The 124696-nt window shown below is 39.5% G+C and overlaps 7 protein-coding genes across 8 annotated transcripts; 3 read left to right on the top strand and 4 right to left on the bottom strand.

The window, feature by feature from the left end:
• Positions 1-5943: 5943 nt before the first annotated feature.
• Positions 5944-35687, bottom strand: nrip2 (nuclear receptor interacting protein 2). Its single transcript, XM_044185317.1, has 6 exons — positions 35103-35687; positions 20468-20782; positions 13924-14006; positions 13202-13308; positions 10265-10317; positions 5944-8381 (listed from the first exon to the last, which is right to left on the bottom strand). The coding sequence occupies exons 1-6, from the start codon at positions 35256-35258 to the stop codon at positions 8265-8267; spliced, it is 831 nt and encodes a 276-aa protein (XP_044041252.1). The 5' UTR covers positions 35259-35687; the 3' UTR covers positions 5944-8264.
• Positions 35688-38932: 3245 nt separating this feature from the next.
• Positions 38933-45003, bottom strand: klhl42 (kelch-like family, member 42). The gene is made up of 3 exons (XM_044185315.1): positions 43059-45003; positions 42787-42980; positions 38933-41024 (listed from the first exon to the last, which is right to left on the bottom strand). The coding sequence occupies exons 1-3, from the start codon at positions 43820-43822 to the stop codon at positions 40570-40572; spliced, it is 1413 nt and encodes a 470-aa protein (XP_044041250.1). The 5' UTR covers positions 43823-45003; the 3' UTR covers positions 38933-40569.
• Positions 45004-47360: 2357 nt separating this feature from the next.
• LOC122870916 (endosome/lysosome-associated apoptosis and autophagy regulator family member 2-like) lies at positions 47361-65634 on the top strand. The gene is made up of 22 exons (XM_044185314.1): positions 47361-47643; positions 51739-51859; positions 51940-52129; positions 52274-52421; positions 52882-52971; positions 53052-53157; positions 53396-53545; positions 54524-54612; positions 55776-55956; positions 57086-57214; positions 57920-58010; positions 58277-58379; positions 58576-58713; positions 59636-59908; positions 60775-60948; positions 61533-61722; positions 61806-61902; positions 61988-62089; positions 62408-62534; positions 63405-63583; positions 64253-64415; positions 65158-65634. The coding sequence occupies exons 1-22, from the start codon at positions 47536-47538 to the stop codon at positions 65227-65229; spliced, it is 3021 nt and encodes a 1006-aa protein (XP_044041249.1). The 5' UTR covers positions 47361-47535; the 3' UTR covers positions 65230-65634.
• Positions 65635-66401: 767 nt separating this feature from the next.
• On the top strand, positions 66402-74603 carry LOC122870920 (tetraspanin-9). Its single transcript, XM_044185318.1, has 9 exons — positions 66402-66781; positions 70495-70536; positions 71441-71520; positions 71652-71843; positions 72278-72352; positions 72442-72543; positions 72858-72989; positions 73945-74028; positions 74121-74603. Exons 3-9 carry the CDS (start codon positions 71458-71460, stop codon positions 74190-74192), a joined length of 720 nt encoding a protein of 239 aa, XP_044041253.1. The 5' UTR covers positions 66402-66781; positions 70495-70536; positions 71441-71457; the 3' UTR covers positions 74193-74603.
• Positions 74604-74891: 288 nt separating this feature from the next.
• amdhd1 (amidohydrolase domain containing 1) lies at positions 74892-82095 on the bottom strand. The gene is made up of 9 exons (XM_044185316.1): positions 81891-82095; positions 80799-80905; positions 80615-80679; positions 80243-80520; positions 79942-80167; positions 78353-78477; positions 77300-77393; positions 77021-77181; positions 74892-75543 (listed from the first exon to the last, which is right to left on the bottom strand). Exons 1-9 carry the CDS (start codon positions 82025-82027, stop codon positions 75438-75440), a joined length of 1299 nt encoding a protein of 432 aa, XP_044041251.1. The 5' UTR covers positions 82028-82095; the 3' UTR covers positions 74892-75437.
• A 155-nt stretch (positions 82096-82250) lies between these two features.
• On the bottom strand, positions 82251-85550 carry snrpf (small nuclear ribonucleoprotein polypeptide F). The gene is made up of 4 exons (XM_044185319.1): positions 85391-85550; positions 84223-84348; positions 82870-82934; positions 82251-82529 (listed from the first exon to the last, which is right to left on the bottom strand). Exons 1-4 carry the CDS (start codon positions 85391-85393, stop codon positions 82463-82465), a joined length of 261 nt encoding a protein of 86 aa, XP_044041254.1. The 5' UTR covers positions 85394-85550; the 3' UTR covers positions 82251-82462.
• Positions 85551-90382: 4832 nt separating this feature from the next.
• Positions 90383-121451, top strand: ntn4 (netrin 4). 2 transcript variants are annotated; one of them, XM_044186880.1, is made up of 10 exons: positions 90385-90840; positions 92589-93148; positions 99388-99666; positions 108176-108302; positions 108981-109166; positions 117087-117300; positions 117375-117469; positions 117847-117915; positions 119052-119225; positions 120337-121451. In XM_044186880.1, the coding sequence occupies exons 1-10, from the start codon at positions 90795-90797 to the stop codon at positions 120474-120476; spliced, it is 1890 nt and encodes a 629-aa protein (XP_044042815.1). In that variant the 5' UTR covers positions 90385-90794; the 3' UTR covers positions 120477-121451. The 2 variants fall into 2 exon arrangements, with proteins under 2 accessions (XP_044042816.1, XP_044042815.1); XM_044186881.1 differs by lacking the exon at positions 99388-99666 and having other exon boundaries at positions 90383-90840.
• Positions 121452-124696: the final 3245 nt, after the last annotated feature.

Here is a 124696-nt window from a genome sequence, read left to right as displayed (position 1 = left end):
TGGTGTTATTATAAAGATCTTCACACCTTATCTTCAGATTTCCATACAACACGCACAACTCCCACAATCCTTTTCTCATAATTAAAGAGAAGAGAGAGAACGGTGTATGGATTCACCATAGTACTAAAAACAGTCTGTACATGTTAGATCTACAGTATAACTGTCTGAGCTGCATAGCAAGCTACAGGGTAGTGGAGGGGACATGTGGTTCATATCTCCCTTTGTCCACTGTAACAGTACGATCTTCAGTAGACTTAAGATGGATCTGAATTTCCCTTTTCCTTTCTTTTAAGAAATATTGGTAGAGCCAAGAATTCCGTAGGTCTGGGTGTCGACCTTTGATACTTGCTTGTTCATATTTTCTGATCTAAATCAAGAAAACCTTTCTAACTTTAGACTGTTTTATTGAGGCAAATCACTTTTTAATACTATAGTATATATAATAATATATATTTTAAAAAGAAAATTAAACAGCTTTAAACATGCTTATAGTCCCAAAACTAAGATGTCAAAAGTTTTGTTGTGTTATTGGTTCCAAACATAGACTGTATATAAAGAAACTCAGGTATCGTATTGGTACCAATATCGAAAATGTTCAAATAATAGTCAGCCTAGAATTCGGGGACAGAAATATCTCCTGCACATTGTTTTCAGCGAATCCTTTGCACGTTGCATAATGGCCCCTGTGGCATGTGTACATTTTACTTTTTTACATAAATGTATAATTTTTTATCTTAAATTTTTATCCTTTATATTTCCTTTTTCTAATCCCAGCAAGCCACATTGCATTTCACTACACATATAACCAGTGGATGTGACAAGTAAACCGTTTAATCCTTGGATTCTTTGGTAAAGGATGGCCCTGTGTGTTTAAATGAGGGGAAAGGAAGCACTGAAGTTTCCTTCCTTAGCATTTCAAAAAGTTTACGAGCTCTTAATCGTCTGCCACTTATGTAGTAACTTAGTTATGATCCTCGTCAATCAAAAGACTTTTTGACCCAATGTTTCATCCTTATACCTGAATATGATTTCAGAGAAAAATATGCAGCTATTATGTTTGATTGCACAATACATGATGAACCAGGCTACGATGGCTGTTGATTCATTCACTCACAGAGACGCTATCCATTTACACCTGGAATACAATGCTGATGAATCACAAATGGCAGGGATGTGTCTGTGTGCTTGAATGAGGATAATTATGCTCAGGCTTTGATAGATGATGAATCAGGGTTTTAGCTAAAGCTCATTTTCAGACTTTATCAAGAAATGACAAAACACCTGAGAGTCTAATGCAGTTCGATGCAACAAATCCTGCTGTAGCTTTGTGAAGCTCACAATGTTCAGTTGGTGTTGAGGAGTGGTGGAAAGTACCTGAGTACATTTACTAAAATACTGTACTTTATACTTCTACTTCACTACATTTCAGAGGAAAATATTGAACTTTTTACTCAACTGCATTCATATGACAGCTATAGTTACTAGTTTCATAGATTTTACATAAACGGATTTTGAATGCATGACTTTTATGTGTAATGTAGTATTTTTACAAGGATCTGAGTACTTTTTCCACCACCGGTGTTGAGACAGATTCATTATGGTTATATTTTAGCCTATGTATGTATGTGTATATATATATATTTCTCTACATCCCTCCTGCCAGTTTAAATGAGCATCCCCTTCTTCAGCTTATGCCCAGTGCCCATGCTTGGTCCTGGTGGCGCAGTGGGTGGTGGGTGTGGTAATATGGATCTGATCCTAACTGACAGCTGGACCCCCAGCCTCCAAAGGGGGTTGGTGGGGGCTTGACACGAGCTCCATCACGTTCCATCAACAGCTGCAAGCCGCTGAGGGAACTGACACCACTGATTAACGGCACCCAATTTCGTCTGCGTCAGGCTTAATTCCGCATCGTTTCATCATCCCCTCATGCTCGATGGGGGATAGCTTCTTGATGAACAGCACAACAGGCAGTTTTAATAGCCAGTGGTTTTATCTCAGCAGATGCAGCGAGGATTTCAATCTGACTGGCTGCTTTGTTATACAGAGTAGTCCGCAAGTGTTTGGTTTTTATAAACTGTAATGCATTTTATGGATGCAGTTAAAATCCTAACCAGTGTTTTGATCAGTGGAACAGTACACCTCAAATGTGACTGGCTAATGCTTCTTTTTAACTCTGCGTCACTTTGAGATTAAGTACGAAAGGAGGTCAGTGCAAGGCTGAATAGAAAAATAATGTTTTAATCAAACCCCCATAATTTTTCTACATGTGGGATTATTTTGGTCTTTTTAAAGATACAGTACAGAATCAATTATGACACATGATTTTTTTATACAGCAAGAACAATAACAATATTTCTCCAGAAAGGAGTTATTGGTTGCTAAGGATGGAGTTTAGCTTACTAATAGCATCTGCTAGCTTTTTGCGGCGGTCCCTGCCATCTACTGTCTGTCTGTTAATATGTACTTACCGTGTATCATAGTGGCCTCCAACAGTTCCCAAACTTTACCTGTCCATCACTTCAGGATGTGACCGAAAATACCTGTCTGAATTCCCCGTCAGCAGCTGTACTTTGAAATTAATGTTAATATAGCATGTGCCAGCATGTAACTCCGACATGACATGAACGTGGCATTCGTCTTTTTCTGCCCGCATTCCCTTCAGCTTGAAATGATAAACGTTTCTCTATTTGCATGTTAATAATTGTGATTGTTTCCAGGCAAGAGCTTAAATGTTTTCATAGTCTTGTTTCAAACCCTCTCTGGAGGATCTCCTACTCCCTGGCACTGTGTTACATAACAGCTGCCTCACCACAGAGGACCTGGTCTGATCAATATTCCCCTCACAATATCCCTACCTCTCTCTCTGGGGTTTTTGGCTTGTGGGTCATTCCCACTGAGTTAATCGAGCCTGCTGCACTGTGTGTGTGTGTGTGTGTGTGTGTGTGTGTGTGTGTGTGTGTGTGTGTGCAAGCCTTCACTCGATGGAGGGAGTGATGCAAAGAGGGAGGAGATGCTATTGATAGAGATGAAGGACAAAAAGAGTCAGAAAGCTATTTCTGGTGACAGGCAAAGTAAATAAACAGGCTGTGATGAGGGTCTGGATGGAGGAGTGGGCCAAGCTTACATCAAAGGTCTGTGGCAAAGTCCACACTCGCCTTCCACAGCCTCTGATCGTGTGAAGTAGAGCAGAAATCCAAAAAGTACACTGCAAATAAAAGTTTTATATGCAGGCTTAAAATTCATTATAAGCCATTCTAGTAGCACCACTTTGGCTCAGACTAAAATATCTTAACAAATATTGAATGGATTGCCTTGAAATTTACTTTGCACATTCACGCCATATTCAGTTTTTCTCATTGTTATTAAAAAACCAAACCACCAATGAATTGACCACCAACACGTATTGTCTGTGTAGCCGAAGCCTGGTGTATCTTATTCCTCTGTGCTATAGAGCTCCATTATTGTTTTAAAAACTACTGAGAACACGTCAGTGAGCCACTGGGCGACATTTTCTTCATTACAATGAACATACACCGTTTTGCTGCCGGAAAGACTTACTAGAGCACCAAATGTGTATTAATCCACTGCTGAAAATAACAACAAATGCACTTTTTACTCCTGTTTGAATAACTATTGCAAAAATCTACAGTGTCCAGCTGTTTTAGGAAATTACTGAGCCTTTAAAAAAAATTAAACAATGTATTTGGGCTTGGGGCTGAGTGCCACAGACAGGATAGGGACAATATTGAGAGGCGGACTAACGTTTTTTTGACAGTAAGAAAAATATACAATAACAACAAACTGACTCCTTTAAATACACAACCTCGAAACTATGGCTAAAGATGACACTTGAGTGCATTAGCTGTTTAATCATGACTCTGTAATTATTGTTGGAAGCAGAGACGAGACTACAATAACTATAACTCGTGTAATGTTTAGTTGTTTTATTGTGAGGACATTTCCACGTTCTACTCACTACTAAATACTATTACATGGGTGATTAAGCACACAGGCAGTGTACTGTAAGTCTGGGGAGATCACCATGTTACTGTGTGTGCTTTTAGTCCTCTGGGTGGAGATTTATATTAGTCACCCCCTTCTGCAGTAGCAGTGTACCACCTCTCCAGTCAAGATCTGCCTCTTCATGCATACTGTATGGGAGAATGAGACACGTTACTTTATGCAACACCTCTACTGCACAGACAGAATCAGGCATTCACTACTGCCTACAGCTCAACTTACGCATTCACTTTTTCTTGTTCCTTATCATGACTGAATGACATGCATTTGTCTAAAGACACCAGTACAAAGAGGAAAAGTACGACCACAGTGTGTTTTCTGTGAGAACACTTGACTAATGGTACTTTCCAAGCAGAGGTGTTACCTGCTGCAGTGTTAACAGGATGTGGTGTGCAAAGTGACTGAAAACAAGGTTGGGGGCGTATTGAGGGGGATCTTCTCTAACAAGGTTTGTTGTAATTTTGTGTTCCTGTAATGTTCTTTTCCCCGTGTTCCCTGGCTTACCGGTGCAGGGAGCTGTCACACGGAGCGCAACAGAAATAGCATCGCCTGACAGCTCTGACAAGAGGAAACAGACGTGTCAAAACAGAAATAAAATACCAATCTAATGCAGATGTGTCCCTGAAAAAAAAAAAATGGAAGTGGAGTACTTCTTCTGTTGTGACTAATTTTGTTAGACGTTTCTTTAGCTGAACACCTCTGGATTTACCGTCTGGTCTCATTAGTTTTGCAGTGTAGTATTGTTTTTTGTGTGCTTGTCACAGTGGCATCTGTAATATAGCATACAGCACAGGAGGAGGCTTGTGCCTTAAGTCACAAAAATGAGGACTTGGACTTGACTGAGACTGTAAGTTAAGTTTTTGTATTTCTACTCTTGAAAGCAAAAACGTTCGAGTCTCACATTTGGACCTAAATTCCCAGAGCAATAAGAAATAAAGACCGCAACAGCTAGGCAGACCTTGCATTGCCACAGAGCTTGAATTAGGGCTGCAACAAACATCTTTTAATATCAATTCATCTGTTGATTATTATTTTTTATTGCTTGATTGTTCATTAAGTCTATAAAATGTTAGAAAATATGGTGAAATGCCTCTCCCAATATCTCAGAGGCCAAGGTGACGTCTTCAGATTGCTTGTTTTATCCAACCAACAAAGAAAATTATTTTTAAAATGATATAAAATGGAGAAAAACAGCAAATCTCATTTGAGAAGTCGGTACCAGCAAATGTTTGATAAATGAGTTAAACAATCAAGATAGTCATTGAATTTAATCAAAATTTATGTCGATTGATTAGTTATCTAATCAGTTTAGCACCGGCTTGAATGTTCAGCTGTTAGGCCTGTGCATGGAAAGGACATGTCTCAGTTATGTAAAAAATGCATCTTGCATCTAGACTTGCAATTTGCTTATGAAGACCTGAGACTTGACTTGGACTTGCCCCTCAGCACTACCAGACTTAAAACTTGACTTGAGACTTTCTCTGACAGACTTGACTTGGACTGTCTTCTATCTGTGTCATGGAAGAAGTGCAATACAGCGAGATGGGAACCTTCAATGGTCAGAGGGGTCAACTGCCGGAGCTCCTTGGTGCTGTGGGAACATCTGCTTTCTCTGTTCTGACATGACAAGGTTCTTTATATAGCAGGATGTACCAGTGAAGGGCACATACACGGGTGTTTTGCAAGTACAGACCATGGGAATCAATGTGATGTCCAATAAAACTAGGAAGTGGCTGCTCTGGCTGTCTTCTAGTGGAGCCCTCCCACAACCAGTCTGGTGATTCACATTATTCAGACAGACGGAGATTAGAGATTTTAAACGGCTGCCCTTTCACATAATGTTGCTCTGCGTTTCCAAATGGGCCCATCACTCCTCCATGCTGTGTCAGTTAATATTACAATTACAAATACAAACAGAGCTAGCCAGAATACATATTTTATTAGGCAGAGAAAATACTGTTCAGAAGAAGAGAAACACCAAAAATAAATTTCTGTCATACATCGATTCCTCTCATATGGCGTAGGAAGGTCACTACTACATCAAAGAGAAACAAACATTAGTAATCCTCCGCAAAGAGGTTAGATGGATACTGTAGCACAGTCAAAAGCACGGCACGGCTCAAGAAGAGCATGATCTGAGGCAGTTCTTGATTCTCCACACCATAAAAACACTGAGAGACGGGAGAGGCAGGTGGCACTGTAGTGGGGAGTTCTTTTCTTGTGACAGGCAAATCAGCAAACATGAGGCGTCAAAGTGGATAACATCAGCCAAAAAAGGCGGTAAATACACAAAGAAGACCGTTCCTCCGAATAAAGAAAAAGATGAGCTTGAAGAGGGGCCTTGGCACAGAGCGCAGCCTCAGCCGAGTGATGAAAATCTCCTGAAAGAGGCAGAGAGGGAAGGCAGCTGGGGTCGGCTTTTGGCAGCTTGTTGTGACCGGAGCTCGGTGGACCGGTTTGGGGAAGATAGGACCTATTCCACTTTTTTCCCATGTGAAACACAAGCCAAAACAAGGCAGAAAAACCCTGCTTGGACTCCTAACGCACACACATGCACACATAAACACACAGACACAGCCCCTTCAGACTTTCAATGTGACACAATCAGACTAGTTCACAAACATGCAGACTTAAAGGCAGAACTTTACAAAGTCATGCAGATGGAATGTTTTGATATATATGTAGCTCAGTCTGACTCAAATATGTTTTGCTGGCTGGCCTGAAGTCTATTTTTATTAGAAGGGATTTATAGGGAACTACTGTAATTTAGTCTAGGCTGTCTTGATTGACTGGAAGTGTGCTCCTGGAAACCTTAACCACATCTGTCTTCTGATGGGGAAAGAAAGAGTAAAGGGGCTTTACAAAGCTGAATATAAGTACATCATAAACTGCGGTATTTTCCTCAGATCTCTTTTCAAATTCAAGATGAGAGCCCGTCATTATCCTAGCCTGATTCAAACCTAATGACTTCTGAAAACTTCAAGACTTCTCAAAATTTCCTTTTAACACACTGGAAAGGGCATCCTGAGTACCGACACTTTTTAGACGAGTCATGTTGATTCTTGAAGGAATAGTTTGACATTTTGGTAAATACGCTTATTCACATTCTTGACGACTGTTTGGTAAATGTAAGGCTACAGCCTGCAGACTTTAGCGAAACAGCTAATCTGGCTCTGTCCAAAGGTAACAATATATACATATCAGCACCTCTAAAGTTCACTAATTAACATGTTATGTCTTGTGTGTTTAATCCAGTGATTGAGAGTGTGTGAAAACTAGTTAGCAAGCGAGCAGAGAAGTCAAAACAGTTAACTAAAACTAATAAATACATGGTTGAAATATATAGCTAAAAGTAATGGATAAATGGTTGGAATAGTTAGCTAAAAAGTAATGAATGAACAGTTGAAGTAGTTAGCTAAAAGTAATGAGCAAATATTTAAATTAGTTATCTTAAAGTAATGGATAATGGTTGAAATAGCTTAAAGTAATGGATAAAGACTATTTCTCAGCCTGGTACAGACTTCCTTTACCATAAAACTGCAACTTGATGTTTTTTTACATTTCAGTGTTTGTACGGATTAAACAGAGGTGTAACATGTTAATTAGTGAGCTTTAGAGGTGCTCATAGGCGGATTTTGTTACCTTTGGACAGAGCCAGGCTAGCTGTTTCCCCCTGTTTCCAGACTTTATGCTAAACTAAGCTGACCAGTTTGAGCGTGGTATCTTCTCATATAGCTTGGTAAGAAAACCAATCGTGTTTGTGTCTCAAAATATAAAACTATTCCTTTAACACCATCTAAACTGAAATGATAAGGTTTACAATTAACAGTTTTTTAATTACTTTATCACAAATTTTTGTATAGCCAAATCACAAAATATTCCACTAAAGTTCACTTTAATTATTAATGATTATAATGGTTTTCCCTTTCCCAGTGTACCCAAGCAGCTCAACAGAGGAATTGGTTTGAATATACATTATAATCATAAAGAATGATTAGACTCAGAGATCGGATTGGCTCATAACTGGCTTTCATCCGCTCTGTAAACTAGGCTAATTTAATATAAGAAATAATCATGGTGAATGTCTTAATTCTACAAACACAATGATGTAAACTCAAGAATGACGGTGGCGAATGCTCATCCATGTTCTGGCAGTTGTGAGACACTGTGATCGGACGGTCCAGACACAAACGGCAACCAGTCGAGATTCAAGGAAAGTGGTCGCCACCGTCGAGTCGAGCTCACAGGTTCTCGTTGGTGTCGTGTTGGCACTGGCTGTCGGTCAAAGGGTTCAGGAAGGGCAGCTCCTCGCCGCAGCCCTGCAGCTTCAGGACCCGACTGCTCAGGTCCAGGCAGCACTGTGAGAGGACACACATAGGGAAACATAAGTAATATTACATCAGGGTCAGGAGATGATTAATGGGATAGGATACAATAAAAATGTATTCTGCAATATTTCTTTTTTCAGGCGTCTATAATTATTAATATTTTCTTGTGGAATACTAGATAGTTTTACCCATTCAGGCCTGTTAAATTACTTAAAGTTAACAATCTGAGAAGGGAAAATCACTCCGTTAATAGCCTACATAGTTGAAGTAGATATTGCTTTGTTTTAAGGTTGTGAGCCACTGCACTACGTGACCAGATTTGCTCAGATTAGCTATGTCCTTGTGTTCTTTATGTTTATCTGTTATAGAGGTGAAACGATTAGTCAGTGGACAGAAGTGCAGAGTGTAAACATCTCTCATACAGTTCTCACAGGAAACGGCACTCTGAGGTGGCACTGTAGAGGAAACGGGGGGTAGCCGGATGTGTGTGTGGACAGTCACGTGGAGATGACTGTACGGCATGCAGCAAGTTAGCTGCTAGCATTCGGCTACTCAGCATGTTGGTATGATATAATTCTCACCAATTACATAAAATGACTTAAAACCACTATGTGTAGATTTGTGTGTAAAGTTTCTTACGTTAGCGCCCCCCAGTGGTCGTATATAAAATACACTGTGGAAGCAACGTACACCGCTACTGGACCTGCTTCCAAGGGCACTGAGATGAATGGGTTAAGTAACACACAGGCTGCACCAATTTTCACTGTGGTTGTTTAAATTTTCTAGGGCTGCAACTGCAACAATTATTTTCATTATCAATTAATTTGACGATTGTTTTCACAATTAATCGTTTGGCAAATAAAGTCAGAAGATAGTGAAAAATTCCGATCACAATTTCCTAAAGCCCAAGGTGATGTCTTTAAATCACTTGAGCAACAATCCAAAACCCAAAAATATTCAGTTTACTAAAACATTGTTTTGTTTTTTTGCTTTAAAAATAAACAAATTGTTTCTGCTCTAAATTCTTCTAAAATCGTATACCATCAGAATCACCTAAAATCTATAATCAAAACCTAAAACTTCTAGGGTTTAACATGACGATGGCATTTGACTATAGTATCTCTGATGAGTCCTTCAGTAGAAAGCAGGGATGAGTTTCTTTTGCAGTCGTTGTGTTACATTTACATTTCAATAAACCCTAAGATAAGACGGTGTAGTCCCTCATTCGTCCAGGAGTCCACGACCCACGACTGAAACCTTTTATACGATAAACCCTAAGATAGTTTACGCCATTCATTTTAATTCATTACTAAATTGTTTATGAAAGTTTGCAGAAAAATACAGGAGTGAGCTTGGAGGAAAATGTTCATCTTACATTACAAAATCCTTAAGGGCTACTTATAAGGGAACTCATGTTCCTTTCATACCCTCAAGTCCCACTCTAATTAGATTTTTAGGAAGATATTAACCAGATGCAGCACATGTAATACTGACATAAGGGAGTGCACTAACTTCAGATTGCCAGATAGTTTTTTCATGGTGTTTAAATTGCATTTTCAAATGTGCAAATTCAAAATCCCACCTCACAGGATGTCCTCAATTTGGGTTTTACCTGCACAGTGGGCATCTAATAGATAGCTGTGCCGCTAAAATAACACCACCCAGCCTTGCACCTAGATAACTCTGCATCCAGTACATCTCTTTTTGAGAATTGTGCCTCCATCTTTCCCCCTGAAATGTTAATTTTTCTACTAGCATTTATTTTTCTTCTTCTTCGTCGTCTTCTTCTTCTTCCCTTTTGCTTATTTAAAGCCATGTGACCATTCCAGGCAGCAGGTTCTTTAAAAACCACACACACAAAAAGACACATGATAAGGCACACCAAATATTAGCAAAGCAAATGAGGCCCTTACTTTAAGTTCCAACAGAGTCTGAAGACCCAGGCACAGCTCAAAGGCCTCATCCTCTGAAAGTGAAAGGAGAAAGGAAAGATAAGGGGAGAGGAGTGGGAATGAAAGAAATTGAATTTTATAACTGCTCCGATTCCCATTCAGCAAGACCCTCGTCTGAACATGCATACACTAGCCTGAATCCAGGTTAAATCATCAACACAACTAAATTATTCATTCTTGCGTTAATGAGTGCTGATAAGCTTATGTGCTTGTGAGGGTGCGTATTTTGGAGCCGGGTGAGAATTTAATGTCCGTGAAAGAGTCAGGCGCTGGGCTTAAAGACTGAAATAGAATCATTATTCAGTGTTGGGGAGGAATTGAGGAGTAGGTGCAGACAAGAATTGCAACATAAATAATTGTGTGTGATCTTGTTCTTTTATCTTTGTGAGGACCAAATGTCCTCAAAACAAGGCCAAGATCAGGATAAATCTTCAAAGTAAGGGCATTTTTGACCAAGTGAGGACACAATAATATTTCTATAAATTTATGGTTTGGGGCTAAGTAAGGAAATAAGTTTTGACTTTGGCATTTTGACATTTTATTTCTTGTCGAGAGTTAAAAGAGTAGTTTGATACCACTCTTATGTCTGCACAGTAAATATGAAACTACCACCAGCAACCCAATGAAGTACTGTAAATGTTTTTGAAGCATTAATCTTCAGTTTATGGATATCCCTATTAGGGATGTGCCGGTATCAAATTTTAATGCTACAGTTATTGTGGCCAAAAATATCACAGTATGTATGTATATTATAACAATAATTAAACTGGACCTGAAATACTACTGTTAGAGGTGCAATATAGTAAAATGACTTTACACCATATTTATTTATAAACCTAACAAACACTGAACTGTATACTGCAGCTTTGTTGGACAAAAGAAATAACATCAAACACACCATAAACAAAAGCACGTAGCGTATTGTCTGTGTCTCTTAAGATTCTATGCATCCATTCGTGTTTTTATTCTGATTTATTTTGGGTGTCAATGGTTAAAATAATTTTAAAAGACTGAGAATAGAACAGACCATAATAGTGATGGACTGTGGACCATGCTCTCTCTCCCTCACTTAATGTACAACTCAGCACTGATAAACTAGCCGTGCTTCAGTGGGTCTGCTAGCTAATGTTAGCATAGCAAGTCTTGGCCAGAGTAGCTGAATAGTCCTGCTGCTGCTACTATTGAAGGCAGGTTGCTGTGCTGTGCTCATGGTTCTTGCTGAAAACGGCGATAGTCATGGTAATATTTCACCAAGGTATATAATAAAACTGGCATACCGGCACATCTCTAACCCCTATTCATGAAAGCGCTTACTCTTGCTGTTCTAAACATCCATGAAGGGGCTTATCTAAAAAAAATGCTCACCTGCAGAGGAAATGATATTTCTTACAAAAGCAGAAAGCTGAATGCAAGTGTCCTTAAAAGAAATGCAACCCTCTACATGACAAAAATAAACTCTGGTATTCCCTTCCAGAGACCTATAGTGATGCTAAAGGACACAAATGATGCAGATTTACTTGTTCCTCTCCTTCTTTTGGACCGCTTTTGTTTATTATCTGCAGTTGATGTTGTTTGTCTTTGGACTAGTGCCTGCAGTGACTGTTACACATGGTATCAATGACCACTTATCGCCAAAATTTGTCATAAGAATCTAAAAAAACAAGATCTGTCACACAAAATCCCTCAGTAAACAGTGTTTTCAGTACTTGGATTTTCTGTTTATGAAGTTTGGTTCCTTCTTTGTCTGTTTAGCCACTGTGACAATTACCGTTCACGATAATTATCTTCCCACTTGTTCTTTTTCAGCACCAGGGGATTTTTCCCTCAAAGAAGGTACCTGGCACTCTTAGTACAGCAGATGTAAAAGCTTTCTTCAAGAGTGCATTCAACATTATTGTGTTGCATTGACAATATAAAGTGGAAACAGCTGCAAAAGAGACATTTATTTGCCTGAAAATATTGTTAATTACTACTTTAACATATTCTCGTCGACCTAGCTGTCCTTTTATTTAATGGTAATTTCTGCCTAGGTGCTTTAAGAGGACATGGTAGGATGTACTGTCTGAATGTTAAGTACAGAGATGAGCACATATCCAACTCAAAATCTCTTTTATCGGAATCTCTGCAGAAATTACACAGCAGGGGAACTTGTAATTTTCTACTAGAGTTGCGGCAGCATTTATGCATATGACCAGTGTGTTTTGACAACTGGAAAATCACCAGCACCATTTGTGACCACTCAAATGTCGCCTAAGGTAAAAACATTGACTTTTTAGCCACGCTAGCAGCAGTTCAACAACTACGATTGCCATAAAATTTGCTACAGATATTCTTTGTCTGCAGACGATTAAGCCTACTGACTTTGGTGATCCCCTGACGTTTCCTCTAGCGCCACCATGAGGTTGACATTTGTGGTTTTGAGTGAAATACCTTAACAACTGTTGGATGGATTGTCGTACAATTTGGCACACACATTCATGTCCCCCTCAGGATGCAATTTAATAACTTTGGTGATCCCTTAACTTCTCACTCGGTCAAAATTTTTATTTGTTCAATACTTTCGTTTGCAACAAGAAAACAGCAAAACTAATGACATTCCCATTAGCCTCAGCTGTAGTTTGTTTGGTGCCTGTTACCAAATGTTAGCATGCTAACATGCTAAACCAAGATGGTGAAAGTGATAAACATTACACCTGCTAAACATCAGTACGTTCACATTGACATTGTTAGCATGCTGACGTTAGCATTTAGCTAAAAGCCCCACTGTGCCTAAGTATAGCCTCACAGAGCCACTAGCATGGCTGTAAATTCATATTAACTAAAAGATCCAAATCATTCAAATAGATTTACTTTATTTCCCTGGATCAGAACTGTTATAGTGTGACCTAATATTCCTACCTTTGACATAGGCTGAACACTGGACCGTCTGTCTGCCCAGCTGCAGCTGCAAACCCGTCACTGAGCTGCTCACACCACATGGTGAACTGTCCTGAATGGGCACCAAGCTAATAATACACACACAGTCACACAAAACAATATCTTTAGTAGTTCAAATACAAAACCTTTTTGGGACATTTCATTTTATACATTAGCTATCTATCAGAAATAGATACATAGTCATTATTATGTCACTCTTTCATCAGCTTTTTATTCAAATGTTAATCAAAAGTTTATGCAGTTGAGATTTTATTAACTAGCATTTTGAAGACAAACAGTAAACCAATTTTAGCAGCTTTTACTGTTTATCTGCTTCCTTTAGAGCTGATTTGAAATTAAGATGAGAACAAAATGTCACATCCTCTTCACACTGTTAAGGCAGTGCACAGACTCTGATCTAAAGACTGGCATTTTAATGTCTTTTCTTAAAGATGATGTCAGGTCTTTAAGGATCTGGAAAAACCCGCCTTAGTTATTGAATCTCTCCTCAAAGCTTATTTTTTAGCCAATTCTTTTAACATTCATATCCTGTTATCCTTAGACTTTTTCTTGGTTTTACTTTTACTCTTTCTTATCAGTGTTCAGTATTTGCATGTGATTGATTTGATTGTCAAACGCTTTTAAAGATGGCAAGTAATATATGTGTTGTAAGTGTTTGCACTTAAGAGCACAGTGTTTCTTACCCCAGCCTCTGACAGCAGGAGGTGGAGATGTGGTTATGTTGGCTGCTGGTGCTGATGGATGCCTTGACTTCAGTCTCGCAGCACTGTGGGGAAGACAGAGGGGGAATTTGGTGTCACATTGTGATTTTCAACTTTAGTCTGGAACCACCGTACACAAGGATACAGCCAGTCACAACAGCACATTAATACAACTCAGTGGGGAGCCTTTGAAAACTACTGATCTCTTTTCTTTTGAACAAATCCATTCGGCTGCCACATGCTTGTGAGACTGCCAAACTGAAAAATAAAGTCTAAGTCGGCTGTTAATCAACTTCGCACAAACTAAACAAATCTCCCACTGGTGCAGTATTTCCAAGCCAGCCCTTGTTTTTTGAGTCAAATGTTATTCTGTGTTTGTAACTTGATCTTTATTGATTCTGTGTTGGAGTCTTAAATCACTACCCTTCTGTTAAATGCTGCAGGCGTTCGGTTCAACATCCTAGCAGTTAATAATAAAATTAAAAGTAAACCAACAGGGGCATTCTGTATACCATTACAGATCACATGATTTGTTTTTTTTTTATTATTAACTGATCTGTTAAGTTAATGTTATTGACTCTATTTCCCGACAAAATGCTGATTCTTCAGTTTGTTGAGTGCACTTTGGTTTTTCTGACTTAATGTTCTCAAAAGTATCACTAGAGCATGAAATATTAAACCAAGTGAGTCATATGTGCATTTAACTCATTAGTCAACCAAACAACTCCACACTGAAGAGGAAAGTGATCTATGACAACTCACATGATTCATTTTAAAAAACTGAAACTTCACTATATTGCAGAGTTAATGATTATTTTTATCTTTAAAGCAGCTATAATCAGTATTTTTATAATACGATTAAATTACAATATGTGAAAGCACGTACGTACTGACAAACCCACAGAAAATATCACTCGACTCCCCTCAGTTCTACGGAGCTTTTTACCATTTTTAAGCTCATTGTTTTGGTTTTGTGGCCACCAACTGTTTTAGTTCACTCTTACAGCTCTCATAGCGTAATTTTTGGCAGAAGGCAGTTGTTTTCAGCAATAAAGCTCTTAAACCCCACTGTACGCTAACTGCTCAGCACCAAACAGCAGACAGACACCGTTAGCTACTAGCTGGTGAACATAGTGGAGCATTTAGCAGCTAAAGAGTCAGATATTTACCTCAGGAGTTGGTAGAGACCAAAAACAGAGCGAAAAGAGAGTGAATATTGGACTTACATTCATCAGGTGGCCACAAACATGACCCCAAATGAATGCTAATGTTGCTCCTTATCTGCAGGATATGTAAATAGGTAACTGTTTGCTAACAAGTTTGTCATATCAGCTTGTTTCCGCTGCCCCAAAGAGCCCAAAAAATCAGTTATTGCAGGTTTAAAGTGATAGTTTGACATTTTGGGAAATACATGTTTTCACTTTATATTGCCAAGAGTTACATTAAAAGATTGATACCACTCTCATGTCTGTCTGTCAAATATGAAGCTACTGCCAGGAGCCAGTTAGCTTAGCTTAGTTTAGCGGAAAGACTGGAAAAAGGGGGAAACAGCTTTGAACAGTTCTGTTAAAAAATACACCTACCAGCACCTCTAAAGCTCACTAATTAGCACGTTATATATTGTTTGTTTAATTTGTACAAAAACTGAAGTGTAAAAACCGCAAATGATTTTCCCCTTTTTCTAGTCTTCATGCTAAGCTAAACTAACCATCTCCTGGCTGTAGCTTTAACACAGATACGAGAGTTACATCTAACTCACAGCAAAAAAAGCAAATAAGTGTATTTCCAAAATGACTATTCCTTTAATCTTTCACATTTTTTTCTTTTTCCATCATTCAAGCTACGTGTTTCAGTAGTAATGCTAACAGGCAGCTTGTCCTAATTTCCACTGACATTTCAATTCTTCTGCATCTCGCAGTTTCTCTGTTGCCTTCAGGGCACTTCATGTCACAATGACATGTTTCATGGGAAGCAGAGGAAAGTCTATAGTGCAGCAGATTGTAATGGTTTATGGGAACAGTTGTCTGTAATGGCCTTTTTCTATTCAGCATCCTCTTACTTGATGTCATGCAACTGTACACAAGTAGGAACATGTTTGTCGAGGGAAAATAGTAATGGTAGAGTGAAGAATGTATTCAGAACATATAGTATCTCTGTGTGCATGTGAGATAAGCAGTATGTTGGCACCACCCCCACACTGTTAACTGTGTATCACACCATGTATAAATTAGAAGTCTTTTCACTATCAAATTCAAATAGATCCTACTACATTACTCTATGGTCTTATTTTTTATGATTTTGCTTCCAGATAAACTGCAGTTCAGGAAACAGTAATGTTCTTGGTAATTTTTATTTATGGAACAAGGTTAAAGTCCTCACAGGCGGAGCTGTCAAACTACTGGACCTTGACGAGCTACAAATACTAATATTATAAGCAAGCTAATACTGACTGAGTGTATTTTTGAAAATGCAATAATTTTAAACACTCAAAATGGAAGTAACACCTGCACACTGACTTCAAACCACAAAACAAGAATGGCCAAAAACAGGAGATATATTAGCACCCAGGACCAACACACTGGCAGTGCATTTCACCCAGTGTCCTCCCTGAGATATACTATATTGACATTGAGCATGTTAGAGCCCCCAAACGAGGAGGTGACATTAAAATTAATTTTTGGTATAGCTTCTTGTTGATAGCTGTCCATAGTCTAAACAATAACATAGATTAATGTTAGTGTATGTTAACAGACAAATGTTAACAGATTTTTATCCTGTATAATATTTCAGTGTTTCCTTTCATTCGACTTAAAACTATTTTAATATTTTTTGTCATGCTAGCGGCAGGGCTCTATGGATGCACACTAAAATATCTCAATGACAATTGGACTGACTGCCATGAAAGTTTGTACAGACCTTCATAATCCCCAGAGGATGAATTCTACTGACTTTGGCGATCCCTCTTTTCCTCTTGGGCCACCAAGAGGATCACATTTGTGTTTTTTAGTGAAATGTCTCAACATCAATTCGACGGATTGCCATGAAATTTCGTTCAGACATTCATGTTCCCCTCAGAATGAATTGTAATAACTTTGATGATCCTCTGACATTTCCTCTTGCGCCATCATCAGGTCAAAATTTCACTTTGTCCAATACTTAATTAGCCTCAGTTGCACTTAGCAAATGTTAGCATGCTAACACGCTAAACTAAGATTGTGAACATGGTGAACATTATACCTGCATAACATCAGCATGTTAGCATTTAGCTGACACTCCTGTACAGCCTCATAAAGCTGCTAGCATGGCTGTAGACTCTTGGTCTTGGTTGATATATTTGATGTATTATTGTCTCTCCTTTGGGATTCTTGTACTTTTGATTGAGTTTTCATTGTATACTTCTTGAATTGGTCATCGTTTTGAAATGTATATCACAGGTTGGATGTTTAACCACATCTGTTATCATAGAGCCTATCATCCTATTGATATATATGTATATATATATATATATATATATATATATATATATATACCAATGTGTGATGTGATGAGATGTTATAACATCTGCTGTGGTTTTTACTGTCCAGCCCACATCCTGGTTCCTGAGATACCATATACCGTATATCTTTCTCTCCTCGTCATCTCCGTCATAAATCAATACCTTATCCACTTGACCCGAGGATATTTCCCCCTTTGGAAATAAACACGTTCAGTTTCCATGAGCCATGTTTTGATCCCTCACACTCTGTACGGACTGAGCTGAGCCCCCTTTGTCCTCACAGACTCACCGGCTTATCAGCAGGCCCACAAACCAGCTCTTTTGTCTCAGTCCTGGCTGTGCAGAAATCCCTCTCTCTCACTGAAGTTTAAAATTAGCTGCAGAATGAGTAACTGAGGAACGCTTTGCATTTAATACGTTGATGATAAAACTAAGCAAAGCACAATGAGTAATAGGGGAAAATGCTGAATCTACCAGAAAACTCCTAAGTAGACTACTAATACACTCACACACGCAGAAGCTGTGCTACGTGCTTTTAATACCACAGGGAATAGCAGTTGTTTGATCACTGCATTGATCTCTTTCAAAGGATAAAAAATAGGTCCGTCCTTGGTATTATATATGGCTGCAATTCTCTCTAATCAGAATCCAAAATGTTAGCTCTTTAGCCCCTGGATATAGGTCAAGTATTTAATATTGGCACCTATGTATGTATCTACTATCTTTGTCCTTGATTAGATTTAATAGAGAATTTGATAAAAGAATGCTTATTTTCATTATTTATTCATCTTTGTATTATTGTTTTGATTCATCATTTAATAGTTTAGTCTATAAATGTCAGAAAATAGTAAAAAAAATAAATAAAATGTATTCAGTAGAATTATATAAAACTGAGAAAAGCAGCACTTTTTTTTTGCTTGGTAAATGAAAAGCAGCACATTTTTTTTGCTTGGTAAATGACAAAGAGCCTGATCTCTGTATCTGCTATGCAATGTCAGTTATTCTGATGGACATCTGTCTTTATTTTCTGTCAGTACTTCATATAAAACATGACTGTTTTAACTGACATTGTGTAATTAAGTATCATCCTTCTCTGGTAGCTAGATATGAAAAATCAGCTTGAGGACAGACTAAATCACTGCTTGAGTATTTTGTGTGACCTTTCTGCATACATTAGTCATTAGAGTGTTGAGTGTGTGTTAGATCGGGGACCACAGGGAGCATCTCCACGTGAAACCAGACAACCATTAATGCCTAATGTGTTTCAGACAAATTGTAAGAAAAGACAGTGAATAAAAAGCAGGAATACTGAGTCACTGCATGTATAATGGTGCAGTTTTCTATTTTGTTTTGTCTAATAAAGGGGGTTGTTTAAAATGCTACATGGCCTTACCCTAAAACATAGATAGACTGATGACTAGTTGCAGTCACGGTTTATTAATTTAAGGGGCACTTCTCTGATTTTACACATGAAGATCGGTTTACTTGTCAGAAAGGCTACTACTCATTAAAACAGTGATGACATCATGACCCCGATGACATCATCAGGGCTATATCGGATTGGATTTGAAACATTTTTATCAGAAGGCGTTTGTGTGAGTGTGTGTGTGTTACAAACTTGGGATGTGGAGTTTAAAAGATGTGGGCTTTTACCAGGCACAGAGGATCTACTGAAAACACTACTGAGATGCATTATGGGAAATGTAGGATCTATTGCTTGACCCAAACTAGGGACTAAGAGCCAATATATCTCTGCTTAAATTTTGACCATACTTTTTAAAATCTGTTTCTTGTGAGTCTCTCAACTTTATTACACTAAAATGCTTGAATGCCCCTTATCTTAACTCGTATTCTAAATAAAAAGTATTTTAGCCTTTACTGATAATAGCTAGTAGAGAGTTGACAGGAAATGAGGGGTGAGAGAAGAGTCCGTTTGCTCATGCACCAATTCCTTTGCTCACTAGTGCACAATGTCCGCTGTCGTCTTTACAGGAGTTGCTAATGCACTCCGACACTCGAGTTTACACTGTGGGCAAATCTACAGCAAGCACCCGAAAGCTGTCCCTTAAGCGGATTCCTTCGTATAATACTGATCGTTGGGTGCTGTTTAAATAAACTAAGCTGAGTTCACTGCAGTGTCTTCTTGGAAGAACAGCAATTTAACCAGCATTTAACCAGCATCTTGAAGTTTTATGTATTTTCTGGTGAACCTCCACAATGACACCCATTTAGCTCTGTCTTTATCTTGTTACCATACGAGTTGGACAAAAGAATATAGTACAATGTGACCACCAACTAATAGGTACTGTTGGTCACACAGTCAAAGAGCCAAACATCAACAAGGAGCTGCACACAGTTGCTGCGACTGTGGACTGCAGTGTTTCAAATTCTAACAAGACACACTAATGTAGTAGCAGAGGTCTGCGGCCATAAATTAAAATAAATAGCTTTATATGAGGCTGCCACTGCATTGGTACTAGAGTCAAGTGGGCCAAAGTGAGCAGTCATCCTCAAGGGGCTACAAGAGGCAACGTGGGGTACAAGTGGGCAAAACTAGACCCCAAGTGAGAGGGTCACCTGTTGGTTACTGCATGGGGCTCAATACTGCACAAATATTAATGCAGTTTAATTTAATAAATAAATTTATTCTCATTGTTTTCCCTCTTTGTGTCCTGCGGCCCACACAGTTTGTCCATTTCAAGCCCTTGTGCACTTGTTACCCCTGTAACCTACATTTAATCCATTCTGGACCCATGTGCACCTGTTAACCAGGTTGGACTTTCAGTCACCATGACTCAGTTATCTGTTGTTCTGATCCAACCAGACAGCTGCTGGGTCCTGCCAAGCTTTTGATGTGTTGAAAAAGGAAAATAAATGAAGAGTGGGCTTAAAGTGATGAGTCATGGGAGCAGAATGATGCTGTCTTTGTATCCTCTCTTGTTTTCAGTTTTTATGCAGTAGTAGAACGTGTCAAAGCATTGAATGTGAGCGAGGAGAGACAGGCAGAGTACATTTTACACAGTGCAGTACCTTGCATTGAACAACCAGAGCTGTGAGGAGGGTCAAGCTCTCCGTGCCCTCAGTCTTTTCAGCTGTCTGTCTGGCTCCGGCTTCGCTGCTGTCGTCCTCTTCGTCCGACCGTAGACTCCTCTCGCTTTCCTCCAGAGACTCCCTCTCCTCTGTGGAGTCGTCGGCTGTGCTCTCGCTCCTCTCCTCGGCGTCAGCGGGTCCGTCCTTGGTGTCAGCCAGCGGGGACCGAACCCTGTTGCCAGCATCCCGGGCTTCCCCTCGCAGCCGCGTGATGTTTCCCTCCAGCAGGCGGCGCTGGACGATGCTGTGAGGTTGCTAGACGGAGAGACATAAGAGAAATGGATGTCAGATGGCAGGTTTACTTAGCAACAAGTAGAAAGGGAAGATGTGTTCAGCTCTGATGAAAGCTCAGATGTCCTATAAAGGGTTTTGTGAAGGCTGAGTGTTTGTAGAAATTCAGGGAGGATGCTTGTGCAATCAATTCAGTAATTTTTCAAATAAAAATGCCAAAAAATTGATGCTTACAGGTTCTCAAATGTGAGACATTGCTGTTTTTCTTGACCTTACATTATAGTTAACTGAATATCTTTGGGCATTGGACTGTTGGTTGGACAAACGAAGACATCTGAAGACATCACCTTGGAGTCTAAGAAACTGGGATGGATGTTTTTCACTTTTTTCTCATGTTTTATAGACCAAACGATTAACCGATTAATCGTGGAAATAATCACCAGATTAATCGATAATGCAAGCAATCATTAGTTGCAGCCCTACACATTCGGTATGCTTAACTATACAATTCTTGAATACTATTCAGCGTTTCCCCCCTGAATTTTCCTTAGAATTAATCTAACTGCATCATGTATAAGGTGGACTACACCAGTTGACTGCTGTTGAGTTTTTATTTAAAGGGAAATATTGGCTTGATTACACAAAATCAGCAATCCGATATATTTGTATATATGTCAGATCCTACTTAAAGTTAAGGTCTGGAGTCGTGCTTGAACTGGACCATTCCCCACCAGTATCAAATACCAGCAAGGAAGATTTCTGTCTGACTGAGTACCTTTACTCACTTCTTAGTACTGCCACTTTATAATGAATGTATGTACACTTAATGAAGTTAGCAATTTAGGTGTTGGACAAAATAGTTCTGTTTTCTACTCAAACAAGAGAAGAGGCAAATGTGTGCAGATGCTGTGTGAGGTACAATATGTGGTGTAGTTTAGTTGGCAAGCTGTAAGATGAGAGTTTAGATTTCTGCTTGTATTTCCAGAATCGTCTGTCCATAAATAGTCTGTATAGATAATGTCAAAGCTTTGACATTAGCATTGATTGAGCTGGGAAAGAGATCATTTTATGTACATGAATTATTGTAGTAGATTGTATTACAAATAACTAATTTATATCCTCAAATTAATGATTCTTGCACACATTTTTCACCCCCAAATACTGCATTTCCATGCTATACAGACTGCTCGTTTACTTAGTCCTTATTATTCGCTTTCAGACTTGGGAAATGTGTACTCCATACACACAAAAGGGTTAGGGTTACCAAAAATTCTTTCTACATGAGTCACACGGAAACCAATTTTTAAGCCAAATGTTATCACACTGCAGCAAGTAGAGGCTATTTTACTGTGGATGCAGAGGTGGGGTACAGATTTAAGCAAGCGTAGCATTGGCCTTGGCATTTCAGAGCCCCCCCACCCCCCACATACACACAACATAATTAAATTGCTAACTTTAGCTTCAGTGAAAAAAATTGCTTTCCAAACTACCTGAAATGAAGGTCACATTATCATGTCATGAAAGCCAATTCAAGGGATATGTCAACGCTTTCAGGTCATCGCTGTCAGCAGACATAAAAGGATTTCCGGTATGGTTTTCTTTTTGCTGCACAAGCCTGGTGGACATGTTTTTTGCTAACACACACTTTCTTGTCACCTGGAGTCTTTCAATAGACAAAAACAGTTGCACACGCTGTAGAGTTCAATGCATAAAGCACTTAAAAAAGAGTGTTAAAAAAGTGCTGTTTATGGCAACAGATTATATTTATTACAGGGACATGTCACTGTAAGATACAACATGTATGTTACTATTTTGCTGTATGTATTTAATACGCTTGTGTTTATCTTCATTAATTACATATTTGTGCTGTTTCAAAACAACATGTGGCCAGTGACTGGCTGTTCTTTCTGGATCATAGAAATTATATTTAAGTTGCCTGTTCTTCTATAATCACATTGCTGTTCACCAGTACAGAGCCTGGGTAGAGACTTTCAGACAGCACGCTTTGAAAAGAGCAGGTCACCCAACACCAGCAGAGTCACTGCATTAATAAAACACAAAGCATTTGCTTTCCTTTCAAGGTTTTTTGAACAGTAAAATCACCAGGATCTTTACGGCATGTTCAAATGAACAAACACGTATCATGAAATAACTTTAGTTCTAAACATATACAAAAAAAATTTACGCTTCACAATTCAGGGTAATCCTATAGAGCAGGTTAAGAAAGCAAACTCTTGGGTAATACCCTTAATGAGACTTGGACTAGCCATCAAGACAAAATTATAACTAAAAAGGGCAGATGGATATCAACTATGTAAATGTATTATACTCATTTCTATCTCCAGGCACATTAAAGCAGGTTGAACAACCTTTGGTTTTGTTACATCTGGACTATTGCCTTATGATATGGTCAAGTGAAGCAAAACAGCATCTGCAAAAGCTTCAGATAGTCAAGAATGTCCTGAACTGTTCATTTAGATGGGAAGTTGAGAGAATGCAGTCTGTGCTACAGTAGAAGGTGGAGGAGAGGCTGACTGTAGTCTACTGTTCGACTTCTAAAACACCCAAATTATCTTTTTCTCAGGATAATCTTTATTAGGCAAAAGCACTGACAACTAGACAAGGAACAATGAATAAGATAACTCTTCCGCAACCCAGAATTAATGCTTTAAAGTGGCTGTAATGAATATTTTTATATTAACAATGGATCACATAACTACTTGTATGTAAAAGACCAACAGAGCTAAAAGACAGTGAATATTGGGCTTACATTCATGAGGTGGACACAAATACAATTTCAAATGAATGCTAATGTTGCTCCGTATCTGCTGGATGTGTAAATAAGCAACTGTTTGCTAACAAGTTCACCATGATAGACATGATGGACATCCCCATCTGCCTCTGTTCTCTTTATGTAACCCGTCACTGCTGACCTCTTTCTGTGTCATTCAGATCAATGGCCATCAGATGAGCGCACATTATGGGCCACCTAGTGGGAGATTCCTCATGTCTCAGAGCATGAGAGTATGGTGGCTGAATGGAGATATTTCTGAGAGCTCCATGAACAAGATGTGTGATTTGTTTTTAGATGACACATTCTGGATGATAGTGTGGTCTTCACAAAGGCAATGGTTGATTACAAATGCTGAACCCTCTTTTGTCTGTGAGGGAACTCCATAAAAGCTGCTGTGATTGTGCGGCTCTGACCTAGAGTAAGAGAAAGCTAATGCAGACAAAACTGGATAGAAAAGATAGACCCTGCTATTCTCTTCCCTGTTTTTCCCCCCACATTACTGGTCATTACTTGATGTTCTGCTGTGATTAACTTGCACATAGCAATGCTAGATTCTGCTGTTAAAGTATTCCTGACCAGAATTTGAATGAAGACAAGGACAATTTCATGGGCTGGCAAGCAGCAAGGAGGCAGAGAAATATGGAAAAAGAAAAAGAAATAAGAAAGAGCGTCAGGGCCCAAGAGACCAAGGCTTTATAACCTTAACATGGCTGTAATAATGTCATCTCATGCCTGGCCACGTCTGAGTGTCCGTGGCCTCACTCTGTTTGATCATCATTATGTTTCGGTGCCACTTTGTGTCAGACATCCATCTGTGGATCCGCAGCTCAATCCAACACCTCAACAGATCATCGAGGAGGCATTTTTGGCTGCCCGCCAGGTCAAAGAGCACCGATTCGCCTTAAAAAAATTAAACACTGTACTGTAAAACTGTAAAATACTGTAAAACATTTGGCATCTGTAGTTGATTTCTTGCTATTCATAGGCCTCTCTCTGTCAATCCACTAGGCTTCCTGCCCAAAACAACAACACTTCAAACTAGTAATTACCACCCGTGTCACTGAGTTCAATTTAGCCCATTCGTTCCTCTCCGAGCTCCAGCTGTGGCTGAGCAGCTCTGAGCTGGTTTATAAACAGGCTGATGATGGCCTCTCCTCCACTTTACATCTCTCTTCTCTTCTCCTCACCTCTCCTCTCCTCTTTACTTCCTTTCCTTTCCCTATTTTTCCACTCCCTTCCTCATTTCCTTCCATTACCCTCTGTTTGCTTTCCTTTCCTTTCCTTTGCTTTCCTTTTCTTTCCTTATTTCTCCTCTGCTCTCTTCTCCTCGTATCCTTTCTTTTCCTCTCCTGTTGTTTCCTTCCATTATGTCCCATTCTCTTCCCTATTCTCATTTCTCCTCTCCTCTCGTCCTTTCACTGACTTTCTTTTTTTACTTTTTATTTCTTATCTTTCCTTACATTTCCTTCCCTCGCCTCTCTTTCCTCTTCCTCTCCCCACATCATTTATCTTCTCCTCTTCTATCCTCTCATTTTGTCTTTCATTGCAACCAATAGAAATCAAGACCATATTTCTGCCTTCCATTGATTACATTTATTCCCTAAACCAACCAAAACCCAGAGCCAAAGATAAGAGTAATCCTAATCCTAAAAGAAATCTTCTCCTCTCTGCAGGAGCCCTCCTAAAATAGGAGCCCTCACATTGAGCTTCTTGACATCAGAACTAATCGAATTCAATCGAAATCAGGAGCTCCACTTTAGACCAGACTGAATTTATTTTCTATTGTTCTCTCGACATCAGGCTCTTCCTCTGGCCTGACAACAATATTCTGCATATCAGTTGACCTCTTTCCCACCTGGGCACTCACTGGCTAAATCACACATTTAATAACAGTAAGTTATTAAAAAACAGCTTGTTAAGGGGGATCCAAACAGTGACAGATCAAGGTTTATATATGCTGCTAGCGTGTGAATCAGCAAAAGCGTGGAAAATATTATTTTAATGAAATTGCTTATCAAGTCTGGTGGCATACCACAATGTTTTTATTCAGTAGGCAAGGGATGAGAAGGAAGGAAATCATGTCAAGCTCTAACAATTTGGAGAAGAAGAGGGAGGGAAGAGTTTGATTGAGGGTTTTTTGAGAGATGTTTTTCCTCCTCTGTGCTCTCACAAGACTGCAGGGAAGCAAAGACTGAATCTGATAGACAACGAACACAATGTAATTTCAGCCATTTTCCTCATTTGCTTCTCCCTGTGTACTCCGGTGGTTGGCGTCTGTTTTTTGCTAAGCCGAGACTGCTCCGGGGTCAGTTTGTGAACAAATCGTGTTAGCAACATTAAGCTGCTAGCAGGCGGCATTCAGTGTTGCCACATGTGCCCCAGTTCTGTTTTGCAGTTCAGGGGTGAATTGGCAGTCTTGCACTTTACAGGGTTCACTTGTCTGCTTTTTAATAGAGTGCAGAGGTTTTTGAACTGTGAGGCAGGAGAGTTGAATGGAGAGACATGGGGCAAACATACTGCCTGAGGTGAATTAAGGTAAGATGGAGTCAAATAAGGTACTTTAAAACCCTTAGCGCCCAATTGCCACAATTTGCGTCATAACTCAGTCAAATCTGAACACACAGACATGATGCACGCATCTTTAGGTTCAGCGTGACTTACACTTTCCGAGGATTTTCACTTTCACTTTCCTTTATCTCTGATTTCCATCGCACAAATGTCCATAAATCTGTTTAGAAATCATAGGACATGTCACTCCAGAACTTGCCTGACATTCATCATGTTTTTAAGTTTTCTTCTCATTATCAAAGTAATCCAGTGATAGTTGTCTGTGTGTCCATGGGTACATTGCAAACAGGACCCGCTAATTGCAAATTCAGCATACTATTAATAGTGCCAATTTGCCAAAATTTTAACATATTTAGGCTCAAAACGGGCCCAAGCTGTAGGCCACAGCACTCAATCCATGGCAACATTATCCTTTCTGTTTACATCCCCCAAAGCATCATGCCGATGCTAGTTCCAAAACTTAGAAGATGATGATCCCCAAATTGAAGTAAGACAAAAGATAATATTAGGAGTAACAAAATCCATTAATATTAACTTTTTCAATGTGTATTATTTTACATTGCTAATGGAGAGGGGCTCCACAGTTTCAGACTTCTACACTTGCTGCAAGATAAACTGTGTAAATTTAATAAATTGTCATGTGAGACGAGTTTTTTCCCTCGTGACACATCTCGTTTCGTTTAACAAATTTCTCACCTCATTCTACTGACTGCTTGTAAAAGGCTGAGAATGTGAATTGGCATCAATCACATGGCCTCCTCGTGGATTGCCTGCCATGAAATCTAATGAAGACAGCAGGCAGCATCGTCTCATAAAGAGTTTATCTATTATACACAATGCAACCTGCTGTTACGCTTCATTGGACAGTGAATTGTTTTATTGTTGAAGCAACTGAGGTGAAATTGGCATCACTGAGGTGTAATCAGTTTATTCATTTTTCATTTTGGACGATATTATTTTGAACATTCATCACTCCAGTGAGATGTGTTATAGATATTGTGGCAACTGAAGATAGCTTTCACCATCGTTTATTATGCTTTACAGCTAATTAATGGCATTGATTTAATACTAAGACCATCAGTCTTACTTCTCCTTGCTGAAACATTATCTTTCAGGCTCCCAACACAGACAGGGTCGGGAAGTCAGAAAGAGACAGACAAACACATTTTGGTTTTGGTCTTTTCATGGGATTTGTTGGCAAAAAATATAGAATAACACCAGCCTGATCCTTTAAATATTAGCTTAACTTCCACTTATTTGTGCTCGTTTGTTAGCTCTTAAAACGAGAATTAATTAGCCTTATTCTGGTTTTGAACTTATTTAGGATATGATGTACTTTACTTACTTTCATTACTCCAAAAACCCGATCATAACCAGGATACTAGTGCGCTTGTAAATGCCTCATTGTCTAGTCAGGCAAAGTGGGCAAAATTCAGGCTAAAACTGGTCGTCTCTCTGACAGACTTAGTGTTCCTTTGTGTCTTTTCAAATGTGGTCTGTTGCTGATTTTGCTAATGTGAGTTCTGTGGTGACCCCTGAACACTAACCAGTCCAAACCAGACCTCTGCTAGTGGGACAGAAAGACAACTGTTAATGCATGACGCCAGCACTCCTCATCCTCCTCCTCCACTCTGTCTCTTTTTCTCAGTTTCTTTTTCTCTGTACTTATCCCTCTGAGTCAGATTAGAGTCTAATTATCATGTGGACTAATTATCTGACTGCAACAGGCTCCTCTCTCTCATCCAGCCAGTCACGTGAGCTTTCTAATGCCCTCTTTCTCATTGTGATGGAGGTCCCCAGCGGCTGACTTCCTGTTGCACCAACCAGGAGGCTCCAGCAGCTTCACATCTGCTGCCTGTTCCTCCACTTCCTCTTCATTCTTGTTTTGCATCTCTGCCCTTTTTTTCTTTTTATTTCTTACATCGCTTTCTGTCTCTTCACTAAATCCTAAAATCCTGCATGAAATATAATTTTCATCCAAAACTCCAGTAAATAAAATGTAATTTGGTCAGTGTAAAATAGACGTGGCTTGGCTCTGTCCAAAGGTAAAAAATATCCGGCTAGACTGTGGAGTAATTCAGCAAGAAAGCGAATTAATGAAAATTTCAAACTATTCCATTAAAGAAGGCAATAATTTTGAGAATCTAGATTTTAAAAAATGTAGATTTTTAGAAAAATAACTCCATAAATCATCCTAAATGACTAGGGCTAAAACTGCTTGTCCTTCAGTCGATCGACAGAAATGTAATTAACAACAATTTTGATAATGAATTGTTTAAGTTATTTATTAAGCAAAAATGCCTAAAATTAGCTGTTTCCAGCATCAAATATGACGTTACATTTTGTCTCATTGCAAATTGAATATGTTTGGGTTTTAGACTTGCTCGTACAAAACAAGCTAATGTATCAATATAATCATTAGTTGCAGACCTAGTCACCCATCTTTCTTCCAAAAAACAGATTTATTTTGTAAATGCTCATCTACATGTGAATTATCATTATTTTCCGATTCAGATGTTGCTTTCACATATACATTTTCGGGTATTTTGGATGTTTTGCTTTCAATTATGATAATTAAAAACACCAAGATTACATTAGGAGCCACTTTGGAGGCTGAGGTGTCATGTGTCACACCTGACCATACCCAACAAATGAACAAAGTCGTCTTCTCTTGCTTCCTGTCTCTGTCTCAGTATCGTTCCTTCTCTCCTCTGTTGTTGGGGTTGTTTTGTCGTTTTTGTTTTTGTCGGGTATTTTTAGCCTCCTGTCTTCCTACACAGCTCTGAGGGAGCAGCTGAGGGAGAGTGTTGCCGCCCATCCACAGCTCCAGATGACACAGAGAGAGACAGGTTCACACTAACCTCTCTCCAGCCCACCTAATTGTCCCGGAGCTAATAATAAAGCCTGCCTCTGAACCGATTTAACACGGTTTGTTTTGGAGGGAACAGGCGCAGGAAGAGGCAAACTTCTGAGAGCCCGGCGATCACGCGAGTGACATTGTCGTGTTTGCTCTTCACTTTGAAGTGCTACTTTGCCTTCTGGGGAAAATCATAAACAATAGAGTTCAGAGAGTGAATCAGGATGCATATGAAGATAAAAACCTGTTCCAGGACGAAATGTACTGTTCACCACCTGCTCGTGCAAATTCATGACTTTTTAAAAGGCCAAGTTCACAACATTCTGGTTTGATGAAAGCACAACACCTCTCCACACTGGTGTGTCTACATTTTAGAAATTCATTTAAATGGCTAACAGGGTTTTTTTTTTGGACATAATGTAAATCAGGACTTGGAGTTGTATTTATTGGACACAGCAATGGTACTGCTCACTTTTTTCCATCTATTAGTTCCTTCTATGCCACAGTTGTGCATTCAAGCCCAGTTCTGTAGCTTTTGATCATCCTCTGAAGTACCTGGAGACTCTAATCTCTCGATTAGACAGGCCTTCACTCACACACACTCACACAGGTTTCAGCCTCACTTATCTGTTAGAGAAGGACATGAGCAAACGGACAGCTAAGCTGCAGGGAGAAGGAGAGGCAGGCTTTGCAGCAGCAGGCTAGGTGTGTGCATCAATTTTACACCAATATGAGATTTTATAGGACACTATTTTTGTGTTGAAGCTTCCTACAACCAATATGTATGTCTGACTTTTACATTTTACCAATTTTAAAACCATATACTGGTATGTTGACAAAATTGGAAGGATTTATTGTTTTATGTGAATTTTTGTTTAATTATGACAGAAAATCCTTTTTAAAAACAGTGACACTAAAAACTTCAATATACAAATTAGCTGATATGTCATTTCATAGAGGAATAGTTCAACATTTTGGGAAATATGCTTATTTGCTTTCTTGCAGAGAGTTAGATGAGAAGATAGACCTACCAGCACCTCTAAAGCTCACTAATTAACATGTTATATCTTGTTTGTACTTTAAGTATCAAAGTAAAAGTACTCACTATGCAACATGTAAGCAGCATTTTAATATGTAGCCAGCTGCGGTAGAGCTAATTTTACTCATTTTATATACTGTTGGGTGATTTAATTTACTGTACAATACCTTGTATTTTATATGCTCACTATAGGTTTTTAAAATCTTAATCTGCAAAGTAACTAGAAACTACAGTTGTCAAATAAATGTAGTGAAGTAAAAAGTACAATATTTCCCTCTGAAATGTAGTGGAGTGAAGGTATAAAATAGCAAAAAATTAAAATACCGAAGTAAAGAACAAGTACCTCAGGATTGTACTTAAGTACAGTACTTGGGTAAATGTACTTAGTTACTTTCCACCACTGGTTGAGACTTTGAGTTTTGTCAACTGCTGTTTAGAGCTCAAAACTATCTGCTTGGCCAGATACTACTAGAGGTAAATGAAAAAACATTTTGTGGGATTTGTGGTTGTTTCGTTGTTGTATTTGGAGGGTTTTTTTTCTTTAAAGGCAGCATTAGGCTCGACCTTTGTTCAGGAGCAGCCTGCCAAAATAATTTAATTTGTATGAGTTTCACTAAAGAGTTTGATGACCAAAATTTCTGGTAAAACAATTATTACTTACAAATGCTTGGAATGAAAATCGAAAGAATGTAAAAAATAACTGCAAACATATAGGAAGCTTCAACGCAGAAATTATGGTATTGCCCTTTAAAACCTGTAATTTTGCTGCATATACCAACCATGCTGCTTTAAAGTCATCTTTCCTCTCCCTCATTTTGGCGCAGCTTTGGGGAGCAAATGTTTGAGTGTATACAGTAGAAAACATTGAGATTACACAGTGGTTACACAATAACTTGGTCCATGCTGAGCTCAGGTGTTAATGTAACCGGGCTCAGATGTTTCCAACCCAATCCCCCAAACACACACATATATACTCTCATTCTCTCCTGTTTACTCTTCTTACATTTTACACCCATGTATATACTCAAAGCCCTACAGTGTATTACATAAACCAGCCCTACTAAACTGTGCGTCCTCCTTGAACCCTATCTCCAGCTGTCTCTTCCCTTCCCCTCCATCGCTCTTGCGTTTAAGCGGTGGATTTTGCACTTTTCATGCTCACTGCTCCCCTTACTCCGCAGCACAACATGGCTGGAGTGATGCTGCTGCTGAGAGTGAGAGGACCTCAGGCTAAAGAGCAGCAAAACAAATTCACTCTTACATAACAAGCTCTGCTGCTGAATTACTCACTGGACAGGACAGGCCAGCTAGCAGAAATTAAGACGAAGAAAGACGAGGTTACAGCTAAAATGTCTGTGTGGCTGTTTTAGTAATTTTAAGTAAGAGCAGTGTGTAGCAGCAGACCATTAATTTGAATATTTAAAGAAATAGTCCGACGTTTTGGGAAACATGCCTATTCACTTTCTTGCCGAGAGTTAGATGAGTAGATTGATACCACTCTCACATCCCTGTGTTAAGTATGGAGCTGGAGGTGATTAGCTTAGCTTAGCATAGACTGGAAGCAGGGAGAAATAGCTAGTCTGGCTCTCACCAAACAGAACCAACAGCAAAAATGTAAAAAGGACATTTTTTTGTTTTAGAGGGAGTTAACGTGGTGTAACTGTTTCTTGACGATTAACAGTTTATCTATCTGCTCAGCACTTCTGTGCAGCGTCAACCTCACAGTGACGACAAAATCAGGGATGCCACTGCTCCCAGAAATAGTTAATTTCTCTTTATGTATATATTAAATAATCAAGATATAACATGTTAATGAGTGAGCTTTAGAGGTGTTGGTAAGCTGATTTTGTTACTTATGGACAGGGTCAGGCTAGCTGTTTGTTTTGTCAACAGTCCAAAATCCCAAAGATATTCAATTTAAAATGATATAAAACAAAGAATAGCAACAAATCTTCACATTTGAGAAGGTAAAACCAGCAAATGTCTGGCATTTTTGCTTGATAAAGGACTAAACTGATCATCAAAAATGTTGTCAAATTAATCTTTAGTTGAACTACTCAATTAATGGACTGGTAATTCTTTTTGGGCAACAATGCAATGATTTATAGAGGTAACGATTTATAGAGTTGAAGTATGAAGTCTAGATTTCCAAAATAATTACATTCTGCCTTTTGAAAAACTAAGATAATGTCCTCTTCATCTCAACTGACAAATACCAGGCTTCTATAGTAATGAATGGATTTTCCAGAAAAGGGAAAAATTATAATTTATTGTCAAAGATCAGTGTTCTGACATTTAAGGTATGACCTTTGTTTAAAGAGGCCACAAAAGAAAATAGTAATTTTTCAGCAGTATTGTAATTCACTAAAAATACCAGGATATAACTGGAAAATGGAAAAAACAGAGACTTAATTGTCATACAGCCTACAGACAAACAAATGGATCTGACAGCCTTATCCAGATGATCTCATCTTTTGTCTGTCAGGGTTTGGCATGCAAGCCACCTCAAAAACACATCATGCTTTCTTTTCATATAGTCCGTCCATGTCTATTCAGAGACTGAATGATGTAGCTGGCTGTCTGCAGAGAAAAGACACACACATCTGCACCACAGATGGCGTTTTAGATAACTACTGAGATGAGCTTCATTCTGTCTTCAAGGAGAGGATAATTGGTATTATGATAAGAGGGTTTTCAGGCCTGCCAATAGATGAGTTGTACATTACGCTCCTTGAATGTAATAGAGTTTTGGGAAATCTTATCTTGAATAGATTATTTTTTCATTTTATCTTTAATAGTGTTTAGATGGGGGCGCCCCGGTAGCTCACCTGGTAGAGCGCGTGCCACAAGGCATTTGCCTTTACTGTCTCTGTCACAAATAATAAAGCATAAAAGCCAAAAAAATAGAAAGAAACTCTGGCTGTGTTCTGAGCTAATGCTACTTAGACACAGCAGTGCTTTAAGCTAAACGCTAACATCAGCATGCTAACATGCTCACAATGACAATGCTAACATGCTGATGTATAGCAGGTATAATGTTTACCATGTTCACTATCTAGTTTAGCATGTTAGCATTCTAACATTTGCTAATTAGCACTAACACAAAGTGCAGCTGAGGCTCATGGGAATGTCATTAGTTTTGCAATAAGTAAGCAAGTATTGGACAAATTTTTACCTGATGATGTTGCTAGATGAAACATTAAGGAATCAACAAAGTTATTACAATTCATCCTGAGGTGGACATGAATGTCCCTATCAAATTTTATGGCAATCCATCCATTATTTGTTGAGATATTTCTATCAAAACCACGAATGTCAACCTGGAGGTAGCGATAGAGAAAAAGTCAGGTGATTACCAAAGTCACCAAGATGGCCAATGGGGTGGAACAACATTGCCATACATTTAAAAAGTCCAACAGAGAAATGGGCATTTATACCTTAAATAACTACTTATTAATGCCGCACTTCCAGTTTTAAATTATATGTTACCTCAGGAACATAGGGTCGATTAAGGAGGGAGGAGAGAGAAAAACATCTATCATTAGATTACAAAAAAATGTGACTCAGTCAAAGAAGAAGAGAAGGGGGGTGGAATGTTTTTCAAGCAGCAAATGTTGGTATTAAAATCTGGCAGACATAAATGCATCACAGCGTGATATTCGCAGCGCACAGAGCACTGCTAGAGCTGCTTCCCGGTGCCAGTGATTGTGTCAAGGTTCTTGGAGAGCTCTAGGGAATCTGGGAAGCCGCCATCAAACCAGAATTGTGTCACAGGAGACGTGGAGTAATAAATTCTTAAGATTATTACAGGGAGTTCCTCCAGAGTATATAACAGCTTCGGTTTAGGAGGCTTTTGGAGGAAGAGGAAGTGAAGAGGTCTCACTTTATATGCAGGACTGTCTTTCATCCTATATGTCAACCCTTAAATGCGTGTGTATTCCTGAATGTATATCGACATCTCTATATTTGATAGCCCTGCACATAGTGTCCTGTAACAGTGTGCAAGACTCTGAATCTTTCATGACCCTTTCTATGATGAATTTCCTTTTCAACTGTACTTACTTGATGACATACAGTACATACAGTAGTGCATTAGTGCTTACAGGAAATGGAGGTCAATCTCATGTATTAGGAGTCAAATAGCTCCTTATGCATGAAATTTGACAGCCAAGATGCAGTCGTCCTCTGTAGAGCTGAAACAATAAGTCCATTAATCAATTAGTCTATCAACAGAAATGTAATGCTTAAATTTGTTTTTCAGCAAAAATTAAGATTTTAATGTTAAGATTTGCTGCTTTTCTCTGTTTTATATCATAAACTGAATATATTTTGGACTGTTGATCGGACAAAACAAGACATCTGTAGACGTCACCTTGGACTCTGGAAAACTGGCATGGACATTTTTTTTTACTATTTTCTGACAGTTTATAGACTTAATGATTAATCAGTTAATCAAGCAGATAATCAGCAGATTAATTGATAATGAAAATAACGAGGAGACTGTCTACGTTCCAGACTTGAGGTGATTAAAGGGGAACCCCACTGATTTTACACCTCAAGGTCTGTTTATAGTTCTTGGGGAGTACTACTGCATGTGTGGAAAAAAAGCTTTTAGTGTCTCTCCAGAGGGAGCTGTGTGAAATCTGATAAATTGCCTCAAGTGATGTCACTTGAGGCAAATAGCATAACACTCCCAAATCTTCAACCGAACTATCGGCGGCCGAGTTGCATTGTGGGTAATGTAGGCAACCGGTTTTGACAAGGAAGAAGAAAGCGTGGAATTTAAAGACGATAACTCTGCTGCATCAATTTTAATCTTTTCGTCACGAGTCCGACAATGTTATAGGAGTGCAAAGCTAAATCAGTGGAGGACTCTTAAATATGACTTTCTACCTCCTACTATCTCTCTCAAATGTTGTCAGACATGCTGCTGGATACTGCACAATTTTGACACATACTTCCAGTCAAACTTAACCTTTTAACAACTGCTAAGCACCCGGCAACACACATAACAGCCTCTCCAATCAGTTCAATTATGAAGTGATTGTCTCAAGCGCTCATTAAGATTCTCTGAAAGTCCACTCACCAAGTCTTTGGAGGTGCCCAGTCTCTTCAGCCCATCCAGAGGCAGGAGGTCAGCTGAGTCCTTGTGTGTGAACTGGGTGGCCTGCTTCAGACGCCTCTGCTGGTGCAGGATGGCTTTATCCCGGATGGCTAGCTCACCTTTCTTCGCCTCACTCATGGTCTCGGACTATAAAGCAGTCTTTTCTGGTGCTGTGCACAGAAGCACGGAGACTATAACCTCACAGCAGCAGCACTGGGAGCTCTCTGCAGACAGCAAGAGACAGAGTGGATGTCCGTGTGCAGAGAGGAGGAGAAACAGTTTTTAAGGATTGCTGTTTAGGTCCAGAATAAACCTGCAAATGTTGCCTCTTCTACCGTGTTTTGCCCTCTCTGAAATGCTACTGTCCTTCCCTCTGGGCTTGCTCTCTCTCTCTCTCTCTCTCTCTCTCTCTCTCTCTCTCTCTCTCTCTGTGTTTGTAGTCCTTGGCATGTAACTGTCTCAGCAGCTTTAGGAGCTACTGTCCTGTCCTGGATGCCCCTCTTATGTAGAGATGCATCTTCCTCACAATGTCAAGATCTGTTCTGTCTGTTACAGAGGCTGTGGGTAGGTGTGACTGAGAGTATGTGTTTCCCCGCCCCTCAGTGCCGTCTGTCCTTGGATCTCTCTCTCTCTCTCTCTCTCTCTCTCTCTCTCTCTCTCTCTCTCTCTCTCTCTTACGCTCTATCTTTGCTTTCAGGAGTGTATTCTCTCTCTCTCTCCCCTCTGAACCCACCTCTTTCCGTCACACACTCAACACAGACGCATGCTCACTTCCGCATACAGAGCACATTTTCTCTGTTGACTCTCACCTGGGGAAACACAAAGAAAAAGAGTCTTTATACTGTATATCAAACATATGCACTAGTCAGCCACGTAGCTACAATATAACATCAGATTGGACAGATTCTGTACATTATCTAGTCTTAAAAGTGATGTTGCAACACACACACACAGTCTGTCACTCTGTATCTTGTTCATAAATCCCAATATAGTTGGCAGTATTTAGTGCCTTGAGCAGTGATTGGCTTCGGCGGCCCCCGCTGTGGTGGAGGTGTGAGAGAGATCGCTGCGATCTGACCCTACACAGAGGATCAATCTGGGCCACTGATGGTAACAATTGATTTCCTCTGCCTCCCCCGTGGCAGACACCGTGAATTAAAGAACCCATTTTCTAGCATCCATCCATCAATCCACACCAACAAAAGCTCAAAATATCACATCCATCCACATTCATGACCTCTAGATGATGACACATTTTTATAGCAGTGATGATTCAGCCTACAGGTGTGGAAGGTTTCATGTGATACAACTAAAGTTTGTTAATTTTCCTATCTTTCATAGCATTTAAGGACTGTATTTTTTCAGAAAATGCATGTTAATATCAAAAGAAAGAGCTAAAATGGAAATTTTGTTTAGAATATATAATATTTATTTAAAGGAGGTAGTCTTTGTGAAGGTGAAGTGGAAAATATTGTGTGCCTGCTGAGATATTTATTGTTTAAAGCATGTGCTGCACCCTGCTGGTCACTTTCTTTTCTGTTTTTTCTTGGATTTTTTTTTTTGCCTGACATGCATCAGTATTCAAATTCCATCACCAGGAGAGATGCAGTAGTTTTTTATAGATGATGTACTCTTGGTATCCGTTGTCTTGGATAATATTCAAACAATGCTGACCATATTATAAATATACCTGAAAGAGAACTATATCGGGGCATATTTGAACAACATTTTTTGATGGGTGAGACCGATTGACTGTATACAAAGTGAGACCAAAGACAATTTACATGCCTCGGCTGGACAATAAAGTTTATTCTATTGGTAATTAGCAGTGGTTGAATGTAACTAAGTACATTTACTCAAGTCCTGTAATTAAATACAATTTTGAGGTACTTTAGGTATTTTAGTTGAGTATTTCCATTTTGTGTTACTTTATACTTCTACTCCACTACATCTCAGAGGCAAATATTGTTATTTTTACTGCACTACATTCATTTGACAGCTATAGTTACTAGTTACTTTTCAAATTAAGATTTTACACTAAAAAACAAACATATGATCAGTTTATAAAACACCAGCGGCTGGTGACTTTTCTCCTCTAAACTTTTCAGATAGTTTAATTTAAATAACTTTTCGAATCCCAAAGAGATCAAATTATCCGATATTTCACTAAAAAGATTAGAAAAAAGACCAAAATATTAATAGAAATTTGTGTAGCAGAACTTTTTTCTTCTTTTCTCTCCCATTAATCATCTCAAACCCCTCAGATTTATCTGGTGACCCTTTGGAGGGGCCCGATCCCTTGGTTGGAAACCACTGGACTAAACTACCGAACTTCACTGTATAAGGTGGTTAAAACTAGCTCTTGCTCATTGATTATTCAGTATTAATAATCTAATAATGTAAAATGGGATGGGCATTTTATACCATTTTCTGACTGTTTTTGTACATTTGATGGACTAAGTGATTCATTGATTAGTCAAAAAAATAACTGACAGATTAAATAGTGAAAAATGTTGATTGTTTTTGTTGTTTTGAATTTATTTTTACATTTTTTGTTGATTTAGTTTTGAATTTTTTAATCTGCTTGCACTGCAGATAATGGTGACAGTGAAACCTATTAGAATAATCAGGCTTATAAGGCTCTCTTCAGGGGATTATTTGTAATAATTTAAAGGGTCAGTTCATTCCAATAACAACATTTTCTCACTTATCTCTAGTGGTATATAGTCATGCAGATAATTCTGAGTATTCTGAGTTTTCTGTCTCTGAGATTTCTGCCTTCATCCCAGTAAAATGGAGGTAAATAAGGTTTCATTTGTGATGTATCTGTCACTTGTCCCGCCCTAGACAGTGAGAGAGATGTCAGTCAAACACAATCTGTACACACCTACAGACTTACAATTTGCCAAATTAAGTGACCCACCTGTGTGGGTGAATCATGGCTGCGTAAAGGCTTTAAACCAAAACTAACTGCATGGCAAGCTACCACTAGAGGTAAGTTACAAAATATGTTGGGGGTTTTTGTTGTCTTTTTTTGCGTAATTTGGTGAACCAACCCTTAAACAATAAATTTAAAATGTAACTGTTTATTGGTCTTCATACATCCTCCATACAAATTGTAAATTAGTTATTTGTAAATTATGAGTTGGAAATTAAATGAGCTACTGAACGATAAACTGAAGAGTAAAATACATTTTTTATCAACTGATTGATGGTGGATTGTCAAACAATATTATTTATTGGTGTACTCAGTTATGCTTTTGACTTGTCTGACAACCTCTTACTACATTTTTCTCTGATTATTCAACAAATTCGGAAAAGCTTTGGGACTTTCCCGTACAAACAAAGGAAGCTTTTTAACTTATACAACCTACAGCGTTTGTCCTTAACCCTCTCCAACAGAATCACAGGACAACTGCACACCCCAGAAAAATCAGCAGCGGATTAAATCCAAAGCATTTCTCAACTCCTGCAGGGGGCATCATTATGTGGAGATTCAGCATGGCTCCCCGGGGGTCTGAGGAACGCAAATGCAGATTGATTGGGTCATTTGTGCCAAGCTTTTCTGGGAAGGAACAGAGCAGAGTGACCTGCAGAGGCAGGACTTACTCTGGGGTCGTGTCCCGGGTCACAGTGGATGACAAGGAAGATGTTGTGGGAAGATATCACATCACAGATTATACATGTTATGATGAGCCTGTTCTCTCGGTTGATTTGTAAACTTTGAATGAAAATAAGAACAAACCCCGGAGACACAAGCAGAATATAGAGAAATAACACAATATAAGCCGGTAAATTAAAGGACAAACCGCTAAACAGACCCCTGAACATCGTCTTTATTATCATGACCTAAATGTCCAAACTGTCAAACAAATAAGTAATGCAGAGAGAATTTTCTACCAAATCAAACATTTTAAGTGCTGCATTTACCCAAAACTTCAAAAGTTTCATAAATAAATTTTGCTTAGAGGCCTTTCTCATGTCTGCACAACCCATAATATGTAATCAAGGAACTGAAAAGTACCTTAATTAAAACAAAATCTGCTTTAGCAGACAGAGAAAATAAAACACAGCAGTTTTGGTCAGTTGCAGTTGCTGGCAATGTAACAAAGTCTTGCATTTTGTGCTTTTTTTTGTATCAAGTTCATATTAACTGAGGTTGCAGAAGGCACATGTGCATCGTTTGTTTCATGGAATTGCGCTTTAAGCTTTGCTTAGTGTATCTCTGAAAAATAACACTGTGCAAGTGTACATATAACAACACATTAAGCTCCCTCTGAGCCACTTCTCATCCCACACAATAACTTTCAAGGAACCTCTAATTCCCATAAAACTGGCAGTGTAAAACCAAAGCCATCTTTCATGATTATCTGCTACGTACAGTACATAAAGACAAGAAATGTGTTTCGTTTCTGAGATATTTTAAGGTTTGCAGTGAATTATGGATAAACATATATACCAATGCCATATTTGGAGTGTAAACATCAGGAATATTGTGGCCCATAGATTTAAAAGCATGCTGTTATGTAGCCCCAGTTTGTGCCTCTCATGTATTAGCATTACATTAGACAGTGGTAACCAGGGAATGAAATTAACACCTGCTACCTGCTAAATACAGGGTAAATATATTGGCTGCCATCATGGCAGATGGGTTTTTCCTATATTAATAAATATTATTTTTAAAGAGATTCTTAGGTTAAGAATAGTCATGGATTAAGGTTATATATATATGTGATATATTCCATATTTCTACTGTCAGGTACCACTGACTCAGTGTTTACAATTCTGAAGTGTATAGATTTCAGAAGTGGCAGACAAAGTGGCCGGTAGAAATGTTCAGTAACCTGCCACAGTGGCAGATGAGGAAAAATCTTAATTTCAGACCCTGGTGGTAACCATCCATTTCTCTGAAAAATAAATACCCGACGATGTAAAACCCAGAAGGTCGTTAAATAACACTGCTCTGAAGATATTTCCAGAATCCTAAAAGACTCTTCTAACCATCTAGATGGACAAATATTATGTCTGCTGCACAATAAAATAGGTTTTTAACCTGTTTCCCAAGTTATTTCCCAGAGAAACGGACTGTACTACTGTGACTTGAATGTAACTTCAATGTTAATACATGAGAGGCACAAACTGGGGCTAGCTGCTATGATGTTGTTGACCTACGGGCCATGGCGCTTCATCACTTTCATACTTGTCATTGTAGCTTTTGTATTTGCATCCACAGCAGAATGTACAATGTAGTGTGTGGGGGGTTTTTTGTGTGTTTTTTTTTTTTAGGCACAGAGGTCACGAGGCGTTCAACCTGGCAACCAGATAGTTCCCACTAATGCCACAGAGCTCCATTCTGTGCAAGAACAAGCAAGCCACACACTGGCCTATATTAATGCTGCATGGGCTATCTGTTAGTGTTCACTGAACTCTCTCACATCAGCCCTCTCAATCACAGCACGTTGGGGAGGTAAAGCGAACAGAGCAGCATGTTCTGTCCCAGAGCCGGAAAGCGTCTGAAGGCCTCCCAGGCGTCAGAGAAGATGTTGTACTTGAGAAAGACGCGATGCTCCAGGCTGGTGGGCAGGCTGACATCCCGGCTCATGATGTAGATGCCGTCGTTGTGCAGCGTGCACGTCAGGTTCAGGCCCGACTTCGACGTGTTCTCTTTCAGCTGGATCCACTCCCCCGTGGTGACGTTGTAGGACTGCACTGTCAGCACATCCTCCGTCTGGCTCGGACGCCGCTGCCGCTGGCCCGCCTCCAGCTCGTGGGTGTAGCCGCCTACCAGGTAGATGGTGTCCTCCACCGAGAGCATCTGCTGCTTGCGGATGTGTGCCGAACAGGACCGAAACACTGTCCAGGTGTCAGAGGCGGGTCTGTAGCAGAGGACATTTGTGTTCCTGTCTGTCAGACACAGAAAAAAAAAAACTCAAAAAAGCAAGACTGAAAGAACTCATTTCTTTCTCACTAACATGTGGAAGCACCAAGGGTGTAGGTGTGGTTTCAGAAGTGGGGGGTGCACAATGAAATCACAGGTTCTTCAACCAAAAACCAAATCACTGGTATTTCCTGCATGTATATACATTTATACCTGAATAACAAACTCAGTGTCCTGGGAATGGCCGGCGGTATGAAAACAAAAGGCCATCAGCAGTGCCACTGAGCCAGCGGAAAGATCCTCTAGATGGTTGTGGATCAAACGGAGTGAGCCATGGAGTGTAAGTGCTGCTGGGACACAAGCCAGGGGGACTTGATCAACCCTGGTGGGGTCGCCTGGGTGAGGGTGACTGTTGTTGAAAGACCCAAAACACCCGGTTATACCTACGTTAAATCACTGAGAATGTACCCCAGTGCAACCAAAGATGTATATTACAAACAATATAAATCAACAAAATTATGATGACAAAGAAATTATAAATGATCCATACATTGGTTCATTAGTAATTCTCTAACCCAGCTTAAAGGTGTAATATGTAACATTTCCGCATTAAAATGTCTAAAAACGACTAGACCTATTATATATTTTGTTGAGTACCTACATCATCCAACAATGTTCAAACCCAGAGAAATCTGTGATTTTATTCAAGGTAACGGTGCGTTTTATTTGGTCGCCTGTCAATGGCATCATATCCCTTTTACCCCCTCTAGTTGTTATAACTTCCGGGGAAACACGGGATACATCAGTGAGGAAGTAAGGAAGTGGGCGAACGTGACTAAAGGTAACATGAATAAAACATTACCTCGTCCGTGAACATTATTTCTGCCTGAGTCACGTCAGATAGATTTTCATCGGCAATGGTGGTTGTTTAACAATGAAGACAACAACTCCCATGATCCCACGCTATTTCACAACATCATCAAACTACGTCTTTTGTTATTGTTTTGATGTGAGAAACCCCTAGCAGCAGAAATTACATACTGTGCATTTAAAATCACATTTAGGGGAAAAAAACCCACACATCACTCGCTGCTATTAAAACAGATTACTGTGAGCGTACTATAATATTTGAAGCAAACTCAGATGAGTGTATCAACATTTATATCAACTCACTGTTTATTTTACTGAGGAAATCAAACAAACTATACAAGTGTGTGGGGGGGGGGTTAAGATAAATAAGACTCTGAAAAGTTAGGTACATGGAAAATTACCATAAAAGAGATGACAAAACACCTATTTTTCCATCCAGCGTGACTTTAAAAACAACAAAATTAGATGACTTACGAGGTTCGGCATGTCTACAAAAACTCTGGTTAGTTTATATTGCTGTGATATTAAAAGTGTTCTTAGTTGCAGTTTAATAGTGTAGTTTGGTAGCCTGTCTGTGTTTGCCCAAAAACGACTCTACAAAATTGACCTCCAACAAAACAAGGAGCAATCAGCAACACCTGGGTGAGATATATGATTCTGAGAGCAGGAAAAAAGCACTCGTCCAGGCCTTCACAAGCGGCAGCTTTTATCCTCAGCCAATAAGACTTTTCAAAAGTTTGCAGGACACAGGCGCAAGTGGCCATTATTGTATATTATATTGTTTGTAACTATATGTGTGTAACACTGTGTGTGTAGGATAGCGTGCCTGTATACTGTGTACATGTTGAATGGAGAGCAGCCAGTACACAAATTGTTCACTGTATGGAAATGACAATAAATACCCTGAGTTATACCAACCTCTTGCAGTGTATCCACCCATGACGTATATCATCCCCTGGCATTCACAGGCAGAGAACTCAGCTAGCGGGTCTGGCATCGAGGACACACAGGTCCACCAGTCCTGTTCTGGGCTGTAACACTCCACTGTGCCCAGACACTGGCCTCCTACAGCGTACAGCTTCCCTTGTACTGCCAGCAGCTTGAAGTTGGACCTGATGGAGAGGACGCAGTAAGTGAATCATAACAGCAGCTACTGGTATTTGAGAGGAAATGTGTAGATCTGGTTTTACCTCTTCTGGTTGAGCGGAGCCACCTGGTTCCACTCGTTCCTACAGGGGTTGTAGCAGTGCACCGCAGAGATCTCCTGACTCGTCATCCTGTATCCACCGACTATGAACAGGTAGTTATCGAGGACGGCTGAGCCATATCCTCTGACATTGATCATATCTGGAGGCAGGTTGTTTGCCAGCGGTTTCCAGCGCTGCTCCACCTCTCCATACCTCAGCATGGACCAGGGTTCATCCTGATCGGGCACGTCCAGGGACAGACAGGTGAAGTCTCCGATGGCTACCAGGGTGGCAGTGCCTTTCATGCGCATCTCCCTGACTTGGTCTCTGTCAGCAGAGGGGAGGCTACTGAACTCTGGCCGCCTCAGCATGGGGTGATAGTAGCAGCTCATGTATTTGAGGCAAGCATGACGCAGATCATGAGTCCCGTAAACTTCAGAGAGGCTGTACAGCTCCACACAGTTGTCCAGCCGGATCTCCGAGGTTAGGAGCTTGAGGATGGAGGTGACCTGTAAGAAGGAGGCGGTCTCAATCAGGTCCTCCAGAGTCTCGTTGACAACCTGAACCTTGGAGGTGTTGATGAACTCCAGGACCAGCTCCAGGCCGTGGACACTGAGCCCCTGCAGCTGCACCGAGTCCTCCGTGGACTCCCTCATACCAGAGCTGTACAGTGCACGGAAATAGTCGCTCTTCTCTATCAGCTTCTTTTTATTCACCTCGTAGATTTTGTCATCCATGACGATTGCAATAATCTGCTCAGATGACATGGTGAAGCTAGCTAGTGTTTTGTCTTTCAGGCTTAGTTTTGTTTTTGCTTGCCCTTTAGTCAGCCTCCTCGGCGAGTCACCGTTTACATTTCACCGGCGAGGGAGCTCTGTGGCCGGTCTATATATGGTAATGTTCAGCCCATAGATCGCCATGGAGCAACTTTCGTTAGCCGTGGAAGCTAACCAGTTAGTTACATAGAGAAGAGATGCTGCAGCTAACGTTACTACATAAACTAGCCAAAAGAACCTTTTCCTCTGATTAGCATTCCTCGATAGTCCGATAAAAAGTCGCCCCGGTATCTAAAGACGTTGGTTAAATAGTGTCGTTTATTTCTGACATTGGCAGTAACCTTTTCCATTGCATTTTACAAGCCTTTTTGCAGGACGGTGCCGAGCTGTCAAATTTTAACTGTTTTGATTTTGCACTATACGTCATTTCCGGGTTTTACTCTTCTTCGTGAGGATGTTTTGTAGCGCTGTTGTATGCTGCTGCCACCTACCGGTATATGGACGAATAGCGCCTCATCGTAGAAATGTAAAAAAAAAAAATAAAGCCAAATAAAATGAGACTATATATTAAACTAGCATAAAAAAACCCGATAAGTTAACATAACTTATTTCCATATTGATCCTGGTGCAAGATCAAAAGACTTGTGCACCTAGGCTACATTACAGACTTAAATGGAAGTTGTGACATGCAGATTTATACATATACTTAAATATTGAATATATTCACTCAGCTCGACTATTTCCAAAGTTTTTACACCTGTTTTTTTTTTACTATACTTACACAAGGGCAAAAATACATACACCTAAAAAAAACAGAATAGTAGATACCACAAGCAGAAAACAACAACAACAATAGAGAAAGAAAATGATAATAAATAAATGCAATAAAATAAAATAATCAATTTCCCAGCAGAAATGTCAATCAGCTTGCATCCTGAACTTAACTCTCACTCAGTCTCCCTAGCAGTAAACTTGTTTTTAAAAACTCTCTGAATTTCAGTCAAACGCTGTATTTTCTTTACACAGATAAAAAAAATGGCCACAGCATGAGACTGCTGACATTGATCTGTATTCTGGTTAGTCGAGGTATGAAAAATATCCAAGATTTTAGTTTTGCTTTAAATCATACACTGGTTTTACGCTAGTGAGAGAGTACTCTGTATGTTAACACCAATTAAAAATGCACTGCAGTGGTTTGTCTAAGTTTACTAGTATTGCTTACATACTAAATGTCAACCCACTAAACACTGATTTGCATATTATAAGATGTCTAGAAGTCTATGTTAAAATTGGGACAAATTTGGCTGAAAAAGTATTATATTTGAACATGTAGTTAAGGCCAGCTTACATGTAACCTATAAGGCTAGAACCTCTCACTTTTCAACCAGTTCCAATCTAGACGTCTCTTGCCCTGCAAATGCTTACAGGGAAGTCATAAACATCACATGTAATCTAGCATGTGATCCAGTGTTGATTCAGGTAAGAGAAAGATCACAAATCCCCTGTTTTAAAACCAGTTAGGTTATCTACAAAACATTTCTGCATTCTTTGGTTTTCAGGCTTCAAAGAAAAGTGACACATGAAGGAAGTGAAGTTCTACATTAAAACTGATGTGTGTCTGTTTGCAGGTGTACCTGTGGGTCAACTCTGTTTTGATATTCCCTGTCTCAATGCAGAGTGTGTGATTTAATGTTCAAACAGTTGATGGGATCATCTGCAGTCTAGTATAGTTGAGAGGTGTTTTGTCCATCTTTATTGCAAGCAAAGAGAATATACTGGAGTCAGAAACGTTGCATGTATGCATTATTTTATTCTCAAGCTAGCTTATTCTCTTTTAAATGTTGCTTTATGTCTTATTTAAATCACTTTGTGTTCGAAAGGTGCTATACAAATAAACTTGCCTTACCTTGTCTTAAATATTAATTTGAAATCCTCATTTTTTTCTACATAGGGACACAGCGAGGCAGTAAAACTTGCAGCTTGAGAACCATTGGTGTGAGTCCACTGGTTTGGCATGGCTCAGAAACAGGGAATCCTCTAAATCTAAAATTACTTACATATGGAAGCATTCATTATAGGTGGGTTTGGAAGCTTTGGTTGCAAATGGCAGTGGATGCAGGAGATTTTTTAGGATCATTTTTAAAAATATATATATCTGAACATGGATTTATACTTATTGTGATGCAAAAAATCATCATCCTTTTTAACCTAAACTGCATTGTCTTGCATGCGATCTCTCACAATTACAGTGTTACCCTCAAGCTCGTACTCCTGTGAGTGCAGAGTTATAATAAGCTCTGCAGCCAGCAGGCCCGTTGTCTATCTCCAGCTGTCAATCAAGATAACGTGTGTTGCGTCACTGTCTGAGTGAAGGTTTAGCTGAGAGAGAAGTGAAGCTACAAATAATTAAACAGACTGAGACAGGCGGAGGTGCCTTCAAAATAAAAGCACAGAGCTTGAGATAAAAATATTGACTGTGATATATTGGTCTTTTGTTGAAGGAGTCGTCATCATCAGTCAGTCAGTGTTATCCATCCCTTATATGACAAAGAGTGCTCCTAAAACAGCTAACGCAAAGAATGAAACTTGTAACTGTATGAGGCCACTTTAATTTCAATTCACATGTCCAATCAGAGAAATTGTTCAAGTGTGATGTGTTAAGTTTTTACTCACTTTACCCACTTTTATCAATAACAGCAAATAGTTTTTATTTTCCACTTTTAGAGTCACTTCAGGGTCTAATAATGCAGTTTCTGGGGATAAATACTGTATACTGTAGGGCAAACAATAAATTCTTATCTTATGTTCTAGAAATTAGTTTATGCATGCAGATACAGATGAAAATTAGCTTTAAGCTAACTCTGGTACAATACATTAAATGGTAACATTCATGTTTAATGTTACAAATTAAAAAAAATAAAGATAAAAATATTTGAACTTGACAAAAGTCAGCTATGAGGATTGGGGCTGCAATTAGCAATTATTTTCATTATTGATTAATCTGTGGATTATTCCCTTGTTTAATCGATTAATCTATACATCTATAAAATGTGACGTGATGATACTTAAAAATGCCTAAAGCATCCTAGCATTTGTGAAGGTGAGATCAGGAAATGTTTGGCTTTTTTGCTTGAAACTATGAATAAAATAGTTGCCCATTAATTTTCTGTGGATCAACTAACTGATTAGTCATCTTATCCTTTCTGTTTATTAGTACTTAGCAGCAAAAATGTTCAAATTCTCACTGGAATCATAAATTAAACATAATAAAAAGAATATATATACGAGTATTATCATTTTTATACAGCCTAGCACCTTTCTTAAACAATAATTACACGTTGCAAAAGCCTGCAGAATAAAAAATAAAGAATAAAGTTATGCTACTTAAAACACAGGAAGTGATCATAAATAATATAATAATCAGTAATAGAAAATAGCAAATAATAAAGAAATTAAAGAGCTTAAGAAATCTTAATTCTCACTCTTTATTCTAGGAAAAACAGGACTGTTTTAATTTGAAAGCCGGGACCGGAAGTATCGCTATTGTCTTGATGGTGGGTGGGTGGAGGGGGAGTGAGAGACGGACAGGCAGGCAGGAGGCATCAATGACTGGGACACCACCACACAAACACTCACCGCTCGGCCTGTTTCATGTTTCTGGCTCTAGGCAGCGGACAGCCGGCTGTTTGTGATCCGAGCTGAGGATGCGGGAGCAGGTGTGGGCCTCCTGGTTCCCCCGCTGCCTTTTACTCATCATCACCGCTCACACATCATCCGTGTCCGCAGACAGAGAGCTGCGGCCGTGCGATGAGGTGAGTGCGCTTTAATATTATTAATATTATCTCCTAGTATTCTGTAGCACTACAGGTGTGTAGTAGCCTTGATGTTGCTTTTTAAGAGGAAAAAATCAGGGTCTTAATGATTCTTTTTTTAATCATTATTCTCATCTAGAAATTGTTTATCTCCTATTTTAATGCGGTGATCAAATCAAGGAAATGGCCATGCTTGTACAATCAAACAACCAGATTAGATCCAAAATACTTCTCCTAACGCACAATAAAATAAAATAAAAACACTATTACTGCAAGTCGTTTTCCAGCTTTGTATTGGCTCAACACACGGTCCTCTTCACGCCTCTTAAAATGCGGTTCATGTTGACCATAAACACGCTCCATGATGACGCTGTCTGCTGGCCTCCATCCCTCCTCTGGGCAGCCTCCTGCCGGCCAGCCGGGCCAGGATTATCCGCGGAGAGGGAACCGGGCAGTGCTGTCAGGGTTTTTTGTTCTCCTAGCAGAGCAATTACAGCATATTTTATCTCTCTTAATGCCGTGTAAAAAAGCTCAATTGTTTAGTTCAATTTTAAATTAACATCCACATTTTACCGCAATTTATGTAAAAAAAATAGGAGGAATTTGGGAAACACTTATTAGCTATCTTGCCCAAAGTTAGACTAGAAAATAATAATAATTCAATACAGCTAGCAGCCGGTTATTTTAACTTAGCATAAAGAGTGGGAAAAACCAACGGTCCAGTCCAACGGTAATCCACCGCTGGTTGCCTGGCAACCTCATGGCAAAGTCACTGCTTCCGGCCAAGAAACAGTCTAGCTAGCACATAACCTCCAACTACATGTAGTTTTTACACTTTGGTTTTGTATGGATTAAAGAAACAAGATGTTAGGTGTTAATTAGTGACTTTAGATGTGCTGGTTGGTGGATTTTGTTGCCTTCAGACAGAGTCAGACTAGCTGTTTCCCCCTGCTTTCAGTCTTTATGCTAACCTAAGCTAACCGGCTGCTAGCCCAGTATTTCCACAGTGGGCGTAGCAGAGGTGGAAAGTACCAATACCACAGTGTAGTAATACTCTGTTACAAGTAAAAGGCCTGCATTCAAATTTGTACAAAAGTATTAGCATCAAAATATACTTTAAAGGCAGAATAAGTAGGATTTTCCTAAAACAGAAATTAAAAAAAAAATGTATATACTCACACAAAAATAATCCCTCTCACTCATCACTTATGATCCACTAGAAGTGTGTGGCGGTGTCTGTGTCTGCAGAGATGCAGGTTTAGACAGCTTTTTCCACCCTGACAAGAATAACATTTCCAGGTGAATTTTTGTAATTTTCTGGATGTTTTAAGAGCGCTTTTGGCCTCAAACATTCAATACAAAATATTAGCTATCAGCAGGCCAAAAAGATTAGAGTCCATCTTTCCTGTTGTCTACACAAATCCCAAAACCACTAGTCCTACAATCTCCTGACTCAGAGGATGGCTTGCCATGGCGCTGAATTTTCTCCCCTGTCCCCCTTCTCATCAGTCTCCATGACAACCGGCGTGAGTCACCCGGGAGACCAGCGAAACACATTAGCCCATGTCCTTTTTCATCAGTATCACCTTTTCCCCCCACTGTCAACACATTAGCACAGCCCTTTTGTTTGTCCATGTTACACAGAAAGAGACAGCAGGTGAATCTGGCAGTGCACCATTTGTATGTTTGTATGTGTAGGTGGGGGTGCAGCATGAATGGCCATTTGTGTTGTTGCAGAGAGGTGATAAGTCATTTAAAAGAGCTCAAGCTTATCTGTACTGCACACACAGACACACACACACATCCTGCATCTGCAAACCATCTCTGTCTCTGATTAATTCCCCCGTACACACATCGCAGGTCATTTCTGCGATTGTTCCAGTTTAATTAGCTGCTGCTTCCTGTAGATGTCAGTGCTCTGCTGCAGTCAGCTGCCTGCACGCTCTGCTGGTTTGTCTGTCCGGTTGAACAGCAGGTTTGGGGGAGGAGATGGAGATCTGCCAGAGCCAGGCTGTGGACTCAAAGGAAGTCACATTAAAAGTACAAAGCAAGCCCTACTTACAGGCTTTGCTGCCTTAATTCTGCAAGAATTGCATAAAGTAGAAAACAGATTAAAAGTCGTTGACATTGAGATATTCAAAAGTAAAATGAGTAGGAGCAAGTACGAGACATTGAATACCAACATTAAAGCTGCTTGTCTACGTCTAAATACCACTATGGCTAAAAATATACTATTAAATAGCAATAATAATTTTGGACACAGGCTAGCTGTTTTTCAACTGTTTCCAGTCTTTATGCTAAGCTAAGCTAACTGGCTGCTGGTGGTAGCTTCATATTTACGTACAGATATGAGAATAGTATCAATCTTCTCATCTAACTCATGGCAAGAACGCAAATAAGCATATTTCCCAAAATGTTAAACTTATCCTCTAATAAAGTGCATTTATCTACCATTTTTCTCAAAAGCATAATAAAATATATTTGCACTCATGAGTGTGTGGCAGGTGCATCAGTGGGCTACAAAACTTGAATAAAAGTGCAAAACTTGTCCACACTTTCTTGTTTAGTGCTGTTTTATTTGATATTTATTTCATACAATGTTTTGGTCTAAATTATATACCTGCTGAAGGTTGTTTAGACCAAAATGTTGTATTAAATAAATATCAAAGGAAAAATAAGATATTATAGGATATATAATATAACAGAAAAACAGAAACAAAACCAAACATGTTCAAAGACAGTTGGGGGGGAAATTAAATATGTTGAAACCAGCAAGTCTCTAATCTGTAATGTATTAGGTTTATTACATTAAAAATAACAAAAACTCTTGCTCCAAATTATCTATTACATGTAGGTCTTTTTCCTATGGAGCTTAAAAGCACTCATAATAACTTGCTTTGGGCAAAATGGTCTTCTAAATGAATGTTCAATCAGTTCAAATGATGAGCATAATGTCACAAGCAGCAGTCCCTGGAAAGAAGCGACTGTATAGATGACCTGCTGTCCTGCTGTTAATGGACCATTAGTGTTCCAGCGGTTGGTTGCCGTGGTGATCAGGGTCAGCCACCACTTTTACCCTCGACACGCTCTCAACCCTCCAATCTTCCCTTTTGTATGACCAGCTTTTGTTTTCATATGAAATCAGCTTCATGCTCGCAGCAAGTCATGTGTGAGGGTTTTGTTGTGTCTGTGCTTGGGTCTTTATTTGCAGTGGTGAGGGTGTGATAAACGGTAATAATGATGTAAAAAATTAAAAATGCTAACGTCAGCATGCTAACATTCTCACAATGACAATGCTAACATGCTGATGTTTAGCAGGTATAATGTTTACCATGTTCACCATAGCATCTTAGTTTAGCGTGTTAGAATCTAACATTTACTAATTTACTAATTAGCACTAAACACAAAGTGAACTAATCGGTGAACTAATTTTTGTTTAAAACGTTCAGCAGCCAAATTCACAATTTTAAAGCATTTATAGATGAAAAGCCAAGTCAATAATTATGGTCAATGATGAATAAGTAAGGTTGATCAGCATACTTGCCAACCTCCAGACATCATAGCCTAAATCGGAAGACCAAACCTAACCAGGGTATCTGGAGAACTTCCCCCAGAAAACTGTTAATTTCAGAGACTGTTTTCCTGCATTCTAGTGAATTTATGAAGTCGAAATGTGTAGTCAGGAGGACAGCGGGGAAGTGGGCATTGAAAAATGGGACTCTCAGGAGAATCTGGAGGGTTGTCAAGCATTGATTTTATTGTCGCGCTGCAGCGTTATCAGTTATAAATTTGTTTTTCACTGCGTGTGAAAATGGGTGTGAGAGCGTGTGAAAAGTGTCAGTTGCATGAGTCTCACGGTCAGTGAGTGAGAGTTGGCAGCCCTGTGCCATTAGTTTTGCAGGTGTTGGACAATTACAAACTTTGACCTGATGTTGGCGCTAGATGAAAAGTCAGGGGATCACCAAAATCAAAGATAAATGTCTGTACAATCTTTAATGTTAAGCTATCAAATAGTTGCTGACATATATTAGTCTGGACCAAAGTGAATTGGATGGTGTATTGATCATTGTATGTGTCTGTATGTGTGCTCTGCAGACAGACTACTACTACCAGTACACAGAGTGTGACAGCACAGGGTCACGATGGAGGGTCGCCATCCCTCTCAGTCCAGGCTCCTGCTCAGACCTTCCACCTCCGATCAGAGGAACAGATTGCTGTAAGTGCTGCCAGTGTGTGTTTATATCTGTGTGTGTATTCACATGTCAATAAGACCCTCTTTTCCTCACTGTCTCACAGCCTTCTCCTGTCCGGCTGGGAAGTTTTTAGAGATGACCACGCAGCAGTGCACACCGTGTGCGGCCGGCTCCTATTCGCTGGGCAGCGGCCTCCGTTTTGACCAATGGGACGCCATCCCTGCGGGCTTCACTAGCATGGCCAGCTTCTTGGACCCTGGGCCGAATGGAGAGGATATTCAGGCCTGTAACAGGTGACACAGACACTCACAAACACTCATTCCCACAGGTTAGACAGATACACAGGGAGTTAAGTACAGATGTATTAAATTGAGTATACAACTAAAAATACAGTATACAGCCATAGTTTTGCTGAGTGTGTTTTGTCCGTGCTGCAGCTCTTCATGGACGCCACAGGGTGTGTATCTGGAGTCGAACCGCGATGAGTGTACAGTTTCTTTGGTTTACGCCGTCCATCTGGAGAAAAAGGGCTCAGTTTCCTTCACCTACCAGTACCCCGACAACAACATCTTCTTTGAGTTCTATGTAAGCACCTCTCATTGCTTCCTACATATAATATATTCTGTTATATTCATATATTCATATTCACTATTGGCTTCATCTGACATTCCTCCTTGTTCGTAGTTGGTAAATAGGATTTTATTATTACTTTTATGCCACAAAAATCATCCCGGATTTTCCTTAACAGTTGCGGTTAAATCTGCCTAAAACTGCTTTAATAAACTGCCAAGTTATTTAATTTATGAAGAGTTTTAGGGTGCATTGAGTGTCTAAATACTATTTCAGAAGCTTTTCCATCTTAAAAGAAAGAGTAAATTCAAGAAATAGCGAGACATTTTGGGAAATACGCTTCATGTCTGTAAAATTACATATACCGTGATAGAAGATTTTGGCCATATTGCCCACCCCTATACCCCGGTTTACAGTAATAGCAAATGAATTAGTGGAGGTTTATCACTGTTTTTTCATGTCAACATGTGTTCAGGTCCAGAACGAGCAGTGTCAGGAAATGGCCCAGACTGATGACCAGAAGTGGATTAAAGTCACTAACAATGGAGAATGGGACACACACACAGTGAGTATCTGGTTGTGCTTGTGTTAGTAGGGACAGCATTATAGTTTGTGTGTGCTTCACTGTGTCCTTTTTTGTTTTAGGTGAATCTGAAGTCCGGTACAAACATCCTGTATTGGAGAACCACTGGCATCCTGGTTGGAGGGAAGATGGTCAAACCTGTGCTGCTCAAGAACATCCAAATAGAGGGTAAAGCATAACTCAAACACACAATAAGGCATTTATGAACTCAACAATACTATTTTACATTTGTGACGGATGTAATACGTAGAGATAAATTCCAAAGATCCCTTCTCAGGTATAAATTGCTCTCCACTTTAATTTTAAAAGGTAAAAAATGACTTTTTGTGTGTGTGTGTGTGTGTGTGTGTGTGTGTGTGTGTGTGTGTGTGTGTGCATGTTGTGCTGCTACTTTATGTCAACACAGGGGTAGCCTACACATCAGAGTGTTTTCCGTGCCAGCCCGGCTGGTTCAGTTCGGCGCCCGGCTCCTCATCCTGTGAGCCGTGTCCCAGCAACACCTTCTCCATAAAGGACGCGTCCTCCTGTACACGCTGCCCTGAACACCACTACTCACGTATGTACACATGCAACAACAGTATGCAACGATGTGCCATTACCCTCAGAGTAGTTGTCGCAATAACTGCACTCTTTCGAGCTGTGGTTCTGTTGTTGGTTCTGTTGTTGGCTTAATTAGATCCAGTGAGAAGTGGTAAAGAAGAAGGTGGTATACCTAGTGACCTACCTTTTTGCGTTACATCAGCCAATCCTCATCTACCTTACAGTAGTTTAATGCAACGTAATAGAGCTGGTGTGATATGGTATTTGTAAGGCTAATATCATGCTAATATTTGAAAGTAAGAAATATCACAAAAGCTATATAGGCTAATAGTACTTTTGTACTCACTTATAAACAAACCTTTTTATATAATCCCTCAAATTTGGTTATTAAAGGTTTGTGACAAATATATGTACTATGGGAGGTTATTTAATAATTGAATAATGGTGTTTACTATTAAATTATGACATTAGGTCAAGGTCAAGGTTCAGCTTTATTGTCATTATACAATATAGAATTGCACAATGAAATATAGTTGTTGCCCTCTCCACGCTACACCCACAGAAAATGTATAGTCAAATATAAAAATATTTTAAATTAGAATATAATAAAACAACAGAATAGAACAAAGTATATAAAAAAGTATATAAAATAGGAAAGGAGAGCTAAATTATATTTCCAACTATAACTGTAAATATAACTCATTGTAAATAAGTAAAAACACAAATATTTCAAAAATATTTTAAAATTGAATAAAAAGATAGAACATTTATGTTGATTGTTCTGCTGCTGCTATATTGGCTGATCTTTGCTATTGACTTTGCTGTATGATGTTTCATTAGAAAATAAAAAGATTCATGTTGACCTTTAAAGCTTTACATTCTCTTCTGTGGAGTAACAGACGTCACATTCTGGTTGTGCATGTTTTTTCTGCATCACTGTGAACTGGATCATCACGTCTCCTTTGTTCTCCTCTGTTTTCGACTCCTCTCTCAGATGAGGGATGGGCTGAATGTAAGGCGAGGCCACCGTGCTCAGAGAAGGATTACTTCCAGATCCACACAGCCTGCGACAGCGAAGGAAAGGTCAGCAGCATCCTCACATTTCACACACACACATCCTCACCTTTTTAATACACAAGGACAGACACACTGACTTACAAACATACCCTCCTTCTATTGCTTCATGCTCACACAGTTCCACACATTCACATGTGCCTTAATTATCAGTTATTTTAGGGACGCACACATACTAATTGGTGTGCAGAAGACACATGCAGTCATCATAAATGACAAAATATTTTTATCTTTATTTTTTAGTTCATTTGATATAAAGACAAATACAGAGCACAAATAAAGATAAAAACATACAGAACAAAAGAAAAGATGCATACACACATGTACTTGGATATATATACACACACAGATGTACACAGATGCATACATAGTATATACACGCATAAGGAAAACATACTGTGTAAATTAATGAGTTTTAAGGTAGTATTTGATAAGTTGTCAGAGATTAGTTGACAATTAAGTTGTTTTTAGTTTGAATTTCTAGGTTTAATATACTTAAATAAAGCAAAATAATCCAAATGAAACCAGACAATTTGGAAATATGTTGACTTTTGACTACATACATATAAGCCACCCATGATTAGTTTTATATTTAAGACATGATCAGCATGAAAATTTCTGTTTATCTTTCATTTGGTCTAATATTTACACTTAACAAAAGAACATATAATGAATGATGCTGTTCATGTATCCTTAGCCCACTGCTTATTCATACAGGAGGATAATGCTGCTTGTTTTACTGCATCACATTTAAATTGATTATAAACAGTGAAGATGTTTTGTCAGCTCTCTCTGGGCATTGTATCAGAAACTAGAGAAGTCACAGAATGTGATGAGAAAGGAAATGATGAATAGCTTAGTGAGCACTTCGCATGTCATCTGATCCTAAATCAGCTTCCTTGGCACTAATCCATGACCTTAGCCTGTTTTCATTTACATCTCTGAAAGTGTTGAGTAAGAGTGATGATTGTTAAAGACCAGAAAAGAAACACACCCCTCTATTGTTGATATTGTTTGAATATTTGAAGCTTTATTGTCCATTTGTATGTATCTCAGGTTCTATTACTTCAAGTACATTTAAAAAAAGATTATTTGAGCAACATAAAGCCCCTCTATTAGACTAAAATACTTTCCACCCCTGATCATAACCTCTGTGGCTTTGTCGGTTACAGACGCAGGTGTTGTATCGTTGGGTGGAACCAAAAATCTGTGTGGAGAACATCACAGGGGCCATGGAGCTGCCTGCAACGGGGCAGAGAGAGCCCTGTCCTCCCTGCAACCCCGGCTACTACAACAGCAACGACTCCACCTGTTTACCCTGCCCACCTGGAACCCACTCAAACGGCACCTACGGTAAACCTGCTCACACCTGTCCACACCTGGCCACTGGTGCTGTATTGATATAACTGGAGCTTTTTAATCTGTATTTACCTAAGGAAAATCAACTATCAGTTATTTTCGGGGAGCACACATTTACTAATTGGTAAAGCTCCTGCCTCCCAATAAGGAGATCGTGGGTTCGTGGGTTCGATTCCCGGACCAGACCAACATCACACAATCTCTCTGGGTGGAGTCTGCATGTCCTCCCCGTGTTACCGTGGGTTCTCTCCGGGTTCTCCGGCTTCCTCCCACCGTCCAAAGACATGCATGTGTAGGTTAATTGATAACTCTAAATTGCCCGTATTGAATGAATGTGAGAGTGAATGGTTGTCTGTCCACTGTCACTGGGATAGGCTCCAGTCACCCGCGACCCCTAACGGGACCAAGCGGTAGAAAATGGATGGATAAAGACATTTTCTAATTTGTAAATTACAAAACAGAACACAAATAAAGAAAGATATGCATGCACACATGTACTTGGATATATATATGCAGTATATATATGTGCACATTGCGTACATTGTATATACACGCATAAGGAAAACACAGGCTGCACCTTTGCACAAATACTAAAGGTCTTTCCATAGCACTAGCGCTGCAACGAGTGATTATTTCCATTATCAATTAATCTGGCGATTATTTTCTCGATTAAGTGATTAATTGTTTGGTCTATAAAGTATCTGCAGCAAAGGGAGATGTCCTGTTTTATTCAACCGACAGTTCAAAACCCAGAGATATTCAGTTAATTATCAGTTAGTTTAGGATTTAATGCTTTTGCTTTTGTTATACAGTATATGATATATAACAAAACAGCATTTAATCCTCACATTGTAGAAGCTGGAATCAACAAATGTTCAGCATTTTTGCTTGAAAAAATATCATGAATTGTTGCAGCTCTATATAGCACCCAATACTGAAGTCTATTTTATGACTCTATTCTAAGTATGGACTTCCTGTTACACTCCTTCCCAGTATCAATTCAATTAATAGTAATTGAATAATAATGTTTTACCAAGGAGGAAAATGTCATTGTTGTATCTAAATGAAGCTTGTGTATGTATGTGTGTGTGTGTGTGTGTGTGTGTGTGTGTGTGTGCACCAGTGTGCACTGAGTGCCCTGCAGGTACAGAGCCAGTGTTAGGTTACGAGTATAAATGGTGGAACGTGCTGCCTTCCAACATGAAGACTTCCTGTTTCAACGTGGGCAACTCCAAGTGTGACGACATGAATGGTGAGCACAACAACACTGAAGCGTGTTACTGAAGCACGAAGGAAATGTTCACACCTCACAAAGTAATTTACAGTCGATTTAGAACGAAATTTGTGAAATGTGACAGACTACCCACTATCTACATACTAAGTAACAAACAACTAATTACCTACTAAGCTACACTAAGTTACCAACTAACTAACTAACTAACAATGACCTACTAAGTAATTAAAATATCATCTAACTAACTACCTACTGTCTACTAACTGTCTGAAGTTCAAAGTTCATTCTTGACCTTGGAAACAGCAGTAAAGAAAACAGTCTCATCACATGGTCCATTTAGTAGCTGTTCTGGAGCTTTCAATCATATCACATGATCTTCATCAGCAAATTGACTTTCCCCAGTTGTCAAGGCAATGTAGATTTGTCAGAGACGTTTAAGGACCTTTTAAAACTTCCCAAACTCCATCTGCTGATGAAGATCATGTGATATGATCGAAAGCTCCAGAACAGCTACTAAATGTATCTTTGTGGTGAGATTGTTTTCTCAACCTATATGTTTTCTGTCCACCTGAAATCACCATTGACATACAGTAAAAGCACTTGTTGCCTCTTACATCCAAGCCACTTTTGGATAATGTAATAAAATAGCAACATATGTGCACAGATCTGTAATCCAGAATCAGTGAGCTGTAATGTGAATGCATCATGTCTGTTGTTCATCAGGATGGGAGGTTGCAGGGGACCACATTCGCAGTGGAGCAGGTAGTTCAGATAATGACTATCTCATCCTCAGCCTGCATGTGCCTGGCTTCAAGTGAGTATGTGTAGCTGTGTAGGGAAATGTAATTGTTTGCTGTGTGAGATTTAGATTTATCTATCCAAGTCTGGTCACCATAGAAAGATAAAATCAAGAGATCTCATCATCTCTCCGCTGTCTTAGAGAAAAACAGGTTTTAGTAGGAAGTAGTTGCCTGCTAAAATCCACTTTAACAATACCGTATTTCTGTGTGAACACAATGAATATGTTTGTGGGATCATGTTAAAAGTGTATCTAAATATCTGTTTGTGTTTTTGTGGCAGGGTCCCAGCCTCACTGTCAGGGATGACCGGTAGTGAGTTTGGCCAGATAACCTTTGTGTTTGAGACCATCTGCTCTGCTGACTGTGAGCTCTACTTCATGATGGTGTGTGCTTGATTGTGTGTGTTAATGTGTGTTTGGAGCAGAAGGTAGTAATTATGTGACTAATTTTACCAGCGAGCCAGAATAGTCACTTTTGTCTCACTGTGGTCCAGCTTAATTACAGTATTCAGAATATTGTTGTTCGGTAATCCAACCCATATTTTCCCATTTAACTGTTTAACTGTGACGCCCCCTGCAGGATGTGAACAGGAAGAGCACCACAGTGGTGGAGTCCTGGGAAGGCAGTAAGGGGAAACAGTCATACTCACACAGCATGACCAGGAACGCCTCTGTCACATATACATGGGCCTTCCAGAGGACGAACCATGCTCTGGACGTACGTAAACATACAAAGTACCGTATTCACTTTAATTTAATGCCTGTGCATGTCATTCTCAGTACTAATTTGTTCTTCTATACAATTGTGTTTTCAGATACTCAAGAAACATTGATATTTTTAGCCATGCTAGCATTTCACCACTCTGGTCCAGACTGAAGTATCTCAACTACTATCAGATGGATTGCCATGAAATTTTGTACAGACATTCATGGTCCTCTGAGGATGTATTCTAATGACTTTACTGATACCCTGACTTTTCCTCTAGTGCCACCATGAGGTTGAAATTTTTGGCTTTTATTGAAATGTCTTGACAACTATTGGATGGGTTGCATGAAATTTGGTACAGACATTTAACATTGTTATCACTTTTGTGATTCCTTAATTTCTAATTTAGTGGCATCATCAGCTTAAAATTTACAGTTTTACCAATACTACCTGCAAAACTTAAGAGATTCCCATCAGCCTCACAACAAGCTCTGTGGATTATCTTGAGTAACCGGGTCATTATTTCTGGAAAGAGACATTGCTGTTAAGTTTTTCAAATGTATTTTTTTGGTGCTTTGAGCATCACAAGCCGAGTGCCATATAGTCAGTTCCATTATATTCAAAAAAAGGCAGAAATCTCTACGTCCAGTTTCATGTAGGTACTATTTTCTTTCTACTGACAGTTCCTACATGAAACTGCTCACAACAAGGTCTAAAACTCAGCAACTCACACCAAAACAATCTAGATGGATAAATAGCACTACAGGGAAAAATATTAATTTTTGATTTTGGGGTGAACTGTCCCTTTGACATAAAACAATAGACAGTTCTAGTAATGTCACAAAATGTGACCATAAATGCACTTTCATTAAATAGCAAGAACATATTTATACCTCAGCATATGTGTCTATCCTTGTCCTGTGTATGTTTGCAGATGCGTCGTTATGTCAGTGACATGGTGAAGCTGTACTCCATCAGTGTGACAAACGTCCTGGATGGGGTGGCGTCAGCATGTCGGGCCTGCGCTCTGGGTCCCCAGAACTCCCAGCGGGCCGGCTCCTCCTGCATTCCCTGCCCTGCTGGTTTTTACATCAACAGAGACACCAACCGGTGCCAGGAGTGCCCGCCCAACACACACCTGGCAGGGCGCCACACCTACGGCCAGGACGCGTGTGTCGCCTGTGGGCCTGGAAGTATTAGCAACAAGGTAGGGAGACCTCCTCTGGCTTAGGACTGGGTATCATTTAATGTTTTTTATACTAATGCTAAATGCTAAAATACTTTTTTTGATATCTTACTTTGAGAATTATAAATATGTTTTTCTACAAAAAACTTTTTTTTTTTCATTAAACCAAAGAATCCAAAGATTTTAAATGTTAAATGTTGTCGAAACACAAAGAGCCACACGAGAACTATAATTCGCAAAGTTTTCATTTAAATCAGGAACTATCTGATGAATATCTGATGACTATACATGTTTTGGTCGAAACCAAAAAGAATTGATGTTTGATACCCAGTCCTACTCTGGGTTTTTATCAATAAGTGGTGATTTGTTTAAGCCACGGTTTCTCAACCTTGGGGTTCAGAGTCCTTGTGGGGATTTTTATATTATTATTTCTATATGAACCATTTGGAGCTCTCTCCATGATTCTGACAACAAAATACAAAATATGTATATGAAAACTTGACATCTGTCCACTTCGCACAGGGTAGGAGGATTTTGGGATCAAAATGTGGTGTCAGGGGCCAGAAGTGTTAAGCCACTGTGGGGTTGATTTACAGTTATTATGGAGGACATGATGTTTCCAGGAACTAGAACCCTGTTAACTCACAAAAAACTTACTGTAAATTACAGCAATAAAAAGGTTATTACTTTTATAAAGCAGTAATAACAGATTATTACATCAAACAGAAATGTAGTAAATAGAAATCACAACATGCTTGCTCAAGAAATGTGATATTGCAAATCAATAATTAAAACTATTTATTATTTTATTTATCATTAGTTGTTACTGTCCATAGTACATCTAATATGTTGCATGTTGAGAGTTCATGTATTTGCTTTTCTTTCAGGAACACTCTCGGTGCTACAGCGACTGCTCCTTCTCCCACACAGAGAACAACCGTACGCTGACCTTTGACCTCAGTCCCCTGAGCGATGTGGCCTCGATGACCATCGGGCCGAGTTTCACCTCTAAAGGCACAAAGTACCTTCACCTGTTTAACATTAGCCTGTGTGGCCACGAGGTAATTCACACATACTTGTTATCATCTTATATTAGTTCTGTTAGTATCCTCTTTGGTATCACTGTCATTCTTTATAAACAATATCCTTCAGATCTTATCCTGTTTTTTAACTTTGACCTACCTTTAACCGGACATTTTATTTTATGTATGAAAGCAACACTAAAAATTAAAAGCCTAAAATTTAAAATGTATGGTAAATGAGAAGTGATTTTTAATGTTGGATTTATTATTTATTTTGGTTATATTATATTTTGCCTGGAAATGACAGTTTTGAGCCTCTTGTGTCTGGATTTATTCAAGTTTTTTTCAGCATTACCTCACTTTCCTTCACTAGCTCTTTACAAATATTGTGTATTGTGGCTGTGTTTCCACCAGACTTCATTAAATATTCCAGTTACAATACAAACTAACAATTACTATATCTTGTTTTGAAGATTTATTTGCATTGTGAAAAGAAATAAAAACATTTCACATGCAGGCCTGTCACCCCATTGTGCTGAAAAAGCTGCAGGAAAGCATCAAACGTAACCATAGCAACTGCCATATAATTTCCATGCTATTTGCATGTACGTGTCTTGCTACAGGGGAAGAGAGCTGCTGTCTGCACAGATAATGTCACCGACGTGTCCAGCAAGGACGACCAGAGCGACCCAGCTCAGTTTGTCAACTCAGTTGACAGCTTCATCTGTCAATCAACCATCATCCCAGCAGATGGGCGGGGCTTCAGGATGGCCATTTCCTCCCAGTCCATCAGCCTTGCAGACACTTTCATCGGTATGACGCTTGTTAAATGGCAGTACGTGGCTCTCTGATCATTAGCTGGTAATGTTGGCTTTGATATCTATGTCTCTTTTCAGGAGCAACAGTAGACGCCGTCCTGGATGGCGTGAATGCTAAACCAGATCTTTTTCCTGAAAACTTAAAGGATGTTCCAGACATCAACTTCTTCTACAGGTACAGTGTGACAGACAGAGGCAGAGCGTGTGCTGCAATGTTTTGGTTGTGTTTAAGTCCTAACTATGTTCTTATTTCCTTTCAGGTCAACGCAGCCAACGGCCTCGTGTGACCAGGGTCGCAGTTCAGTCATCACCGTTCGCTGTAACCCCGAGAAGTCTGAACGAGGAGAAATCTCTGTGCCCAGGTAGGTGATAATGTGTATGAGATTGTGTTTTCATTTCTACCAAAACGTTTTTTACAAACAAGATTTTCAGTTTTCAGTACTTTGGTTAGATTAGTTAATATGAGTGTGAACAAATTATATACTTGAATGAAAATATACATGTATTTTGCACATATACAGGCTTTGGACCTTAACCCTAAGTACAATACAATGGGACAAAAAAAAGTTTGATTAATTAATTAATTGATTGATTAAAATGTATAGTATGAAATATGAAAATACTATATGCCATACCAGAAACATAAGTTTCTGATATAAGATATCTGTGTGTTTGTGCAGCTCGTGTCCTGCAGGAACATGTGATGGATGTACGTTTCACTTCCTGTGGGAGAGCGCCAGCGCCTGTCCCCGCTGCGCCGAGGATGACTACCACCAGATAGAGGGGGCGTGCAAGGGAGGCGTCCAGGTAACACACACATCACATTTCCTGACAAAAATAAAATAAGTCTAATGAATCTCTGATCAAGTCTTTATTGAATCTCTATGCTCATTTGAAATTATTAAAGATGTATAAACCATCCAGGTAGTCACTTGGCTAAATAGCAAATATATCATCTACAGTATATAAATTATTTAAGGAGTAGCCTAAACAGATTTGATAACAGATTCAAAAGGATTCTGGTTTAACATGCAGATATAATACTAGATTCAGATTCAATAAAAAGCCATCAAACCCCAACCCTCAATTAGATTTTTTTTCACATGTAAATAACTGGATTTTACTACATTATTAATTACATCATTCCTATTAGACTATTATTATAATTCTCTCAGACAAAAACACTACAGAAACTCTCTGTGTGCTTTATGAAACACTAAAGGTTCAATACAAAATTTTATACAGCTTGAAAAACATATCAAACATATCAAAACTGCATGATTGAAATTAGACTAAACAGTGTAAGAATTCCATTTATTAAAACTAAATTGTTTTTCGTTGAGTAAAACTAGATTAAATTAGTAAATCACATTGATGAAGGCCCTGCGCCAAAACCTGGTAGTGATATAAAGCAGATTCTTCCAGTTAGTCAGCTAGCGAGTTGTATTTTCACATTTAAAACTAGACTAAGACTTATATGTTAGGACTAAAACTAAATTGATGCCAGATTAACATTTAATCTTCATCCTAAACCCAAGTCGTTCCTTCACATTGTAAGATCTCCCTCGTGCTTCTCACGCAGACCTTTTCATCAGAAATCTCTCTGCTCCATTATTTGATTCATGAAGCCAAATCTCTGCTTGAAATTCTCCATCTGTCACCCTCGACTCTCTCCAGGAAACTCTGTATGTGTGGAACGAGCCAAAGTTGTGCACCAAAGGTGTACCGTTGCCTCCTAGAAGCTCCTCTCCGTGTGAGGCCATCGCTCTGTGGCTGAAGGTCGGGGTTGGTGGCGGAGCCTTCGTGGCCGTGCTGCTCATCTCTCTCACCTGCTATTTCTGGAAGAAAAACAAGAGGTTAGAGGCACCTGCCAATCGGACACTACCATCAAATCTCAGCCAAAGCCAACATACTCATTGTGATCACCTTGAATTGTTATTTAAAGGAGTCAACAGCTGTTTGTCAGTGACAGATGAGGCTCAGACTGTTTCAAGAAATACACATTTTTTATTTACAATATCAGAAACATTGTCAGAGTTATGTTTTTACTTTATTTGTTGTTTTTTACTTCAGTCATATAAGCTTGGGTTGTTAATAAGGGTCACAAGCTTTTTGGCTGTGACCTCTTTAAGTTGCGATCAAACCAAACCAGTTGTTTTTTCTTCTTACATTGTGTCATTTGACGGCATTTTAGAGGTCTGAAGAAGTGAACATTTCTAGGTTTTCACAAATCATAAAAAATTAGAGGAAAGTGAGAAAAAAAAACAACACAATTTTGAGTTACAAAAATATACTTTTTTCTATTTTTATCCCCTCGGTCATCTTGTGACCCCTCAGATTTATCTTTGTCTAAATGCTATTTTAGAAGAACAAATGTTTGGTAGAATCACTACTATCATAAAATATCAGCTTTTCCAGTTATAAAAAGTATTAGTATTCGCCTTCAAACACCTACACACTGGATGTTGTCTACGCCAAATAATATGTTGTCTCATGATGACGGTGTCCCTGTGGTTTGTGGTCAGGCTGGAGTACAAATACTCTCGTCTGGTGATGTCTGCCAACAAGGAGTGTGAGCTGCCAGCTGCAGACAGCTGTGCCCTGGCCGAAGGGGAGGAACCTGACGACGACGTGGTCTACACCCAGAAACCCTCCCTGCTGGGGAAACTCCGGGCCATCGCTAACAAGGTGTGTATCTGACTGAGCATGTACTGTATTGTTCTTTCCAATAATGCCTTACTTCACTTCACTCAAATTCAGTTTCTACACCCAGACTTTAATGGCCATTTCAGTTGTAATCCTACTTTCCTTACATGTTTTGACAAGTCTTTCATTCTCAGAGATTAAAGCCTTTGGTTTTTTAGTGATACTAAAACCAGAAAGAAATAACACTTAATTGTAGAAAATGCTTGAAACAAGTTGATTGGAAATGTGAAATACATTTTTTTTTTTTTTTAGTGAAACATTAACACGCATGTTAGTTTGGTGGTGTGGCTTAAAAGTCAGAGGATCATCAAAGTTATCCTGATGGCAGGCATGAACGTGTGAACCAACTTTCATGGCAATTCATCCAATGGTTGTCGAGATATTTCACTCAAAACCACAAATGTGAACCTCATGGTGGCGCTGCGGAAAAGGTCAGGAGATCACCAAAATCGTTAGGATTCATCCTCCGGGCACCATGAATGTCTGTATGACATTTCATGGCAATCCATCCAATAGTTGTTGAGATATTTCAGTCTGGACCAAAGTGGTGGACTGACAGACCGACGTTGCCATCCCGAGAGCCACGCTGCTAGCATGGCTAAAAAGTAGCCCCAATGGGCGGACCACCCAACCTGGCAACACTTCTCCAGGGCCACAACTGTTAAACATGTAAGTTTTGTAGTGCAGTAATAGATTTGTCATCTCGAATATCTGTATCTTTCAGCACCAGGACGGAGAGAGCAGCGAGTCTGTGCAGCTGAACTCCTCCCAGTCTGATCGATGGGTCCTGGGATAAACAGACGCCAACAGAGAGAGAGAGGAGTTAAATAATGGAGGAACAGTCAGTCAGTGACAAGGTCTCTGCCCTCCTCCTTATGTGACCCCCCCTTCACTGTATGTGTGTGTGTGTGGGGGGGGGGGGGGCACCAATAACAGACCTGTGTTTTTGCTGGAAAATGTTTGCCACTTGGATGCTGGCAAAAACTGGACAATGGCTTTTCCTCCTCGACCCTAGAATACACAGGAAACACACTCCTGCTTTAATGCCATGGATAAACCAGGGCGGCAACTGAAAGAGAAACATGCTTTTAATGTTTTTTTGTATGTTTTGTATTTTTGTTTGTTTTTTTTGTTCAGAGTCACGTGTTTATATCAGTGTCATAATGATGAACCTTTATTAAAGTCGTATTTGACTTTGGGATTTGTGTGTGGATGTTTAGAGTTAATATACAGTACAAGTCACTTGTGACAGGTAAGACATGTTGACACAGTAGGAGAAGCACAGGTATAATATTAAGGTGGATGGAGGTTTCCTGTTAACTGTAATTCAATGCGCTCCACCACTGACCACTCACCTACTGCCTTCACTGCCCCCAAGTTCCCAAACCAAAGAGAATCAATCGATTTAATCGAGAAAATAATCAGCAGATCCATGATAGAAATAATCAATAGCTGCAGTTCGATACAAAATTGTTAAAATTAGCTCCACCTTAGCAAACTACAACAGTAAAAACCTGTTTTTATATTAATGCATGAGTAATAATGATCCAATGATATAATATATAATAGTATATCAGTCACAGCGGCCATTTTTCTGCATGACTCTTACTTTTAATAGTACATTTTCTTGATTATACTTTTACTTGAGTAAGATTTTAAATGCAGGACTTTAACTTGCAATGGAGTATTTTTACAGTGTGGTATTAGTACTTTTACTTAAGTAAAGGATCTGAATACTTCCTCCACCGCTGACTGTAGATCATATTGTACTTTAGTGGCACAAACTCACCAACAAATTAATGAAATTAACAACTGACATGCATGTGAGCCTGGGACTAGTAGGGCCCCCAGAGTCTGAGTCTGGGCCTTGACCTCCATAATGGGGGTCCATGGGAATAAGTTCTGGACTGTACCGAGGACTCTTTTTGTTGTAGTGCCGCAGTTGGCCACTGGGTAAAACTGGCTGGAAGACTGACGTGGATCTGTTGTGATGAATCCGTGTGATTCATTCAGAATCGACAAAAATGTGGCCTATTTTCAACCGACGCAGGCAGGGTCTTTGCCCGGCTGGTCCTTCTCTCCAGCACCCGACTGTCACGCCTCCACTCCGGCTCCGTCCTCCGCTGTGCTCCGCCCTCCCTAAGGAGAATCTCCTCCTCCTCCTCTTCTCCTCTTCTCCAAGCCATCGACGAAACTTCAAAGCCGACTTCACAGTTAATAACCGTCGGATTTATGTTTTCATACCGAGTGATGCTGTGAGGGAAAGCAGCAGAAGTTGGCATGTGAAAGTTTCTGCGGCTGAAACTCGAGACGTTAGCGGGAAGATGAGCTCCAGTTCTTAGCCAACGGTAGGAAACGATCCCGCTGTTTTCCTTTCCTCGACTCATTTCCTCGGCATGGACATGAAAACAATCACGGCCTGAGCCGCAGTGGAGCGCTTTAGTTGTCTGTAGGCAAATATCAACGCGTTTTGTTATCGCGAAAGTATAAACTTAGCGGATTTAGCAGCGACGCGAGCGCTTATTTTGTCCGTTTTTAGCGCAGACGTTTGTTTAAAAACCGCAAACTGAAGTTCAGTCCAGTGACGTCACGTCCAGACGAAGATACCTGATAGGAACAATAAAAATGAAATAAAAGTTATGTGCTCTATGGGACACTAACGAATCAAACAGGCCATTTAAGACAGGTGATTAATTTTAAATAAAAAATGCAACACTGTTATTAAGAGATTCCTAGACTGTATGCAGTGGTGGAAAGTAACTAAGTACATTTACTCAAGTTCTGTAGGCTACTTAAGTACAAATTCGAGGTACTTGTACTTTACTTAGGTATTTCCATTATATGCAACTTTATACTTCTACTCCTCTACATCTCAGATGCAAATATTGTTATTTTTAGCTTTAGTTATTTTTCAGATTACTGTGTTTCATATCGGCTTCCTCCCACCGTCCAAAGACGTGCATGTGTAGGTTAATTGATAACTCTGAATTGCCCGTATTGAATGAATGTGAGAGTGAATGGTTGTCTGTCCTTGTCTGTGTCTGTGTTAGCCCTGCGACGAGTTGGCCACTGTCCAGGGTGTACCCTGCCTAAGGCCCAAAGTCACTGGGATAGGCTCCAGTCACCCGCGACCCCTAACGGGACCAAGCGGTAGAAAATGGATGGATGGATGGATGTGTTTCATATCCTTCCTTGTCCAGTTAAAACCACGTATCTCCAAATTTGGTGATTTTGAATTTGAATGTTTCTGATGAACTGAAGGATGAAGTGTTTCCTTTATGGGCTGAGAAAACTCTCCTCCTTCTGAAGCTGAATAAACTCTTTAACCCCCCCTCGGATCAGCTGGAAAATGCATCGTCACAAAGCTGAAAACAGGCTGTTTTTCTCATGAAAAGTTGACTTTTTAGAGATACGTGGTTCTCACAGGACAGCGACGCTACAAACACATGATGATCTTATAGACCATGATGCATTTCTGTAGATTAAACTACCCAACAGTATATAAAGCAGTTAAAATGAGCTCAACCTTAAACATCTGCAGCAGTAAAATGCAACACACACATTAATGCAGCAGGATTATTAATCCAGAAACATCAGATATAATAGTGAAACAAGTAAAAAAAAAAATAAAAAAAAGCTGTGCTGAAATAAAACAACAGTTACACTTCACAGAATATGTTAAAGGCAAATTACTGCTTCTTCTTTCAGAAATTACACACATATAAGTGGAGAGTTTGACCTGCAAATGATGACCTAATGATTCTGAAATGGGCCATTTTGCAAATGGGTACTTTTACTTTTGGTTCTTAAAGTATATTTTGCTGATAATACTCACATACTCTTACTTGTAACAGAGTAGTTTTACCCTGTAATACTGCCAAGTTAGTTGCTTAAGTAAAATATGTGAATACTTCTTTCATGTCTGATAAGGATCAAGGATGGTATCATTATAGTCAGTTAGTTTTTTATTTCTGTGTCATGCCGAACATCTGGCACATCCCACATGAGATTACAAGACACAGCTGTTTTACAAAACATGCAATTTACATTTAAAAAAGAAACCTGGGTAAAAATATATATCGCCTGATTAGCTTATTGCAAACATAGATTAAATAGACTTATTGTCCCAGAGAATATGCCCCTTCCAGTATCTCAGCTCACAACAGTGTCAGCGAGGCAGTTTGTTCAGGGCTGCTGTGGCAGAAGCAAGCCCACCTCCATTTTAAAGTCCTGTATCTGTAAATATATTATGTGTACATGTTGGATGATAAGTAACAAAAATTGCAGTACAGAAATGCCCAATATATGTTTGAGAAATAGTGTTGCCTTTAGATTTATTTTTTTAACTAGTGCCCTGCTCAGTACATACAGTATCTCAGTCCCAGTTCTTTAAAAAACTAATTTAAGGCATCCTTATCAAAAATATTGGTTTATGTTATGTGTTTAAAACGGTCTCAGCCTCTCAAAAGTGAGGATTTGCTGATTTTCCCTGTTTGACATAATTGTAAACTGAATGTTGGGTTTTGAAATGTTGGTTAGATAAAACAAGAAATTTGAAGACATAACTTCGGCTCAGGAAAATAATGATGGACATTTTTACCTATTTATAGATCAAACAACTAATCAGTTAATTAAGAAAATAATCAGCAGATTAATTGCTGGTAAAAATAACTGTTAGCTGCAGCCCTACGTCTGTGTTTACTAACATTATTGTCAGAATCAAGAAACCTAAAATTAGATTGTGTAGCGGGTGGCTACTTCAGCCAGGGGCGCTGGAAGTCAGTCAAGAGTTGGGGGTGCTGAGAGAAACTCCGTCTATTTAATGACGTCATACAAAATGCTGTGCGACATTTTTGCATTCATATATATATATATATACTGTATATATTATATCTAACAATTGTATGAGTGTTTCACAAGCTGACAGCAAACATGAACACCAACATACTGTATGTCGAAGCAGCCACAGCAACTACAGAGGCGAGGATACGTGGATATAACAATCGATGCCCTTTCAACCAGCGATGGACCCGTTCATATGAGGCAGCTGTCACTCTTTTTGCTATTAACAGAGTAACAGCTGTTAATGGAGTCTGCAGTGTAGTTCATACACTTTACTGATGAAGCAGAGAATTATACAGAGTTACATCAGGCTTCACGCGATCAAATGATCAGTTTTTGTCTCCACTTCTGCCCATATGCATGACCTCGCTCTCTCTCTCTCAGGGGGAGTACAGTACGTTTAAACATTATTAAATTAATACTCTTCCAAACCTCAAAAAAGTAGAGCAAGATCTAGTTACCAGATAATATTTCATAATCTAGATCTATAACCAAATGACCCATCCTGTTGTACTAATGGCCTGTATGTGTCACTGTACAGTGGCAGTAATTGCAGTTACCTTATGTACTCTAGCTGTAGCTGGCTGGATTGAACTCTCTGGATCTGTCTGACCATTTGCCCTGGCGTCTTCAGTGGGACACTCTTAACTCCCTAAAACACCTCAGTGTGTTCGCGTGTGATAGGTCCGACCTGCCTTGCCTTGGCTGGAAATTAGGTTGTTTCCGTATTTTATGCTAATACATATTAAGATAAACAACAGATAAAAAGTCAAACCTCTTTCCTACCACAAATATTAGTGCACTACGCATATAATTCCCAGTTTAAAAAAAAGGAGAAAGGCATTGTAAGTTTAACTGATAGTTTTTATTATGCCTGGTTTTAGGGGGGTGCTGCAGCCCCCTCAGCACCCCTACTTCCGTCCATGACTTCAGCCCTTGCATTTAAAGCATTTTCTGCACATTTATGAGTAATGTCACTTCCCAGTCCTGCAGTTTTTAGTTTTATTAGTGGAGTGACCAAAGAGGATACCCTCATATCCGTCAAAACCAAATCTATATTTAAAAAATACCCGTAATAATAATGTTATAAAAATTCAAATGACCATAGTGAGTAGGCCTAATAGTCGGTTGAGGTTTGTCTGTAAACCTAAAGCATCACTTTCAATGATAGCTTGTATACAGTACAGTTTAAATGTTTGTGTTCACTTGTGTGTCACAGGTACACCTCTAGAGCTTCTGCGTTCTCCTGCTAGTTGAAGTGGTAAGTTTCATCTCCTCCTTGTTGTGATTATACAGTCTATGGTTGTGATGTGGTTTACAGCATGACTCTCCAGGGAGAACAAAATGTTTACTGTTAGTGTGATGTAACAGGAAACAAAAAGATTGGTGAACTACAGTATGATGTTTGGTTTGTGGTCATGGTGACACAAACAACCTGAAATAAATGAAAGATGTTGCAAAAAAAACAGTAATTATATGCCTTTTCCCATAAAAACACCCCTAACCCCAGCCAGTTATTGTGATGTATGACATGATTTTATATCATAAAAGTTCATATTTGGCCTAAAATGTAGCATTTATTCATTGTTTTATTCCAGCACAATGCTGACGTTTGACTACAGATAATAACAATATCAGAATCAGCTTTAGTGGCCATATACTGTATGTGTCACACATACAAGGAATTTGACTCCGGCTTGAAGTTGCTCTCAATGTTACACACACAATGATTTACAGGAAGATAGAATGAGACATACAGCTAAAGGACAACAAAGCCAAACAAAGATAAACTTTTATGTATATGTAAATATATTTAAAAAAAAACGCAACAACATACAAAGTCAAGTGTTTCTGTAAATTGTAAACCAATAAAAATAGTGCAAAGGAATAAATGAATGAATGGGTAATGTAGATTATTTTATATACATGAAGTGGGTGGTTATGTACAGTATATGAATGTAAACGTGTGTGCAGAATTTGTATTTGACAGTGACGATATGTACATGTTACAGCACAGTGTGTATTTGTACTGTAAACATATAATTGAATAATCAACTCTGATTTAAATGTACTGCCAGTGTAAGAGGCTTGTCATTCAGTTACACCTTTTATTAAACTTAAATATTGTCTTTTCATGTTTTTCTTTTTAAATCATTTTCTTGCAGTGCCTGTCGATTCAGTCATGGCTCGTGGTTGCATCTGCTGCGTTAAATACATGCTCTTCCTCTTCAACCTGCTCTTCTGGGTAATTATTCCACACACACCGAGTCAGAAAATGTTCTTTAGCTGTTATGTCGTAAGATCAGCAAACCAATTGAAGTGTTTCGTTATCAATAAATCAACAGGAAGTTTCTGAGTTTCCTGTGTGTGTTTCAGCTGGGCGGGTGTGGATTGTTGGGTGTTGGCGTGTGGCTGTCAGTGTCTCAGGGCAGCTTCGCCACCCTGTCGCCCTCCTTCCCGTCGCTCTCCGCCGCCAACCTCATCATCACCCTCGGCACTGTCGTCATGGTGACGGGTTTCCTGGGTTGCCTGGGTGCCATCAAGGAGAACAAGTGCCTGCTACTGAGTGTGAGTATACTACAATACCCATCATGCATCACTAGTGTTGTTTGTTCAGTTTTAGTTTGAGTGTATTTTTTAGTTATGTTGTGTTCAGGTTGTGGTGGAATTTTAAGTGTTTCAGCAACTTGACAAAATCAGTGACTTATAAGAAGTTGTGACGTCTAAACACTTACATAGTTAATTTATTTTGTTCATTGTATTGTTAAACTTTACTATAGAATCAGAAGGTTATTGTAATATGAGAAAAGATCCAGATCCAGCACCAAACCCCATGTTTATTTTTCACATTTTACATCTAAAAGCTGAAGTTACGTGTATTTTTAAGTAGGGAGCTCATATCTACAATGTTTTGCATCGACATAAATGCAACATTAGTGTGTCTTGCATGTTTCAGCTCATGTTAAAGACACTTTTCTTCTTTTTCTTATGATTTTCTTCAGTTTTTCATCGTTCTGTTGATCATCCTCTTGGTCGAACTTATCCTCCTCATCCTCTTCTTTGTCTACACCGACAAGGTAAGACTTGTTTATTGATGATCCTCTCCTGCTGTAGGTGAGTTTGCCTACATATCCTATGATTCACCTCTTTACCTCTGTCGGCCCAGGTGAGCGAAAATGCCAGACAGGACCTGAAAGAAGGGCTGGTGCTGTACAACACAGATAACAACGCCGGCCTGAGGGATGCATGGAATACCATACAGGGAGAGGTATATTACACCTACAGACACGTCACATTAAAGGAAAGTCCTTTTTAGGCTTGGAAAAATACAGAGTAATATGTAGACTCTTAAGAAAATGTAAGTTTGCAAAAAATAGTTAACAATCAAGTCCTCTACCTGTTTTATATTGTATTTTATGTAGTTATTTCTTGCCATTTCTTTTTGTTTTGTGTGTTTGAATTCATTGCACTTAACACTGAACATGCTGTAATGCACTTTGTAACCTCAGCTTTAAGTTAAATTGAGTTTATGTAATTTTATAAAATAATTGACCGTTTACTTCTCTCCTGCCTGTGCACCAGTGGCGATGTTGTGGAGTCATCAACCACAATGACTGGTACACTGCCCTGCATGACAACATGGTTCCTGACCACTGCTGCCAGCAGTTTTACCAGGGCTGTGGACGCAACGCTTCCAATACCTTCTGGACACGGGTCAGTGTGTGTGTGTAGTTATAAAGTCTTAAAATTGGCATTTTGGGAAATACGCTTATTTGCTTTCTTGCCAAGAGTTAGATGAGATGATTAATACCACTCTCATGTTTGTATGCTGTATACAAAGCTACAGCCAGCAGGGGATTAGCTTAGCTTAGCATAAAGACTGGAAGCAGGGGGAAACCGCTAGCCTGACTCTGTCAAAGGGTAAAAAAAAAAAAATCTGCCTACTAGCATCTCTAAGGCTCACTAATTTGTAATGAACAAACAAGATATAACGTGTTAATTAGTGAGCTTTTACCGGTCTGTACAGGCTAGCTGCTTCCAGCCTTTATGCTGAGCTAAGCTAACAGGCTGCTGACTGTAGATTAATACTTACTGTACGGACATGAGGAGAGTGGTATCGATCTTCTCATCTAACTCTCTGCAAGAAAGCCAATAAGCACATTTCCTAAAATGTCAAACTGTTCCTTTTAAACAAGGAAAAAACAATATAACTTCACGCTCAGCTTCAATTATTTATTACCGTCATTTTGTCATTGCAAGTGGAAAAAAACTATTGATGGTTTAATGATTGGTAATAAATCATCAGAGCTGAGGGTGCAGTTATATTGTTTTTTCTTGTTTTAAGTTTGTGCCAGAACCTTTACTCCGACATTCCTGTGAAACTTAATCACAGGAAAAACAACACAAGATTAAAAAACAAGCAAGTCATGAATCATAACTTTTAAATTAGTTTCAAAGTATTTTTTTATTTTATTTGGCGTTAAACAAAGTCTTCGATTTAATTTGAAATCTGCGAACATATGCAGAAAAATGTTTGTTGTCTGTATAACTTTATATTAAAACAACAAAAGCAAAAGTCATGGAGTCTTGGCCTTGAACTGGATACCTTCGGATGTGCAGTACTTTTCTTTTCCCCCCTTCTCAATTACTGTGTACTGTGTGTTTTCAGGGTTGCTATGAGAAGGTAGAGGAGTGGCTGGATGACAACAAACACCTACTGGGAACCATCGCCATGTGTGTGTTGGTCATACAGGTAAGCAGCTCTTTATGTAGCACTCATCCAAACTCTCAAATAGCACTAGGTTATTTATTTTTAACATGTTTTTTTTTTTGTTGGTTTCCCAGCTCCTTGGTATGGCTTTCTCTATGACGCTTTACCAACAGATCCACCGAGCAGGGAAGAAGTATGAAGCCTGAGGGGATTAACATGGTCATACTGTTAATATCGGTTACATACAATCCCACAGTCAGTCATATGTTACCCTCACCTTTTGTTTATAGTACAAATAAGCCAGTTATTGTGTTCCACTACAGCCTTTTATCTCACATTTTTTCATCTATCCACCCAATTATTGTTGTGAATAGCATTTGAACTAGTTTTTCTTATGGTTTGCTTTTTGAAATCACACTATAATTTGTGATGAAGATTGGTCTCTGGCAATCAGAACCGAGAGAAAAGAGTGAGGAGGAGGAGAAGAGTGAGGAGAAGAGAGTTTTTTTTGGTTGTTGGAAGTCATGCCTGTGGAAAAATATAATGTATAGATCCATTTAGATAAAACCAGCATTGTGTACTAACATGCTCAATAAAAGCACTCTTCACAAATGTGAGAATGGTTTGTGATAATGTTTTGTTTCAGGTGTACTGATAATTACTGACTCATTAATCTCATTACTTTTGTTTTCTTTACTCTATAGTTTTGGTATCTGTTTTCACCCTGACATCAAACACCAGCTCTTTGATTATACAGCAGGGTGAGCAACAGGTCAAACTTTAACAAAGATCAGATCACGTCAATCAATAAACTGTTTGATCACCTGAAGTGCGAAATATTTTACCTGTTTTTTAGGTGATAATGAAATTCCTCTGCTTGCTGAAGTCACTGAATAACTGACAACTTGATAAAATGCTTTTTACTGACAAAAGAGAAGGTGTTTGAATAGAGAGACCGATTATAACATAATCAACAGGTAACATGGCATTTATCTCAAAACGTCAGTTTCTAGACGAGTTGTTAATACTGCTTCGATAGTACATTGATTCATTGGCCTGAGCCACATTCTTTGACAGGCAGCTGATTTTATGTTAATATTAACATAAAGAAACAGTTCGACATTTTGGGAAATACTGTACGGCTTCCCAAAATGTTCCCAATGCGTTAAATACAAGCTACAGCCAGCTGCAGGTTAGCTTAGCTTAGCATAAACACTGGAAATAGGGAAACAGTCTAGTCGTCTCCGTTGGGTTGCCAGGCAACCAGCAGAGACTCCAGGAAGTGGACAGCGCTAAACTAGCTACCTGTTTCCAGACATATACATGCATTTCCAAAAAATGTCTAAGTATTCCCCTAAGATCTCAGCTGAATACATGCCGTAGCTGTCTATTAATATTATTAATAGTTCCTTTCACTAATCTGAATCGGTCAGGAGGTGGTTATTCTCTGGTTATAAGTCCATGGTTCTGTCATTATCAAAGATGACGTGGCCTTTGATGACTACGTAACGGATTAGCTCCTGATGTCCTCCCAGCTGGTAGATCAGATGCTCCCATCTGCAATAAAACAGAGGAGATGATCTGTTTTTACACACGCATATTTCATATAAACACACAGTCATCAAACAATGAATACTAAAGGTGTTGACAGAGTAAAACATCTAGACAAGCTGATGCTGTTGTATCTAGAATGACCAGAAGATCCGGAAAAAACTTGGTTTGGTATATTAGGTATACTTTTTTTGCATTTAGCATTTTGGGATTTTATTAAACACAGCTTACTAAAAACAACAGTCAACAGGGCCTATAAACTGTGTATCATTCACTGTTTCTTCTAGCACTAAGAATGTGTTCTTATTCAAGCTGCTTGGTAAAATAATGGTTAAAAAAGTCATGCAAACGCCAAGCTGCCAAAACCATTAGTAGCCAATACAAAGCTGGAGTTTTGTAACACTGTAAATAAATGTAGGATTCCAGCAGAACAATGTAAATATTGAATGAACTTTGGGTCTTCACAGACTATCTTAGATAGGCCTACATGGCTCTTCACTGATCAGGCTCTGCTAGATCTGCTCACTGCTGATTTATTAGATCTGATTCATCTGGACTGAGGTGAAAAGTGGTCTCAGTAGTTCTCATTAGCTGTTCAATTTACTTTGAGGTATTTGAAGCCCTCTATTAGATATGTAGTGAACTACAACAAATTTAAACTTTCAGATTCCTGCATGAGCGAGGTATATTTCCCACAGAGGGATCACAACTTTTGCAGTAGCTGCATATAGTAGAGATATTAGTCGCTGTAGTATGTAGGTGTTTAAATCCTTTTTAGACCATTTTCCTTTGACATTAATCCATAGACCTTCACCCAGCCACCACATTTCAAGGTTACTAAAATATGGAATCTAATTTTACTTATGTTAAAGTACAGAAATATTCGTACTTCAGATATCAAAAGTAAAAGTACTCATTATGCAGAAAAATGGCCCTGCGAGTGTTAAATTGGTATATATTATTGGATTATCAATGCATAAGTAGCATTTTACTGTTGTATTTGGTTGAGATGGTGCTAATTTTGATTTCTGTTTTACTGCAGTTTATAACAAATATTTAACAAGATAATTACATGTTTTGTATGTAAATATGTTTTCAATCTGAAAAGTAAAGCTGTCAAATAAATGTATTGGAGTAAAAAGTACAATATTTCCCTCTGAAATGTAGTGGAGTAGAAGTATAAAGTCACATAAAATGGGAATACTCAAAGCACAAGAACCTAAAAGTTTTACTTAAGTACATTGTTACTTTTCACCACTGAAATGTACATGATTCTCCATTCACTGATCATTACTTTATCCCTACCTTTCTTTGATAAGTGTAGCTGACTTAAACACAAAATCTATCTCTAAAATATCAACGTAAAATAAAATAAGATGCAATAAACCCAGAAACAAATGGGACAAAAGATAGATTCTTTCCTCTGTGTGTGTGTGTGTGTATGTGTGTGTAAATCTTGACTACTTTTTCTGTCCTGATTTACCGTGTGGTGTTAAGGATCAGCAGGTCTCCGTGTTTGTTGACCTCCAGGGAGCCATGTGTGTGGGAGCGCCCGAGGGCGTAGGCTGCATTGATGGTGGCCGCAGCCAAAGCCTCAGGCATGGACATCCTCATATTGACACAGGCCAGGTGCATGACTATTGGCTGAGGAAGACAGAGAGAGGACAGCACAAATAAACAGAGGACAGAGACAAGGGATGAGTTGTAACCATCATGCAACACTCCTCAGCTTTTCACCTCACACCTGTCCTGTTGCACTCACCATGGAGCAGCAGTAGGCGTTGGGGTTGAAGTCGCTGCCGAGGGCAACAATAACTCCAGCTTCCAACATGTCTCTGGCCCGAGGCTGAGGCAGCCTGAATACACACACAGACTATTAGACAACTCAAATAATCTGCAAGGGGTGTGTGAGTATTTGTGTGTGTTACACAGTGGTGGATGAAGTATTCATTTAAGTAACTTTACTTAAGTAAAAGTACTAATACCACACTGTAAAAAAAGCATTGAAAATGTTACTTAAGTAAACGTATGTAAGTATAATCAGGAAACTGTACTTAAAGTATAAAAAAAAGTCCCCTGTGACCGTTATATTATTATATATTATATCATTAGATTATTATTACTCATTAGGATTTTACTGTTGTAAAAAAGTGGAGATAATTTTTAACTTTTTTGTATCAGACTGCAACTAATGATTATTTTCATTCAGGATTCTGCTGCTGATTATTTTCTCCATTAATCGATTGATTGTTTGGTTTGTAAAGAAAATCAGAAAATAGTGACAAAATGTCGTCACAGAGACCCAAAGTGCCACCTTCACAATGCTTTGTTTTATCCAACCAACAGTCCAAACCTCAAAAATATTACAAATTTAATTTATTCAAATAATTCAAATGAAAAGCAGCAAATCCTCCCATTTAGGAAGCTGGACCCATGACATTTTTTTGCATGAAAAATGACTTAAACGATTATAAAAATACTTGCCAATTCATTTTCTGTCAATCGACTTATCGATGAATCGACTACTCATTTCAGCTGTACTTGTTTTTACTGTTGGGTAGTTTCATTTATAACAAAACATATTTTATAAGCAATTCATGTGTTTTTTTGTGCAAAAAGTTTATTTGTAAAGTAACTAGTAACTAAAGTTGTCATTTAATTGTAGTGTAAGTAAAAAAAGTACAATATTTCCCTCTGAGTTGTAGCAGAGTAGAAGTATAAAGTGGCATGAAAACAAAATACTCAAGTACAGTACTTGAGTAAATGTACTTAGCTACATTACAATAGTATATATTGTATTATAGTTTTACAATACCGTAGAATATAAGCTGTAGTTGGTAGAAGGACGGCCGCGGTTCTTGCTGTTGCCATGGCAGCGATCCCCTCGTCTGTGACCTCCTCCAGGTGACTGATGGCTAAGGCTCCGAGCTCTGCACCCAGCTGACACACACATACACACACTCAGGTTAACAAGATTATTATTCTAATGCCAAAAAATTCTTGCAGTATAGTGTTGAAACAATTAGTCAGTTAATTGAACATCTTTGGGTTTTGGACTGTTAGTTGAACAAAATAAGCTATTTGAAAACGTCACCTTGGGCTCTGGAAAAAAGCGATTGACATTTTGTGTTTACCAACATTAAGGATGAAAACAGCATCAAGAAATATTAACTTTAGGAAACCTTGGCACTCAGAACTTGTCATGAGCATTTTAACTTTATAGCCCCAATGATTATTTGATATTATTTTACATTTACAAAATAATGGATAATGTTATACGGGTAAACTACAGTTATCATTTGTTGATGTTAAAATTAAAAATTAAAACAGCACATCTTTTAGGGATGTAAGGCCTCCAAAAATCACTCGCATCAACCCGTTTACAACAGTGGCAAAAAAGCTCTGATAAACCCACTGTGCACTACCTGCTCAGCACCAAACAGCACAGTTAGAGACTAGCAGCTAAAGACCCAGATATTTTTCACAGGAGTTGGTGGAGACCAAAACAGAGTAAATATTGGACTTGCATCCATCAGGTGGCCAGAAACTAAACTCCTAATGAATGATAATACTGCTCTGTGTCTGCTGGATATATAAACAGTCAGCAATACAAGATACAGTTAGCTAAAAACAGCTCTGCAATAAATCCTTCCATCATTAAAGGGGATCTCTGATGATTTTACGCATCACAGTCTGTTTGCAGGTTCTACTACATACTGTATCTGAAAAAAGTAGTATAAAAGCTTTAGTGTCTCTCCAGAGGGAGCTGTGTGAAATCTGATAAATGTCCTCAAGTGATGTCACTTGAGTCAGCGTCGGTTGGGTCTGAAGACTACAAGTTTGAAAATGACAAAAATCTGTTGGTGTGGAGTTAGAAAGAAGTGAGCTCACGAGACCTCTGTAGCTCGCTCCTCATCTCTGCTGCAGGCTAGCGGCTCGAGGCTACGTTAGCTGCTACTAGCATAACACACCCGAATCGCCAACCGAACTGTCGGCAGCCAAATAGCATTGTGGGTAATGTAGACACCATGTTTTGACAAGGAAGAAGTATTTATGTTGCATCGATTTTTAATCCTTTTTTTTTTACTTTTTAAACTTTCCATCACTTTCCATGAGTCCATTGATAAATCAGCGGAGTACTATTTTGAAGTTATAATGTTCAGGTTTTGTTTAAACTGTTTTAGAGAGACGTTTTTTTTTGGAGGGTGTAGCTTATGTTGAACTGTATTGCATTACACTGACAGGTGTTTCTAAAATTTTGTCTACCCTCACTGATATAAATGGGGTGGACAAAATATTAGTAATACATATGTCAGAGGTGGTTGTTTTTCGGCTCGTTGTGGAGCTCCTTTGCCCTTCAAGTGGCCGAAAAACAGTAAATACAGCTTTAGGAGTAAGTGATACCTGAGCAGAGTTCATAGGATGAAGCTCATCTCCGTGGAAGTTGATGTTGAGGCCCATGTCTTTGCCAGCCTGCAGGATGGCGCGAGAAGAGCTGAGGTCAAACACTCCCTGCTCACAGAACACGTCGATGTTGTCGACTCTGAGAGTCCCAGCAGACATCTGTTCTTTCAGCCGTGGCAGCTGAACCTGCAGGATGTCCTTTGTGGCTTCTGCAACTGTCTTCCCTCTGAATAAAGGACAGAGAAAGATTAATTTTTCAGGATGTGATGTGAAATTAGATCATTCTGAGGATGGTCCATACTTGGGCACTGCGTGGGCTCCACAGTAGGTTGAGGAGATGTTGATGGGCAGGATCCTTCTGGCCTCCTCGATCACCTCCAGCATCTTGAGCTCAGTCTGCAGCTCCAGGCCATATCCGCTCTTACACTCCACCAGGGTAGTACCTGCCCGCTGCATCCGGCCCAACCTGCTGCTGAGGGAGGCCAGCAGCTCTACGGAGCTGGTGGCTCGAGTGTGCTCCACCGTGAAGTGGATCCCTCCACCGGCCCGGTGCACGTCCATGTAGGTGGCACCTGCCAGCTGCAAGAGTATCACGCATTTCATTAAAATTTTAGCAGCTGTGGAAGTCAGTTTGAAAAAAAATGGTAAACACATATTGGGCATAATGATTTACCTTCATTGCAAATTCATGCACCCTGTCACCAGCCCAGACTGGATGGGTGTGGGCGTCAACCAACCCTGAAACAAGAAGGTTCTTGAAATGCTAATCACTGATATTATGTAATTGTATAGACAGTCCATGTAGGACTCTGCTGAGATTGTGTGCAAAAACCATAAAAATCACAGCTGATACTCACCAGGCAGGACACACATTCCTGTAGCATCAATCACTTTCTCAAAGGACACTTCTGAATACTGTGCTCTGATGATTTCCGCAGGCCCCACAGCTTTAATCAGCCCATCACTGGATGAAGGAATTAGTTACTTTCATGTCAACATTCACTTTAAAGCACAGCTCGGAACTGAACCTGCAGCTGAGGTTGACAAAGTACAGCTTAGACTAACGAAAGCGGAGCCTGAGATTTTCTAAAATGGCCACCGTAGAGATAAACCTTTTTGTAACAACATGGCATTTTCTGTGAAGCCACCCTCAGTCCAAACTATAGATTTTTTGCCCCACTTGTGGTGAGCGAACAGCAATAGTAATAAATAGAATAATTATAGTAAATACCCAGAAACCAAAATATCCACCAATATTCAGAGGTGGAATGAAATTAAGGACATTTACTCAAGTACTGTACGTAAGTACAAATTCAAGGTACTTGTACTTTACTTGAGTATTTCCATTTTATGCACCTTTATATTTCTACTCCTCTACATCTCAGAGGCAAATGTTATTTTTACTGCACTACATTTGTCTGACAGCTTTAGTTAATTTTCAGATTACAAATTTTCATACCCTTCCTGTGCAGTGAAAACCATGTATCTCCAAATTTGGTGCTTTTTGATGTGATTTTTTTTATGATAAACTGAAAGATGAAGTGTTTCCTTTATGGGTTACAGAAATTCTCCTACTTCTTAAGCTAAATAAACTCTTTAAAACCCCCTTGGATCAGTTTTCCATCCATTCAGTGATTTTGTTTTTGGGTGTAATGAGCCACTACAGCCTATAGGAGCCACAAGTGTACATTATTTTACATGACTCCTGTGCTGCAGTAAATACATTCCCTTTAGCTTTTACACGCAAAAAACCTTAGCTATGCAGCTACATAGGTGAGAACTAAAGCTATTTGTGTCACAATTCTTCACTAAGTCATACAAAATTTAATAAAAGTGTACTTTTGAGTTGGCCTGCTAATGACCAGTGACCCCACTGTTCAAACCATGCCTCTCACATGGTATTAAGTACTCTCAGATGCCTCTCTTAAATTGTGGTTTAGAAAACTTACCTCCCTATCACTACGCTCCCATTTTCAATCACACAAAGATTTTGCATCCCATGTTTGGTCATGTACTTCTCTCCATTGTTGCAGATCAGAACCACCTGTTTGGCATTCTTCACCAGTAGTCTGTAATTACTGGACATTTTGATTCATCCCAGGCAGACTCTTACTTCAGAGAGACTGGCTTTAAGCTAGTTTGGGAACAGGCAAATATTTGTCCAGGAAAGCAGTTTAAAGTGCACAAAGAGGGGTGGTGCTTCTGCCACAGACATTATCTCTGTAGTTGCAGTGTTCAGTAATAATTAAAGAGGAATTTACATATGCTGCTTTTGTTACATATTACATGCACAAACCACAACAATCAGGTTTAAGAAAGGGTATAATCATTTATTGTGTCTGTATCACAATGTCACAACATAAAATTGGCCCTACATACAGTAAAAAAAAAAAAGTCTTGACTGCTTGAAAAATAACCAAAACCCACAAGCGTTCATTTGTTTCACATGGTGAAAACACAAACACACATCAACTCAACTACGAGGTACAATCACACTCAGACAGAGTCCTGTTCACCAACATCACTCCCTCATTTCTCCATCTTCTTCCTCTTCTTCTACACCTCTGATGTACAAAACATTATTGCACCTGTGGGTATGAAACACACCTGTTAGCGCACAGCAGGGAAAAAGACTGAAGAACAATCGGTCGACCATGTAGTGCTCCCCTGTTTCCACCATTGATTTCTTTGAAAGGCAACAAGTTAATTATTAACACAAGTTAGATGAGGTAGTTAGGAATCTTAAGGCCATAAAAACAACTTTCTCTGTATTGTTTAGCCAAAAACTGTTCAGATTCCAATCTGATGCTGCTTTTCCGATCCAGATTTCATTGTTCTGCTGTTGTGTGATGCTTTCCTGGCAAGGACCCTTAAAAAACATTATCTTACTTGAGATAACCTTGTTGAAAAGCAGTAAATGTAACATACCTGATAAGCACTTCACCAAGATGACCCGCCAATGCTCCATCCACATACTCTTCTGTGTTTGCCAGCTGTCAGGAAAACATATATATCAATATAAAAAAGGTCAAGACGCTTCGCATAAGGGTTAAATCCTATTGGGTAATAATGATGTCCCAAAAATATGAATGTGGACATTTGTTCGCACTGATCTAAGTGGTACAGCTTGGGATAATAAAATCCCAATAAATTATGAAAAAGAGAAAAACGCTTCAGCACAACAAGACCCTCTGGCAACTGCGAGATGTATGTAAAGTTAGAAAAAATAAACCACAGGTGTTTGTGGTAATCACCGTACACTCACACAGCCCATGAAAGTATATGATAAAGAATTTTTTTAGAGATCCTACTTTTATGGGCTGAATGTGCGGACACGTGCGTTCAAACACGTGGTTAATTTTTTCCCCACCCAATAAATTATACGTTGTCTTGTAAAAACAGAGGTCTCTTTCTGGGGAATCGACAACTGAACTTTGTGTACAAAAGTAATTTGCTTGTTAAAGAAAAATATGTTCACTAGCACTGCACGTAGTCGCTGGCAGGCTGCTCACATTAAAAGGGACAGTTCACCCCAAAAACAAAAATACATATTTTTCCTCTTACCTGCAGTATCCATTTAGATTGTTTTGGTGTGAGTTGCTGAGTTTTGGAGATATCGGCCGTAGAGATGTGTGCATGTTTTGAATATATTGGGACTATATGACACTCGGCTTGTGGTGCTCAAAGCGCCAAAAAATACATTTGAAAACATCAACGTCTCTTTACAGAAATCACAACCCTGTTACTCAAGATAACCCACAGATTTGTTGTGAGCAGTTTCATGTAGGAACTATTTTCTTTCTACTGATAGTTCCTCACACCAAAACAATCTAGATGGATAAAGAGCACTACAGATACGAGGAAAAATACGTATTTTTGATTTTGGGGTGAACTGTCCCTTTAAGGACAAATGGAAGCTCTGACACTTGTAATGTATAATTCCTCAGACATTTTGTTTGTGATATGACTCTTTTATTTCAGACAACTTTGTTGATCCGGCCTGTGACTGTGTGAGGTGGGCAGAAGCACATCTTCCTTTAAAAGTGTGAACAATTCAAAGTCATGAGGGACTAACAAGTTGAAATGTTACTAAAATGTGAAATGCAAACTGCTTGGTTGATAACTTCTGTTTGATTTACCAGTGGATCAACAATACCACAATATCCAAAAAAAGTTTAGTAAAATATTCTCTCTCTGCAAGCAAGGATGGCACATATCAGGGTTGATCTTAACCTTTGTATGGGAACAAACAAGGCATACAATACAATAAATTGTTCTCACCTGCATATTCATGTACCCATCCACAGACACCAGGTAGCCCTTATACTCCATTCCCCACTTCAGTTTCACCATCACTGGCTTGCCTGTCAGGCCATTCAGGAATGGCTTTGGGTTCAGAGGTAAACTCTATGGAGAAAGAAGATAAGGAAGGTTATTGTATACACTTTACTTTATTAACCTTTGGCTAATTTGGATAACTATACATATATATTGTGACAGCATTCACCAAAATTATACAGGTTATTCATTATTGTCGCAAACAATTTTGTTCTCTAAATAGCAAAACTCATGCCAAATTTAGTTTAAAAAATCTGGCAAATAATTGTGGCTTATCATATCACCAACATGTGGAATGAAAACATTTATCTAGTGAACTTTTCTGTTATGTGATGATATGATAGTAAATTCGGCACTAAACATTTGACCACTTAAGTTCTTATTTCAAATATAACAGCTCTCTGAAGAGCAGATGCTTCCCGATGTATGGCTGTAAATAAGATAATGTTAGGTAAACCAATTTTAAGTTGATATTTACAGGTGTTGCTGCTGTGTTGTGATTGGATGTATACCTAACTGAAAAGCAGCGGCTGGTGTAGCCTGCACCTTATAGAATACAGCCTAAATGCATTATGTTTTTAGAAATATACACCCATTTATGCACTATTTTCCTCAGAGAATGTGCGGTTTTCCACAGTAAGCCAATTAGGCTGCGTGCAGCCCAGGCAACCCGAACAACAATGTCTTTACGGGTAGAAAGATAAAGCTAGGAGTTTATGTGGAGCAAGTGATACTAATTATAAAACGTACTGTTTGCCTATAAGCATATGCTCGCTAAATTAGAGAACTTTAAAATGGAGTTTGGTGCGACTTTATCTCCACAGAAATTGGGCCAAACTCAAACGAAAGGCGGCACAATTTCAGTTATAAATGAAAGAGAGCAATACATCCACCGTCTTACAGCTTAAGTAAATTAATATTACATAATGCACTGCCTGTGTGCCTAGCTTAAATGTGAGGGATTCATTCATTTACTTGAAATCATGAATGAGAAGCGAACGTAGCTAATGCTAACTAGCAAAAAGGCTACTATCTTTGCGCGGTGGTAACGAAAAAAAATCCCACAAAACATCTAATGAGTTGATAGTTAAAATTAGTAAAATGTACTCACCATTTCTGTTCTACTTATTAATGTCTGGGAACTAACAGCTTTTGTATCTTTTCGTCACAATAACGTTTGCAGTTCGCAAAGCAGCACACGCTTTACCGCCGAGCAGGAAGTGCAACACTTTGACCTCCGAGGAGTCTTCGTGTTTTTCCGTACTGCCACCTAGTGGTGTGAGGTTTACACTGCCGCGTCAGTCATTTACTGACAGATGTGTTTTGCTTAAAAATACTCCAGTAAGTAAAGTAAAAATCCTGGATTTAAAATCTTACTTAGGTAAAATTATGTAAGTATAATCAAGAAAATGTAGGAGCTATTTTTTAACCGTTTTTTAGCACGGCAACTACTGATTATTTATATTATGGATTAATTTGCTATTTATTTTCTCCATTAATCGATTGATTGTTTGGTTTGTAAAAAATCTGAAAATATTAAGAAATGTCGTCATAATTACAAAGAGCCCAAAGTGACAGCTTCACAATGCTTCATTTTGGCAACCAAAAGTCCAAACCTCAAAATTAACACAAATTTATTTGTAAAGTAACTAGTAACTAAAGCTGTCATATAAATGTAGTCGAGTAAAAATGACAATATTTCCCTCTGTATTGTAGTGGAGTAGAAATATAAACTGGCATGAAAACAAAACACAAAATACAAGTACCACCAGACTTCACTGTTTACATTAGCTCCAAACTGATCCTGGTTCAGTTTGCTCATTTAATTCAACAGACTTTTCACAATAAGCACTGCCTCCTTTGTGAAACACCTGTCAGCTTTAAATGATTTGAGTATTGGTTATGTATTTGTCTCCTTAGACCTCTTCACAACTGTCAGTCTCCTTCATTAGTGTCTTGATTATTGCTTTCAAACAATATATTCAGCCTCAGGTAATGCACACACACACACACACACACACTTAATGTCAACAGCAGTTTCAAGCTTAGAACTACCTCAAAGAAATAGTTCTTGCATTTACTCTGTGAGGTGATAGAAATTAATGATAGAAAGTTATTTTTTATTAAGTTTTATTGTTTTTGTTCATTTTTAAGTCTATATTTTCATTATGAACTTTGTTAAATATAAAATGAGTGATAATGTTCGATTAGAAAAGAAGTCAATAAAGCTAACACACACACAAATTATTCAATTTTGTGCTGTCGCCATTGCCTCTTCTCGCCTCTCACTCTAAAACCTAAACATATTCAGTTTACTAAACTAAACTTACCTAAACAGTTAAATGACTTATAATTTCATTTCTCGCTGTAACAACTTAAAGTGACCTTATATTACTTGATGATGTGTATTATTCCCTCTTATGTCATATATCATAATAATAAGCTTGAAAGGACATTCTTTTAAAAATTTGTCAACGCAAATGAAATCATATTTTCTTTCTTCTGAAGTATATCTAGCATCACTGTAAGTCTCTCTGTCTTGTCTGATTTGAACTGTTTGTGCAACAGCTGCTCTATAGAATATTTCACTTTAACATGAACATTAACAAAGAGTTATCCAGTAATTGAAAACTCTGACTTGTCTTGGAGCAGAAAGTGAAATGACTGTCATATCTGGGTCGTGCTTGGCTCTCTGTCTGGGCAGCTATTTCTCTCCAGGCACAAACGGTCTGAAGATTTCACTCATTTTTCTGCGCTGAAGCATTCAGCTGTTACTAAAGCATTAAGCAAGTTCATACCTGATACTTTGAATGAATCCAACATCTGACTTCCTTTAGTAAAGGGCTTGGTTCTGTCAGAAAATTCCTCTGAAATTGCATTGGAGCTTTCTTTGCATGTTTGAAATACTCATGTCTTTACATCATTTAGCCTATTTTTCTTCCCTCACCTTTTGAGTTGCTCTCTGTGTAATTAACCAATCCGTCAGTCAGTCACCGTGTCAGTTATGGCATGATAGCAATGTGTGTGTGGGTGTATGTAAAGAGCTGGGGGGGGATCGCAAAGAGACACAAAATGACTATAAAGAGACACAAGACAACCACAAAGAGACAAAAAATCACATCAAAGAGAAACAAAATGACCACAAAAAGATTAAAAAATGACCATAAAGAGACGCAAAATCACCACAAAGAGACAAAAAATCACCACAGAGACACAAAATGAACATAAAGAGATTTTAAAAAATGACCACAAAGAGACAAAAAATGAACACAAAGAGATAAAAAATGACCACAAAGAGAAACAAAACGACCACAAACAGATTAAAAAATGACCACAAAGAGACAAAAAATGACCACAAAGAGATACAACATGAACTTAAAGAGATCAAAAAGAGAGAGTAGGTGTCTTGTTCCTATGAAGGAGGTGTCTCTCTGTCCAGGGCCCACTGCCTTATAATCTGTCCATGGCTGTAGACTGTTACAAATAGCTGCTATTTATTGATATTATTTGAAATTATAATATTTAAAGATATTTATTTGGCATTCATTTTTTTTATTTCACTGAATAAATAACGTAACGATTAATACTGTACAGTTTATTATTGCCAAGAGCCAGGCACAAATGTTACAAATGTTGTGCCCCCCCCCCCTTCAAAAGTTTATCAACACAGCCCCGGCTGAGAAGGGAGATCGACAGCCTGTGTAGCTCTGCATGTGTCTAAATGATCAACTCCGACAATTTGTAAAACTTTCTACTGCAGCCTTTTACATATCATCATCATTTGGAGGAAGACAGCTTTGTTGAAGAGGCCAGTCGGATCATTCCAGTCTGGTGCCAAACAGCGCTTTGAAGTCTACAGACAGCTGAGAGACAAAAGTTAACACTGAATGGGCCTGTGGAGTGGACGAACTGCAGGAAGTGTGAAGCATGGGACTCACAAACCTCCTCAACCGTGTGCCAAAGTCCACTGTTTGACAGACTTTAGCCACGCTAAAGAGTTTTTAGCCACGCTAGCTGCATGGCTCTAGGGATGACAATGTCAGTCCAACACTTTGGTCCAGACTGAAAATATCTCAACAACTATTGGATGGATTGCCATGACATTTTGTTCAGGCGTCCATGGTCCCCACAGGATGAGCTATAATAACTTTGCTGATCCCGTGACTTTTACTTTAGCGCCATCATCAGGCCACAACTTGTCCAGTACTTTGGTTTATGAGCAAATACCTGCAAAACTAATGACATTCCCATCAGCCCCAGCTCGACTTTCTGTTTGGTGCTAATTAGCAAATGTTATGCTAACATGCTACACTAAGATGGTGAACATGGTAAACATTATACCTGCTTAAAGGAGTAGTTCGACATTTCGGGACACTTGCTTATTCGCTTTCTTTGCCAAGAGTTAGATAAGAAGATAGATATCAAACTCATGTCTGTACGCTATATGGACCTACAGCATGCAGACAGTTAGCTTAGCTTAGCATAAAGACTGGGTTTAAAAGAGTTTGGATCTCTGAGAAATATTGTAGTTTTACAGAGGACAGACAGAACAAAGTGAACAGGTGAGATAGTTTCATTTGGCTCACTGCTTATTGGACACGGGTCAGATGCACAGAAAGCAGGTCATGGTCCGATTACACAGCAGACAGAGAAGCCAAAGCCATGCTGTGTTCAGTGGAGCTTGGCCCAAATGGGCCGGGGCGGAAAGAACACTTTTCCAACATCAATTTCCTACAAATGCTTCTGTTTTTTTGTACCATTGCCGAGCACAGGGGGGCACTGTGTATTCTGCACATTGTCGTCTCATATTGTTCATGGAGGCTGGAACACAAGTATCAAATAATCTAAGCTGTGTTAGTTTAAAGCTTTTTTCAAAAGCATAAAATTGCTCCTGAGTTCATTTTTCATATATGAATGCCTTTATCCTGCCCCTCTCTTCCTTTTATGGGCTATTAAGCAGCCATTGTTGGGAGGAGATGGCCATGTGGAAAGCAGAACTGGAATTTAAAAAGCCTGCAATTTATTGGCTTGCATATTTCACTGGTTTTGTATGGACACCAACAATGTTGTCAACAAAGGCCGCAGCCGGGTTCAGCCGAGCAACCAATCGGTGTAATTTGAAGTGCGTCAGCAGCTCATCCAGCATCACTTTGTGTGTGTGCTTTCTCCATCCAAAGCCAATTAGTCAGAAATGTGGATATGAACACTCATTTACGCCCCATATCAGCTTTTCATCAGACTCCACGTGGTCTGTACAGGGGGTCCCAAACGTTGTCATGTCCTGAACTCCTGGTATTAATATGATAGAGGTGGAAAGTAACTAAGTGCATTTATTCAAGTACTGTAATTAATACAATTTTGAGGTACTTGTACTTTACTTGAGTATTTCCATTTTCTGCTACTTTATACTTCTTCTCCACTACATTGATTTGATAACTTTAGTTACTTTGCAGGTTCAGATTAATAATACAAAATATAATCAACAAATTATGATGTAATAGTGTAGATTAAGATTAAGGGGGGCTTCACCTTTATACAGCTTCAACATTAAAGTGATGTACACATTAATGCATCAGTAATTATACTCCAATGATATCATTATAAGTCATCATGAAGCATATTTTGGTGCTAATACTTTTGTACAAATCTGAATGCAGGCATTTTACTTGAGTATTTTTACACTGTGGTACTGGTACTCTCACTAAGTCAAAGAATGCTTCTTCCACCACTGGCCCTGAGGGAAAATATGATCAACAAATGTATCTCAATGATGGCTGTAAAATCCTTCACATTTAAAGTCTGACTTTAAGTGCCTGTCATGCAGACCATTGCTTACTTTATATTACGAAAGATTAACATAAATGTTCACCTCTGACTGTACAATGAATTTGATCTGACGAGCCAAAAACATGGATTCTGTTTGTGACATCTCAAATAAGGGACATATTTTTTGACGAAGAAGCGCAGCAATAAGATGTGTTGAATGCACTTGACTAAATGTACTTGCTCCATCCATGGCAGCCCAAGCCCAAACTGGATTGTTCCTTTAAATCCGAGCGAATAAACGCGGAGGAGAGGCGGAGCTGCTGCTGGCACTACACAGCTCTCCGTCTCTCTGCGCTCCTTAGAAATAGATCCGCGGGGCAGAGCGGGCAGCTGGCGCACACTGTGGGGAAATGAAACACGCTGCAGGTCCCGCAGCAGCAGACGAGCTGGGCAGACCCGATCACTCCTTCTTCTCCACTCTTCTCCTCCCTCAGCGGGACATCACACACCGTCCGGGATCATGCTGTTTCTTCACGAGTTATTATCGCCTTATTGGATCGCAGCTGAGTGAAAGAGAAAGTCCACACTGGATTTGAACCTGCGCACTTGTCGGTGTTTTTTTGTTTTGTTTTTTTGCTACCGTGGATGAGATCTTTGCGTACTTGATGATTGAATAACTCCAGCGGATTTTCTGGTTCAGTTTTCTCCGTCTTCTCACATATTTTGGATTATTCCTGCCACAAGGAGATATGTTGATTTTATTTGTAATTAGCCTGGCCGTGTTGTCAGATGCAGGTTAGTGTGTGTGTGTGTGTTTTACATCAAATATCCTATTGTCAAGAGTTATTGTCACTGGTGCAACAATGTGCTGTTGCCCCTCAGGGAGAAGTGCAGCAATGCAGAACTCGCCTGAATTTTTAGGCAATTTAATCTCTGACTGAAAGAGTTTCTACTTTTGATTTTTGACACGTGAACCCAAATATATTAAAAGTTTAGAGTTTATTCAAAATAATAAACTAAATTATTAAACTCCAGTTTTCATATTAACCTCTAAGAGTCACAGAACAACAAGGGATATGATTAAGCCTCATTGTTGTTCACTGCCACATATTTTGAAGGAAGTTTGGTACTAAAAACATAAGCGTTGTGCTGTATCTTTACATTTAGATCAGTCGTTTCCAAATTAGGTATATTCAAAGTTCCTGTAAAACTAAATACAGTTTAACATAATTTACTCTTTTAGTTATTTGTTTACATCCTATTAATTAGCAGAATGGGAGAATTAAAATAAATGATTATTCTGTTTTATAAGTTTCAGTCTTCCTCCCATGACCTCCCCACCTACAGACAGTTATGTAATTCAGCATGAACTCTAATCTAAACAAAAAACATGTTTCCAGAAAAGGTTCCTCAGTGCAAAATGTCATTAATTCAGGCCTCTAAGGTTTAATATGAGTCCATCTGTGAGATCTTTGACATGGAAAAACAAAGAAAGCTCCAGGTTTTTGATAATAAATCCACTTGGAAGATGACACTGTGGCCCTGGGGGGTTTGCAAAGCGTCTGGAAGGCGTCTGAATGCTGCTCATCCTCCCAGAGCTGCCAAACTTTATCTGCGTTAGAGTCCATGCTGGCTGCAGTCTGCGGCAGGCAGGTGCACAATGCCTCCATTATCTCTTTTGCATAACATTTCCGATTGAGGTAAATCACTTGACTTGTGTACACAGACACACTGAGTCACTCTTCGCTCATTCACTCTCACATATACTGTTGCTATCACTTAGATTCAGGTGTGTCTGTTCACTGTTCACCAATATCTCCAAATCCTCCAAACCTGCTTAGAAAGCATCATTACATTTCTAGGGTCAAAGTGGGGCATTGAATGCTGATTAACAAGACATTTTTATTGTTCAATATGGTCAATTATTAGAAGTACTGTAGGTCACAAAATTATCATCTTAGATGGGAAGAGTTTTTCTATTGTCATTTTTGTTTAGGTATATTTCAAATATGATTTCTGGCTAATTTTATTGCTCTTCCTCTTAAAATCTGGACCTATGGCGTCAAATGGTCAATTCTCCCTTGCGTCTAGTGGTATCTAGCCATGCAGATAGGTTTGGCTTTATTTTTTTCAGGTTTTAAGATATCTTTCTCGCTCTCTTCTTCCTCCATCCTGCCAAAGAAATAGTCCCAGTGAAAACGCCACCAGTGAGTTTTATGGATTATCCATGTTAATAATTTAAATGTTATTTTAATGCCTCAGTGCTGTTTTTAATGTAAAATTTCACCGCCATTGTTTTGAGGTGAAGGCAGAAATCTGTGGACAAATAGTATCTGCAAGGCTAAATACCACTAGAGGTGTGTGATTTGGGTGAACTGACCCTTTCAGCTCAGGTATAGTGAGTGCCACACCTTGCTATACCCACCTGACACCCAGGCTTTCACTCTTTTTTTTTCCTGTTTTCTCTAGAGAGCTGTTATGTGACTTCAGCTCATATTTTACCAAGTACATGTGTAAACTCTTCTCTTTTTTTCTCCCTCCAGGTCTGTCGGTGGAGGTGTTTCGTGCAGGTGTGGCCCCTCGCTGTGAGAGCCGGGCCTGCAACCCTCGCATGGGTAACTTAGCCCTGGGTCGCCGGGTCCTGACGCAGACCGTCTGTGGCAACAACGGCACCGAGCTCTACTGCTCCTATTCCGACCCCAATGCCAACCTGGCCTGCAGCGCCGCCAAGTGCGCCAAATGCAACGCTGGCCTGCCTCTCCTGTCCCACCTGGCCGGGGCCATGTCCGACTCTTCCTTCCGTCACCCCAACACCTGGTGGCAGTCAGCTGAGGGGGTGGAGTCTGAGACGGTGCAGCTGGACCTGGAGGCGGAGTTCTACTTCACACATCTCATCATAGTGTTTCGCTCGCCGAGGCCTGCTGCCATGACTCTGGAGCGGTCGCAGGACTTTGGGAGAACGTGGAAGATGCTGCAGTACTACGCCAGCAACTGCAGCGCCGCCTTCGGGCTGGAGGAGGGAAAGGCAGGTGCAGGTGCAGGCCGGGACGGGGCCATCTGCACCTCCAAATACTCCGGGGCTTATCCATGCAACCGTGGAGAGGTGAGGAGGAAGCTGCATGTCTCTTACCTTTACATCAGACATTAAAATCTGTCTGAAGGCAAGTTAAAGCTGCGCTAATCAATATCTTCGTAATCACACTGGATCGAATACATGTAATGTGAAAGGTGTGGCTCATAGCAACAAACCTACAGATCATTATCACCTGACTCTGCAGATCCCCTCAGCTCTACGGAGCATTTCAGCTTCTTTACGCTCATTCTTTTGGTCCATTCTCTCAGCATCATTTCCAGCAGCATGAGGCAGACACAAACTGAGCTTAGGTCACCCGCGTTTTGGCAGCTCTCAGAGCCCAATACACAATCACTGTAGTTACGTGCGTAAAACAGAAGAAAGTAGACTTAAAGCGTAAAAATACGCTCCGGGTATTTTTACATTTCATAGTCTGTTTTTACGCTGCAGGTACTCCGTTTGTGATTGTGTATTGGGGGTTATGGCGAATAACAACTTATATAAGTTGAATACATGTCAAGGTTGTACAGCTTGTTGCGCTGCCCCCTAGTGGCCAAACAATCTGTTGATGTAGAGTTTTATTGTCAAGTATACACAGTCAAATCATGTTTCTCTTTCTTTAACCAAAAAACTGATTACTTTGCCTTTTCTCTTCACAATTCATGACTACCTGCCAGAAGTGCTTTGGATGATCAGATTTGTATCAAGTCTTGGTAGAATTTCCACCATTTCTCTTCATCCAAACACGCTCAGAAAGCAGGTGGAAAGGAGGGCGGATACACACCTGCAGTGAGATGCTGGAGGTGGAGAGTTTCCTGCTCAGTAGGCAGCCTTTTTTTCCTCTATGAATGAATAGTTAATGATCATACACGCCCTGTATGACAGGTAAACCACGCTACATGCTTTTCTAATCAAATGATTTAAAGTGCACCCTTTCCATCATTACCCCTCCTACTGGAACAAATTCAGTTCTTTCCGCAGTAAGACAACATGCAAGAGTCATACGCCGTAGTTAGCAGAATGAAAGCAGAGCGCAGCCAGGTGGGGGAAACTCTGTGAGTGTGTATGTGCATGAGTGAGTGTTTAATAGGCGTACTTTGACTGTAGCACAAGAGGGCTTCCTGAAGTCCATTGATGTTTAATTGAAGCAGTGTGTGTCGGGAGCTGCTCTGCAGATGTGTGTGGAGGCGCATGCCAAGCGTGGTGCTGCCCTGGACTCCCTGCAGCGTTCTCATATGAAGTGCGTGTTTACGCCCTCTTTGACGGGCTTGTGCATGGAAGTAAGAAACCGAATAATTTGCCTTTTTGCATTTATTCCAAGATTTTCTCTCCACCTTTTGTGCATGAAGGTGTGAAAATAGCAACTTCTTTTCCTTTCTGTCTCTCTCTTTTGACTCTGTGCTTCACATATTGGTTTATGTATGTCTCAGCTACCTGTGCTAGGAGCAAGACTTTCGCCCTTTAACCCCTCAGCTGATGACCCAGAGGTTAAAAGAGGTCAAATTGCACTCTCACACACCAGCAGCTGCTGCTGATTGGACTTTTTCTGCTCCTGTGTGGGTTTTTTTTGTGGTTGTGCATCACCTATATTGGCAGTTGCCTGTGCAAGGTGTTGACAACAAAGCCCTATACTGTACAGTATGTATGAGTGGGCTGTAGTACCTCACTTCCTCTGCGTTTCATGTACAAATATGAAGAGCGACTGTAAACCTGGACCTGCTTATACATGAATTTCCTCAGACTTACATCTATTCAGGAAACCCGTAATTTAGTTTCAAGGTTTATTTATTGATTATTGACCTTGGAAATAGCAGTTTGAAAAAACAATGTTGCTGCAAGGTCCACTTAACTGTATTAGTTCTGGAGCTTTCAGCTGTGTCCTGTGGCCTTCATCAGCAGATGGAGTTTGCTCAGCTGTCATGGCGAATGAATATGAACATGGAAATTAACCTCTAATTGTTGAATGATAAACAAATTGTTAATAGAAATCAAACTCTCTCAGTAAACCGATAATTAATGGGTTTTAAACAAAAATACAACCCTCTTTACATAAAACTTACTATCACTTAGCACTGAAAAGACTTTCAGACAAAAAATGTATTAATTTTCATAATCGTTTAAGTCCTTTATCAAGCAAAAATGCCAAACAAATAACAGGTTTCTAACTAACTAGCACATTAATGAATAATGAAAGTACTCTTCAGCCTTATGCCTGTTTGCATTATGAACTTATGTCATGAAGCCTAATAAAGCGGTCAGCTAAGGATTACCCTCCACTGCTACAGAGTAGTAAGTCAAAACATAATTGCGTCAACAATATGTACTGAAATATTAAAAACATATCACCTGACTGATAACTTGATTTAAAGTTTGCCTGCATGCATGTGTGGGATTGCTGCTGGCTCAGGCTCAGGGCTCAACAGATGGCAGCAGAAGGTTTTGGGGTTCGTACTGTAGCTGGGAGCGATTCTGCCTCTCTTCTTTCTTCCGCAACATGAAAGCATGTCATCTCTTGAACTGAAAGCTTTTCGTGTTCACCTGTAATGTGGGGAAAAGGTGATGTGTGTGTGTGTGTGTGTTTTGTGTGTGTAGAGTATGCAGCACTCCTTGTCTTATTTATGAGGTCAGCCGGGCTGGAAGAATGTGAGTGTTTGTTGTACAGACTGACCTCCTTAGGGAAGAGAGTGAGGCAGACCAGCCTACACACACACACACATAGTCTTTCTCTTTTTCACAGTTCCTCGAACACACACACACATGCACACACACTTGTCCGTGCCCTTTCAGATAACACATATACAGTCTGTCTGCTGGGAAGGAAGTGCCGTTGCTCTGATGGATGTTGGTACTGTTGGCTAGACACCCATCCCCTCCCTCTGTTTCCCTCTCCGTCTTTCTCCTTCCATCAATGCCCATTGTGCCTGTTTACCAGATTACAGTCCACAGTGCTTTGATGGAATTACGCCTGTTAAAGCCAGACTTACTTTATTTTTCAGCCTGAAGTGGACACATGGCTCTCAGTGAACCCACTGCCTCAAGACTCAGAGAGACAAAATTAAAATGTGGCTCATTTGGCCTGAAATTTGTTACATATTTTTGATGGCAGATGTAAAACTTTCAAGACTACATCTCCATTTTGTCTTTGATGTTTTCAATCTCCATAATTATACTAATGATTTATATCGTCTGTAGAGCAAAGGCTCTTAGATTCTACATTAGACACACAACTGTGACAGTGAAAGTTTAAAAGAGCAGTGTTTCCTTCTGCACTTCTGAATTCAATTAAGGTTAAAGGTTCCCTGTGGAGTTTCTTGTAAAGCAAATGTCAGTATAAATGTTTATAGTCAGTGTTTCTCCCCAAAACACATTGCGTGTAACCTTGAGGCCCAACAAACCCAATGAATGCATTTCCTTTTTCATAAAATGTATTTTGAAACCTGTGTCATTTATCAATGTTTGCTATCTAGCAGTCTCATTCTTTCCTGTTTTTTGTTGGGACATTGCTATGTTTTTTTTTTTGCATGTTACCACCAACTGTAGATCAGTGAAAGAGTGTGAAATCGTAGGAATATGTGTCGCATGCTCTTTCACGTACATGTGCATCTTTGTTCAAGTGCTAGTAGAGTTTGAGATATAAAGAAAACATTGCTCCATACCACCCCTAGTGGTCAAAAACTCCACATGGTACCTTTTTTAAAGGGCAATTCACACAGAAAACGTTTTTGACATCAATCACTTGCTCATCTCACTGAACAGGTAGACTCTTATTTTATCAAATGTAACAATCCACATCGACTCACAGACCCATGAAAGAGATGCACTTGCAGATGCACGCCATGGTTTCTTGTTTAACTATTGGCAGACTCAGCAGAGAAATAAAATCAATCAATCAATAAAGAAAAGCAATTCTGTTTTCTTTCTGTTGTCAGCTGGTTCTGACGACACTGATGGCCAGACGGAGGTTGGAGTCTGTGCAGATTGAACAGGCTGGACGCTTCAGGCGCCACTCACGTCTTGCTTTTTATGTGGATTCCCAGTATGGCTAATCGGTTTGGGTTTCTACTGATTTTCACCAAAAAATATGCAGATTTTTACAAAGGAGCAGATTGATTCAAACTGATTTTCACAGTGGTTTAATGTCCCCATGCATTCAAAAGTTATGTTTTCTGCTGTCCTCTTGCAAACTCAGAAAATGCTTCACATAATAAAAAGTGAAGCGAAAAAGGGAAAGACAACATAAATAAGCAGCTGAATGTGCACTGTGTTTGAGCTAAAAAAAAAATTATAAATAGATCTCCACCATGATTTTGTTATTTTTTTTAAATAATAAAAATGAACACAGATAAATTCCTACATTAGTTAAACTTTTCTTTTTTCCCCCATTTTTCTTGGTCACCTAAAATCCCTTAAGGACTCTTGTGGTGTCCCCAGACTTACATCTATTCATGGCTCAGATTAACATAAACATGGGTCTCATCAGCGTATTTGCGAACACTAATATTTTGTCTCCACATTCAAAGAAAAACTATGAGGCACGATTGTTTAGTAAAAGGTCTAAGACGGCCTCTTCTTTGCACGATGCTGATGTTTGTGTGCATGCCAGTGTGGTTCTGTGTGTGTGCTGGTGTTGCTGTGGTGTCAGCGGGCTGTCGTAGGTCTTTTGTCCGGCCCTGAGTTATGTGAAGCTGCATCTCCGTCCCCGTCTTTGTCTGGCCCTGCTGTCCGTGCTCTCCCGTGGACCGGCGCCCCTTGTCCTATTTGTCGTGTTCTCTTAATTGTGGACCACAATGCCGTGACCCCGTGACCTTTTCCAACAACAGGGAAATTAATAGCGCTCCTCCCATCACACTCTCGGCCAGTCATCCAGCCAATGAGGGAGCCTCATGGGCGTTTTGCTTGCATCTCAACCAAAGAAAACACACTCACACACATAAACACACACACTACTCGTCCAATAATATCAATGACAGCCAGTGACAACAACACACACTTTGTAAAGAGAAACACTACAAACACACACATTTCTTTCACAGCGAGAGTTGGGGCAGACCAACTTTTTCGCCCCGACAACCGTAGCTGTGTTGGTTGCTAGTGGCAACAGTAGCCATGGAGATGGCAGCCTATAAAGGGATCTTCGATTTGAAGGATGTCCAGGGACCAGACAGGGTAAGGGGGGGGGATTGGGCGCACTCATTTACCAGCACCCTCATGGTCACGTGAGGATGTAGTCAATGACGGCGGGGTGTAAATTTAAGTTAAGTGCACAAATGATACCAAAACAAACCCCCATTAACATTACAGATGTAGTGGCATGAGTAGCATCAATGACGATGGCTTGACAAGCCCAAAGAAGTTCTTGAACTGCCCCTTTCAAGAGTACAAAAACTCAAAGGGACACAGTCTTATGGTCACTTACACAAGGCTTCATAATCTGCCTTATGTATGTGGTTAAATTAAATACTGATTTCAGGTGTTGTTGTTTACAGGAACACACTAAAAGAAAGTGATGAGTAGAACAGAAAGTCTGTCGCTCTGTCCAGAAATGCATGTTCCTTTTGGTGTTTCTTGGTAAAAACCCATTTCAGGATCACGTAGGTTGGAGAAACCAAGATGTTGTGGGCAGTTAGGTATGCCAAATGTTATTTTGGGATGTCAAACTCCTTAATTTTTGTTGCTATTCGATCTAGGTGTAAACGTTCGTACATGTCAGCAAACTTTTTTTGATGCATTTGGCGGTTAAAATATAGCTTTGCAAATCCAGTCAATGCTGCAAACTTTTTGCTCAGAGTTTTTTTGTCTAGAAATATCTCCTGAGAATCAATTGAGTTTGGCAGCTTGAATGTGGACCAGTCAGGTGACTTGCCACCTCTTAAAACTTTAAGCTAGCATGGTTCTGCAACTACACTGCCAGTTTCATACTTCAAAATAATCAGTAAATGACGTTTGCTGGATAATTTAGAAGCAATTTGATCAAATCTGGAGGTTGAAAATCAGAAGAAAATACTCCTGACGACAAGCCAAGCAGCAAATATGACGTTTCTCCAATCAGGTGTTGCATTGAGATCTGTCTTTGTTAGTCTAATTGAATTCTGATGTGATTTCTGGTCAGATTGCAGGTTCCTGTTGTGTCTTTTGCTGCCTGGAAAATGTTTAGCCCATTAAAATGAACACATTAGGAATTTTTGCCTGTAAAAACTCAGAAGGTAAAACAACTTCCATAGTTGATTAATTATAAAATGTGACAGCAGATCTCTGTCTCTGACTAACAGGTGATCTACCGTACCCTCCCAAAGTGGGAGTCCCTGGATCCGTTTGGGGTGGAGGGCCAGCAGCAGCTGAGGGTGACCAACATCCGAATCCGACTGCTGAAGTGGCAGCCGTGTCCCTGCCAGGCCAAAGACCTCGCCTCCACACACGAAGCTCTTCCCACCCGGCACTTTGCCATCTATGACCTCATAGTGAAGGGAAGCTGCTTCTGTAACGGACATGCCGAGCAGTGTGTTCCTGCTCCGGGGTACCAGCCCATCAGAGACCGGACCAACCATGTGGTAAGAGAGGAGCATTGACTGAGTGTATCAACTCATGTGTATTAGAGGGCGTTTGTTTACTATAAAAATCTTTACATTTACTATCAGGTCCAAAAATAGTACTTTAAAATGTCTTGAACTTGCATAAAAGTCCATTCTTGACCTTGGGCATAGTAGTTTGACAACATAATCTTTACTCAAGGTCCACTTGAGCTTTTTCCATAGCTCTCACCCACACCTCAGGGATAACATTATTATTTTGTCATTATTTTTGTTTGCGTGTATCGTTGAGGCCTAACGCGTCTTCTTACTTGCCTTTTGCTGGATCATTGTTACGTTCTTGGCATGTTACCACCACCGACTGTCAGTGGAGTAGCATGAAACCAAGGGACGTCACAGACTGTAGCATCCTGTCATTTGATAGACAGGACCAGTCTTTCAGGTAAATGCCAGTTTCATTTAACATCACGTCGGGCAATTTGATATGCAGGCAACTGATGAGATGTTAGCAGCTGAGAAACTGGTAAGATGTCCTACAAACATTAGTACTAACTCTCCTCTGCAGTTTAGTCCAGTATCACTCTTTATTTACTAAATAGTGCACTACATTTACAGTCCATACAGGCCATTTTATTTGAGCGTCTGGATTCTGAGTGTGAAATTTATGCATTATATGTGGCCTTCAAAAATTCCCACAATGGAACGAAAAAAGTAGCATCCATGGTACGTACTCTACACTACTCTCTGCTAACAATCTCACAGTGCAATCTGTTAAATTTTATAGATGCACAGTCGTACGACACACTACACCTGTTGGTCGTGTCGCAAAATGATATGAAATGATGATATAAGTGTCCGAAATCTCAATTTACTGCTAACTATATTCAATTCAATTTTATTTATATAGCGCCAATTCATAACAGAAGTTGTCTCATTGCACTTTTCCTATAAAGCCGGTCTGGACCGTATTCCTTATAATATTTTTTAGTTTTCGAGCCGGAACACGGGGGAAGCAGGTGGTCCACAATCACAGACCCAGTCTCTGCAGCTCCGGAGGTAGAAATACCTGCTGAAAGCTACAGAAGGAGAGAGGAGAGAGCGAGAAAGCACAAAACTACGGGAGAGAGAAGATGTCGAGTTAGTAATATGCAGTAATGTGATAAGAATGCATACAGATGGAGAAGGAGAGGAGGAGAGAGGAAAGAGGTGCATCATGGGAAGTCTCCAGGCAGTCTAGGCCTATAGCAGCATAACTAAGGGCTGGTTCAGGGCTCACCTGAGCCAGCCCTAACTATAAGTTTTATCAAAGAGGAAAGTCTTAAGCCAACTCTTAAATGTGGAGATGTGAGATGTGTCTGCCTCCCGAACCCAAACTGGGACCTGATTCCACAGGAGCGGAGCTTGATAACTGAAGGCTCTGGCTCCCGTTCTACTTTTGGAGACTCTAGGAACCCCAAGTAACCCTGCATCCCGGGAGCGCAGTGTCCTAATGGGGTAATAAGGTACTGTGAGCGCTTTAAGATACGATGGTGCCTGATCATTAAGAGCTTTGTAGGTGAGGAGAAGGATTTTAAATTCTATTCTGGATTTTACAGGAAGCAGAGAAGCTAATATTGGCTTTGATATAAGCTTTTCCTATAGAGTAAACTATTCAGTGTCTCTTATATAGGGAGTAGTGAATGAGTGAACCTGTGTGAGCCTGCATATTGTTTGACCTTTTTGTCTTCTTCTTTTATGGCATGCATGCACAACACATTTGCATTATCGCCCTCTGCAGTGTATCACCCACGTGTTTGTGCAGGTACATGAATATGGGCACTAATAGAGCATGAGATACAAACAAAATGGGAACCCGCTTGTCAAAACATTGCTCCAAACCACCAAAATAATCTAAAAATTACATTTATAAAAATACTACTGAAATACTGTCATAACCTGAGTGTGATTGTTCATTCTTGACCTTGTAAACGGTAGTTTGACAAAGAAAATCTTAACTCAAGGTCCACTTAGTAGCCTTTAGCTACATCTCACAATATGTTGAAAGCTCTGAAAGAAATACTAAGTGGATCTTAAGTTAAGATTTGTTTTTGTATCAATTCTCTTTATCAGTAATTACATATTCAATGAAAAAAATAATCTTGTTTCAAGCCTTGATGCAGTGATACTAACGCACCACTCTTCCAGACTCTGACTTGTTTTGACATACTGACATTTCTTTCCATTCTTCAGGTTTCACTTGTTTTGATAATTATCATGAAGTTATCGCACCCCATCGGCAGGCTTTTCACTTGTTCTAAGGAAATCAAGATTATAAGGCTTGATAATTACAGAGTAAATGAGTTGCTCACTTTGTGTTGACAGTTGGCAAGAAGGGGTGGTGGGGTCACCTTTCTCTCTCCTGCTTCCTCTGTTCTTCTGGCTCTGTCTGGTCAGATAAACAGCTGCCTTTCCGCTGATAACAAACCCAAGAGATGTAGATATTGATTCAACTGAGGGTTAATGTGTTGATGTGTGTGTATGTGTGTGTTGATAAAGGTGTGATTCTGTGTTTTTCCTGGAGGTCAACCATAAGTGTTTCAGAGCCAGGCTCCTATCACAGCCATCTCCACAAACAGAAACGCTGGATGACTTTGAAGCCGAGCTGCTGCTGTGCTGCAATCAGCAAGGCTTGGCAGGAAAAGTGAGCGTCAACGAGGAGTTTCCTTTACAGCTTATATAAGCAAAGACATTCACACTGATAAACAATAGTATTGCATCAATATATACAGCAGTAAAGCCCAACTGATAATGGATTTTTGAGGCTGATAGGGATATAAATATTTGGGAGTTTAGAAAATTCAGATAACAATATCTGATTTTTCTTCCAATACTCATTTTTCTACATAAACACCTAACCAGACAAACATTTTTGATGTGGATGTCTTGTTTTCTAAAGAACTGCAACCACTATGCACTGAAATTGACATTTTACAGTTGAAAAATAAACTTGCCAGTGCTCTCTGATGGACAAACTATGTAATGGCGTCACTTAATCTCAACTACCTCAAACATATCTTTGGCATTTCCGTACTGAATTGATACTTAGAAGCCAAAATACATGGCGATACAATATATTCGTGATAAGCTAATATCATCCAATATATCGGCTTGTCCAATTTGCTTTGGCTTTAATATAAAGGGACAATACTGGCCTTATATGAGATATCTGTCAGACTGCATGTCCGGTTAGTTGATGCTGTATTTGTTGAAGAATTGAGCAATTTATGACTGCTACTCTATGAGAAACCCTTAACTGATTCTCTTCTAATGTCTTGACCGGATCACACACAAGTACCCATGAATATACAGTATTATTAGTAGTAGTTTTTTAGTGTTCCAGAGGATTTTACAGCCTGACAAGAATAAAATTCTGGGGAAGACACTTTTTTAGCCACGCTAATTAACAAATGTTAGCATGCTAACACGCTAAACTAAGATGGTGAACATAGTAAACATTACAACTGCTAAACATCATCATGTTAGCATTGTCATTGTGAGCTTGTCAGCATGCTGAAAAAGCACCGCTGCACCTAAGTACAGCCTCAGGGCTGCTAGCATGGCTGTTATTAGGGCCCCTGGTAATGATTGTTTTTAAATTCATTGTTAATACTTTGCATCTTTTGTGCTTCTATTTATCATCTTTTCACTTTCTGTTCTATAAGTCATTTAGTGCATGAAACAATGCATAAAAGGACATATACATAACTTTTCAGACCCTGAAAATTGCATTCTGACAAGCAGCTTTTTATACTAATATGAAACAGAGAAAATGTTCGGTATTATACGTGATAAATGAAGACAATTCATGTGTTGACTTGGCTGATATCAGCGTTTTTGTAATGAAGCTGCTGATAGCCGATTTATTGGACAAAGTCTTTAAATCTTTAAATCTGACTATTTTCATGCCAAGAAATTCCAAGTAGCTTTACTGAGTTTTTTCACCAGGATTTCCTTCTTTTGAGCTTAGAAAGTCCTCTGAAACAGCTTTTAGACCACAGGGTTGTAAAACTCTCCTCTGCACGCCAGGATAATAATAATGATAATAATAGATCACTTTAATGCTTACTTGTGTGAAATATGACGCCAAATGGTTGATTTTCATTTTCTGTCACAAATATTAGTCCAACTGCACTCAAGACTTAAAGTTTGAACAGTAAATCCTTCTTAATCGTCCTCACAACATTACCTCAGGTCATCGGAGCGTCGTTCTGCTGTGTGCCATGCGGGAGCGTTCGGTAAACACACAGACGTTATGTAAGTGCCTTTTCCCGGCTATCAGCGGTTTGTTTTGTGTCTCTGTTTCAACCCAGAGCCGCCGTTTCTGGCAAAACCCAAACAAGCAGCGCAGCACAAGATGGGAGATGAGGGCAGAGATTACCGTTCACTCAGGGAAGGGAAGGGTGTGTGCCATGGTGGAAGAAGTATTCAGATCCTTAGTAGAAGTACTAATACCACACTGTGAAAATACTCCACTACAAGTTAAGTCCTGCATTAAGAACCTTACTTAAGTAAAATAAAATAAAAAAAATGTAAGTATTATCGGCAAAGTATCCAAAGTAAAAGTGTGTTTACTGCACAAAGTGTTTCACTATTATATCTGATGTTTCTGGATTAATATTCCTGCTGCATTATTGTGTGTGGCATTTTACTGCTGCAGATGTTTAAGGTTGAGCTAATTTTAACTACTTTATTGTTGGGTAGTTTAATCTACAGCAATGCATCATGGTCTATAAGATCATCATATGTTTGTAGCGTCGCTGTCCTGTGAGAACCACGTATCTCTAAAAAGTCAACTGTTCATGAGAAAAACAGCCTGTTTTCAGCTTTGTGACGATGCGTTTTCCAGCTGATCCGAGGGGGGGTTAAAGAGTTTATTCAGCTTCAGGAGGAGGAGAGTTTTCTCAGCCCATAAAGGAAACACTTCATCCTTCAGTTCATCATAAAAAATCAGAAAAAATCACCAAATTTGGAGAGTTGTTTTAACTGGACAGGAAGGGTATGAAACACTGTAATCTGAAAAGTAACTAAAGCTGTCAGACAAATGTAGTGGAGTAAAAATAACATTTGCCTCTAAGATGTAGCGGAGTAAAAATATAAAGCTGCATAAAATGGAAATACTCAAGTACAAGTAGCTCAAATTGGTACTTAAGTACAGCACTTGAGTAAATGTACATAGTTACATTTCACCACTGGGCGTGTGGGCTTTCTATAAATGTGTGTAACGTCCCAAAGGTTTCTTCCTATACGCTTAAAACACACAGCGCAGCATTATATATTTTTCTGTTCAAAAATGTATAGTATGTCTTTGTTTGGTCTGCTGCTGTCAGTGTGTACATCTCTGTGTGTGTGTGTGTGTGTGTGTGTGCGCAGTAAGCAGCGGTGAAAGTGGCCCTGATACGTCGAGTCATTACTGCCCAGTGCGGTTTGTTTGTTGTTGTTGTTGTTGTTTTTTTGTGCTCCTGTCCCCCCCCACATGGGGTTTTGCGGTTCAGGGTGATTACACTGTCTGTTAGTTAGCCACAAAGCCAACACACACACACACACACACACACCCACACACACACACACACACACATCCGTGCACTACTATCTTTGTGAGGACTGTCATTAACATAATGCATTCCCTAGCCGCTAACCTTAACCATCAGAAATAAATGCTTAACCATAACCTAATTCTAACCTAACCCTTAAAACCAAGTCTTAACCTTCAAACAAAATATCCTCACTTTCCAAAAATGTTCTCACTCTGTAGGTTAAAAAAAAAAAAAAAACGATTTTCAGTTCCAACTATGTAGCAAGTACAAGTACACACACACACACGATGACATCCAGAGTAAGCTACTGGATCATCAGCAGCAATTAGTCCAGTCATGGTGTGTGTGTGTGTGTGTGTGTGTGTGTGTTTCTTTCTCTCTGTTTTACAGTCTCTCTGCCTCTCTTTCCATCTTTCTGTGCCTCTCTTACTCTCTTTCTTTTCATTTCTTTCACTTACATCTTCCTCACGCAGTTAAAGAGGCACCAAAGAGGTAGAAGAGGAGTACCACTCAGCCTGTAAAAACAGTTATGTAAGGTCTTCTGTGGCTCTGGAGGAAACTTTCTAGTCTCTAGTCTGAGAAGCATTTTGACCATCTTTTAAAAATCTGTCTCTTTTGAGTCCCCCAACTTTATGGAAGTGCAGCACTAAATCTGTACATTATTTCTTTCTACTAGTGTTTGTTTTTGCTTTTACTGGTTGGTCACTGAGGAAGAGGTGATCCCAAAAGAGGTTTTCTCCAAAAGGAAATCAAGTTTAATAGACATTAGAAATTCTATAGCTTTCAGCATTTCAGCATTTGAATATAATGTGTTGACATAACAATATACAGTGTGATAGGGACATATAGGGGTTGTGTGTACCACTTAAATGGCATAAGGCAAAGATAACTTCTAAATGTAAATCTCACAGATGTGTTTACAAGCGTTATCCATCAAGAGCAATCAGGATTTTTTCATTTTATTGGAAATAATATTAGACAGTTGTCATAGAATATTTAAAATTATGAGTTATATAAAAAAGCTGGTTTCATTTTTATTGCTCACGTGGAGAAGGCATCTGATAAAGTAGTAAAAGTTATATAAACTATGTAAATAAAGTTTAGACTTTTTACATTTTGGCAAATCCTTGATTAATTGAGTAATATACAATAGCACTAGCTGTAGGATTTTATCTCAGCCTTAGTGCCCTTGTTAAGATGCCCATTGTCACCTTATTTATTTATAATGGTCATGGAAATACTAAAAACATTTGGCCTTCTGGTAGCTTTTGGCAACATTATCCTCCCAAATTATCTTTCTGGTTATAAGTTTGGATTTAATTATAAGTTTCTGATTAAAAACTGTGTAATTGTCCCTTTTTGGCATAAAAGTAGTGAAATTTAAAGATACTAACATGATCTGTTAGCTATCAGCAGTTTCCAAAAATATTTCTGTCAGCACTCAGCATCGCATATCTACGGTGGCCTTGAGAGCTCAATGCACTGCAACTTAAGAAAACACATGCAAATAGACAAAACACAAGCAAATTTAAGAAAACATCTTTATCAATTTGACAACACGTGCACTTTTAAGGTCCCCTTTCTGTTGTCGTCTGTTGTCGTCAGGGGACCTTAAAAGTGCATGTTTTGTCAAATTAATGAAGATGTTTTCTTAATTTGCTTGTGTTTTGTCTATTTGCATGTGTTTTCTTAGGTTGCAGTGCGTTGAGCTCTCTCAAGGCCACCGTACATATCAGTCCGGCCCTGCTCTGTCCTCTGTGTGGCTTGTGTGAGTTTACATGGTTGCGTGTGTGCAGTTCTGAGTGTGTACATGTGTTAATTGTCCCATATCACGATATGGTAAACATGTGAAATGGGTTGAAATACCAGCAGCCTGGACCCGAGCCAGCTGCTGCTGCTGCTGGGCATTTCCCCTTCTTCTCTTTCCTCCCTGTCCATTTCTTCTTTTGCCGTGCCCCTCATTTCTCAACACTCTGGACTTTTCCATTAATTACGTCTTCTTCTTTTTCATTTTTGTGTCATTAGGTCTCCTGCCTCCCTATTTTCCTGGACCTCTCAGTTATGCTCCCCCTATTAGCATGATTGAAATGGTGTAAAATCAGTCATGTGTGCGTGTTCACCTCTACATTGCAGGGCTGATCAGGGGTCAGTTCAGACAGAGAACATGTTGGTTCTGGCTCTATTCTATAGCATGTGGATGTGTTTAACTCTAAACTCAGTACAGTGTGTTTGTGTGTGAATTACCGTGGGAAACAATGCAAGAATTAGTGTGTGTTTTTGTGCATTCGCAGTTATTTTAGTCAGTGTGTGTCTACCTCTATAATCGTTGTATAATCGTGTGTGTGTGTGTCCTACATTACAGTTACACGGTGTAACGCAAACAAATAAAGAGCTTCCTCAGATGCCTCCCCCCTCCCCTCAATCATTATCCAGCATGCATGGCATTCCAGCTCACAGGAATGACAAGGAGATTGTTATTGTGCTCTCAGCGCTGCATACTTGCACTCTTCTCATACACACACATACACACACACACACACTCACATACAGGCTTTTCAGACCAGAGGCCCGTTCTTGTTTCCAGTGATGAAGCCAAACAATCAATCCCCATTCACTAGTTTCAGGCGAGGGAGTATGCGAGAGAGACTGAGAGAGAGATGGAGTGAGAGGGAATCAGAGAAAATGGAGAAGAAGAGGAGAAAGAGGGAGAGTCATAGAAAAGGAGAAGAAATGGAGGAAACAAGTGTGAAATCTAGAAATCTAGTCCTCAGGCTTGTCCTCATGTGGGAAACTTTCCTCTTCATCACACTGATCTCTTTGTTCCTCCCATCCTCGCATCTCTACCTCTGTCTATCATTTTTCTTGTTGCTAATGAGCGCGCTCTCTCTCTCTCTCTCTCTCTCTCTCTCTCTCTCTCTCTCTCTCTCTCTCTCTCTCTCTCTCTCTCTCTCTCTCAGGTCCATGGGAAGTGTGTGTGCAGACACAATACTGCAGGTGATCACTGCGAACGCTGCGCTCCTCTCTACAACGACCGACCCTGGCAGGCCGCTGATGGACTGACGGGCGCGCCTCACGAATGTTGGAGTGAGTCGAACAAAGACAGTCGCACCTTTTCCACTACAGGAACAAAATGTTGATGTAATGTGTAGTCATCGTCCCTCATCCGGCTTTCTTAGGACTTTTGGGAAAAGTTCCTTAGAGTTAAATCTTGGCCCTGCTTAGGACGTGATTCCAGGTAGTTTTAGGTGGTGCTAGCAGTGCTGTTGATGATGATAGGTCAATCAAATGTGGTGTCACATGGCAACAAGAACTACTAGAACAATCAGCCAAACAGCAACCACTATTTACTACTACATCTGCAGTGCATATGTATGTTGAACAAAGCATGATATCCAAGCCCTGAGGATTTAGGGAGAAGAGAGTGCTTTAATTAGCTGGAAAACCAAGCAGCATTTGGGAGAACTGGGGTGCACCAAATGGTAAAGCAGTACAGAGGGAAAGATTAAGAAAATGTTTGATACTCAAAAAATGTTCAACGGAATATTTCTTCTCATGCAAATATGTGCAGAATCTGATGCCTCACTAAAGTAATTTTGATTTAGTGCCTCCCGTAGACAATTATATTATAATTATTACAGATAAATATATAACCAATCAAAAGGCCGATTCCAGCCCTACATTTTAGTCTAAAGCTACAGTGACTGACACTTCCTCCAGCCCGTCCTTGTTGCTGATGTGTTGATTTCCTCCTTCTCACACCAGAGTGTAAGTGTAACGGACACGCTCAGAGCTGCCATTTTGATTGGACGGTGTGGCGTGAGTCCGGCCAGCGCAGCGGAGGCGTGTGTGACTGTCTGCACAACACTGAAGGACGTCAGTGTCAGAATTGCAAGGCCGGCTTCCACAGAGACCCCCAGCGACCGCACACCGCCCCCGACTCCTGCAAACGTAAGATACACACACCAAGTACATGTTACGAAACATGTTGCTCATTACAGTGAACAACCTGGATCTTAAGTTGACAGTACAGGAGCAGTGGAGATGGTTTAATATTGGCATCATTTGGTTATAATAAGTGAATTTAAAGGTGCAAAAGTCCAATGAGCTAATTAAAAGTTTCTTTAGAAGATCAGCAAACTTTTCAGCTGCCAGATAATACACTACATATTAAATTTACAAATTTAAATTGTGTGTAAATGTGGATTTATCAGGAAATCTGTCAGACTTTGATGGCACAAAACAGGATACTGATAGGCTACTGTTACTCCTGCATAAACAGTGGAACAGGAAGTGACACATGGTAGAAGAAGTGAAAGGTTGATGGAAAAATCTTTTCCATTAATTTCATCCTCTTTAATAAAGCAAGCAAGAAGACAATAATACAAATGTGGTCTTAATTTTGAGTAATAGTAGGTACCACTGATGTCAAAGATGGTATTCATGGAAATTACACCAAGGTATAACAGTTAATTAGCAATAGTTAGTGGTATAGTCTAGTAGGAAGTAGTGGGCTAACTGTAAATTTACCAACTTTTAGCGATTTTTCAGTGAAATCTGTGTTATTTTCCATTTTAATTGGCATTAAAAACTCTTAAATCCAGGTTGATGAAACTTGCAGGCTCCCTGATTAATGTTGATGTAGACTTAAGGCCCTTGTTACTGATGACATCTGTCATTGTCTTACTTTTTAACACTGAATACAACAAACTAGCTAAATTACAACTGTGTCCCTGTAATTTCAAATGGGATTTTTGTTTAATATTGTGAATGGAAACAAGGAAGCTTATGTTTCATGGTTAGTTAAAAATGGGCATATGGGAAATCCTCTTGATGCAGGACTACATCAGCGTTGTCAATGATATTTTGATGTCAAGAAATATTTTAATATCGTAGTTTAGAGTAAATATTAAGCAAAATTAGTCATATCTGAACAAAAGGTGACCCATATCTAATATTTTTTCAAACCGACCTCATAATATATCCTCAGCAGTCGTCACTCGATTTGGCCGCAAAATGTTGTCTATTTATATCAGATGAGCTAAGGAATTTCACAAGTAAATATTAGATAGGGGGTTCTTGCCATACCCTATGTTTTGGCAAACTGACACCGTGAAACACAGTCACTACCGCGATGTGTAAAACACATGTCACACAGCATAATTAATCATACCAGTTTTGACAAAATGTTGCTGGTGTGAATCATAGCATTAACTTCATACACACCACACTGGCACAGCGCTCTCGTTTTCTCAAGGAATGCAGAGGACTGAGATCACAAGCCGGGACGTGCTGGATAACACTGATTCCTGATGGGCACCTGGCTCTCTCTCTGTGTGTGTGTGTGTGTGTGTGTGTGTGTGTGTGTGTGAGACTGCAGACGAGTCACGCTCCATCCAAGGTTTACGCGGTAGTTAATGATCAGATGGTGGCATTCCTACGTCTTGACTCAAAGCTCGACACACAACCCCTGTTTGTCCATCTCAGCTTGTTTTGCCATTGTTCATGTGTGATTCAGAGCCTGAGGAGCTTCAGTGTAATCATTGGTAGTAGTTGTAAATGTGTGAGGGTCTTCTGTGTGTGTGTGTGTGTGTGCGTTTGTGGGTGTGTGAGGGTGGGTGGGTTGAGCGGCGTGCTGCCCTCCGGTGATGTGATGAGTCTTAAGTAAACACGCGATAGTCATCCATAAACACAGAGCAGTGGCTACATTCTCCCTCTGATTATCTGTCAGATTTGACCCAGCGAGCTCAGTCCTGCAGGTATGCTGGACTCAAACATGATTACTAGAAGGTGTGTGTGTTCATGTACTGTAGGCATACACATTGAATTTAAAACGACAACGTCAATTTGCGCCAGACCAAAAACATCTGGGGGGGAGAATATGTTGGCTATCAGCCCAGTTGAATCAGTCAGAGTTGGGATGTCACGCATTTTTTATTTATTTATTTTCTATATCAAGAGATCCATTACAACAGAAATACAAACATTTTAACTCCACCAACCCCGATATTTCCATAAACAAATACAGATGAAAAGTCATGATCACCAAAGTTACAATTCATCCATAGGGGAACAAGAATGTCTGAACCAAATTTAATGGCAGTTCATCCAATAATAATTGACATATTTCACTCAAAACCACAAATGTGAACCTCATTCAGTGCTGATTATCAAAAGTTAGCATGTTAACATGCAACACAAAGATGATGAACATGGTAAACATTATGTCCACTTAGCATCAGTGTGTTAGCATTGTCATGATGAGCATGTTAGTATGCTGACGTTAGCATTTAGCTCATAGTACAGCCTCACAGAGCTGCTTGCATGGCTGTAGACTCTTTAGTCTACTTTTTAGGCATACGTCTTTAACCTTGTCACATACAGCATGTATATTAACCTCTTATGACAGTGCCAGCATAAATCATTTTCTCTTAGTTTGAGCCTAGCCATTCTGCTTGGAGTCCATTAGCATCAATCTTATCAGGACCTTATAGTTGATGAATTGCACTTGGACTTCTTTTGGAGCAGAAGTATGCCAACATGATACAGCCTTATTCCATTGTTGTTCTTCAATATTTCCCTTTTTTCCATGCCAATTTAAGACAGTCAAGTTTAGGTGTGTTGGCATGTCTGATAAGGTCATAGAAATTTAATGCACCACCTTTTTTAAAACAGACATGTTACAGGGTTTGGATTTCAGTGATTGGTTTGGGTGTCGTGCGTGTTTTTTGCACCTAAAAACTCACCTGTGGGGTAACTCTGAGACGAAGGTACAGGTTGTGAAACTGAGCTGTAGCCGCTCGCTGACAATGGAGGAATTTCCCTCCGTCGTGAGGAACATTTTTTTCATACCAGGCTCCGAGGGGCCCGGGAAAGAAAACACTCCTGTCAAGCTCCATGCAAGCTCGTACACACCAAAACACTTTTGTCTTTTTGTGGGGATTTTGTTGTCTACACTGGTTGCTCAGGCAGGTGTCTTGTCATGTCTCAGCACACGCTCATAAAGTTTTCATTGTCAGAGCTCCTGCAGCTGACAGCTATCTTAGATATACACACACACATATTCACATACAGGAGTCCTTGTGTAGTGACCCCTTTTAAATGCTCATAAATTCTCACGCAGATATGTAAACACACACGCTTACCAAACACATCGTCACACGTGTTCTGGCTTTACATGGAACTGAGGTTGTGCTGTAATCTCGGTTAATTATTAACATGTGGAGGCTGCTCTCCGAACAATAGTGTAGACAGAGCCTGATGCGCACACATACACACACTCAAAGCTTTCTTAGTCTGTAAATTAAAATCTTGTCTTGTAATGGTCGGTATATGCCCGGTATATTGTCTTGTGCGAACATGTTCACGTCTATAAAGTCTATAAATCTTACATTTTTATGATTTTATTGATATAGCACAGTTTGGTCTTATGATAAGGTTTATCTTATCTTTCTTCCTGGGTGGTTTGTCTGATTTGGAGTTCAGGGAGGTTGATGGGACATCGTTTTTACAGGCTGAAAGACACCGATGTGCTTCATTCGTAATTTGAGTAAGTCAATTGTGGGAAATGTGTCATTCCTGATCCCTATTTTATTGAGGGAATTCAGAGAAAAATATAACATTACTTTCATATAACCCACAACTAACCCTGTACACCCACTACCTACCAACCCTCCAACATCAAAACAAACATAGACATAAATCACATATCTATTCAGGAAAGAGGAAAAAATAATATAATACAAAATATTGTACATGTTTTGTAAAATAAACAACACTGAGGGGACCAAAAAATATTTTACATTAGTTGTAGAACTACCAAATAGGTCTGCAACTAACAATTATTTTCATTATCGATTCATCTGTCATTATTGTTTATTATTAAATGTCTATAAAATGTCAGAAAATAATGAAAAATGGCCATGACCATGACAAGACTTCATATGTCTTGATTTTCCAACCAACAGTCCAAAGCACAGAGATATAACACGGAGAAAAGAAGCAAATCATCATATTTAAGAAACTAGAAACTGTAAATGTTTGGTATTTTTGCTTCATAAAAGATTTAAATAATTACCTGATTATTTAACTGCTGGGGATTTATTTTCTATTGATCGACTAATCAGTTAATCAGCAAATTGTTTGAGTATTACATAATTGTTTAACCATCTTCAAATTTCTTATTTTGTTCAACCAACAGTCCAAAACACAAACACATTTAATTTACAACGATGTAAAACAGAGAGAAGCTGGAACCACAGAATGTTTTTAATTTTTGCCTGATCAATTACTTAAATAATTAATCGCTAATCAAGTTTATAAGACTAAATAAGACTGGTGGCCTAGGCGTTGAAGGCACAGACTTTTGTTGCATGTAATTTCCTGTCTTTCTTTCCCATCGTTTCCTGTCATCTCTGTGCAACAAACAGCAGACAGACACAGTTAGAGACCAGCTGGTGAACATAGTGGAGCATTTAGCAGCTAAAGAGCCAGATATTTCCCTCAGGAGTTGGTGGAGACCAAAAACAGAGCTGAAAGGAGAGATAAACTCCAGATAATTGCCACCATTTCTCCGTGTGTGCTGGATGTGTAAATAGGCAACTGTTCGCCAAACAACTTTATAAGGTGATAATATGTCAGTTTTGACATTTTAGCTTGTTGTGTTGATCCCAAGTGGCCGGAAATGTTGCTCCAAACTATCACGTTTTATATTTTCATCATCAGATTTGTTAAATTATGAGTAAAAAAAGACTTTTCTGTCAATCCACTAATTGACTGTTTCAACACTATACTGACACGATCTGTCGAAAGTTAGGACTGCAGTGTCAATAGGCTTTCTTCTGTTTTCAATGATTACACTATTACATTTGCAGAGTTATAGTGCATTTGAATCATTAAATAATCAATCAATTTGTAAAACATCAAAATAGGCTTGAAAGTGTTGCTGTTTCTCAAGACATTTCTCTGTTGTAGCACTTCAGGAATGCTTAAAGGTCCAGTACGTAGGATTTAATGGCATCTAGTGGTGAAATTGCAGATTGCAACCATTTGAATACTGCTCGTATCACCCTCCCCTTTCAAGTGTGTAGTTTCTCCTACACGAAAAACGCGAACAGCCTTATCTAGAGCCAGTGTTTGGTTTGTCCATTCTGGGCTACTGTAGAAACATGGCGGTGGAACATGGCGACCTCCGTGGAAGGGGACCCGCTCCCTCTGTAGATAAAAATGGCTTATGCTAAGATAACGAAAACACAACGATTCTTATTTTCAGGTGATTATACACTAATGAAAACATACTTATAAGTATTATATTCCATTTCTGCCAATAGCTCCTCCTAAATGTTACACACTGGACCTTTTTAAAATTTAAAATGCTAGGAAATGTTATAAATAATATCATGTCATGTCATTCCTGACCTGTGTGTTCGTGTTGGTATGTCGAACGATTTTATTAACACCATGCTGAAAAATAGCCTTAGAGGTCTCTCAATTGTCCTCAAAGTGCTCAGAAAAATGGGCACATCTACAATTTCTGTACAACTGGACACCTCGTGTGAATTTAATCGAAAGCTCCAGAACAGCTACTAAATGGACCTTGTGGTAAGATTGTTTTGTCAACTGCTGTTTCCAAGGTCAAGAATGAGCTTTCAGTCTCAGCCTTAGAGGTGTTTTTTTAAAAGCGTGCAATCATGTGAATGCATTATTTGTTTACAGTTGACTGCGTGAGCAGTCATGTGAATTTAACATCATATCATGAACTTTGGTTTGAGGAAACACAACCTCCCGAACTACAACTCCTCTTTTTGTTATTATTAATGCTGTGTTTGACTACAGGGAGACAGGCCTCTGGGTGTACAGTAAGTAGAGTCATTCACTGCCAGTCGAGCTTCAAGCATCATTAAACAGCAGAGAAATGGCTCCAAACAACACCCCCTCTTTTGTTTCCCTCTCCTCGTCTTCTGCCTCTCCTTCACCACATCTCCCCCCGCCCCTGCCCTCCCTCCCCATCTGCCCCCGAGATAGGGACAGATTTATGGAGAGGCCTGACACCTCCTCCTGTAAAGGCTCCAAGTCAGCAGACAGTAGCTTTCCAAGATACCAGTGGAAACGTGTGCGCAAGTATATTGTTTTTGGAGGTTGTTTAAAGAACATCCTATCAGCACACAATTAGAGGAGACATGAGGGAGGGAGAAAGTTGGAGAGTGAGTGTGTGTGTGATAAGAAAAAGAGAGAGTCCTTTGTATTACAATCTTCTGCAACAATACCAGACAGACAAATAGAACAACTGATGAGTGATGAAATACTTAAGTCCTGGTAATAAATAATAATTTGCATGTCAGTAAACTGTCAGCTTAAAAGACCTTTAGACTCAATGTGACTTTTTTTTTTACATTTTCATTGTTTTCTATTTATTGTTTTATTATTTCTTTAGATTGTTTTACTTTCTTTTAGAATATAAATATATATATATATATAGCCTTGCTAGCAGTTGACATTCATGGTCTCCAAAGGATGAATCCTACCAACTTTGGTGATCTCTGGCTTTTCATTTAGCACAATCAATAATATAATGTCCATTTTCCCCATTTTTCTTCCAGTTGTGCTTCTTGTAGTCTCAAGGTATGTTTCAGTTTTTCCATTAAGGAGATTTCTTCACTGATTATTAGCCACTGGTCCTTTATTGGTGGCCTTCCCCCAGTTCCTTGTAATAGTGTTTTACTTGCTACTAACAGTGTTTTAACCAAACATCTCTCGCTTCCATTACACTTTCTTCAGAGAAATTACAGAGACAAAGTACCAAACAACTCATAGGGACCTTCTATCCTAGTATTTGTTGTAGCACTTTACATACCAATTCCCCAAAAACATGAGTGATCTACATCAAATGATCCACACTCTCTCCAACATTTCTGATGTCTGTGTAACTGCTTACTTTTCACCTTCAGTGTAATAAAGAAACAAATCAGATTGATTCAGGAGAATTCCCTCCATGTTCGTGAATTGGTGGATGTATGGTGTAACATTTGCTAAGTGGCACTGAACGCAAAGTACAGCTGAGACAAATGGGAATGTCATTAGTTTTGCAGGTCATAAACTAGTTTAAAGTCACGGCAATCTTGTAAATATTGTAGAGATATTTCAGCCTGGACCAAAGTAGTTGACTGACTGACCGACATTGCCATCCCTGCTTTCTTTCTCATGGGTACTGCGGTTTTTAATTTAAATATTGAAGCATTCAGAGCCACGCTACTAGCATGGCTAAAAACTACAAGGTTGGAAAATGTAGTTTTTCAAACATATCAAAATGAAATGTGATACTTTGGTATAACCACTGCAAAGAAAAACACCATGCTTGAATGTTAGCCTCTGTTTGACACCAGTGCTGTTGTTGATGCTGTTGTATCTCAAAATTAAAACCACATTTTTGGGTGGTGTTGTGGTGAGACAGCGGTTTAAAACACATAACATTTAACCACATTGTCCCTGGTTTGATTCAGACCGGAGAGACCTTTATCACTTGGTCTCCCTCTGTCTCTCTCTGTTTCCTGTTTTATTCAGCTATGTAAAAAGGATAATCGGCCAGAAAAACCAGACCACATCTGTAAATCATGGGGCTTCCTGTCACAAAAAGGGTGTTCCTGCTTGCCTGAACTGTATCATTCTTCCTCTTGATCTTTTCTCTGTCTTTGGCCTTTGGCTTTACTTTAAAGTATTTCTTTCTTCCTTAACCGACTGGCCTCCATTTGTGATGTAAAGAAATCCCACTAAATCACATTGTAAAGAGTGTGCCTCAAAATCTATATGGATGTCAAAATGCAACATGAAATACCTTAATATCTAAATTCACTCTTTCACTTTTTTCTCTCCCAGCATGCAGCTGTCATCCCTTGGGCTCTATGCCCTTCCACTTGGCTGACGGCTCGCTCTGCGACCCCTCCAACGGGAACTGCATCTGTAAACCTGGAGTAGGTGGAGCCCACTGTGACAGGTGCATGGTGGGATACTGGGGCTTCCACGAATATGGCTGCCGTCCATGTGATTGTGCAGGAGACTGTGATCCGTTTACTGGAGACTGTATGTTTGGGTGAGTAAAAATTCCAATTCCAACACCTATCTCATTTACATTCCCATGTGTAATGTTGTAATGTGTTTGTGCAGCTCTGATCTGGACCTGTACAACTTAGAGGGAAACTCCAGCGAGCCGGTCAGGATCTTCAGAGCAGACGAACTCTTCTCTGCCCTCCACTACTCAGGTGAGATACTGAGACTGTGTGTGTGTGTGTGTGTGTGTGTGTGTGTGTGTGTGTGTGTGTGTGTGTGTGTGTGTGTGTATTCATCCTCTACATTCCAGTGACCACGCATTAATGGTTAAGTAATGAAAGTCATGATAGGGCCTTAGACGGACGTGGAACAAAGATGGATGTGTGTGTGTGGACAGTTTCCAAGTGTGCCTTCTCATAGACACCACCACCACCACCATGTAACTGCAGCTTTCATAGGCACATTCCTCACTGGACACACACACACTGTGCTTGCATTCTTAGGACGCCATGCACAGTATCTAAGACCACACACACACACATACACATCAGTTATGTTACAAATATTAATCTGTGTCTGTCTCTTGCAGAGAAGTGTGAGTGCAAAGAGCAAGCCCTTACCAACAGTAAACTGTTCTGCACCATGAATTATGCATACGGTAAGCACTATCAAGCACATTTTTTGAATTGCGAAGTGCATTTCTTTGTCCTCATTTTCTCATCTTGTCCTGTATGACAATTAAAGGATAATTTATTACAACCTGAGTCTGAGCGGGGTCCAAAATTGTTGACCTGATTTGAAATGGATCTATAGAAAACTCAACACAACATACATTTTCAGAAAAAGGAGATCCAACCCAAAGACAGCCAGACCTAATGCAAATAAACTCAGGGATAATTAGACCTGATGTAATAATAATTTTATTTAACAACACTAAGAGTCTACAGCCATGCTACCGGCTCTATGAGTGGCTGTACTTAGGCACAGATGTGCTTTGAGCTAAATGTGAATATCAGTATGCAAACATGCTGATCTTTAGCAGGTATAAAGTTTACCATCTTCCCCATCTTAGTTTAGCATGTTAGCATGATAATATTTGCTTATTAGCACTAAAGTACAGCTGAGGCTGATGGGAATGTCATTAGTTTTGCAGGTATTTGGTCATAAAAGTGTTGGACAAAATAAAATTTAGGCCTGATGATAGCGCTTGATGAAAAGTCAGAGGATCACCAAAGTTATTACAGTTCATCCTGAGGGGGGCATGAATGTCTGTACAAAATTTAATGGCAATTCCTCTAATAATAAATGACATATTCATTCAGTAGTTGTTGAGATATTTCACTGGATATGTGAAAACGGTGGTAGATAAAAATTCAGGGGATATTTCAGTCTGGACCAAAGTGGTGGACTAACCGACCAACACTTTTACACGTTTTGCTTTAGATATTGCAGCATTCAGAGTTATGGTTAATTTTGCTCCAACTCCTCTTGGGAAAGCGTATCAAATCTGAATTTCAGCTCAAACTGAAAAAAAACTACCACACACCAAGTTAGCCGCTATAGTTCCATGTCAGCCTTCTTCTATAGGCCCTATGAACCTCTTGTTGGACTTTACTTTGTACAGAACAGTTCTTCTTGTGTAGAAAACAATTGCATAGCTCCTCTGTTAGCTTGCAGGTGCTAAACAAGATGGCAGAGTCTTGTGAGTTTGATAAAATCAATTACACATAATCTCTCACACAAACATGTTTACTGAAGGTCTTATTACATCTCGTCTCTCTACCTGACTTTTAGTTCTGAAGGTGAAAGTGCTGTCAGCCCACGATAAGGGCTCCCACGCCGAGGTGGAGGTCAAAGTTCAGAAGGTGCTCAGTCAGAACACCAAGGTGAAGATACAGCGGGGTCGGGTCACTTTTTACCCCGAGTCCTGGACCACACGGGGCTGCACCTGCCCCATCCTCAACCCAGGTCAGACAAACACTCTCCTATGATTGTCTCACTCAGAGACGGAGGTTTTCAAAGTTGAAACTAGTGAAATACAGTAAAAATAATAATAAAGAACAAAATAATCGCATGTGTTAAAAATCAGATCAGAGTCACGCAAAAACGACTTTACCTCGAGAAAAAACTTTTGGATAAAGATTACACTTTCTCCTAGTTGTAATATTTGTAATTTATGTAATTTATTTTTAAATGTTACAGTATAATTAGATCAGATTTAGGTATTTTACAAGACTGTTCTGGATGTCTCCAAACAAACAAACTGCGGTTTATATTAAAGATAGAGTGTGACGGGACCATTTCTGATTTTTGATTAGCAGATTAGGCTTTTGATATTCTATTTATCTGCTCTTCTCAACAAAAGACCAAAACCAACAATGAATGTATCCTACTAATTAAGTATTGTATGTGTGTGTAACTAAAGCCTGATATATCTTCTTCCTCTGTGCCATAGAGCTCCTTTGTTGTCCAAAAACTATTAGAAACACATCAGTGAGCCTCACTGTTGCTCTGGGTGACATGTTCCTACATCATGAACACACACACTGTAGTTTATTTTGACTCAGTCCCACATACACCATCCTGCTGCCCCAAATACTCACTAGAGCACCAAATGTGGATTAATCCGCCGCTGAAAATAGTCCCCAACAAATGCACTATTTCCTTCTGTTTGAGTAATGTTTGCTATAAACTACAGTGACCAGCTGTTGTAGGAAATAATTTAGGCTTAAAAAAAATTTAAACTATATATTTATGACCCATTTTTAAAGATGTATGCCTTCATTAGGAACCAATGGGCTTGGGGCTAAGAGTAAGTAAGAAAGAAACGGACTAAGGCCCTGTTGGTTTTGGTCTTTTCAATAACAAATATATAGAATATCGGCACCTTTATTAATAATATATAACGAGATGTCCTGATATAAAATGAAGTACAAGCCAGAGACAAAATACACCAGTTTTGAATAATTTTATACCATTTAACAAACACGCTGTTTTGAGAATCAGTTAGTATAGCTTCTAAAATTGAAATTATTTCTCCAAAGCACAAGTGTCACTGACCTTTGACGTCATTCCTCAGGGGTGGAGTACCTTGTGGCAGGCCACTCAGACCGTAAGCAGGGCCGCCTTCTGGTCAACATGAAGAGCTTCGTCAAGCCTTGGAAAGCCAGCTTGGGGCGCAAAGTCCTCACGCTACTCAAGAAAGACTGCAACTGGTAGACTGACCGTTAAAACACTGGAGGACAGACGGCCACATGGACAGACGAGACTTTTTTTTAAAACAAAACAACGCCGTGGATTTGTGTCTTCTTGTCCTCCAGATGTGGAATATTGAATCGCACAGGTCTGGGAGCAAGTTTTGGGGGCTGAACTGAGATGATTGAAACCCCTTTATTTCTCTTCCGTTGTCCAATGAGAGCATAACTCTAGTGGCGGACTGCACCAGCTAAAAGCACACAGGACTTAATTTTATTAAGACATATCTGTCTCACACATTCCTATGTAGGATTTCTTTTGCAAGAAATTGAGGAATTCAGCGCCACAGCCAAGTGCTTTCTATTCTGAGTGATGCCCCCTGGACTCATTAACATACATTAAAACACACACACACACACACAAAAAAAAAAACTGAATCTCTTCCTCTCTGAGCACTTTAGCCTAAGATGGACTGAGGGAATATGGACACACACTAAATGACCCCCTGACATGGAGCTCGTCCATTCCCTATGTGCTCCGTTAACAGTGGACACACAAACAGGTAGCAGTGTGTGTGTGTGTGCTGCTGACATAATGTGCACCCAGAGTGACGCTGAACAAGCCATACAAGCCACTACAGGTGGTTAAAACTTAGCCAGTCCAGGTGTGCCTGTGTTGAAATCAGAGCGAATGGGTTTTACCCCGAACGTGAATGTATTTGCCTGTTTTGCAAATGTGTGTGTGCATGTGAGACAGAGAGAGAGAGAGTGGTTGAATGCAGAGGTATATTTTACGAGCACAGTCCAGATTCAGTCCAGCTCTTTCTGTAGGTTTGTGTACATTTTCAAAAACATCCGTTCCAATGTTTATGATACAGCGTTATGTATATTGATTCATCTCATATTACACTCCACTCCAATTCAGAAAATTCTTGTTATTCCTTCCTTTGTGCTCTTGTACAGTATTATTTGTATATATCTACATAAATATTATTGTTCATCTCTGTTTAATTGTTTTGTATATGGTAATATTAAAGGATAATTCCAGTTTATTACAACTTTGGTCTTATTATCACAGTTTTGGACATAATTTCTATTGTTTGTGATAATGTTGTGCTTGCTGAAGTAATCGCTGAGATCTGGGAACACAGCAACATCGCTTTAAGAAAGTCCAATGGGGCAAGATAACACAAGTGGTTAGACGATCAGACAGTTTAGCCAGATTACCTAAACCACTTTATGGAGGTGAAACTGAATGTGAGCACAGCCAAAATATTAGTAATAATTGCTCACTGGACAGGAAAACTGTGTGAGTGCACAAATATGGTGAACCAGGAAGTCAGTCCGTAAACTGTGATGAAGTCCTCAATACGATACTTTTCAGCAGCCTAAATTGTAAAGCTCCGTACAGCAAAGGAGAAATTGCAGCGTCTTAATCAACCTGGCGTGTTTCTTTATTGTTTTGCGTCTACATATTTTTGACAAATTGTGATTTGAACAAAGCAAAACATTTAAACGTCATGTTCAATAATCAATTCCTACTGAAATGTGTCAGTTGTAACATTTTATGAAAGGAAACTCATAAAACAACATGGTCAAACCGACAGTCGGTGTGGTACATTAGATAACACTGTAATAATAGCTCACACAGCCAATAGTGGTTGGCAGTAAACGTGCTAGCAGATTAGCGGTAATGCTAACTTGACTGCCCCTGTTGGTCATGTGACCTCTGCCTTGCAGGTCGTAGCGGTCCATCAGGAGTCTCCCAAAGTGTGATAGATATTTACTGACACTGACAAGTTTGGCTAACCCGGGAGTTTGTTAAAAACTTGTTCTTGCCCTGTCGTTTATTTTAGCAATGTTGCTGCGTTCCCATATGTCAGCATTTAGCTTGGTGAGCACAACATTACAAAACCAAAAGAAACGATGGCCAAAACTACAAGAACTGGACCCAAGTTGTAATAAACCAAACTTATCCTTTAATAGGTTGCAGCAATCTCTCTTTGTCATTTAAACCTTGTTGTTGAACAGAACTATTCCCATACATGAACTCCAACTCTCAACAACAGTTGATATAACTGCCCAGGCCTTGAAATACTTCACATAAATTGGACAAAAATATCCTTATCACCCTGCTCTCTTTCTCACACACACACACCTCCCATTCCTCTCTCCATGTCCCTTCAGATTAAGTCATCCATCACTCTCGCTCCCAAAACACTCTCCCCTACATTCACACAGCGCCACAGAATGTAGACCATAACAGAGAGGCCAGGGCGAGCACACACACTCTGTTTGGGTTTAGGCGGCGTGCGTGTTTTCCACCTCCTCCTCGCCCACTCGCTGTGACGTGGTTGGCCGAGAGGTGTGGACACATTCCTGGCGCGTCGAGCAGCGCTCCGCAGCAGGCCGGGTTGAAGGTCACTCACCTGTCTGCCAGCCTCGCCTCCTCAACAAGAGGTGAGCGGGAGTGGATGTTTTTTTCACAGCCATGGCCGGATAGCCTCCTGTACCCACGTTTCCTCATTCACGGCCCATTCACAGATTTGTGGCAGAGGGGTCACAGCTCCTCCTAGTTTCTGCCAAGCTGTTTCCAGACAGCAGGAGAAGGGGTGAACGAGTGCATATGGGAAGAGGAATGTGACTGGAAGGAATGCCTCAGTGCCAGTGGTGGAAAGTAACTAAGCATTCAAGTATTGTACTTGAGGTACCTGTACTTTACTTGAGTATTTCCATTTTATATTACTTTATACTTTACTCCATATTTCAGAGGAAAAAATGGTACTTTTTATCTCCACTACATCTATCTTACTGGATAGTTTACAGATAAAGATTTTACATTTTAAAAGCATATTATAACTATAACATACAATGCATTGTTAAAATCAATCCAGTGGTTCCCAACCTTTTTGCTTTGTGCCGCCTCACAAAAAGAAATGTCTAGTTGGGGCCTCTTGTCACACTTCAGATGTCTATAGCCAGAAAATCGGCAAAAGAAAATGCAAATGAATGCGCGTTTCCACCTACTACTGCATGCAAATATTAGGAGTATCAAGATAAACAGTTGGTGTTGATAATTCATGGATGAATTATTAGAACTGGATACCGGACCCCAAAATGGCGTCTGTTCATTCCAATGAGAATTGCTCGCCTGGCGCATACGCCAAAAACATTGAGAATGACTTCCGGATGGGAGCCGAAACGTCTTGATTCTGAAAACAGTGTCCAGATGACTACGACTGAAACCTTTTCTACGATAGAACACTCCTGGACGAATGAGGGACTACACCGTCTTACGCCAAAAAAGTTTTCTAGCTTCCGGGTTTACTTCCAGGGTGTGCGGCCCACTGAATATGCGCAGTAGTGTTTCTCCCGCTGGCCCCACCCGCAAGTTCCCGCTCCGGCCATAGTCTTTACATTGTGATGACATCATTTTTAAATCGCTTTTCTCGGCTCAAGGAAAGTTTTACAAATATAAAACCTCCATGGATCAAAAATTCATAATATAAAGAGTCATAATTGACCTTATTTGCAGTTTGAGGTGTGCTGTCAACAGTTTTACAGATGTCTCTTTTATTATGGTGTCCTATGAGGAAAATGCTTTTTGGGCCACAGGGGAATTTTTCGTTGCAATACCGCGAGTGGCCACTGGAAACATTTGGCTGTAAGGCTGAGTGGCGGCGCCGTATCCAGTTCTTATGCTATTGCAGAAGAAGAGAGCGCAGCAAGATGACGTAATTAAAAGAGCGCCAGTCAAACCTCAAACAATGGATTACCATGTGGAAAACATGATGGAAATATGTCATTTATGTTTGTTTCATGTATTAATTTGAGGAATGTTACAGTCTCCTCATCGCTCCACACAGATCTGATGTTTGTGGATGTCACATGTACGTCATGATTTATTCAATAAATTAGTTTTCATTTCACGATATACAAACTTTTGCACCTCACCTGAGCGTAAAAACTTGGGGATGAAAAAGTACTTTATATGAGTTGTTAGCAGTTCCACCAAAGAGAGATTTTTACTCTTAACTTTAAATAACTTTTTGAGGCCCAAAGAGGTTAAATTATCCAGTATTTCATAAAAAGGCGAAGATTAGAGAAAAGTCCAAAAAAATGTAAACAAATTTGTGAATCAGAAATTTGTTTTTACTTCTTTTCTCTTTCATTAATCATCTCAGATTTCCCTGGTGACCCTTTGAAGGGGACCCAACCCCTAGGTTGGGAACCACTGGATTAATA

This window comes from Siniperca chuatsi, linkage group LG23 (assembly GCF_020085105.1).
Source record: "Siniperca chuatsi isolate FFG_IHB_CAS linkage group LG23, ASM2008510v1, whole genome shotgun sequence".
NCBI classification, from domain to species: Eukaryota; Metazoa; Chordata; class Actinopteri; order Centrarchiformes; family Sinipercidae; genus Siniperca; species Siniperca chuatsi.
This window is presented reverse-complemented; position numbering and strand designations above follow the sequence as displayed.

What these genes read in the sequence shown, in the direction of transcription:
- nrip2 (XM_044185317.1), bottom strand. Translation starts at nt 35,258, where the DNA reads ATGAGTGAGGCGAAGAAAGGTGAGCTAGCCATCCGGGATAAAGCCATC. An exon ending in GTGTTCAGCCTATGTCAAAG is followed by an intron (nt 10,318 to 13,201) that starts GTAGGAATATTA and finishes TTTCACTTTCAG; the next exon opens with AGGATGAGGCCTTTGAGCTG. An exon ending in AGACTCTGTTGGAACTTAAA is followed by an intron (nt 8,382 to 10,264) that starts GTAAGGGCCTCA and finishes GTCCTCTCACAG; the next exon opens with TGCTGCCTGGACCTGAGCAG.
- ntn4 (XM_044186880.1), top strand. Translation starts at nt 90,795, where the DNA reads ATGTTGATTTTATTTGTAATTAGCCTGGCCGTGTTGTCAGATGCAG. An exon ending in CGCGCCTCACGAATGTTGGA is followed by an intron (nt 108,303 to 108,980) that starts GTGAGTCGAACA and finishes TTCTCACACCAG; the next exon opens with AGTGTAAGTGTAACGGACAC. An exon ending in CTCTGCCCTCCACTACTCAG is followed by an intron (nt 117,470 to 117,846) that starts GTGAGATACTGA and finishes TGTCTCTTGCAG; the next exon opens with AGAAGTGTGAGTGCAAAGAG.
- LOC122870916 (XM_044185314.1), top strand. Translation starts at nt 47,536, where the DNA reads ATGCGGGAGCAGGTGTGGGCCTCCTGGTTCCCCCGCTGCCTTTTACTC. An exon ending in CCACTCAAACGGCACCTACG is followed by an intron (nt 55,957 to 57,085) that starts GTAAACCTGCTC and finishes TGTGTGCACCAG; the next exon opens with TGTGCACTGAGTGCCCTGCA. An exon ending in CAAGTGTGACGACATGAATG is followed by an intron (nt 57,215 to 57,919) that starts GTGAGCACAACA and finishes GTTGTTCATCAG; the next exon opens with GATGGGAGGTTGCAGGGGAC.
- klhl42 (XM_044185315.1), bottom strand. Translation starts at nt 43,822, where the DNA reads ATGTCATCTGAGCAGATTATTGCAATCGTCATGGATGACAAAATCTAC. An exon ending in GCTCCGCTCAACCAGAAGAG is followed by an intron (nt 42,981 to 43,058) that starts GTAAAACCAGAT and finishes CCTCTCCATCAG; the next exon opens with GTCCAACTTCAAGCTGCTGG. An exon ending in GGGTGGATACACTGCAAGAG is followed by an intron (nt 41,025 to 42,786) that starts GTTGGTATAACT and finishes TGTGTCTGACAG; the next exon opens with ACAGGAACACAAATGTCCTC.
- snrpf (XM_044185319.1), bottom strand. An exon ending in ATGGGTACATGAATATGCAG is followed by an intron (nt 82,935 to 84,222) that starts GTGAGAACAATT and finishes TTTTCCTGACAG; the next exon opens with CTGGCAAACACAGAAGAGTA. An exon ending in CTTGGTGAAGTGCTTATCAG is followed by an intron (nt 82,530 to 82,869) that starts GTATGTTACATT and finishes TCATACCCACAG; the next exon opens with GTGCAATAATGTTTTGTACA.
- LOC122870920 (XM_044185318.1), top strand. Translation starts at nt 71,458, where the DNA reads ATGGCTCGTGGTTGCATCTGCTGCGTTAAATACATGCTCTTCCTCTTC. An exon ending in TCTTCAACCTGCTCTTCTGG is followed by an intron (nt 71,521 to 71,651) that starts GTAATTATTCCA and finishes TGTGTGTTTCAG; the next exon opens with CTGGGCGGGTGTGGATTGTT. An exon ending in TCTTTGTCTACACCGACAAG is followed by an intron (nt 72,353 to 72,441) that starts GTAAGACTTGTT and finishes CTGTCGGCCCAG; the next exon opens with GTGAGCGAAAATGCCAGACA.
- amdhd1 (XM_044185316.1), bottom strand. Translation starts at nt 82,027, where the DNA reads ATGTCCAGTAATTACAGACTACTGGTGAAGAATGCCAAACAGGTGGTT. An exon ending in TGCATGAATTTGCAATGAAG is followed by an intron (nt 80,521 to 80,614) that starts GTAAATCATTAT and finishes ATACTCTTGCAG; the next exon opens with CTGGCAGGTGCCACCTACAT. An exon ending in GGAGCCCACGCAGTGCCCAA is followed by an intron (nt 80,168 to 80,242) that starts GTATGGACCATC and finishes TCCTTTATTCAG; the next exon opens with AGGGAAGACAGTTGCAGAAG.